Source organism: Homarus americanus, unplaced genomic scaffold, assembly GCF_018991925.1.
Source record: "Homarus americanus isolate GMGI-L3 unplaced genomic scaffold, GMGI_Hamer_2.0 scaffold32929, whole genome shotgun sequence".
NCBI lineage: Eukaryota > Metazoa > Arthropoda > Malacostraca > Decapoda > Nephropidae > Homarus > Homarus americanus.
Genome location: NW_024737097.1, coordinates 22,677,964 through 22,822,142, shown reverse-complemented (window position 1 = coordinate 22,822,142; position 144,179 = coordinate 22,677,964). Strand labels below are relative to the sequence as shown.

At 40.1% G+C, this 144,179-nt stretch overlaps 8 protein-coding genes and 1 non-coding gene across 24 annotated transcripts; 6 read left to right on the top strand and 3 right to left on the bottom strand.

Annotated features, from left to right (window-relative positions):
• Positions 1-689: 689 nt before the first annotated feature.
• LOC121873346 lies at positions 690-32,499 on the bottom strand. 8 transcript variants are annotated; one of them, XM_042376886.1, is made up of 18 exons: positions 32,289-32,499; positions 29,961-30,071; positions 29,660-29,758; positions 26,012-26,104; positions 23,081-23,188; positions 18,513-18,623; positions 17,955-18,062; positions 17,556-17,666; positions 17,009-17,119; positions 16,702-16,812; positions 15,399-15,509; positions 14,661-14,771; positions 13,525-13,635; positions 12,312-12,422; positions 8,196-8,306; positions 7,060-7,170; positions 2,511-2,633; positions 1,794-1,992 (listed from the first exon to the last, which is right to left on the bottom strand). In XM_042376886.1, exons 1-18 carry the CDS (start codon positions 32,362-32,364, stop codon positions 1,823-1,825), a joined length of 1,998 nt encoding a protein of 665 aa, XP_042232820.1. In that variant the 5' UTR covers positions 32,365-32,499; the 3' UTR covers positions 1,794-1,822. The 8 variants fall into 8 exon arrangements, with proteins under 8 accessions (XP_042232822.1, XP_042232820.1, XP_042232821.1 ...); XM_042376887.1 differs by having other exon boundaries at positions 32,298-32,499; XM_042376889.1 differs by having other exon boundaries at positions 32,302-32,499.
• Positions 32,500-45,962: 13,463 nt separating this feature from the next.
• On the top strand, positions 45,963-64,826 carry LOC121873344 (GPI transamidase component PIG-S-like). Of its 7 annotated transcripts, none has more exons than XM_042376875.1 (11): positions 45,963-46,005; positions 53,268-53,581; positions 54,302-54,529; positions 54,808-54,929; positions 55,193-55,289; positions 56,462-56,638; positions 56,995-57,106; positions 57,687-57,840; positions 58,576-58,701; positions 61,090-61,313; positions 62,745-64,826. In XM_042376875.1, exons 2-11 carry the CDS (start codon positions 53,323-53,325, stop codon positions 62,857-62,859), a joined length of 1,614 nt encoding a protein of 537 aa, XP_042232809.1. In that variant the 5' UTR covers positions 45,963-46,005; positions 53,268-53,322; the 3' UTR covers positions 62,860-64,826. The 7 variants fall into 7 exon arrangements, with proteins under 7 accessions (XP_042232809.1, XP_042232807.1, XP_042232813.1 ...); XM_042376873.1 differs by having other exon boundaries at positions 45,984-46,109; XM_042376879.1 differs by lacking the exon at positions 45,963-46,005 and adding an exon at positions 46,009-46,028.
• A 558-nt stretch (positions 64,827-65,384) lies between these two features.
• Positions 65,385-74,384, bottom strand: LOC121873139 (lysosomal protective protein-like). Its single transcript, XM_042376455.1, has 9 exons — positions 74,226-74,384; positions 73,526-73,698; positions 73,212-73,374; positions 72,693-72,827; positions 71,908-72,119; positions 69,855-70,052; positions 67,996-68,121; positions 67,512-67,671; positions 65,385-66,105 (listed from the first exon to the last, which is right to left on the bottom strand). The coding sequence occupies exons 2-9, from the start codon at positions 73,687-73,689 to the stop codon at positions 65,932-65,934; spliced, it is 1,332 nt and encodes a 443-aa protein (XP_042232389.1). The 5' UTR covers positions 73,690-73,698; positions 74,226-74,384; the 3' UTR covers positions 65,385-65,931.
• Positions 74,385-75,067: 683 nt separating this feature from the next.
• LOC121873342 (m-AAA protease-interacting protein 1, mitochondrial-like) lies at positions 75,068-81,034 on the top strand. Its single transcript, XM_042376871.1, has 7 exons — positions 75,068-75,130; positions 75,875-76,028; positions 76,599-76,794; positions 77,121-77,234; positions 78,006-78,081; positions 78,395-78,491; positions 80,586-81,034. Exons 2-7 carry the CDS (start codon positions 75,907-75,909, stop codon positions 80,677-80,679), a joined length of 699 nt encoding a protein of 232 aa, XP_042232805.1. The 5' UTR covers positions 75,068-75,130; positions 75,875-75,906; the 3' UTR covers positions 80,680-81,034.
• Trnav-cac lies at positions 80,278-80,350 on the top strand. The gene has a single exon. It is a non-coding gene; the product is annotated as a tRNA-Val (tRNA).
• A 1,926-nt stretch (positions 81,035-82,960) lies between the features above and the next one.
• LOC121873341 (ammonium transporter Rh type B-like) lies at positions 82,961-88,818 on the bottom strand. 2 transcript variants are annotated; one of them, XM_042376869.1, is made up of 9 exons: positions 88,590-88,818; positions 86,313-86,496; positions 85,346-85,512; positions 85,018-85,152; positions 84,779-84,923; positions 84,397-84,553; positions 84,176-84,309; positions 83,567-83,736; positions 82,961-83,259 (listed from the first exon to the last, which is right to left on the bottom strand). In XM_042376869.1, exons 1-9 carry the CDS (start codon positions 88,765-88,767, stop codon positions 83,039-83,041), a joined length of 1,491 nt encoding a protein of 496 aa, XP_042232803.1. In that variant the 5' UTR covers positions 88,768-88,818; the 3' UTR covers positions 82,961-83,038. The 2 variants fall into 2 exon arrangements, with proteins under 2 accessions (XP_042232803.1, XP_042232804.1); XM_042376870.1 differs by lacking the exons at positions 84,176-84,309; positions 84,397-84,553.
• On the top strand, positions 85,404-114,044 carry LOC121873339 (NHL repeat-containing protein 2-like). 2 transcript variants are annotated; one of them, XM_042376867.1, is made up of 14 exons: positions 85,404-85,491; positions 103,131-103,300; positions 103,851-104,010; positions 104,564-104,663; positions 105,160-105,325; positions 105,988-106,125; positions 106,743-106,832; positions 108,126-108,271; positions 108,577-108,808; positions 109,530-109,646; positions 110,097-110,195; positions 110,372-110,485; positions 110,795-110,990; positions 111,364-114,044. In XM_042376867.1, the coding sequence occupies exons 3-14, from the start codon at positions 103,962-103,964 to the stop codon at positions 111,636-111,638; spliced, it is 1,722 nt and encodes a 573-aa protein (XP_042232801.1). In that variant the 5' UTR covers positions 85,404-85,491; positions 103,131-103,300; positions 103,851-103,961; the 3' UTR covers positions 111,639-114,044. The 2 variants fall into 2 exon arrangements, with proteins under 2 accessions (XP_042232801.1, XP_042232800.1); XM_042376866.1 differs by lacking the exon at positions 85,404-85,491 and adding an exon at positions 102,646-102,812.
• LOC121873338 (serine-rich adhesin for platelets-like) lies at positions 97,253-102,337 on the top strand. The gene has a single exon (XM_042376865.1). The coding sequence runs from the start codon at positions 97,851-97,853 to the stop codon at positions 102,198-102,200; it is 4,350 nt and encodes a 1,449-aa protein (XP_042232799.1). The 5' UTR covers positions 97,253-97,850; the 3' UTR covers positions 102,201-102,337.
• Positions 114,045-117,300: 3,256 nt separating the features above from the next.
• Positions 117,301-135,065, top strand: LOC121873340 (FAS-associated factor 1-like). Its single transcript, XM_042376868.1, has 16 exons — positions 117,301-117,420; positions 119,874-120,023; positions 120,942-121,085; positions 121,459-121,578; positions 122,341-122,465; positions 123,081-123,270; positions 124,554-124,643; positions 124,886-125,015; positions 127,144-127,289; positions 127,503-127,657; positions 128,237-128,373; positions 128,783-128,952; positions 129,151-129,240; positions 129,366-129,503; positions 130,200-130,277; positions 130,599-135,065. The coding sequence occupies exons 1-16, from the start codon at positions 117,385-117,387 to the stop codon at positions 130,677-130,679; spliced, it is 1,980 nt and encodes a 659-aa protein (XP_042232802.1). The 5' UTR covers positions 117,301-117,384; the 3' UTR covers positions 130,680-135,065.
• Positions 135,066-144,179: the final 9,114 nt, after the last annotated feature.

The window sequence follows — 144,179 nt, the reverse complement described above, 5'->3', positions numbered from 1 at the left end:
GTGTAAATCAAAGGGGTATACTAGTACATCAGTACAGTATACTTACTCACTCTGCATCAGCCATAATGTACTTCAGCCTTAACTAATTGAGTTGAAAGATGTAACTACAGTAGTTACATTAGGAATGAAAACTATAGAGTATTAGACAACACAGCTGACTCAGTTATATATTATGTGGACTTAAGTGACTGGTACCTAAGGTAAACCTTTCTTAGACTGTCTTACCACTTCATGCTGGCAAGTAAAAAAAAAAAGATGACCAGTCCATTCATTTTGAGTGAGACCAAATGAAGGAAGACTTTCATTGTTTGAACATTTGGCAACTACAGTATTATAATGACTTGTTTTAGCCATTTGCTTCATGTGCATGTTAAGCAGATGAATCTCAGGTTTTGAGTGATGTCTGCCACTTGTTCCCAGATAATTGTTTGTGGAAGTAACCTTAAGGTATTGTCTCGGTTGGGTAAATGTTGTTGCGTCTAGGGTAAAAATTCAATGGGTGAGTTGGATTTTGTTTTATGTTGACTCGGGGAAGGATACCATAGTGCAGTGATTTTCAACCTTTTTCATCTCACGGCACAGTGAGACAGGCACTAAAATGGTCGAGGCACACCATCAGTATTTAAGGATAGATTTGATCATTTAAAAGAAAATGAATGATAAGAATGTGTTCATAATTTAAAAAATAATAATAATTTATTAATTTTATTGCCAAAAGTATATTGTTGAACATGGTTTTCAAAATAATTTGAAAGTTTTGTGCATATTTGTTATTACTACACATTGAAAAAGATGCCATTCATTAAAAAATAATATGAAACCTTCAGATATAGATTGTATTCAAATACAAACAAGAGTAAAAATATAAGGCCTTTGCTTACATAAAAATATCAGTGGGAAACCTGTGCTTAGTGTTGTCTCGTGATGTTCCTTGTCCGAGGTCGAATGGTTGACAGGCATACCCTCAAGTCCTCTTCCAGTGTTTGAAACCGCGACCTGTTCTTGCTCTTCATTGTGTTCATAGAGACGCCAGCTTCACACAGATACAATGTTGAGAAAGGAAGAAGTGCTTCAATGGCCTTCTTTGTAATGATGGGGTATTCCTCTCGAAGGGACAACCAGAATGAAGTCATACCTGTTGATAGGTGCTTCAGTTTCAGTCCTCTGTCGTTTTTTATTTCCGTCGGCTCATCCTCTTCGGCAACAGTTAATCCTGCCGACTCGCACGCACTTACCACAAACAGATCTCTCACCCAGTCCAAGGAAGATACATCAAGTGATGGGAAATACTTTTCAATGTTTTTACTCAGTTGCGACAAAAGTATCCAAATTCTATTTTTTTAAATGCTATCCAAATGCTATTTTAACTCCCATGGCACACCTACGGATCGCGGCACATTGGTTGAAAATCGCTGTCATGGTGACTGCAGTGGAATATATTAAGGTGTAGTTTCATTTTTCAGAGTAGGATTGTAAGGTGGTAGTGTCTGGTGGTTGTGGTGTCATCAATTATGCTATTTGGATGAAGATTGTCAAGTTGTGTTCATGAGTGGTTGTGGTAGTGATGTACTGGTAGAGGAAAATCATCCACATACTGGTATGTTGCTGAAGAGCAGGAAAATTAAAAAGAAAAGAAAAGAAATTATTTTATTAAAAGAAAAAATATATATATACAGTATATATATATATATATATATATATATATATATATATATATATATATATATATATATATATATATATATATATATATATATATATATATATATATATATATATATATATAATGAAGCTGTATACAATGCATAGTGATGTACTCAGCTCAGGTTATCAGAAGTTGTTCATTAGGTACATTATGATGTAGAACAAATTTGGAGGAGCTAAATTCTTTTTTCTTTTTGGCGGTGTAGACGTACACAGCAATCAGCACCAAAACGACAATCACTATCAGAGCCAGAATCGCCCACAGTGTTATGGTAAGTGCAGAGGAACCTAAAAAAACATTGATGCTGTTTAAAACTTCCTTTTTTTTATTTAAATTGTCATAGGTTGTCCCTTTGTCAATCATAATCTGGGAACTGTCTACAACTGTACATTGGAAGACACCCACACATACTGATTTGCTCAAAATACAAAATTTTTAAATGTTTTGCTCGTCTAAATATGAGTTTTTATATCCGAGGCAAATAAACATGGCAATTATTTCATCAACATCCCATATGAAATTCGCCCATCTCTCATACCTTGCTATTCTAGGTTTATCAGTCCTGTAGTTATATAATATGCTCAATCATTAACTACTGTAGTGTGATATTCCCTGTGAGGAGTATTACTCGTGTGTCTCCAAGAGTGGGGAGGGAATTTCATTAAAATATCCTAATTTCTTTTCTTTTGCATAAAGTTGGACCTGAGTCATGTCCATCCTCAACCATGAAATGACACTTGATGAACTAAGTCTGTCTGTTTTAGTTTCAGAAGATCCCGTTTAACATAATATGTGATATACTCACCTAAATGCTCACATTCATCACTCGCAGGAGAAACATCTATTGAGCTGGAATAGCAGGAATAGTTCTTGCAATCTTCAATCCATTTTTGACCATCAGCATATAGCTTGTCATGCACCTTACAGCCTGGCAGAAGCAGTTTGTTTAATATTAAAAAGTAAGAGAGAAAAATGGTCCAATCTGCCCATCTATCTGTCAATCATATTCCATTCCTATGTATGGCTTGGGGGTGTAAAAGTTGACTTCAAGCACTAGGAATATTGGAGGTGGATAGACTATCCCCTTGAGGCACCTTCAAAACCCTCGGCCACCGGGTGATTCAAGAGACAGGGAACATAGTGATTATTGTTAGTGTATAGATTCCGTGTTCAAAAACTACTCTCATACTAGTAGACCAAGTGTGGTTATTATAAAATAAGCTTTAGCATACTTAGCTGTTGTTATACATCTTCACCATTATCATAAACTCCTGGAGCTTTAACTATACCGTATATTCTCTAGTACAAACATTTATTACCTCATCTATCAAACACATTCTAAACTTTTCCTCCTGATCATTTAAGAATTCACATGAAACAGTTACAATCATTTCTTATCAGACATTTAAATTCCATAACTGTTGATTTTTCACCCAAATTTAGTTTCTACAGGATTCTTCTCTTTATATGTTGAACAAACAAACACTTGGAGATTAAGGCACTCGCCTTATTTCATCTAATGATTACATACCGTAATGCTATACGGGAGTTGGGTTAAGATAAGTTAGCATTAGTTCAAGTTTACATTAGGTTAGCATTGGGGTATTCAATCACCAGGTGAAATGAGCAGGGTTCTTAAAATTGATGAGATCTGAACAAAGTGTTTCACTCCTGCTCAAACACTAAACACTCCACATCAAAAAAATTATTACTACCCTTTTATCCTCTTTTCTCATAATACTAGCATGATAAACTAACACTACCTATCATGGCAGGTTTTCTCCAGATACTACTCCAGTTTCCTCCTGTACTAACACTGGATAATGAAGGTCATAACAAAGTAATAGACCAACCACTCGGATGGCTAGTAAACTGACAAATAGTGGAAACTATTAATTAAACATATCTTCCTGAAATTCATGCCATTCTTTAGTTTTCTCCTTTATATATCCTGTTTACATATTAATGGTTGCACATCACAGGTTATAAATGTGGACTTCCTCCACTGAATCTATTCAAGGCTTCAGCAGCAGGTAGATTGAGGCAGGTTACAATATGGTATAACAAATTTATATACGGTATACATATATATGTATTTTTTTTTATCACATCACCACTTACTGCCTAACTAGCTATTCAAGCATTAAAATTGGTACTCACCGATGGGCGGAGGTGGTAGAGTGAGTGTGTGGTGGGAGCGGAGGAGGGTGTAAGAGGAGTAGGGTGGTGAGTCACTGAGCCTCTGCGGCTGCCTCCTCCTGCACTGACTGTGGTTGCTCCTCTTCCGTTGTTGTTTGCTCCTCCTCGGCTTCCAGCTGTTGTGAAACAGCTGCTTCTGTCGTCCTGCGATGAACAAATGAATCCAGTGTTGACCGCTTGATGCTACTCCTCTTCTCCTTATACATCTCGGTGTAACAACCAAGTCTGTCATCAATGCTGCATTGAATCTTTCAGCTACATTCTCTGTTTGGGTCGTCATCTATAAGGATTTGCATACCTTTGCTGGATCATGTTGAACGCTTCTGTTATCCTCTTGGTAGTTAGCGTTCGTTGTGCTATTTCTTCTCCGTCATCTTCGTCTTCAGCAGGTCTGTGTTCTGTTAGTTGTTGCAGATCTTCATTGGTGAATTCTTCTGTATGGATGCCAGGACGTCCTCAAAATCCTACGATTCCAGCTCATCAAAGCCTGCCTGTCTAGCCAAGCTGAGGATATCCCTATTCACAGGTGGGACTAAGTCCGTGAATCCCGTAAAACTGTTGACGCACTCGGGCCACAATTTACCCCACACACCATTCAGGCAACTTTCTGAAACCTCTTCCCATACCTTGCCAATGTTGAAGCCATGTCAATATTCTTAGATCGTAGGTTTATTATCTCCATCTGTAGCCTTGAGCAATTGGGCCATGGTATGGAGTAAATAATATGCCTTGAATGTGGCAATGACGTCTTGGTCCATAGGCTGCATCAGTGCTGTCGTGTTTGGAGGCAGGAATACGACTTTTACACTGTCATGAAAGTTGTCGAGATTGGGATGATGAGATGGAGCATTGTCAACGATCAGAAGAATTTTGAAGTCAAGGTTCTGCTTGGCACAGTATTCCTTCATTGCAGCGACGGCGTACACATATAACCACTGGCTAATTATGGCGTTGGTTATCCTTGCCTTCTTATTTGCCTTGTAGATCACTGGAAGGTGATCTTTAGAGTAACCTTTCAGGGCCCGTGGGTTGGCAGGGCGAGAAATCAACATCGCCTTCAGTTTGTAGTTGCCGGCAGCGTTCGCGCCAAGCAGAAGTGTCGAGCGGTCTTTTGCCGCTTTAAAACCTGGCGCTCTTTTCTCCTCCTTGGAGATATAGGTCCTCTCAGGCATTCTCTTCCACATTGATGGCATTCTCTTCGTCTCATCCACATTGATGACTTGCTTCGATGAGTAGCCTCCTTCCAGGATAATCGAATTCTGGCGGGAATGTCTTGGCAGCAACCGTATCTGAACTGGCAGCTTCACCAGTCATCTTAATGTTCTGAAAGTTATAATGATGCTTAAATCGTTGAAACCATCCTCGGCTGGCCGTAAAGGTCTCTTCCTAAGATCCTTCGCCCCGTTCTGCCTTTTAAGTCGTCAAACAAGGATCTGGCCTTATGCTCGATAATCATAAGGCTAAAAGGGGCATTGTGTTGTGTCTGGTCCTCCATCCACATTGCCAGCATCTTTTCCACCATTTCTATCACAGTGCTTCCAGTACGAGTTGTCTTGGTTGCACTCAGAGAAGTACCGCTTCCAGCACTAACCTTAATCTTGTCAGCATTGGTCCGAATATTACTCACCGTTGTGAGGGTTAGACCCAGCACAGCGACTGTGTCCACAGCACGTTCCCCTTTTCCAAATTGGGTTAATGAATCCATTTTTGTAGCCAGGGTAATGGTCTTACATTGCTTCTTCACTACACTAGCACTTGATGGGTGCTTGGAAGCCATTTTGAATGGTTAGAGTATAGTCTTAGAGCAAAAACACTTAAGCACACACAAATGATGTGAAGTCATAACAAAGACTGGCTTAGCGTCGCTGTGAGGTTCCGTGAGTGAGGGCAGTGCACCGAGCCGAGAGAGCATAGTGCAGCCAAACGAGGGAGTGATGCACCATAAAATGTAATCGGTGACAACGCAAAACGACATTGTACCGAATCACCGGGACGTTAAATGGAGTTTTGGACTTTAAAGTTTAGCGACGTAGTACTGAAACAACGTTAAGCGCAGACTTACTGTATACTGTATGTCAAAATACCTGACATAAACTGTGTCTCAGAAAAATATATGCACACTGCCTAACAGATTTTCATGGAGATTGCATAAATTTTTGTACAGAAGAAGGGGGTACATTATACAATAGCAATATTATACTCACTGATATGTGAGGAGGACAATGTTGTAGCTAATACATTCTCAATGAAAATGTATAAGGCAGCTTATTTCACCTCAGATTTTATCCCCAGTTTATTTCACCTCAGATTTTATCCCCAGCTTATTTCACCAGAAGATTAACCAACTTAATGCTAACCTAGCTCCTAAAATATGACCCCTAGTTAACTTAATCTAACTTAAAGCTACCCTAACCCAACCCTCAAGCCTAATTTACCTGAAGATTAACCTAACCTAACCTTACTCCATGTAGCATTAGGGTGGCTAATCTTAAGGTGAAATGAGCCATGGGTGGAGGGTGAATCTTCATGTGATCCAATGATTTGAATAAAAATAAATGTCATAGCAGTGTTTAAGCATATAACAACAAAGACTCGACAGATCTTTTAATATCAAGGTCAATTTTCTTTTTGTGATGGATGCACCTACAATACACTGGACTTCTTGTGTACAGTTGTAGTAATGTTACATATTTTCTTGGTTATACTGTACCAATATATTTCCTTGTCTTGGTAGGTGGAAGTAATATGACTGCAGCTGTGATATGATACAGTAATTATATACACAGTGTGCAGGCCTATAGTCATAAGTACAGTAACTTGATTACATATACAGTACAGTACATTATTATATAACTTAAGTACAAAATATTGCAGGTGTTGTAATCATTTGTCCCTTTACCAAAATTGCAAGTGTGTCTTACAACTTTACCCCTCATCCACCACTTGTCCCTTAATAGGCAGTCCAGTTGGAGGTTCAATATTCAGAATACGATTTGTGGTGTGTCATACATTAGTTTGCATATTTGGTCATTAAGCCTGTAGGAGCCAGTGATCATTGCCCATCTGGTGTTACATTGTACATGTTCATCAAGGCTGTTGAGTGCATGTATTGAAGCAGGTGTGTATACAGTATATGAACACAACACAATACTCACAGGTCTTCAGTACAGAGAGGGTCTCCGGTGACCCAGAGTTACAAGTGTAGTTGTGGCAGCCTTGAGTCCAAGTCTGTGAGTCATCGTAGACCTCCCCACCCACCTCACAACCTGTCAAAATAATACTCCATTAAATTGTTGTTAAAATATAGTCCAGTCTTGAGTATTGTAACATCTGCAAGACTACATTTAACAAGAATATTTTTTAGCATCTGAAAATCATGATAGATCGACAGATATTCGGTAAAATCATCGTTACAAGTTTACGTTGATTCAGCATGTACAGTTGTCTCCACGTGAATGTACCACAGCATAGGTGTGTGTGTGTGTGGGAGCACATTTACAAGATCTGGCAATGCAAGTGCTTCTAGTAATGGTCATGAAAATCATGGATTACACTGTTTGTCGGTTCCCTATAGTTCAGTCCTAGTCACTCAACTGTGGCTACACAGCAATGCTACATAACACATATTAGAGGGTTTGTTTATCTATTTATATCCTTTATTGTTTGTATCTTATTGCAAACAAGGTAATTTCACTGTTTCACACCCATACAGTTAGCCCTGACAATGGCGCTGCATTGCCACAACTCTCTACCCGAGCCCTCACACAGTCCCAGGCTGTGGTAAGCTCGTGTGGAGGCAACTGTACATGTATGTGTTTAGCTTTATACACTTAACTAACATATTTTGTATTTTCCTCACTGAAATCATTTTTTTATGAGTTGGAAGGATGACTATGAGAGAGTAAGTCTGCATCAAGGTACAACTACTGTTATACCTCATATAGGATCTTCCTTGGTTATTCTGTTAAGATAGAGTTAACAGTTACCAGCTGATTAATAAATTCATTTACTTACTTTCACTGTTGGCATTACAGCGGGCCTCTCACTGTTACGCCTAGGATCAATCCCTGGCAGGGGTCAGGCATGAGAAGGGTGTTTGTTATCCAATGTGACCCAACCCAATTTTTTAAGGTTTTCTCCAGATACGTTGGTGTCCTTAATGTACTAACACTTGACAATGAAGGTCTAAACAAAGTAACAGAAGAGCAGAACAGCTGCCCGAATAGCTGGGAAGCTGGTAAATGGTGAAATGATAAATTAAAACAAGTGCTCTGAAGAGAGAGTCACTCACATGTGTCTATAACCTCAACAATCTCTGGTGTGCCATAATTACAGGTGTAGTTGTAGCACTCCTGTACCCATGAATCTCCTTCAGGGTAGACCTCATCCACCACTTGACAACCTGTTGACAAATTTAATCATGTCAGTACACCAAAACATCACTAAATTTTAATGATTACTCTGTTTGACTGTCAGTTCCACACACACAGTGACCTTTCTTCTGGGGCTTTACTTGTATTCAGGAATTTTGAGGGAAACAGACAACTGACATCATTTTACTAGTCTAATTAATGTATTATTGGTGATGACATTATATTCTTAAACCACATTTATTAAGTCATAGTTTTGTGAACATGAGATAATAAACACCCCATACAGACAAGGCAATACAGTGGTCCCTCGGTTAACGAACACAATCCGTTCCAGCAGGTTGTTCGTTAACCGAAACCATTGTTTCAATGGGTTTTTGGGTAATTGGTTCCAGCTCACTGAAAATTACATACAAAGTAAAAATAAATGCAGTAAAGTACACTTACTTTGAGGTGTGCATGTAGAAGGCTCCTGGTTGATGATAATGATGATGGGAATTAGAATGGGGGTGGAGGAGAAGGGAGAAGAGAAGGCATTGGGGTGGAAGAGAAGTCACCCCATGCTGCCATTTCACCCATAAAATTTTAGTTCTCTTGGTGTATTTCAAGATTATTTTCTTTAAATCAACACTGCACTGCATTATATATTGTCAATATGTAAAATATATTTCAAAATGACCAATAATTTGCTTGGAAACACAGAAAAAAGCATTTAGTTGAAGAGAGTCTCAAGCAAGATGTTACCTCCAGTGAAAACAGAGAGAGACTAATGCCTGTTTGCTGTGTTAACAGGCTGATTGGCGCGCATTAAACTAGTCACTTTACCTTCAATTATGTTCAATAATTGTTATAGTGACTAAAAAATTGAATATTAAACTTTTAAAATTATTGAATAGTATAAACTTCTTGATATTTACTAAAATAGTAAGGTATTTAAGCCCTAGAACCGATTAATGTATTGGCGGACTAATACTAAAGCTGGTTGACCGGCCAGTGCAAGCGAAAACATGTTGAGGTCGGTTCGTAAGAAATTCGTTAACCGAAATTTCGTTAACCGAGGCGTTCGTTAACCGAGGGACCACTGTATTCTCACATGTATCAAGTACTGAGGGTCTCCACTGAACTAGCCTTGCAGGTATAGTTGTGGCAACCCACTGACCAGATTTTTTTGTCCGTGGATGGTAAAATGTAGATAGATAGGTGGATATATAATAGATAGATACTGGAGATAGACAGATAGGGATAGTTAGGTAGCTGATAAATATTTATTTAATAAAATCATTACAAGTTTACATTATTTCTGCATATAAACTGATCAGCATTGTCGTGGGTAGATGTAAAATTTCTCAAAATATGTCAGGGAGTCACAAGGACACATTAATAATAACCAAGATGATGTAAATGTGTACGTTAAGTCCTCGCTTAACTTCTTGAAAACGCGACGTTATACGAAACATTAAGCAGATAAATTTTCCCCATTAGAAATAGATAAAATACAGGAGTTACTTTCTTGAGCCTCCCTTTGCCCCATGAAATACATTACATATACAGAAAATCATTGCCATTTCTATAGAAAATAATGCATACATATACAACCACTGTATTAAGTTTGTATTGGTACTCACTGATGGGCAGAGGTGGTAGAGCGAGTGTGTGGTGGGAGCGGAGGAGGGTGTAAGAGGAGTAGGGTGGTGAGTCACTGAGGCTCTGCGGCTGCCTCCTCCGCCGCTGGTTGCTCCTCCTCGGCTTTCAGCTGTTGTGAAACAGCTGCTTCTGCCGTCCTGCGATGAACAAATGAATCCAGTGTTGACCGCTTGATGCTACTCCTCTTCTCCTTATACATCTCGGTGTAACAACCAAGTCTGTCATCAATGCTGCATTGAATCTTTCAGCTACGTTCTCTGTTGGGGTCGTCATCTATAAGGATTTGCATACCTTGCTGGATCATGTTGAATGCTTGATATCCTCTTGGTAGTTAGCGTTCGTTGTGCTACTTCTTCTCCATCGTCTTCATCGGGTCTGTGTTCTGTTAGTTGTTGCAGATCTTCGTTGGTGAATTCTTCTGTATGGGATGCCAGGACATCCTTAAAATCCTCTGATTCCAGCTCATCAAGCCTGCCTGTCTAGCCAAGCTGAGGATATCCCTATTCACAGCTGGGACTAAGTCCATGAATCCCGTAAAACTGTTGACGCACTCGGGCCACAATTTACCCCACACACCTTTCAGGCAACTTTCTGAAACCTCTTCCCATACCTTGCCAATGTTGTCAATTGCTTGAAGAATGTTGAAGCCATGTCAATATTCTTAGATCGTAGGTTTATTATCTCCATCTGTAGCCTTGAGCAACTGGGCCATGGTATGGAGTAAATAATATGCCTTGAATGTGGCAATGACGTCTTGGTCCATAGGCTGCATCAGTGCTGTCGTGTTGGGAGGCAGGAATACAAATTTTACACTGTCATGCAAGTTGTCGAGATTGGGAGGATGAGATGGAGCATTGTCAACGATCAGAAGAATTTTTAAGTCGAGGTTCTGCTTGGGACAGTATTCCTTTATTGCAGTGACGGTGTACACATATAACCACTGACTAAATATGGCGTTGGTTATCCTTGCCTTCTTATTTGCCTTGTAGATCACTGGAAGGTAATCTTTAGAGTAACCTTTCAGGGCCCGTGGGTTGGCAGCGCGAGAAATCAACATCAACTTCATTTTGCAGTCGCCGGCAGCGTTCGCGCCAAGCAGAAGTGTCGAGCGGTCTTTTGCCACTGTAAAACCTGGCGCTCTCTTCTCCTCCTTGGAGATATAGGTCCTCTCAGGCATTCTCCTCCAAAAGAGATCAGTCTCATCCACATTGATGACTTGCTTCAATGAGCAGCCTCCTTCCAGGATAATCCGTTCGAATTCTGGCGGGAATGTCTTGGCAGCAACCGTATCTGAACTGGCAGCTTCACCAGTCATCTTAATGTTGTGGAAGTTATAATGATGCTTAAATCGTTGAAACCATCCTCGGCTGGCGGTAAAGGTCTCTTCCTTTGATCCTTCGCCCCCTTCTGCCTTTTAAGTCATCAAACAAGGATCTGGCCTTATGCTGGATAACCATAAGGCTAACAGTGGCATTGCGTTGTGTCTGGTCCTCCATCCACATTGCCAGCATCATTTCCACCATTTCTATCACAGTGCTTCCAGTACGAGTTGTCTTAGTAGCACTCAGAGAAGTACCACTTCCAGCACTAACCTTAATCTTGTCAGCGTTGGTTCGGATATTACGCACCGTTGTGAGGGTTAGATCCAGCACAGCGGCCATGTCCACAGCACGTTCCCCTTTTCCAAATTGGGTTAATGAATCCATTTTTGTAGCCAGGGTAATGGTCTTACATTGCTTCTTCACTACACTAGCACTTGATGGGTGCTTGGAAGCCATTTTGAATGGTTAGAGTATAGTCTTAGAGCAAAAACACTTAAGCACACACAAATGATGTGAAGTCATAACAAAGACTGGCTTAGCGTCGCTGTGAGGTTCCGTGAGTGAGGGCAGTGCACCGAGCCGAGAGAGCATAGTGCAGCCAAACGAGGGAGCGATGCGCCATAAAATGTAATCCGTGACAACGCAAAACGACATTGTACCGAATCACCGGGACGTTAAATGGAGTTTTGGACTTTAAAGTTTAGCGACGTAGTACTGAAACAACATTAAGCGCAGACTTACTGTATACTGTATGTCAAAATACCTGACATAAACTGTGTCTCAGAAAAATATATGCACACTGCCTAACAGATTTTCATGGAGATTGCATAAATTTTTGTACAGAAGAAGGGGGTACATTATACAATAGCAATATTATACTCACTGATATGTGAGGAGGACAATGTTGTAGCTAATACATTCTCAATGAAAATGTATAAGGCAGTGTTGTATGTATTTTTCTGAGGCCCTCTTCATTATGATATTTTTACTTCCATGTGATCTTGGTGGTATACATTTGAGACAACCTGCACAGTACACTTCTGTCATGAGAATGACACACACAATACTCACACGTCTCCAGGGTAGAGAGAGTCTCCAGTGAACCATAGCTGCAGCTGTAGTTGTGGCAACCTTGAGTCCATTCGCTGCCATCAGGGTACACCTCTCCCTCCACCTCACAACCTGATGAAAACTCCACATTTAAATTTTCTGATTCATGTTCAGGTATTGATGATAATGATTTGGATCACCTGAAGATTTGACCTCCCTAAGCTTATTTCACCTGAAGATTAACCAGCCTAATACTAACCTAACCCTTAAGCTTATTTCACCTGAAGATTAATCAACCTAATGCTAACCTATTCCCCAAGTTTATTTCACCTCAGATTTGATCACCAGCTTATTTCACCTCAGATTTTATCTCCAGCTTATTTCACCTCAGATTTTATCCCCAGCTTATTACACCAGAAGATTAACCAACTAAATGCTAACCTAGCCCCTAAAATTTGACCCCTGGTTAACTTAATCTAACTTAAAGCTACCCTAACCCAACCCTCAAGCCTAATTTACCTGAAGATTAACCTAACCTTACTCCATGTAGCATTAGGGTGGCTAATCTTAAGGTGAAATGAGCCATGGGTGGAGGGTGAATCTTCATGTGATCCAATGATTTGAATAAAAATAAATGTCATAGCAGTGTTTAAGCATATAACAACAAAGACTCGACAGATCTTTTAATATCAAGGTCAATTTTCTTTTTGTGATGGATGCACCTACAATACACTGGACTTCTTGTGTACAGTTGTAGTAATGTTACATATTTTCTTGGTTATACTGTACCAATATATTTCCTTGTCTTGGTAGGTGGAAGTAATATGACTGCAGCTGTGATATGATACAGTAATTATATACACAGTGTGCAGGCCTATAGTCATAAGTACAGTAACTTGATTACATATACAGTACAGTACATTATTATATAACTTAAGTACAAAATATTGCAGGTGTTGTAATCATTTGTCCCTTTACCAAAATTGCAAGTGTGTCTTACAACTTTACCCCTCATCCACCACTTGTCCCTTAATAGGCAGTCCAGTTGGAGGTTCAATATTCAGAATACGATTTGTGGTGTGTCATACATTAGTTTGCATATTTGGTCATTAAGCCTGTAGGAGCCAGTGATCATTGCCCATCTGGTGTTACATTGTACATGTTCATCAAGGCTGTTGAGTGCATGTATTGAAGCAGGTGTGTATACAGTATATGAACACAACACAATACTCACAGGTCTTCAGTACAGAGAGGGTCTCCGGTGACCCAGAGTTACAAGTGTAGTTGTGGCAGCCTTGAGTCCAAGTCTGTGAGTCATCGTAGACCTCCCCACCCACCTCACAACCTGTCAAAATAATACTCCATTAAATTGTTGTTAAAATATAGTCCAGTCTTGAGTATTGTAACATCTGCAAGACTACATTTAACAAGAATATTTTTTAGCATCTGAAAATCATGATAGATCGACAGATATTCGGTAAAATCATCGTTACAAGTTTACGTTGATTCAGCATGTACAGTTGTCTCCACGTGAATGTACCACAGCATAGGTGTGTGTGTGTGTGGGAGCACATTTACAAGATCTGGCAATGCAAGTGCTTCTAGTAATGGTCATGAAAATCATGGATTACACTGTTTGTCGGTTCCCTATAGTTCAGTCCTAGTCACTCAACTGTGGCTACACAGCAATGCTACATAACACATATTAGAGGGTTTGTTTATCTATTTATATCCTTTATTGTTTGTATCTTATTGCAAACAAGGTAATTTCACTGTTTCACACCCATACAGTTAGCCCTGACAATGGCGCTGCATTGCCACAACTCTCTACCCGAGCCCTCACACAGTCCCAGGCTGTGGTAAGCTCGTGTGGAGGCAACTGTACATGTATGTGTTTAGCTTTATACACTTAACTAACATATTTTGTATTTTCCTCACTGAAATCATTTTTTTATGAGTTGGAAGGATGACTATGAGAGAGTAAGTCTGCATCAAGGTACAATTACTGTTATACCTCATATAGGATCTTCCTTGGTTATTCTGTTAAGATAGAGTTAACAGTTACCAGCCGATTAATAAATTCATTTACTTACTTTCACTGTTGGCATTACAGCGGGCCTCTCACTGTTACGCCTAGGATCAATCCCTGGCAGGGGTCAGGCATGAGAAGGGTGTTTGTTATCCAATGTGACCCAGCCCAATTTTTTAAGGTTTTCTCCAGATACGTTGGTGTCCTTAATGTACTAACACTTGACAATGAAGGTCTAAACAAAGTAACAGAAGAGCAGAACAGCTGCCCGAATAGCTGGGAAGCTGGTAAATGGTGAAATGATAAATTAAAACAAGTGCTCTGAAGAGAGAGTCACTCACATGTGTCTATAACCTCAACAATCTCTGGTGTGCCATAATTACAGGTGTAGTTGTAGCACTCCTGTACCCATGAATCTCCTTCAGGGTAGACCTCATCCACCACTTGACAACCTGTTGACAAATTTAATCATGTCAGTACACCAAAACATCACTAAATTTTAATGATTACTCTGTTTGACTGTCAGTTCCACACACACAGTGACCTTTCTTCTGGGGCTTTACTTGTATTCAGGAATTTTGAGGGAAACAGACAACTGACATCATTTTACTAGTCTAATTAATGTATTATTGGTGATGACATTATATTCTTAAACCACATTTATTAAGTCATAGTTTTGTGAACATTAGATAATAAACACCCCCATCATCTTTTAACTATATACTGTATTAGCTGAATTAGTTATATAGGTACATAGACAAATGGATAAAAGGATGGTTTCAATTTCGATCATTTTATAATTTACAGTGAAACCTCCATATACTAACGGACTTCTCTCCATATAACGAACTTTCATCTCTACATAGTTCATTAGATGGAAATTTCACAATTAGCAGACCCTCAATGTAATGGACTTTTCTCTCAATATAGTACGTTAAATAGAGGTTTCGATATACTATATATATATATATAGTCCTTCAAGATAATGTAAGTAAAAAATAACATTCCCATCAGAGCAGATTGAATCACCCATTACCGTAGTCAATGTGACAAAGTAAAAGTCAGGTTAAAGGTCTTACACGTGTCCACAACGCCGATGGTCACCAGGATGCCAGAGTTACACGTATAGTTTTTACAATCTTTGCTCCATGTGTGACCGTCTGGGGAAAACTCACCAAACTGTTCACAACCTATAAGTGAAGATAAGTTATGTTAGGTTAGGTTAGATAGGGTTTATTTGTTACTGTGTATTCCTCAGGAGATGGGTGCCACCACCTATCAGTCTACTTCTTTTCCTTAGGAACTAACTTATTTCTTGTGCACTGTATACATGTACCAGTGATGAGAAGTCCCTGTGCACCTGTAATAATTTACAATGTACAGTACTGTACTGGGCAGTTAGGTATTTACACTCTATTTGACTTGCAGTTAATATTGGAAGTGGATACCATTACAAATATTTACTGCAAATAGAAGAAGGTAAATACTGTCGGTATACCAAGGTACAACAATAGTGTTAATTACTGCACATGTACAGGGACTTGCAGTCAACACACTGTACTGTACACTAAAAGTGAGAGGAGAAATAGTCATAAAAGTGCTATAATTTTATAACTGGTATTTTACTGAGTATATCTCCATTATGGGTGTTCTTATTATAAAAAAAAAATGTTTTTAGTGGGACAAGACCCCTTGAAAGATGAATTAAGTATGGGCTCAATAAAAAATAAATCTGCTACTTCTGCCTCCTCTCATGTGATTATTTCCATGCATGACAGAGACCTTACTGCTGTACACTACACTACCTGGATCTAAAACAATAAATGTCTACATAAAGGTATAGTCAGGGAAAGGTGTTTCTATAGTCCCTGTGATATCCCAAGTCAAGATGTCACTGTAGTAAAGATGAGAGGGAGAGGGGATTTGACTAATGTCTCATGTATCACACTTCAAATCATCCATTGCTGTCTTATATGGATATGGATTCATGCATAATACATATCTTGACTGGGTATACAGACACCTTTCCCTGACTGGACCAAAATACAGATACTGTACTGTTCTTACATGCAAGGATGGACAACATGTAGAAGTAGGGAAACAATACAGTACTTGCCAACATGAACGACTGCCTAAGCAGCTAACAATCCAATCAATGGCAAAGAGGATATGAACAGGTTAAAGTACCACATTAGGAAACACAAAACAGACTAGGTAAAAATGGCAAAGCACAAACACAAGTGCCTCTTTTAAGCAACATTAGAGTAATGCACAGGACAACTGGTACAAGTTCTCAGAAACCATGCAGTAATAAAATATGAAGCGACTATGGGACCACAAGACTAACAGTATACACGATAAAATTAATAATAAATACTGTACATGTTTCCAGTGTAGCAAGAAATTTGAGTGAACCAGATATACAAGTGTAGTTGCTACAGCCCAGAGTCCAGTTGAGTCTGTCAGGATAAACCTCACCAAACACTTCACAACCTGGTATAAAAAGTTTATTGTAAAGTATAACAATCTCCCTTTAAGGAGTAACATCCTTAAAGAGTACAGTGCTCTCCCATCTGATTAGTATATAATTTTGTTTTTGTTTATTTACATTAAAAACTTTGGGATATAATCATCTGGTTATCGATTATAATTATATCTGGCATAATATAATTAAGGAGAATCTACTCACAGGTTTCCACCACAGAAACTGCCTCAGGTGTGCCAGAGATGCAGGTGTAGTTATGACAACCCTGTGACCACGTGTGTCCATCCGGGTATACATTATCAGCTACTTCACAACCTGAAGAATTTGATCAGATTAATACTGTACTGATATATACATTTAATAGTGTTGTCAAGACTTGCTGGTAACAGAGCCAGCCAAGCTTCCATCTTTATTTTCAAACATTTGCCTTGAAATACAGTACAGGATGTCTCAGAAAAATGTGTTTGGGCCCCGGGCAAAAATGTGGGTGTCTTCAACACATCAACAAGTAAGGACAATGTTGTTGCAGTAATGCAAACATTCATGTGATCACAAAAATCTGTAAGGCAGTAAAGAGGAAAAACCTTTATGCAGTTGTTAAAATCGAGTCTTTACACAATTAACTCGCATGACCGTTATGAATAAGATTTGTTCTTTATTAATTTGTCAATCTGGTATTAATTAGTGTATAACTTACTATCTACAGTATATCATGCCTCACACACACACACATACACTGTAGTGCACTTACATATGTCTAGCACAGCAGAAGTCTCTGGTGAACCAGACACACAGGTGTAGTTGTGGCACCCCTGAGTCCAGCCGTGTCCATCAGGGTACACCTCCCCAAGCACCTGACAACCTGTTAAGATGACTGCCTTAACACAACAGTCTTATTTCATTACAGTTCAAGGATGACCCCTGACATATAGTTTATTGTACAGTAAGTTACTTTATGATCTCACAAACACCTGAGTGGTAACAATGATGCCTGTCAAGGTTTAAACTGGTCCACCTACAATTAACTACATTACTGTATTGTACTTTACCAAGTTTGATGTTATCACATATCCACAGTCAAAAAACATACACAGTATTATATTTATTTATTTTTTTATAAATAAACTTTGTAAGGGTTAGTTTAACTAACATGTGTCCACCACAGAAGTTGTCACAGATCCAGAGTTGCAAGTGTAGTCATGGCAGCCTTTACTCCAGGTGTTTCCCGGCGGGTACACATCACCCATCACCTCACAACCTGGCAGGGGTAGGTATTACTGTAAGCCTTATCATTATAACAGTCATATATAAGACAATAACTTTTATATCATTACTTTGTGCTGAGTATCTCTTGAATCTGGTGTGTAAAAAATATTTATACTGTAGTTAATTCATCACTTTCTATTTATCACTTCACCACCTGTCAGTTTACTAGCCATTTAAGCGGTTGGTTTGTATACAGTACAGTACTATGTGTTGTTACAACTTTTATTATCCATTGTTATTATAGGAATGAGACTTGCCACAATTGGTAATTGCCCTTCTTACGTCTGTCCTGGGCATTTATAAAAACCTTCATTTAACCCCAGGACATAGGATAAAAGGCATATACACTCACACTACCAACACCCCCATAAGCTGACAAGTGGTGATAATGAAATAAAAATTATCTTGAAATAATGTGCAGTATGTTTAGGTTAAGACTTACAAACAGACAATACATTAAGAGCTTCAGCAGAACCAGAGTGGCAGAGGTATCCATGACATCCTTGTTCCCACTCCTCACCATTATCGTATGTGTCTTCTCCCACTGAACAACCTGCCAAGGCATAAAGACAGTCATACATGTTTTTCACAACAATTTATGCAGAGTGAAAACTCCATATAATGGACTTTCATACTCTATATAATTCATTAGATGGAGGTTTCACATATAACGTACCCTCAATATAACAAACATTCACTGTGTAACGAAATAATAGTGAATCATTTTTTTAATCATGAATCTTTTTCAATTACTGAGACTTTAAAAAATCACATACAGTACAGCAGACTAAAATGAAAACCCCTGTGATGAAATATTCTTCCTTGACTGATAACAAAGAGGACTACTGAAGTAAGACCAAAGAAAGTAATTAAATAAGTTCATAAGAAATAAGTATGTTCATAAAATATATAAGTCAGTAAATAATTACTAAAGAAAGAAACTAAATATGCTGCTCCACTCAGTGACAGTAAGTTCTCCAATGTTAAATATTGAGTAAAATCTCACTTTCACTACTAATTGGTTTTAGGCCAGAAATCTATATTTTTTCCCGTGGTTTTTGGTCCGATTCAATTGAATTTGACCTTAATTTCCATAAAAAATGAGTCGTTTTTTAGTTATCACCCCAACCAAAGTAACCTACCCAACCTTACCAAACTTCCTAGGAGGGATCCAACAATCTGCCATATTAAACAGAAAGTATATATTTTGATATCTGGTACCAATGAAGGCAACTTTGTTGAAACATCATGGTATTATTCTATGTTTATTTGTGGACACGAGACTACGCTCAGATTGAACGGCTCAGTTGTAAACAAACAGACAACACAGTGACTGCAGATTTACATGATTTTATTGTCTGTTATTATCCATTTGCGACAGAAGTTGCAATTGACATGATATAACTTCTGGTGAGCCCAAAACTTCTCAAATTCCAATTGGGAGTGTGAGATTGAGAGATGGAGTATCATCGTACGATATGTTTTCCCATGTGTGGAGGCGGGAGTTTGTCTGTGGCAGCGCTGGGTTGCCAGTCACTGTCTGACGCTGCAAGAGTAAAGTCTCCAAAGAACCTGGTCTATTATTCAAACCTCTCACAGGGAGTAAAACCAATAATACCAAATACTGTACTTTAATTAGAAATACAGTACTACACAGTGTACAGTACAGTGGTCCCTCGGTTAACGAACACAATTTGTTCCAGAGGGTCGTTCGTTAACCGAATCCATTGTTTCAATGGGATAACAACATAAGAAAATTGGCCTGTGCATGGCAGCTCCTGTCAAGAGTTACTACTACTCTCTATCATCCATGAATCTATCTAGCCTCCTTTTAATACTTTCCAGAGTTCCCGCACTTACTACAAAGTTGCTAAGCTTGTTCCACTCGTCCATCACCCTTTTGTGAACCAGTTCTTTCCTCTATCCCTCCTAAACCTAAACTTATCCAACTTAAATCCGTTGCTACAAGTCCTATCCTGCTCGGATATTATAAGAACTTTGTCTATATGGCCTTTATTGATTCCTTTCACCCACTTAAATACTTCTATCATATCTCCCCGCACTCTTCGCCTTTCTAGGGAATGCAAGTTTAGTTTCTTTAACCTATCTTGATATGGAAGGTTTCTAAGTCCCGGAATCATTTTCGTCATTCTTCGCTGCACCGACTCCAGTGAATTGATATCCATTCTATAATAAGGGCACCAGAACTAAACCACATAATCGAGGTGCGGCCTGACTAGCGCAAGATTTAGTTGCAATAAGACCTCTGCACTCTTATTACTTACACTTCTAGATATAAAACCTAATGCTCTGTTTGCCATATTTCGGACATTAACGCACTGTTTTCTAGGCCGTAGGTCCGGGCTTACAAGTACCCCTAACTCTCTTTCACAAGTCGACTTCTCTAGGTTGATGTTGTTAGGGCTGTATACATTGACAGTATTTGTTCTTCCAATATTCAGTACGCTGCACTTGCTGGTGTTGAATTTTATTTGCCATTTTTCTGACCACTCCTGCAGTTTATTTAAATCCTCCTGTAGTGCATTTGCATCCTGCCCTGAATTAATCTGCCGCCCTATTTTGGTGTCATCCGTAAACTTGCTTATGTCACTGCTGATCCCAGTATCTAGATCGTTTATGTAGATTATGAACAAGAGTGGGCCCAGTACTGACCCCTGGGAAACCCCACTGGTTACACAACCCCACTCAGATTTAACACCATCTACGGTGACCCTCTGTGTTCTATCGGTGAGCCATGATTTTATCCAATTCAAAACTTCCCCCTCGATACCATGAGCCTTAACTTTTCTCAGAAGCCTCTGATGCAGTACTCTGTCATACGCTTTGCTAAAGTCTAAGTAAATAACATCGTAATTTTCGTCATTATCTACTACCTCGAAGACTTTCCTAAAAAACGTCAGCAGATTTGTTAGACAAGATTTTCCCTTTGTAAACCCATGTTGAGAGTCGTAGATTAATTTGCTTTTCTCTAAATGCGATCGGATGCTATTTGCTATAATTGATTCAAGAAATTTCCCCACTACTGACGTCAAACTAATCAGCCAGTAATTTGACGCTGATGCTCTGTCTCCCTTTTTGAATATGGGTACTACATTTGCCTGTTTCCACAAGTCTTGCACAACTCCCATGTCTAATGATTTTGTAAATAAATTGATGAGGGGTCCGCTAATCTGTTCCTTACACTCTTTCAAAACTCGAGGGAAAATTTCATCCGGCCCTGGGATTTTGCCTTCTTTAATTTATTTATCTTCTTTTAGAACATCCTCTTTTCTGATAGTGATATTCTTTAATTTCTCTTCTTCATTTCCCCTAAATATCAGTTCCACCTCTGGAATTTCCTCGTGAATTTCTTCTTTGAAAACTGATAAGTAGCTGTTCAATGCTTTGCTTATTTCTTCACTGCCATTTATCACTTCTCCCTGACTTTAAAGGCCTAACTTTGTCCTTGACCTTTGTCCTATATACCTGGAAAAATCCCTTGAGATTCGCCTTGGATTCTCTTGCTATCCTGATTTCGTAGTCCCTCTTTCCCTTCCTTACATTCTTCTTAACATTCCTAGATAGTTCATTATATCTATTTCTGAGCTGCTCGTCCACTCCCTTTAATTTCTTATAAATTGGTTCCAGCTCACCGAAAAGTACATTCAAAGTAAAAAAAGAATGCAGTAAAGTACACTTACTTTGAGGTGTGTATGTAGAAGGTTCCTGGTTGAGATGGGAATCAGAAGTGGGGTGGAGGAGAAGGAAGAAGAGAAGGAAGTGGGGATGGAGGAGAAATCACCTTTCAGGGGACCCATGCTTGATGCTGTCATTTCACCAATAAAATTTTAAGTTCACTAGGTGTAATTCAAGATTATTTTATTTAAATCAACACTGCACTGCGCTATATATTATCAATATGTTGACTAAATTTCAGAATGACCAATAATTTCAATGATATATGCAAAAATATTCAAGACGCCAACAAAATAGATGTTCACTCCACTGTCAACAAAGCCAACTAACGCCTTGTGGCTGAGTCAAGCGTCTGATGGGCGCACAAAAAACTAGTTCCCTGTACTGCATATATTATCAATATGTTGAATAAATGTTAAAATAGCTAATAATTTTAAAATAAAAAATGCAAAAATATCAAAGAGAACAACTTTCTTGATATTTTCTCCACGGAAACGAATGTAAACATAGAACAGATTACTGAATTGGCAGACTAGCCCATCAGCTGATGCTCACAACAAAATGTGATGTTTGTAAGGATTTCGTTAATAAAATTTTTGTTTGTTAACCGAATTGAAGATTCTTATGGAAGGTAATTCGTTAACCGAAATTTTGTTAACCAAACCGTTCGTTAACCGAGGGACCACTAATAACACGTATCACTGACCTATTTGTATACCTGCACGATGCTCTATGTGTTGTACAATACAGGGTGTGTCACATGTCGTACACCATAGGAGTAATGATAGTATTTCTTCTCTTTTTTTCTTCAGGTGAGGAGTCGTGATAAATTACTGAAAACTGGGCAGCGATGAGGCCTGATCATATGGCTAATTAAGTCCCTTGAGCCTTCCTTCCTTCTCTGGGGGTCATTTAAGTGGTCGTTGGCCAGGTTTTAGGTGACCCCAGAGGAAGAAATAGAGAAATGTGAGGCCCAGAGAGCCAGGTGGCCATTTGACTGGTCCTCGTCGTCCAATTTTTTTTATATATCGTGATTCCTTCACCCTTTAAAATTAAAAATTATAAGAATTTTTTCTATGCTGCATGGCCTATATGGCACAGCATAGTGTACCTGATATGGTCTAATATCATCTATTTGTGGGTTTATGTGAGTACAGTATAGCTTATAACCGGTGAATACTACATGGTGAACAGACGTCCCACAAGCAGGTGATGCCAGACAAAACTGTACAGGGAATTATACCCATAACTGTACAAGTACTGTACGATAGAGACAATATGAGGAAAGACAGTATAGTACAGCACAATACTAACATGTGTCCGTAATAGTGCTATTGACATTGCCAAAGTTGCAGGAGTGTTGGTGACAATGTGTGGTCCATTTCTCCTGGTCCTTGTACACTTGGCTACTGAAGGTACATCCTGAAACATAATATACAAATTAACCTTTCATAACTCCTTCACTAGGGAGACACCACTTATTATATTTTGGCTAATGTCAGACGATTTTATTCAGGCCAGCGGCGATCCCGTACACAAGGGGTTAATAGACTGTCGCTGCCACTAAGTTAATAGCTTGGATTATGTAAGAGAATTACTTAAAAAATATATAAAGTATATATTCTTCAGGGACCTCATGCAGATTAGGAACCCCTGCTTATTTTACCTGATTATACAGTACAGTACACCCTAATGTTTGCCGATGACGCCAAGTTATTTCGAAAATTAAGAACCAAGCGGACTGTGAAGAGCTGCAGAAGGACCTCTGTAGGCTCCAGGAATGGTCGAAGGAATGGCTGCTGAGATTCAATGTCACGAAGTGTAAGAGGATGCACCTGGGGCGTACCAACGGTAAGGAGGCGTACCATATGTCCCAACGGGATGAAGAAAATGTACTAGTTGAGACTGTGTGTGAGAAGGACCTAGGTGTGTATGTTGACAATGAGCTGAAGTTCTCGGGCCATTGTGAGAAGAAGGTAAATCAGGCAAATAAATTATTGGGTCTTATAAGAAGGTCGTTCAGATATCTAGACGGTCCGTCCCTCGTGACGATCTTCAGGAGTGAAGTGCTTCCCCATCTGGAGTACTGTCACCCCATCTGGTCCCCAAGATATGCTAGGGACTGTCAGTTGGTTGAAAATGTTCAAAGGAGGGCCACCAAGCTGGTGCCTGCACTTCGGCATCTCAGCTACCCTGCGAGATTGGAGCGCCTGAACTTGCCTAGCTTATACTACAGACGGGCAAGGGGGGACCTAGTTGAGGTTTATAAGCATCTCAGGGGGCACTACTCAGTTGAGTGTCCTTACTTGGAGCTGGCGGACGCTCGCCCCACAAGGGGTCACAGCTCAAGATTGAAGAAGCCGCAAGTCCGGAAAACCGTGAGGACAAACTTTTTCGGAGTGAGGGTTGTAAACTCTTGGAACAATCTACCAGAAAGTGTTGTGACGGCACCGAGTGTGAGCTCTTTCAAGAGAAGACTTGACCAACACTGGAGCGGGTTCAGGTACATTCAGGAGCCGGTGCATGCCCAGTATTTGCCAACAGTGCGTGACAGAGACGTGACCGATCGCCCGGGCGGCTAGCGAGCCGACCTTTTGGTGAAGAATATAAAGGAAAAGAGTCGTGACCGATCGCCCAAGCGGCTAACAAGCCGATCAGTGGCGAAGAGGATAAAAGTAAAAAGTAAAAGTAACGGGTTCAGGTACATTCAGGAGCCGGTGCATGCCCAGTATTTGCCAACAGTGCGTGACAGAGACGTGACTGACGCCCGGGCGGCTAGCGAGCCGACCTTTTGGTGAAGAATATAAAGGAAAAGAGTCGTGACCGACGCCCAAGCGGCTAACAAGCCGATCAGTGGCGAAGAGGATAAAAGTAAAAGGTAAAAGTAATAAATAGCCTAACCAAACCTGACCTAACAGTTGTATTGTGTACCGGACTTTGTTATAGTGGCAAAATGTTACGTAGGTAGAAGTAAAAATGTATCTCATGCATAAAGTACTTAAATACTACAAGTTAAAAGAAACAATGAAATTATTAATAGTCTCAAATATTAAAATAAATCCACAGTAAATAAAACAAAATAAAACTAGTTAACTTAATATAAAAATAACAGACACATAACATTACACACGTCTATTTGCAAATCTTTCCACGAGATTAATCAATAACTGATTCTCAAAGTTATGCTGTCTAATCAGGATCTTTTAGGCCTAAATATAAGCCCAGCATGACTAAACAGATGCTTGCAAGCAGTACATGCGAAGAAATGCTTGTGGTTGGTTAGCGTCCAAGCTTGTCCTGTGATTTGATATTTAAAACTATTATTTGGGACACGTATAGAGTAACGATTTTTTTTCAATTTTATTGGAGTTAAAATATTAGAATAACATACTGGGTACTGAAAATTGAGTACCTGTACTTTTTAAAAAGTAAATACCCAAAAATGCTACCTGAGTACAGTACTTAAGTAAATTTACTTAATTACTTTACAACTCTGCCTAATACTAATTTAACCTAACCATACCTAATCTAGCTTAATCTAACATGACATAATCTAACATAAACTAACCTAACCTGACATATCCAAACTTAACTTAGCTAGCCTTCCCTAACCACCCATTTAGCATTAAGGTGTTTAATCATTAGGTAAAATAAGCTGGTGGGCTAATTTTCCCAAGATGATTCTGCACGGTCTGACTAATTACCCAAATGTAGCAAAATGTAGCCGCAATGAAGTCAAATAATGGTCCTACATGAATAAATCGGACTGCTAATCACTTCTCGACTAGTATTTGGTGTCACAAAGTCACAAAAAATTGGAAAACTTACTTTAATCTGAGTTAGTAGATCGCATGCATGTACCAAGGGAGCGAGTAATTACCCAAATGTAGCCGCAATGAAGTCAAATGATGGTCGTACAAGTGTAAATCGGGCTGTGAATCACTTCTCAATTATTATTTGGTGTCATAAAGTCACATAAAATTGATAAACTTAATTTAATCTGAGTTGTGTTAGGTTAGGTACATGCACTCGATCTATTAACTCAGATTAAATTAAGTTTACCAATTTTTTGTGAGTTCGTGACACCAAATACCAGTCGAGAAGTGATTGGCAGTCAGATTTATTCATACGCATCTTGAGATTAATTTACTTTACTTCACTTTATTTCACAGAGTCTTCTCTCTGCTGATCAAGTATAACCTTTTTTTCCTCACCTTCAACAGAGAGAACACCATCACAACTCACCTCCAATGTAATTATTTTTTAATGAGTTTTCTTCATACAGTGTTATGATGTCCTGGTAATTTTGCCAAGTCGCCAGGTCGAGTGGTATTCTGCCTGTAGGGGAAAAAGACTTACTGTACTGTGTGTGAACAAAAAGAAAGTGGGTTCCATATGCATGGCGGTAACATCCCAGTCCTTCTATTCCCGATAGGTTAGGTCATCATTAGACACTCTGGAAATATGTTTACATTTTCAGAGTACTGTAGTCATAATGTGAGTAGACAAAGTGGGTATAAACTGGCATGACAGCCCCATAAAAGATAATGTGAATACAGTGCACGGCTAATATTCTACAAACACCGACATAAGAGACTTTTAAAAGCAGCAGCGGCACACTGGGCACTTTCCTCCAAACATGGTCCAGGTCCAGCCAACAAAGCAAGATGCCTTTGGGGTTACACTGGGATGTTTTGTTGGCGAGTCTGTCCAATGCAATGAAAAAAACAACAAACCTTCTAGACAAGGATCGCATCTAGAGAAAAGCAAATTAATCTACGGCTCTCAACATGGGTTTACAATGGGAAAATCTTGTCTAACAAATCTGCTGACGTTTTTTAGGAAAGTCTTCGAGGTAGTAGATAATGACGAAAATTACGATGTTATTTACTTAGACTTTAGCAAAGCATTTGACAGAGTACCGCATCAGAGGCTTCTGAGAAAAATTAAGGCTCATGGTATCGAGGGGAAAGTTTTAAATTGGATAAAATCATGGCTCACCGATAGAACGCAGAGGGTCAGCGTAGATGGTGTTAAATCTGAGCGGGGCAGTGTAACCAGTGGGGTTCCCCAGGGGTCAGTACTGGGCCCACTCTTGTTCATAATCTACATAAACAATCTAGATACTGGGATCAGCAGTGACATAAGCAAGTTTGCGGATGACACCAAAATAGGGCGGCAGATTAATTCAGGGCAGGATGCAAATGCATTACAGGAGGATTTAAATAAACTGCAGGGGTGGTCTGAAAAATGGCAAATGAAATTCAACACCAGCAAGTGCAGCGTACTTAATATTGGAAGAACAAATACTGATAATGTATACAGCCTTAACAACATCAACCTAGAGAAGTCGACTTGTGAAAGAGACCTAGGGGTACTTGTAAGCCCGGACCTACGGCCTAGAAAACAGTGCGTTAATGTTCGAAATAAGGCAAACAGAGTATTGGGTTTTATATCTAGAAGTGTAAGTAACAAGAGTGCAGAGGTCTTATTGCAACTATATCTTGCGCTAGTTAGGCCGCACCTCGATTATGCGGTTCAGTTCTGGTGCCCCTATTATAGAATGGATATAAATTCACTAGAGTCGGTGCAGCGAAGAATGACAAAAATGATTCAGGGACTTAGAAACCTTCCATATCAGGATAGGTTAAAGAAACTAAACTTGCATTCCCTAGAAAGACGAAGAGTGCTGGGAGATATGATAGAAATATTTAAGTGGGTGAAAGGAATCAATAAAGGGGATATAGATAAAGTTCTTATAATATCCGAGCAGGATAGGACTCGGAACGACGGATTCAAGTTGGATAAGTTTAGGTTTAGGAGGGAGATAGGAAGAAACTGGTTCACAAATAGGGTGGTGGACGAGTGGAACAAGCTTAGCAACTTTGTAGTAAGTGCTGGAACTCTGGAAAGTTTTAAAAGGAGGCTATATAGATTCATGGATGATAGAGAGTGGTAGTAACTCTCGACAGGAGCTGCCATGCGCAGGCCAACCGGCCTATTGCAGACTCCTTATTTTCTTATGTTCTTATTACTACAGTTGCTGCCTTGCAGGATTGTGTTATAGTTCTTCTATTGCTGTAACAAGTGAGGTGTCCACAAAAGCTAAAGAAAAGACTGGGTGCATCGTGAAGTTCCTTTAAAAGTGACGCCGTCTGGCTGGTCAAAGAAGACCTTGAATAATGATTTAATAATACTAAAGTCTTAAAGTGACAAATATATAGAAATACATCACTGTTTATGTGTTATATTTTAAGTTATTATTGTTTCATGATTTATTTTAATTTTTACCTGAAGTTATATGAAGCTCATTTAAGCACCAATCCGGCCAGCAAAGATCCCTGCCAAACCATTATCCATTTCTAGCAACAGCAGAAATCCTGCTGCTTGCTGGGCGTTTAGGCCAATGGCCAGCAAAACAGGCAACATGTTTAAAGGTAAGTGCCCAGAGTGCCGCCACCTTAAACCTTATGCCAGCACTTGCCGAATAATTACCCAGCACACATTATACAAAGTCTTTGGTACTTGAGGAGGCATGTGTCACCAACATTGTAATGAACAACCTTAAAAGTTGGGACCCATTTACAAGTGGGCGGACTGGGGGTGCCCTTGGATAACACATGGGTCAGAGGGTTAGGTCAAGGAGTGTTATAAGATGTGAATCAAGAAAGGATAAACACTGGCAACTGATAAACACAGAGACAGAGACACAAGAAAAAAAATATTTGAAAGATAATTGGAAGCATCAATACTGCCTTGTACTGCGCACATCATTGTCATCCCAAAAAAACTCTTTAATCCCATCTGCTCATAACAGTTGTTCTCCTGATGATGACCAACCCAATGCCTAGCTTACTCTGCCAGCTACCAAACGAGCTACATACTGTCCAGAGGGGGTCTAGTGGCAGCGACCTTAAAAGTAAGAATAGAGTTAAGTTATCCCCTTAGAATTAGTGACCCAAGAATCTGGCAGTATAGCCTCTTGGACAGTTTGTTCTAGCCCGGCGACGGCAGCTAGGGTGTGTTGGGAGGAGGGGGAGGGTAATTTGAGCCTCGCTAGCGCAGAAGTGCTGTCACTGATTATAAGGCGGTTCCGGCGTTCAGTTTATTTGGATCCCGTCACATATAGGAATAACTGCCTGTGACACTGTTGATCGGATTGCCAAAAAAGAAGATATTGAAGCCTCCCTCTCCCTGAATCATCTCAAATCTCGCATACACGCCGCACAACGAGAAGCATTCTACGAAAATTGGACACACCTGAAACAACGGGGTAGCGTCACACTATGCCACTATGACGCTGTAACCGGTGACGACAACCACCACTACAAAGAGTATCAATCCCTGACTCGATCTCAACAGGTTATGTACATGAGACTGCGCCTAGGGTACAGGTACCTATGGGAGTACATTGGTAACCCTGAGCCTGGCCGCACTGTTTGTAAACTTTGTGGCCAACCCGACTCCCACACCCTCCGTCACTATATCCTCACTTGTCCTATGACCTCCTTCTACAGGTCCCCAGCCGTTACCAACACCTCTTCCCTCCCTGACCAGATATCCCTCCTCCTAGTCACAGGCCCGGCATTTGACATTATTAGGGACCTGCCACTCTTTGCCATAAACAGATGAATTGTACCGGGAACTTCCCCCCACACACTCATCATTCTGTCACTTTATGTAACCTGCTGACAAAACCCATGACCCTTCAGGCTTCTACGCCCTTAATGCATGAGTCATAAAGGCAAGCAAAAACTTAGCATGCTTCCCAGTTGGGCGCTGTAAACGCTTCTGCGCTTCACCTTGCACAGGATGTAAGGGGGTGCCCAATAAACTAGCCCCCTCCGGGGCAATCTAAAAATATCTTGGACACACATGACCATACATACTCACCATCTTTGTCTGTGAGTGTTAAGTCAGCATCGTGGGTCAACAGTAGCTTGGCAATGTTTAAATGGCCATCTCGTGCTGCCCAGTGTAGTCCAGTTCTCTCTGGAAGAAACCATGTTATATAAGACACCTGCAAAAAATCAATAGATTTTTGACGTTTAATATTTACAATCGTTCATATGGTCTAGACTCTAGAAAATTATGTCAGCAACATAATTCTAACCCTTTACCATCTGACCTTTTGTGTGTGTGTGTGATGGAGAACATGAGTGAAGACAACAAGACCATAAGGTGTGTTACTCACTGATGTCATCAGTTACATCTACAGGTGTGCCAGCATCTAAGAGAGCAGCCACACCTTGTATGTTTCCACTCCTCACTTGCTGGCGCATCTCATTACCCTCATCTGTGCCAACTGAAACACATCACAGATATTAGTGGTCTTATTTTTATAACCACAAAAGTGCTAGAGCTGTCAGTTGACAGAAAATGTCCAAAGGAGGGTGCACTATAGCACCTCAGTTACCCAGAGAGATTAGAATGCCTGCAGTTGTTAGCTTATATTATAGGCAGGCAAGAGGTGACTTAACTGAAACAGTGTGTAACATACGTGACCAATTGCCTAACAAGCCGCTGAAATGCATACAGTACCTGCACTGTCTAAATACATCCTGAGATGAATACCTGCATTGTCTACATATATGCTGAGTTGTATACCTACATTGTCTACATATATGTTGAGATGTACAGTATACCTGCATTGTCTACATACAAGCTGAGTTGTATACCTGTGTTGTCTATAAACTACTATTACTACTACAAACGTGGCCTCCAGCTATCCTATCTGTGTTAAATTAGTTGAGCCGCAGATCTATGCGGCATTCAGTGACTGTAGCCTCATAGTCAATATCTGCAGCAGTTGTCGGAGTTGGGGCAGAAGCTCTCGTTCCCCTGAGGCAGAGCAAAGCCGACCTAAGGAGAGAGAAAGACAGTCGACATCTCATCCAGGCTGTAACATAACTTCTGGGCTGCTGCTTCTGTTCGGAGATCAACTCCAAAAGTCTGCCGTAGAAACATCTTGCACTTGGTCCCATCCCACCAGAGGTTGTGAACACTAGAGGAGTGAAGCTGCCTTGATCAACGTTCTGAATTCTCTCCCCATATGCCCTTCTCTTGTCGTTCTCGTTCCTCCTGTGTGCAGCATCGAGAGCTAAGTTACGGTGACATGCCAAACACCTCCATTGCCCGCTCATAATGTTCTGGCTTCACAATGAGGAAGGACTTGCTGGCGTTTGGGTGGTACAATATTTGTGGGACTCACGATGCTACCAGGTCCCACCACTTTTTGATGTCCTCCACTTTTCCTGCCCCTGTAAAGTCATCAGCGTATGCCACTTGTTTGACCTCAGTTGTTTCAAATTTTATTGTGTGTTGGAGCATGGACAGGCCTATTGCGTACATTACCATTGCAACAGGGTCCCCCTGCGTTGTTCCCTCGGTTGACTGTATGATGGTATCACCTCTTAGAGTCTTGTTGTTTACTATATAGAGGTCTGATGGATTCCTATAGGAGTTTTCAACATACATTGCAAAGCTTGGACACTTAATCTTGATGTTGTGCAGTGCAGCCTTGTGGTTAAGTATGTTGAATGCGTTTGAAGCGTCAACCAGGAGAACAGCCTCACAATCACGCTGCTCAAATATCGTTCTCATGGCGTGAATGGCAGCTTCCCCTCCAGTCTGGTGGCCAGCACAAACTTGCAGGTTCCCTGCTGCTGCCCTGACATCATCCTTTACCACCTCCATTATGCATTTTCCGATGATCCGCCTCAGCACTTCCCCCACCCCTATAGGCAGACATCCTGGATTTTTATCCAGGGGAATGAGGCGGCAGGCCGTCAGAGCATGGAGGTGATGGCAGCACGAGGATGCCAACTTTCTTGCAAGGATGACATTAGTGCAGAGATCACTTGCTAGGCCGAAGTGTGCATTCGCATCTGCGTTGGTGTTCAGGATCTCCTGTAGGTTGCGGTTAGTGTGAGCGAAAAGGGTGAGGTCGTCTGCATATTGAAGTTCAATAATGAAAACTGCCGACACCTTTGTTCCTGCCTGGAGTCATTTTATATTGAAAAGACTCTTCATCCAGAACTCGATGCCCACCCCACCGGCAAAATTAGCACTGGCACGAGTCAGGAAGGCAACCAAGAAGATAGAAAAGAGAGTTGGTGCCAGTACACATCCTTGTTTTACCCCCGTTTGTATGGGGAAGAACTCAGACTGGGTGCCATTGTGCAGGAAACTGCTATTCATGCCATCATGGAGTTGCCTCACAACGGCGATGAATTTTGGTGAGCAGCCAAAACGGCTTAGGGCCCACCAGAGTGCTTCCCTGTTGACTGAGTCGAAGGCCTTGGTTATGTCAATGAAGGCCATGTACAGGTCACGGAGCTATTCTCTGCACTTTTCCTGTATCTGGCGGGCAGCAAAGATCATGTCCTGTATTGTCTATATACTTGCTAAACTGTATACCTGTATTGTCTAAATAAATGCCAAAGTGTATACCTGTATTGTCTATATACATGCCTAACTGTATACCCGTATTATCTATATACAAGGAACCACTTTTGCCTGCCTGACATGCCTACATAAGAGATGAGTGTTAGGGTAGTGACCAGCAGCGTCCACACCAACTGGTTAATGTTCACCATCGTGAGATTTCTCCTCCGCTACTGCTGTTGCAAGTCTTGCCACCAGTCCAGAGTAAGCTTCACTCTTGCGGCGACCCACGCGCGCCCTGTTGGTGATAACGGCGCCTTGCAAGGTTTTGTCCCCGGGTCAGGCACAACGCCTGTAGGAAGAGGAATAGTTACATTGAGGAGAAAATTAATGAATATCAACTGTTTTTGTTTTTAATCCCCGTTGGAAAGTTGCGTGTCAATCTGGCTATTGGCAGTAGCAAACAAGATGTTCAATAACACAACAACATATGTGTAACCTCACATCTGATCCACACGAGTGTTGACAGACCCCACCATTGAAAGTTTGAGTGTTTGATGTGTGTGTGTGTATGGAAACAACTGAATCCTAGCTGGCACTCTCCAACAAACCCCACCTAACCCCCAGTAGTGTGAGGCTGACAGGCCCCAGCAGAGTGGTACAGCTACACTCTGACATAGGACTCGGTCTCAGTTACTCGCGCTCACTTAACCCAACTTTCACGACCTGTGTGTTGAATGTTAGGACAACCCTTATTGCCTCTGTGTATGTCACTGAATGCGTGTATTACAATTGTCAGAAATGTGTCCCTCCCCTTCTCTCCGCTTTACTCTTCCTCCTTCCTTCCCACGACGTGTGTGTTGGTGATACAGCGGTAACACGCATAACTCTCACCAGTATGTCAATGGTTCGAGCCTCAGCCCGGACACACGTGAGAAGGGTGTTATCCAGGGTGACCCCTACCAAACACCAAAGGTTTCCCAATACCCCGGTTTCTTCCTGTACTAACACTGAATAAACTGCCCAAATGGCTAGTAAGCTGAAAAGTGGCGAATATGATTAAAAAAAGTCATTATGTACTATAGTTGTCTGCGTCTACTGTAGCGTATTGTCTGTGGCCAGTAGTCTAATTTCTCTTTGTGTTTGTCTATTTTCTCTTTGTTAGGCTCACATACATGTAGGACATCTTGCACTAAGGATGGAGGTGAGAAAGGAAACTCACAATGGAATTTTCTATATTTTTATTATATGTACAGAGCATTCAGGTGCTGGGAAGTTGCTGCATAGTAGAGGGGTTGCTGTGGAGGAGTTTCTTTAGAGGAGGTCTTCTCTACTTTACAGTAGAGCTTGGTGTTGTCTGCCCTCACGTTCAAGTTTAGAAGCTCCAAAGTTGTTGGTAGCGAAAGGCAGAGCGGGGAAAATGACAGAGGAAGGAGCAGGAGGTTAGGAAGGGAATTGTAGTGGGAGAGATAGTGCCGTGGCTTTACACGACTGCGTTTATTTGGTTAGCGCATAGCGCACGTATTTGGTTTTGTCTGTGTTGGGTGTGTGATCCTCGGGTCACCACTCCTCCGGATTGTGTCAGTTCAAGTTTAGAAGCTCCAACAACTTTCCCCGAATACGAATTCGCAACCTTTCGATTTACAACAGGTACCTACTTACTGCTAGGTGAACAGGGACCAAGGGGGCTAGGAAGAGTGTCCAAACAACTTCCGCTTGCCCGGGAATCAAACCCGTGACACCTTGCTTGCGAGGCAAGAGCGGTACCGCTTCTACCACAAGTGCCCCGCCCTCACGGCGAGGCAGGGGGGTATTTATATCTTTCTGCCGGATCAAGAGTCGAAATGCGAAGATGAGAAACGTTGCTGATTGGCTAAGATGAAGGCGGCAACTGACCAATCACCGCGCAATTCGAACCCGAGGGCTGATTTGTGAAACTCGCCGCTGGTTGGCTGGTAAGCGGACAGCAAGTGACCAATCAGCAGTTGTGGGGGAAAGTATCCACTACAATACTCTCCTTCCCCTCCGAGTGCTGCAGGAAACTTGTTGTCGGCAGGGTTGTATCCCACAGGTGAAACATAACGGGCGGGGGTGTGAACCATTCAGCCGCTACGGGTGCGTGTCGGGTTGGGCAAAAAAATATCTTGGTATTCTTTTTAGCTTGAAGTTGATCTTTTTTTTCTTTTCCTCCTCTTCTTGCTCTGCTTACTCTTTTGGACTGTCCATTCGGAAGTGGTGGAACTAGCCACTGGTTGGCTGGTAAGGGGACGGCAAGTGACCAATCAGTAGTTGAAGGGAAGAATATCCACGACACTACCACCCACACAACACTTAGGCTGGTCCCATGCTGCCATACGCATATACAACAGGTATCCAGTAAGCAGCACGAGGCTACCTAATTGGCTGATTCGACAACCAATGGGACAATAATCAAACGAACCAACCACTCGCCACTAATGCAGCTTACAACCATTTGTTGAGACTTGTTGCGTTTTTTCTGTTACATCAATGATAATTCAATAGTAATACTTATCATAAAAAAGTGATTGACTCTGAGATTGTTGACTGTCTTGTTTGCTTAATAACACCCGTCGCCACTTATCGGCTCACTAGCAAGTTAGGAAGTCGGTCAATTCTCTGTTACACAATTGGCAATTACTGGACTTATATGGGCTATGTTACACACCGTTGGCAAGTACTGGACATGTACTGTACCTGAATGTGTTGCAATGTTGGTTAAGTCTTGTCTTAAAAGAACTTAGAACATTTTCTGGCAGGTTATTACAACAGTTCATAACTTAATTTGACAGTTTTCTGTACTGACAACTTGCTCAAACATGAAGTTGTGATCTCATTATGACCTTCGGCTAACTATATCTAACGGAGTAAGAGTTACATAACCCTGTACTAGAGCTGCACTAGTAGTTTGAGATATCGTTGTCTGGGTACTGGAGCAGGGCTGTGAGGACAGTGCCCTGTACTCCATGACACGAGTTAGTCGGTTACACCACTTAGCCACTAAGACGATCACCTCTAAGTCACGTGGAGTAACTTTGTCAGAAACTGGAGACTCAATAATGGTGAAACCAAATTGTTGAGTTATAATTCTGATAAAGAAGAATAGTAGTACAGTAATTCGCGTGTCTCTCTCAGTTGTGTCCGGGGTTCAATTCCCCGAACAAGACAGATCTGAGAAGGGTGTTAATCTGGTGTGACACTATCAAACATGTCGGATGTTTTTCTTAGGGTGAAATGTCAAATGAAAATAAAGATCATGTGAGTCATGTGGTAAAGCCCAACTACAGTGACTCAGTGTTTTACGCGTCAACGAAAAAAAGTGGCGCCGCCAGCGTCAGCGTAAACGGCCGAGAAATTTGATGCCGTCAGCGTAAACGATTTCATAAATTGACGATCGTCTTTATAACAAGATAATTGAAAATCGAACTTGGAAAAATCTAAAATTTTAGAAGTTGACGAACAAACTGACGCTTGACGCTCCGCTCGGGTGAAAAGTTGACTGCGTCACCTGCCCCAAAAAATTATGGCGTTAGCGTTAACAAAAATTTGTCGCCGTTAAATTAACGGCGACAACGTACAACAGTGAGTGAGGGACTGTAAGAGGAGATAAACGTGTCCTGTGTGTGTGTTATGTGACGCGCGCCAGGACCACGTGACCGACACCCTGGGCTGTTATACCCTCACGGTGTACTACATCAGGCAACTTGAAGTATACAGTTCAGTATATCAACACTCATTTATACATCTGGTCCACCATAAAGTGCCCAACTATCTTCAGGGAGGGTTCATAGCGTCACGTAATGTTCCCAGCGACACACACCTACTTATCTACCTAGAGATGACTATGTTGGGGAAGGAGGTCGTTGCCCTGTGTAGGATCCCACCTGGGCTAAACAAAAAAAAATCTGAAAAAAACAATACGGTTCTTGTTTTGACACGTGCTGCTGCTGCTGCTCGTAAACAGTTCCATAGATTTACCAACTCTTGCATGAAAACTTAGAGAGCTTGACACTATCCTTTAGCGTTTGTAGTGCTTGACATCTGTGAGACAGTAAAGCGGTTAATGTCTTTCAGTCTCTGAGGTCCGCCATGCTGTGTGTCTAGCCAGTATGGTGAGTTGTCCAGTAGTCCAGATGGAGAGTATGATAAAAGCTGAAGGAACATTTTATAATAATCATTATATTCAAAGATACGATTCATGGTTCCCGGAGTTTGGTTGGCTTCCATCACTGCTGAGGCCTCCACTTGTTGCGCTGTTTTCACCGATTGGTCTGCCACGACGTCTATAAGCCTGTCCTTAGCCTAGCCTAGGGAAGTGGTATTCACAGCGTAGTCGTGTTACCCTTTGTGAAAATCTCTCTGACTTACCACTTTACTACTGTATATGAACATTATTTGTATACTTTTACTATCTATGCACATTGTACATCTCCACTATTTACATTCTCTGTATACAATGTACACTCGCTACAAAAAGTAGCTGCAAAATAATTTGCTAGATAATCTGATACAACGGACGAAGGATATATATATATATATATATATATATATATATATCCGGTAACTATGTTTTGTCATGACAAAAGGCCAGCCTCAGGAAACCTGACATCCTACTGGTAGAGTGATATCATCCTGCGTCAGGGTCCTGGAGGCCATATATATATATATATATATATATATATATATATATATATATATATATATATATATATATATATATATATATATATATATATATATATATATATATATATATATATCGCATCTTCTCTTGTGAACACCAAGGAAAAGAAGCTGTTCAATGCCTCTGGGTCGATTCCCCTGTTCTTGTACAACAGTTCTACAACTCCTACAATATCTGGTTGGTGTACTTTAAGTAGTGTTTCAAACTCCTCTCTCTTATCAAGAAACGTGTCAGTATTAGTGTACATGACATTCAAGCCAGAATTTTGTCTCGGTAACGTCTCTGCTCTTAGTAGTAACACCCCCCATTCTCAGAAGCTGAAGCATTTGCTAAGTACACTGTATTTTGCAGGGTGTGGTTAGACATGGCATTGTTTACACGGCGCTCGCCTTCTCCTGTCTGGTAGGCGGAGCTGGTGCCGCCTCCCGGGTGGGGGGTAGAGCGGGTGGAGGGTGCGCCGCTGCCCCCTGGCCCTGTGTCGGCACACGTTTCCACTACCCTCCCCCTGAATATAACCCATTTACACCCGTCCCCGTTCCTCCTTGACTGTTCCCTCTGCATTACCGTGCGATCTGGGTGAATGAATACTCCCCGAGAAGCGTAGCTCCTTGCTAAGTTTTTTGCCTGCCGAATAATCCCCTATTTCTCCTCCTCGCTCACTAGTGTGATCCTGATGGGGGAGGCTTATCCCCCTGCTTTTATCCCAGCCTCCTCACATCCTGTGGGGTTGATGGCATTGTGGGGTATGGGATGTTTGGGTTCACACTCAGGATGGGATGGAGAAAGGAAACTCACAATGTGCTCTCTGTATACATGTTGTATTGGAAGTACAATGCAGCTTGGTGCTGGGAAGTGGCAGCGTGGTTACAAGCGTGATGTAGAGACAGCTGGTTGGTGAGGGTGCTCAGAGGAGGACCAGCTTGTGGGTCGCCATGCTCGCCGGCGGGAGCGAGGGCCGCCAGGCAGCGGCGGAGGAGGTGGTGTTGCTGGCTGCGGCTGTAGCTAGAAGAAGAGAGTGGTCACCACGAGGTCAGGTCTTAAATAGCGGGGGTAGGCGTGGCTTAGTAGTTGACCTCCGTGATGTATGGCGGCGCTGGTTGACCTAGACCACGAGGCATACACTGGGGAATTCACGGGGTCGGCTACTCAGCGACAAACAGCGTTTGTAGGGGAGAAATCCACTACAGCATCTACAGTACCTCTGTACAAATATTCTGAAGCTGCATCTTATCGTGTGTTACCTTAATCTGAGTTCCCTCCGCCTGGCTCTCGGGACTCCAAAAACTATTTCATTGTTCCTGCACTGGAGACGTTCCCATTGTTCCTCCTCTCCCCTAACAGTAGGTCCATTAATTTTCATTTCTTCGACACACTCCTTCAGAGTCCCTAGCTGCTGTAGAACCTGTTCTGATCCTGCATTACTCTCCGCCACCTCCCGAGGCCCTGCTGATGCCTCAGCATAACTCCTCTTAGCAACCACCTCCATTCTATCGGCTACTTCCTCAGTCTTAGCAAGGATCTCTTTCCCAACTTGCTCTGTTTGGCAACCAGCAGGGCTCCAGCTTCATCTATTTTCGTCCCTAGGGAACTCGTTCCCTTATGGCTTGCAATCGCCTCTTTCACCTTGACATTGCAGTCAGGGCAATACCAGCAACAGCCTTCATGCTTTACGGCAGTTAGTAACTTCCTAAACGTTGCATTAGTCAGGCCCGTATACTCCATATCGGACATCCTCCTGCAGTAATCACATATCATACTCATGGTTGTTGTTGGGTTTGGTCTTGGGTACATATTTATCGATCAAATGGGCCACTTTACTAGTTATGATATTCAACGTAGTGTCTGCGTTCTTGTACCTTAATGAGTCAGGCTAGTTGATACCTCTCATCTCTTCCCTCATCCCATTGTAATTTCCCTTGTAATATTTGCACCTTGGCCTGGCCTTATCCTGAACTAGGTAACAGAAAAATCTGAATGACAATACTATGCGGTGACTGGTGCCAACTGGGGCAAGGTCTTCCAGTTTGGCCACCATACCCTCCTGTTTGTTATGATGAGGTCTAGTGGCTTGGGTGTTTGCTCCCCTCTGTAATGTGTCGGGTCTCTAACATGTTGGAACAGAAAATTAACTCTTTTCTACAAAAAGGGTAGCAGGGTTATTCAAGCCATTTGGGGTGAACTCGTTTCTCCAGTCAATGTCGCCATAGTTAACGTCTCCCATGATAAGGAGGTGGCTAGGGTTGAGCATCGCCGCGTTGTCTACTAAGGCTTTTAAGTTCCTTTGATTTAGTGGGCCACAGTTTGGGGATCTGTAGATACACCCGACAATAAGTAAGTCCCTTCCCTTTAGTTTAATTTTACACCACTTGGACTCTTCAAAAACATCCTCTCCCTGTACCCTCGCCTAGCTGGCTCTAAGGTCTTGCCTAGCATAGATAACCACACCCCTCTTGCAGGTTTCTTGAGAAAGGTTCGTAAATGAGTCATGATGGATGTTTCACCCTTCCTCCCACTCTCGATTTGGTCAATGAAAACCCATCCAATGCCTGGCTTGCTCTGCCAGCTACCTAAACAAGTTACATACTGTCCAGGGGGTCTGGTGGCAGCGACCTTAAAATTAAGAGTAGATTTAAATTTTCCCCTTAGGATTAGTGACCCCAGAATGGACAGTATACTAGTATATCTCGGGGACCAGACGAGGTGACAGTACTCCAGATGGGGAAGCACTTCACTCTTGAAGATCGTTACGAGGGACAGTCCCGTCTAGATATCTGGACGACCTTCTTATAAGACCCAATAATTTATTTGCCCGATTTACCTTCTTCTCGCAATGGCCTGAGAGCTTCAGCTCATTGTCAACATACACACCTAGGTCCTTCTCACATTCAGTCTCAAATAGTGCAGTTTCTTCATCCCGTTGGGGCATATGATGCGCCTCCTTACCGTTGGTACGCCTCAGGTGCATCCTCTTACACTTCGTGACATTGAATCTCAGCAGCCATTTCTTCGACCATTCTTGGAGCTCACAGAGATCCTATTTGTTTCTTACCGATAATTTTAGAAGGGCGTATCAGTGGTTGTGCATTCACTAGGGTAAGACGGCGTGTGATAAGGCTGATTCACCAACCATCACGAGAGAGAGGAGCTTCGCAATCAAAACAATGTTTACCTAATGGCCACCCAAACTAGAGGTGGCCTTGCCGAGGGAAGCTGGCCAGTGATAATTCCTAATGTTCGTTCCGCATGGTGATTAACAAGCTTGTAGTTGTGTCCTCTAGTGTTGGTGGTGCGTGACATCAAGAATATAGTGCACAAGAGCAAAAGGTCCTATTTTAAGGACAAAATAAACTCGTTCAGATACCCAGACGGACGGACCGGTCAGTCCCTCGTAACGCTCTTCAAAAGTGAGGTGTTTCCCAGTTTGGAGTAGCCTGCTGTCACCCTATCTGGTCCCCGAAACATGCTGGAGACTGTCAGTTGACTGAAAAATTGTCCAAAAGAGGGTCACCAGACCGGTGCCTGCACTATCGCACCTCAGTTACCCAGAGAGATTAGAACGCCTGCAGTTGTTAGCTTATATTATAAGCAGGCAAGAGGTGACTTAACTGAAGCTTATAAACATATCAGAAGGTATTACTCAGGCGAGTGTTCATACCTGGAACTGGACGACGCCTGCCTCACTAGGGGCCATGACTCAAGGTTAAAGAATTCACAAGTTCAGAAAACTGTTAGGGCAAACTTTTTCGAAGTGAGAGTTGTGAACTCTTGGAACAACCTGCCAGAGTGTTGTGACGACACCGAGTGGTAGCTCATTCAAGACCTGACTTCACCAACATTAACGCAGGTACAGATTCATTCAGGAGCCAGTACATGCCTAGTACTTGCCAACAGTGCATAACAGAGACGTGACCGATCGCCCAAGCGGCTAACGAGCCGATCAGTGGCGAAGAGGATAAAGTCAATTAAATTAAAATAAAGAGACACCCTGCTACACCAAAAAGGGCCAAGTGCACATCTGTTGTCTATGTACACAACAACATCCATGCACCAGGCTAGAGACGGTCAATGGGGTGGGTGGGTGGCGTGACTATTGTAAGGATTCTCTCTAACTAGATTGTCACTTGTGGCCGCTCTTGTACCACCTCTTGCTAGGGCTTCCATCGCCGTGAAAATATACCCCCCTTTTTTTTTACAACTGTAGAGATATAGCATGATTTGGATCACCTGTAGATTATCTTCCCCATCTAATTTTACCTGAATATCAGTCCCCCAGGTTATCTCACCTGAACATCAGCCCCCCACCAGTGTGTGTGTGTATACATGCTGAATCAATGTAAACTTGTATGGCGATTTTACTGGATAAATATATTTATTTATCAATCTATTATGATTTGTCGTAGGTTAGTTAAGTTGGGTTGGGTTAGGTTTGGTTGGGTTAGGAACATGAGAAACTTGTAGTGTTGACAAGACGAACACTACACAACAGGCAATGCAATACTGTATTAACCCTTGTAACAGACTAATATTTAGAATGCTGTGAGCTGCAAACATTATATAATTACAACACCCACGGTAATTAAACTATGAGTAAGTGTGGAATAAGTACTGTCTAGTAAATACTAATTACTCCAGGTACATACAGTATACAATACAACATGTACACACAATACAACATGTACACACAATACAACATGTACACACAATACAAAACAGCCTTTATAACTTTCATAATACGACATAACACACACAACACAACACACAAACATTACAACACAACACACAAACAATCTGCCAGGGAGTGTTGTGACGGCACCGAGTGTGAGCTCTTTAAAGACCAGACTTGACCAACACTGGAGCAGGTTCAGGTACATTCAGGAGCCGGTGCATGCCCAGTACTGTACGTGCCAACAGTGCGTAACGAGACGTGACCGACAGCCCAAGCGGCTAACAGGCCGATCAGTGGCGAAGAGGATAAAATTACAACAAACACAAGCACAATACAACCTTCATAACGTCAACAATAACTTAAATAAAAATATAATATAAGTATAAAATTAGCTCACCAATCCTTCGCCAAGCGCTTCTTCTCCAGGCGTTCACGGGATTAAGATAAAGATTGTTAATAAAACTTTCTTTTCTGTATTCAATATCATTAACGTATAATATACTGTGTTGAGGTGATGTGGACGACTCCCTGTTGCTGCAATGCCGGACGAGGCGTTACTAACTCAATGGGATCATGTTAAACCTTCCAAATTTACTGTTAGCGAGACACTGTAGTGGAAGCTCTCCCCTACAACTGCTCATTGGTCACTTGCCGTCCGCCTACCAGCCAACCAGCGGCGAGTTCCACAAATCAGCCCTCGCGTTCAAACTGCGCGGTGATTGGTCAGTTGCCGCCTTCATCTTAGCCAATCCTTAATAATCTTTCATCTCATAACTCATGACTTCAAATTCAAAGCCGTGATCGAGCCTCTCTCAAGACCCTTCACTGCCAAAGCCTTTGTCTCTGACCCAGTAGCTGTAGCATCATTGGTAACCGACCACCACTGGAAGCCTGTTGACGGCGACCCTCCTGTTACGGACTACGCATTAGACCACCACTCCAGGCCTGATAGCCCCTACTAGGACACAGCGAAACCAGACATCCCCCGCGAGCGCTCTGGACTGCCCCACGGGTAATGCGAGTGACCCACACTCCTACCGGAGGGCTGCTGACGGCTGTCGGTCCTGACGTGGTTTGGGGTCTCCCCACTCAGTCTTTTCTCTTTCGCTCTCGCCTGGGGACCTGCGTCCTCAGGTCGTCCCTGTAAGTTTTCACCTCCCTCCCAGGAGTTTGTGAAAAGGAAAGGGGGTCGGAGCCAATACCACCGCCGAGCCTTCCTGGGTAACCGTGATCGTGCGGGTCCACTCAGGGAGGGGGTCGCTATCCCTCCTCCTCCCCTCCCTCCAATTAGGTACACTAGGCTCGCGCCTCACATAAGCGAGCAGGTTTAACAATTGGAGAGTAGGTTCGCCTTACGGGGCCACCGGGAGACACACACACACATACTTACACACGTACACACACACACCTCTCCGGACGGCTGACAACGAGAACGACACAGCAATGAACAGGATTCGGGTGCACTCCCTTCGAGGAGGAGTATCCGAAAAAAGAAAAGAGGAGTTAGGCACACTCCTATGCGCACGCCTAGGAATCAAATTCGCTGCATTAATAGAAGAAAAGGACTCCTGCATAGTTCTTTGCATAGAAGGAAAGGATGTCGATCTCATGTTATCAACTGAATCGATAGACACACTAAAAAGAGATGACTTTGAAATAGCCATCCCACCACAGCTAAGAGCTAAGAAGTCAATAGTTATCAAAAGATTGGATAAGACCATTACTAACAAATCACCAATTGAAATATCGCAAGAAATAGAAGAGAAAAACACATGGGCTAAAGTGGAAGAGGTGGTACTGCTCCCCAGGGCTGCAACGATGATGAAAGTGAGATTCATAGAAATCGCCATGGCTCAGAAAGCACTAGAAAATGGCATTCGCATCTCCCACTACCACCTTTCAAAACACCAAATTGAAAAATATAATTTATATTCCATAACACCTTTCTGGACATGTTATAAATATAACCACGTATCAGCCAAGTGCCCTAATAAAGACAAAAAGTTCTGTTCGGACTGTGGAGCTGAAGGGCACACATTCAGGGAGTGTAACAGCAAAGAAAACCCAAAATGTCTGAATTGCAAAGGACCTCGCCGTGCTTTGGCAGCACGCTGCTCAGTAAGGATCATTGAAGACATGAAAGAAAAGGAAAAGTCGAACAAACATATAGAAACTGACCCAACCAAAACCTACCCTGCAATAACAAGGTTGCAAGACACCACTTCTAAAGTGTAAGAAAAAAAAACTATAAAGCCAACGCAGAACACACTTACCTGAAGGTAAGTGAAGGTCTACCCTGCACCATGTCAGGGCTGGGACTCTTATGGACCTTTAGCCTGGACAGTTTATTTCTAATACCCACTTCTGTGAACACAATGTGGGTCAGTGCTGTGTCGAACAGTCTGTCCTCAAACGCAGGAAGGTTAGCTGCATCCTCCCTTGTGAACATCGAGGAAAAGAAGCTGTTCAATGCCTCAGCTTTATCCTGGTCAGAATCTGCGTAACTACCATCCTCAAACGTCATGTCTGATACTCCTACTCGCGTTTTCAATTTCGACTTTGCATAGCGGTAAAACGCCTTTGGGTTTGACTTTACCTCGCTTGCAACCAGCCTCTGGAACTCCTTTTCAGCCCTCCTACACTCTATCTTTGCTTGGTTTCTGGCTCTTGCATACATCCTCCTGTCTTGCTCATCGTTTGACCCAACCCACGTCTTGAATTTATGGGTTTTCTTCTTAATTCTGTCGACCTCCGTATGGTTCATGTGTAGGGATCCCCTCGTATTCCTAGAGGCACTGGGTTTGGTCTTGGGTATATATTTATTGATCAAATGAGCCATTTTACTAGTTATGATATTCAGCGTAGTGTCTGCGTTCTTGTACCTTAATAAATCAGGCCAGTTGATACCCCTCATTTCTTCCCTCATCCCATTGTAATTTCCCTTGTAATATTTGCACCTTGGCCTGGCCTTATCTTGAACTAGGTAACAATTAAATCTGAATGACAACACTATACGGTGACTGGTGCCAACTGGGGCAAGGTGTTCCAGTTTGGCCACCATACCCTCCTCGTTTGCTATGATGAGGTCAAGTGGGTTGGGTGTTTGCTCCCCTCTGTAATGTGTCGGGTCTTTAACATGTTGGAACATAAAATTATCTCCCAGATGTAGTATCTTGCGTTATTTAATGGGAGAATGACAGTCACATGGTCAGTCTAGCTGGGGAGTTTATTCTCTGGTGTTAGTTACAAGGTGCCAACCACATTTCGTGTTTACACAAGCCTAAACACTTTCTGACTTTGGTAAGACGTAACATAATATATAATGTATATATAATCAATAAAGGCAGCATATAAACATACATATATATAACACCAGAGTTTTTATAAAAAGAGTTGCAGGGTTATTCAAGTCATTTGGGGTGGACTGTTTCTCCAGTCGACGTCGCCATAGTTAACGTCCCCCATGATAAGGAGGTGGCTGGGGTTTAGCATTGCCGCGTTGTCTATTAAGGCTTTTAAGTTCCTTTGATGTAGTGGGCCACAGTTTGGGGATCTGTAGATACACCCGACGATAAGTAAGTCCCCTCCCTTTAGTTTAATTTTACACCACTTGGACTCTTCAAAAACATCCTCTCCCTGTACCCTCGCCTGGCTGGCTCTAAGGTCTTGCCTAGCATACATAACCACACCTCTCTTGCAGGTTTCTTGAGAAAGGTTCGTAAATAAGTCATATCCAGCAATACTGAAATCACATTCCTCTGGGTCGATTCTCCTGTTCTTGTAGAACAGCTGTACCTCCAACTCGGTGGAAATTGAGTTTTCAAAAATACAATCGCGTCTAGCATTAAAAATCCTACATCGATTTATACTTTCACATCACTAAGACGATCTTGATGATCTTATGTAATCACTGTCCAATTCCTGCCGCTCAACATCGAAGGCCCCAATGAACACCCTTTGTTACACGACCCGACCCGCGCCTAACGCCCACTAATTACTGTAACATGCTAAAACTGAACCCTGTGTTGAATTCTGGCAAAGTAGTGCAATGAAAATCAGCCTTTTTAGTCGTTATTGAATGCTTCTAGTGGGTGGCTATAAGGTAATGCCCTGGGAACCTGTTGTTCTCTTGTGTCACAGCAGGGTACCAGTTCACACCGGCAGTCACTGAGTATAATTAGAAATAATAAACCAGTTAGGAAATTTATACTTACTTTGTAACGAAATCATTTTTGCAGAATTGTACATATTGTTCTTATTTGGGAATAGCAGAGTATTTTATGTTAGTTAATTAACACGAAAATCTAGTTAAACATTTTCAGATTAATTGAACCAGATAATCCCAGTGATCAGCTAAAATTTTATATAATAATATAATAAATGTTTACATTGGGTTATATTCCTTTTAGTAATCTAATATGCTTAAATAAAGTAACTGTATTATATTAGCCGTGGTAGTGTGGGAACACTGGTCCACCACACAAGGTAAACACCATCACTAACTGATGGTGTTTGTTTCATCTAGTTCACCATTTATACCGTCAGGCTGTGAACACTGTGGTGGTGGAGTATATAACCGCTTCTCCTGGGTATCTAACATATAACTGTGTCCCTAATAACTGTAAAAGGTATTGTACGAGACTGTCCCGGGGCCGGTGGATATATTGGGTTTAATTTTATTCTGTGGTTTATTATTGGTGGATAGTTAGATAAATTTATCCAAGGATAGACAACAAAGCCATCATCAGATGTACTACCCAGACCCATCGGTGCTTTACACATTGGCTGATAAGACGAGAAGTGGCTAGTATGTATTTATGTGTACAGTATACAGTGTATGTACAGTATGTATACATCTGTATTTATGCATGTATGAATTATTGTATATATTTATGTACTCACCCCTGAAGATGTGAATTACACGAAAGTGCTCGGGAACTTCGTGTGTTCTTGTTTCCTTGTGGTTATCAGCATATACCTGGATCAAGCGCACCTACAGTGATTTACTTGCATTTATGTACTGTATGTATGTGTGTATGAAGTATGAGTATTTTTGTTATGTACAACCATATCCTTCGGGGATTTTAGCATTTGCTGTCTATAGATTTAATAATTCTATGCCTTTTCTTCTACAACTCTCGTGAATCTCAGATAACGGAGTATTGGATGTGTTTTATTCTCTGTTATTATTATATAAGGCAGCACCTGTCACCGCTACTCTCTCAAAGATTTGTGTGTTTTCGTATATATGTGCCTTCACCACGTACGGGAGGGGGACGTGACGTGACAGTGACCTATTAGCCAATGACTCCACACCTGCCCTTTGTTTTAGCAATGACCATTGATTTATTGTTGTCTGCTCAGTTTCTTTACAACCGACTCCCTCTATCCGACCATACTCTTACGTCCACAAAAAATTACAATTACACCATGATGCTTCAATAAAGTTGCTTTCATTGGTACCAGATATCAAAATAAGTAGTGGTACTTTCTCTTTAATATAGCAAGGGTTAGTCCCCGTCTAGGGTGTGAGGTAGGTGTCTTTGGTTGTTTAAGTAAGGTTCTATTAGGTTCATTTTTATTCACTTGCAACAGAAGTGTATAGAATGAAAGTTATTCAGAATTATGTTATATATCTATTGCATGTGTTAAAAATACCAGATTCCTTGGTTGTACGAAAATATAATTATACCAAAATATGTATGTGTGAATGAAAAAGTATTTGTGTGTGTATGACTGTATGTGTAAGTAATACTTGAAGAGAGTAGCCTTAACAGCAACTTATGGTAATTTATGAGAACAGTACTACCACCAGAAGGAGTGTTTCATTTTCTTTAATTTTTTTCATAGATTTTCTTATCATTAGTATAATACGTATTTTCAAAGAGGCGACAACTTTTTATTTTATAGTCTTTTTTAGGTTTCCTCTATGTACATATGATCATAAGTTATCTGTAGTGGGCAAGGGATGAAGTATGAGGGAAATTGCGGGGTAAATTATTATTATTATTATTATTATTTTTCACTGGGATTAGCCCACCCGGCCACAGATCATACTGACCCACATCAGGGCCTGGGGGGCGAAAATGTAGTAACAATAATAATAATAATAACAGTAATAGTAATAACAAATAAATAAAATTAAAATAAAATAATAATAATGATAATAATAATAAAAATATTATTAACACTGTAATAAAAATATAAATAATAATAAAGAAACTGTAAAGAAATACAAAAATTAAAAAAAATGAGAAACAATATACTGTACTGTATGTATGTTGTGTTGTCAATAGTAAGAGAAACAATTGAGACCCTGCAATTGTGTGTAAATGAGGCAGAAAGTCAGACCAGCAACCTGGGACTTGGTCACAATTTTTGTGATGCCATATGGCAGCAGCGTCTACCATTAGACAACACATTATGCTTCCAATATCTTCCCAGGCGGTAGTTCCTCCCTGCTTGGTAGCTGCCTACTCCTCCAAAAAATCTGGTAAGCCACTGCGTGTCATCTGTTTGCTTACAACTGACCTGCTTGGTCCGAGTGTACTCTCACTTCCACCAAAAACGTAAAATTACGTCATGACGCTTCAATAAAGATGCATTCATTGGTACCAGATATCAGAATCAATATGTACAGTACTTTCTGTTTAATATGGCGGGGGATCTGGGTTAGGTAGAATTTTTTGGTTGGTTAGGTCAGGATCTATTAGGCTCTAGTAAGTGTTGTCTCTTTTAAAATGCGATAATGAGAACATCTGTGGAAAAAATGAAAGAAATCAAACAATTCCTCATGGTGGTAGAGCTGCTCTCAGCCATTGCTGCAACCTACTGTACAGTATTGTTGACCGAGGTCTATAGAAGATGACGTCATCCGTAGTGGTTGTATGGCTAGAGTTTCTCTGATGTCACTGTGTGGACTCCCTCACCCTACCTCTAACCTCTTATCTCTGAATCTCACATAAGAACTGATAGTAGTAAGAGTGTCTAATCTTGCATACATGTAACTTTAGCTGAGGACACCAATCAGTTACAGTCAGTCCCCGACTTACGACGGGGTTAGGGACCGAAATGGTCGTAAGTCGGAAATGCAAAAATAATACAGTACATAGAAAGTCTAAGATGGGTGTCTCTTTTTCTTCTCAGCACCACGAGAACTCTCACTTTTATGCTTGCCAGCCATTTTATAGGGGATTACAAACGAAAATTTTGTCAGTACACAGCGCGATCACTAACGTCGAAAATACGTAATTAAAAAAAAATTGTACAACTGCGGCGATCATATGTCAGGGTGGTCGTAAGTCAGGTAGGTCATAAGTCAAGGAGTACCTGTACTGTATATGCAGTACTGTACCAGGGAAGAAATAGTTAAAAGAAAAACATTTCATTTCACTTTTAGTTATGTATTTAAATAATAAGTTCTTCTCCTTCCTTGTGTGACCTCCTATGTCGGAGAGGGCACACATTGATGTATAGATACTATACAGATAAATATAGAGAGGAAAAGGGGAGCGAGAGAAGAGGGGATTAACCTGAAAACTTTCTGACAGAATTCTCAGTTCATTACACAACACTACAGTATTAGGGTCCATAGATCTACAGGTATTTGCTTATTACATTATTTATGGTATCTTTACTGCAGAATGTATTAAAGTTATGAAAAAGGCATATACAGTATTCATATTTTTTAATTGACACAGTATTTTTATAATGGATTGCAAATTCTGTCAGCCTCTGGCAGTGCTGTTCAGTGTTTGCTGGGAGTGGGTGGTTCTTTACTGTATTCTTTACAACATAAAGTGCAAAGAAGTCACTCCATTTGTGTCACTCAGCCCTTCCACTGTTTCTTACCAGTTCATGTTAGTTAAGTATCTTTACTACTGTTCCTCTTTGTGGGGGAATTAATGTTAGTTTTTCACTATACAGTATGGAAGGTTTATAAGACCCAGAATTATTTTACTTATTATTTTCAGTATTGACTCAAGGGGCTTCATATCCATTCTAAAATAAAAACAATAAAACTGAACAGCATTGTGTAGGTAATCTAACAAGAGCAAGATATACTTGTAATGTAACCTATGAACTTGTTACCTAAGCTAACCTAACCTAACTAGGAACTTTTGTCACCTCAGCTGACCTAACCTATGAACTTTTGTGACCTAAGCTAACCAAACTTAAAGGATGAGTAGCAACTCTGAGGGTCCATTGGTTTGTTTGATGGTTCAATTTGATTGGGGGTTCACTTGGGATAAATTGGTGTTTCGGTTTGGGTTTGAGTGTTTCACACAGTTCAGGTGAGAGGTGTGTGTGTGTAGTAGAAGTCATGCAGCATTTGTGAATGAGACAGCAGCGGTCGCCCTTGCTGGTGGAGGGTGTGTGTTCTTGCTGTACAGTATTTGCTCGGCCTCGTTGAGTAATACTGTAGTTGTGTCTTCAGTGTAATATTAGGATTTTGGTCATAGTACAGTATATTATTACATTCAATGGTCATAATTAATGATGTTATGTATTACGGAGATTAGGTTGGGTAGGGTTAGGTTAGTGAGATAAGGTTTGGTTAGGTAGGTTCATTTAGGCTTGGTTAGGGTAGATGAGGTTAGGTTAGGTAGAATATGTTCGGTGTTTTAGGTTAGGTAGAATAGGGTAGATAGATTTGTTTGGAACATTTTAAGCCCAGTAGTTACAAGATCACTGCAACCAGGAAGGAAGGTTAACCTCCCAAAAAAGAAAAAAATCAAGGTTAGGTTAGGTTAGGTTAGCATTAAGGTGATTAATCTTCAGGTTAAATAAGATTGGAGGCGAGCGCTCGGGTGATCCATGTGTCATCTACTATTGTATTTATGTTTGATCATCAGTACAGTGAACGGGGCAAAATAAGAGATTAACTTTCTAAAAACATTTACTGTTCACAAGACATCAAATATGAAGTGTGACGTATATACTGTACTGTAGTACCAAAATATCCCTTACACAAGCCTACCTTATCTTTAGTAGCTTCCTGTCAGTGTTAGATAAAGGACACATTTTCTCTCATTAGTGTCCTGGTTTCAATCTCTATCCGAGAACAGATATGAGAAGAGTGATAATCCGGTGACAATACCAAGTAAGGTAAGGTTAAGTTTTCTCTGCTTAGTTTGGTTTCCTCTTGTACCAACGTTGGAAAATAAGCGTTGTAATAAAGAAAAGTGCGGCCAGTAGGCTGATTAGCGGTGGATGGAATGTACTAAATTTACCGAATATCTTTCTCTTTCTTAGTTCAATTAATTGCTTTTTATATTTGATTTCTGCCATAAAAAGAAATTTGAGATAAATTTCTAACCTAACCTAACACACCTAACCAAGTATAACCTAACCTAACTTTACCTGAAGCTTAATCACCCTAATGCTAACCTATTCTAACACACCTAACCTAACCAAGCATAACCTAATTTATTCCTCAAAAACTGCACTAAGGTGTTTAATTATCGGGTCAAAGAAGCTGTGATGTCTAATCTTCACGTGATCCACATACCGAGTCAATATATTGATAACAGTCAATGAAACCGTCAAAATGTGTGGCATTGTCTTGGGCAGTACATAACACCCCCCCCCCCCTATCCTCCCTCCACCTTTTTTAGTATGGAAGCTTCTGTTTGCTTATAGTGTTACTTCTCTAGGAACACAAACCTTGGCGTCAATGTGGTGGAGTGGATGTTCAGACCTATTAAGATTTGGTATATAATATTCTGTGCCTCATTTTTATTTGAATATGTTTTCTGTGTGTGTGTTGATCAATGTGTGGAATGTGGGTTGCATATGGGTGTTATACTGCCAGACTGGGGTCACTAAATCTAAGGGGATAACTTAACTCTAATCTTAATGTCTAAGGGTCGCTGCCACCAGACCCCCTCTGGACAGCATGTAGCTCGTTAGGTAGCGGGCAGAGCGGACTAGGCATTGGGTTAGGTTTTCCATTGATCAGATCGATAAGGGTAAAGAAGGGTGAAACCATAACATGTCTTCATTGATTTATTTCTTATAAAACACACTGGTAAAAAAAACATACATGAATTGGCCTTCCTCAGAAGAACAACGGAATTTTGGTTACCCAGCTGGGCCCCAGACTCCTACATTACTGGCGGGTCATCCACCCACTTATTGCATAACAATCGGTGAACGCCGTATCTCGGTCGTTCCTTCTTACAATATCCCTTAACACATCAGACTGTTCCACTGGTGTGGCTTGTAGCACCGTCGGTTATCATACATAGTAGCACCATCGCAACACACCTGTTACACTCCATACCTGCAAGTATGTGACTCCTTGTGACTTTTAGGTATACACAACGGGCCCCTCGTTCGCACACCGCCCTCGGTGGGTAAAGACGGGGGCTTCACTTAGAGACATACCAGCACTATTTCTACGCCTGGTATTATAGGTCGCTCCAAGTGACGACCGCAGTTTCTCACGGTCTCCTTAGTTGTGACTATTCATGTGGAGTGGTGCGCTGGGAATCCACCGGTTCATAGTGGACTGGTATAGTGGGGAGTAATTCCCCACCTGGTGTGGCGCTCCAGGAGACAATGGCGGCCGGGCGGCAAGATACCCCAACCACGTGGCACCTGTGGTGACGGCAGAACGGGAAAGACTAAGCAATAATGCCTGACGGGCGGTTATCCCATCCCTTAACACATCCCTATCACACTTATATATCCGGCAAAGCTTTAAACTGTAGTAACTGTTATTTATCAACCTTAATTGTAGGGCGGGATATAGCCCGCTAGGGCACTGACCTGTGGTGACGGCAGAACGGGAAAGACTAAGGCCGGCTTCCCGCCGCTTCTCGTCACATAGGCCTACCGTTTCCAATCCTCAATTTACACTTTTGTTTCTTATGGTTCTCACCTGAACACTTTACGGTATATTGTCACTCATTTCTTATAAACACATATATTAATCCTAACTTATACACTAAGGTCAGGTCTTGGTTTGCTAGTGCTTGGTTAAATGCCTGGGATTTTAATATCAACGGGCATCTGAGGCGGGTACATGACGCGCCTTGAAACAAAAGCCGAATGATCATGGCGGGGGTGTATCAACTTCACTTAAAAACTGTAATGAGGGATCCTCCTCTCACACAGTGCACTATTTGAACACAGACATAAGGTTCTCTGATCACTGTACCTGTCGTGGGTATATGTCACGTGAGGCTACGAGGTGTATTAAATTCATACCGACGCATACACGATATTTCCTTTCCAGTATAGTTTCTAGATCACTGTCAACACCTCACATAGTCCTGATACATTTATCCTTTTTCCAGATCATTGTTCTCATGTATTTTCATATGATATCTGTTGGAGTTAGGTTCGCTACACGCTCACAGACGTAAATAGTAGGACCTTCAAACCCTGCTCCACACTTAGTCTTACAGTACCCTAGTCCGGCTCAACTGGACTTTAACATTCATCTTATGCCTACCCTGAGTGATCCTTAATGCTATGAATACATACACTTGATATGATATAACTATACCTGGGTACAATACCACACATGGTCTAGGAACCTTGAGTAGGTGAGTTGTCCTTTCTCAATGTTTCCCGTTTTCTGGGGTTCTACAAGCGCTGTGCATTTGAATGTTATGTAGCGTAATATGAATTAGATGGGATTTTTAGGGATGACAATGATGTGCGCAGTACAGTGTGTGCTTGAATCCTTTATAGAATATGTCTCATACAGTATCTATATAGATTTTCAAATCTTACAGATGTCACACTATTAATCTGCATGAAATGGTTATGTGAGGTCCCACACAAGAGAAGATGACCAAGGCTAAAGAAGTGAAGACCAAGATGGGTGGCCAGGAGGGAGCCTGGGCAGCCGCAGGGTTTGCAGTAGTGCTGGTGTTGGTGGGGCTGCCCGTGTGGTGGTACACGACGACTGTCTACCGCACCCAGTTACCGTATTCCACCATAGAGAATCTGTCCGGTCAACTGCGTTATCATGCTGTAGGGATGAAAATCGTGGGTGTGACCAAGCATATGTTTGCAGACGATTTAGAAAAGAATCTTCAATCAGTGCGTGAGTTTTTTGTAAAATGTTGTCTTAATTCCGAATAAAATTTAGAAGTACAATACAATAGTGTTTAATATGCTGTGCCAATTTTTGGTAGTACAGTATTGTTTTAATTTTATTACTACTACAGTACAGGTATTTGAGGGAAAGAATGTGACCTAAGCATTGATAAAATTTCCTTTCATGTTATGGTTATGCCATTAGGTTTTAGTGTGTTTTCTGTGTGTGGGGAGTGTGAGTCCGTTGGTGTGATGCATTAGGTTGTCTGTTACTCAGGTAGATGTGAACAGTGTAGCCATATAACTTGTGTGTCACTGGGGAGGGTGATGTCATCAGTCGACTGTGTGTTTCTGTGTACAACTTCCTTTCTTCCATGATGAAGCACAGACAAAACATGACACTTTACAGAACATAAGAGATCTTTACCTTACACACACACACAGTGTGATACAGTTGCATTATTAAAGTAAATGCCCCAAACTCCCTCCTTCTGCCTCAGTGTCACATTGTGTTGAGTTGTGTGCATAAAATTACAAAAATAAAATCGACAGCTGTTTCACTAACCTCTCCGTCATTACCTCAACATTTTTCCAGTGCTGTGGCTGACAAACTATGTAGATTCTGACAATTTATCATATCGATCAACATTTTGCCTCAAAATTGTCCCACAAATACATCTTGCAATTTACCATACTGTACTAATATTGTGGTTATATTTCTCTACAGAAGGTGTCAAGTTCCACATATCACAAAGATTACCTACAAAGAGAGAATTAGGACTGATAAAAACAGTCGACTCATTAGCAGAGCTTGACACCGAAATCCCCAAAGAAATATACGTCGCTTCCGGGACCTTGGCCTTGGTCGTCCTCCATCAAGAAAAGCTGTTCGGGAGTAACAATGTGGATGTGATTGTTGGACGACACCGAGTGGTATATATTAGGCAAAATGTGGGTGAGTGTTTGTCATGTTGTTGTTGTTTATGTGTGTGAATAATGTTAGAGGCATTATAATAGAACTTGTGTGTGTTGTGTTGTAAATTTGATATCCTTTTTCTTTTCTTTTTTAATAATTAAACATATCATGTACAACATCAACACCACTGCAATCATCACCACCAACATCAACACCACCACCATCATCATCACCATCATTATCGTAACATACTGCTATACAATACTGGGAAGCAAATCCAGTTTATATTATTCTAAATAAATTAAGTTAACTTTCAGACTTGCAGCTGCTGGCTATGGTGATCAAAAGCATGGTGGTAGACCCCCTGGCCATCAAGCGAGCCCACGGCACCAAGCTTCTCCACCAGCTGCCCGGACAACACAAGGAGGCCATGAGACAGGTCTGCCTCAGCCCTCACCTCTGCTCATTGCTGACGAAGACTTTTTTTTAATTTCACCCTCTTCAGTGACGGGTCTAGTGAATCATAAAGTTGCCCCAAGATGTATTGTGGCCTTTTGTTTGCCCCAAGATTTTTATGGGCCTTATACAGTTGCTCCACTATTGAGAGAGTTTACTGTCAATTGATATTAGTCTCCATCCTTAGTGTGTAGGTAAGACTTGGCAGATATGAGTGACTCACCATTGTGTACTTGACGACCACAGGTACCGACAGAGCCGGGGTATGACGTGACCTTGACGCTGATGGTACCCGAGCCACACCGCACGAGGATTGACTGGGATGTTGAGACGGCAGTTAATGGTAACTATTTGGATTTTACCGTCTAGAGTCTGAGGTTAGGTTAGCTTTGATTGGGTCACTAATGCTGCATTCTTTTCCAGAGGCAAATATTTGGACTAATTTTGATCACCTGAAGATTTGTCACCTTAATTGAATCGGCTACTTGTGCAATTAACCAGGCCATTCACATATATTTATTATTTGGGTTTAAGTAACGAAACCCAAACTGTAGTTCCTTGTTTTATTATAAAAGGATTGTATATATAATTCCTGAGTGTAGATCGACCGTAAGTTCCACTGTATATGAGTGAATGAGAAAGGGACGGCGTTTATGTATTATAAACGTAAGGTCACGTCCTTACGATGTAACTTTCTGTGAGCGACTATGAGTAGTGACCCATCGAGGGAGAACGGTATGGGTATGTCATTCCCCCTCGAGGGAAGACGGAGCCATCCACTGCGGCTCTCAAATAACGTCTTCCTCTAGTCAAGGATATCAAACTACTGCTCGCTTCAGGTGGCCAGAGAGCCGGCTATATATGCCTTTACAGCATAGTATGACGCAGCTTCCCGTGGGCACACCTTATCACGTGCATTGAACATGTCACCTCATAGCCAGTGGAAAGTTACAGGGTGGTGAATCTGAAAATAATATCAGATGTATTGACCCATTTATATAATATGTTCTGTTAATGAGACAGGGGCCCATTACATAATGCTACCTTGGTGATTTGGTTAGGTTAAGCTAGGATAGATAAGGCTAAGACAAGTTAGGTTAGATTAAGTTTGGTTAGGTTAAAATAGGTAATATTAAGTTAGGTTAGATTAGCATTAGGGAGATTGGTCTTCAGGTGAAATAAGCTGGGATGTGTATACTTTAATCTTCAGGTGAAATAACCTTCGATATCTAAACTTCAGGTGATTTCGAGTATTTTTATCAGATATTGTCAGGTACAGTCACTCAAATGACTATCTGCCATATACATTTTTTTTTTCACAAAATATGACAATGGAAGAAGGATTTTTGCTTTCTTACCTAGACAACAGGAGTTGCAATGTTCATTCTGAAATTCATCGACCCCCCCTCTTCCCCAGTAGATATAGTCTTTTGAGTGACTGTACAGGACATACAGTATACCCCTGTATTTGCGAACTTTTTTTTTTCATTACTATTTGCACTTTCCATTTCACAGATTACTTGGCCCCAGTGGTGAAACAACTCGAGCAAGTGACCAAGTTAATCGTCAGGTCACAGGTGCTTTACATGACCAGCCTCAGTGTGTCTCCGCAGTGGTCGGCCTCACACGAACACTATGCCCTACCCCAGGACCAGCTGCCTCTTACTATCAACGCTATCGAGGCCAAGTTAGGTGCGGTACGGGAGTTTTGTGACGATTGATTAATTGGTTGAATTGTTTTATCAGTCCCTCCCCCTTTTAGTTACTGTGGCAATATACAGTACTGTATACTGTAGTACAGGTATATAGTTTTTTGTAGTTGACAACACTTTTTTAATTACCTGTATTCACTTTTTTAATTATAAATTTTTTGTCATTATTGACCATCCTTTTAATTAATTAATGTTAATTTTATAACATGGATGAGGTCATTCCTTGATTTTCGAAAAAAAATTCTGGAATGTAAATCATCGTTATTCCTTATGTACAGTAGATGTGGAATGTCGCTACCTTGTTTGAAAAGATTTTTAAAGCAATCTCTTTTACAGGGTCGTTTGTATGGACGAGGCCATCATTACATTTCGTGATCTATATCCCCCGAGAGAAACAGTTACCCCTGCAGATACACTCGGCAGATGGCAAACCACTTGAGACTAACAGGTACACATATAGTCAAACTTCTATTTATTTAATGGACTATTTGGAGAGGAAAGTCCGTGATATCGAGGGTCCGTTAGATGTGAAACGCCCCCACCTATGGAGAGAGGAGTGCGTTATATGGAGGTTTGGGTATATTTGGTTAATGGAAGGAATATGTAAAATGATGCTGAGTTCTTGGTTGTCTCATACATCAGTTCCACAGGTGTTTGGTAAAATTTTGAAAGAAAGTCAATATGGATGTTTCTTAATGAATTGTGGAGTAATGGTTTGAGAGGAGATAGTGAGGGAAAGCATAAGAGGGAGATCATTGGTGGTACTGCACTACTGGGTTGAGTTCCCAGCCCAGAACAGATGTTATCCGGTGTGGCACTCGGCAGGTTTTCTCTGACTACTAACAATTTACTCCTGTACTAATACTGGGCAATAAAGTTCATAACAAAGTAAAAAAAGAACAGACCTATTCTAACCTAGTCTGATCTAACTTACCCAAGCCTAACCTAACCAAGCTGTGGTACTATACTGTATTCTGTTACTTTAGCCGTCACAAGCGAGAATTAAAATATATTTCTGTACATTTCAGCTTCCTGGTACCACGATGGGGAGGTGTGATGATCCACAACATACCTCCAGCTGAGAAGAACACAACTGGTACTCGCCACGTGACGCTTGATTCTCACCTGGTCATGACTACGGCGCTCACTCACCTTTATAGACTATTGCCGGTGCCGTCGGTGGTGAGTAGACTTATCTTATTTGTTGGTGACTAGAAGAGTTATTTTATTTACAATATGGGCTTCAGCGATTTAGCCAGGATCATTCACACTTTTTAGCCTTTGTGGATCACCTGAAGATTAGGCCCCCCTCCCTCCCTCCAAGTGCTCACATAAAGTTTTAACCCCTCAGCTTAACCAGCCTGAAGTTTAACCACCCCAAAAACTGGTACCTAGTGGGGACTAATCTTAAAGTGATTTATAAGGCGCTGACCCTTATTATAACTTCATAACCTCAAAAACATTATTGATAAAACTCACTGGTTTAATTACACTTTACAGAAAACTCTTAAATTTTTTCTTGTCTTTGTAGATTTCTACATGTGTGCCATGTTCTACCCATAATATTTTGTTGATAAGTTTTAGAATGGATCAGATATAGTTTATGGACACCCTGTACTGTATTGTATGTTATTGTATGTGTATGATATTGATGTTTATAGACTAGAGGCTCACAAATGACCTACAAGGGACAGATCAAGTTAATTTCTACCTGTTGTGTATACAGTGAAACCTCTATTTAATGGACTACAGGGAGAGAAAATTCCATTGTATCGAGGGTTTATTAGATGTGAAACCTCCATCTAATGAAACTATATAGAGATGAAAGTCCATTATTTTGAGGGTCTGCTGGATGTGAAACTCCCAACTAACATATTATATAGAGGTTTTCCTGTACATGTTTTTTGTGTCTTCTAGAAAGAAATGGGGAAAGTGATGGTACTCCCCTCCGAGAACACTTCCCTGCTGAGTGAGTGGCAACTGGATGGCTTAGCTCGAGCCAGAGTCTCCTCGTACTTGTCCAACATTCGCATCACATTGCAAGTACTGTACAAGCCTTTAATCCCTAGTGTACAGGTTATCCTCTGAGCTGAATAAAATAGCAAGTTGATAAGTAGTGAAATAAAAAATACCATACCAGATAATAGAAAAAAAGTCTTGCATACTTATCTGTATGTTACTGGGGACTATTGGTTCCATTACAGTACTGTATCTATGTTAAGAAAGTATGTATGGTGGAAGACTTGGGAATCAAGTCAGACAATTCCAACAAAGAAGTTCTGGAGTTTACAAAAGTTTGATTGAAATGGAACATTCACTCGACACTTCTTAACTGTGAGGTCGCTACTTAAGTAACTACAGTATGAGTTTTGTTAAATAGAGAAAGCTTGTTGACCCAGAGTACAGTACATTCATATATATTGATTTTTACTGTTATTTAGGATTTATATGAGTACAGGTGTCCCCTGTTTGTTGGCAATTTGTAAATTTGTGAAGTCTTAAGTTTACCAATTTTATTAGAAAAATGTCAACAAGCTTCATCCCTGGTAAAGTCGGGACCTGGGTAATACGTAATAAACTGACCTTAAACCTTGAGAAAACCCACAACACGATCTTTCACAGAAGGAAAAACTTATCCCCAGACTTGGACCCCCTGTACCTTGGTAATACAGTCCTCAAACGCGAACAAAATACTAAATTTCTCGGAGTTATTGTGGATGAGAAACTTAATTGGAGAAACCACATACAAGCCATTCACAGTAAAGTCAATAAACAGTGCGGTATCATGTATCACACTCGACAGTCACTCACTCTCATTGCAATGAAAGAAATCTATCATGATCTTGTTTACAACACCTGATACACTGTCACATACTATGGGGGGCCTTTGGCTCTTCAAAACACAATCTCTGGTTACTGCACAAAAGTGAGTTGTATGGACAATGACCTACTGGAAAAAACGGATCAAACAAACGAAAAATTTGCTAAATTGAAAATGTTAAAATTCGAAGATATTAACACCTACTGCTGTGCCCTCTTTGTTTACAAATCTATCAATCACTTGCTTAACAATAATTATTTCCAGTTCCGGAATAATCAGAGATACAACTTAAGGCACCCAGAGCTACTAAGATCACCCCCCCCCCCATGCGCTCCTTTCAGTCCCAGACCTCCATAAATTATCACGGTGTGAAGGTGTGGAACAACTTACCCCCACCCATCCGAGCAAAGACTACGCTCCCTTCCTTTAAATCATCTCTTAAAAAATATCTATTGTCTAAGTATTAATATTTCTTGTAACACCCACCTACTATATTTACAGTACCTGCTTTTATTGTACCATCAAAACCGTTTTATTGGAAATTATCATGTAAATAGATAAGTAATTACCATTGCAATAAACATAATTGACTCGACATAATACTGGCAGCTCTGTCCTCTTGTTCAACCATAATACTGTACAACCCATGTTGTACTGCTCCCCCATTATACTCATGTTTTTCAATTTCACTGTAATTTATGTATATACTTATAAGTAAAAAAAATTAACAAAAAAAATATAATAAATACAGTAAATAAAATAAATTAATATTGAAGTGATAACCGTGATAACATTATGAGATGTTCTTATTACCACCATGCTATTGTACTATTCCAGATGTTACTAAATGTTACATAATACTTCCTTGAGATAAATGTGTAGTACAGTATATATCAGGTGCCTAAAAGAGAGCTCAGGTTCTCAACTGGCTCAGCTATGTTAATATTGTTATTATTATCCACTTGTATCTGTGTTTTCCTGGCAAAATAAACTGTTTCAATTCAATTCATATCTAATAGATGTTGGGGTCCTCTCATGGCCCACTGACTCAGAGGTTGCAATATTTTAGTAAGTTTTGTGTATACCAAACTTACTTTTTTGTTTTGAATTATTTTATTTGGATAATGTCAGACGATTTTATTCATCTCAGGGAACCCCATACACAAGGGATTAATAAGTACTTAAATTAATATACTGTATGTCTGTTAGAATAAATGAAAAAAAAAGGTTTTCTGGGTGACATTTTTGGTTGGTTTCGACCAATGCTGAACATAACTCAAAATTTCCTTTAAAGAATTAAGTTCATAAGTTAACGATCACAAAAATCCGAGATGTTTTCATACACGTCCTCGTTGCCTTATTTATGGGGGTTAATAACTGTGTCTCGGTGTGTACTCTTCGACACTAACTGAATACCCGTACATACTGTTAAAAAAATTCTTGGAAACTTTTAAAAATTTTAATTGGTTTACAATAAAAGAATAATTAGAATATTTATACTGTAGTGTGTATACTGTACTATAGTAGTTTCTGCTGTTGATTTACAGCAAAAGAATAATTACAATATCTCTATACCATATACTGTACTACTCTACTGATACTTCCTGCAGTCGCTGTGTGAACTCGTCGGAGAGATCAGCAACATGGTGATCAGTGATGAAGTAGGAGGATGGGTGTGGGGAGCTGTGGAGGAGTGGGGGGAGTGTGGTCAAGCTGCCAGAGAAGGAAGACTACAGGAGGCAACTCTCTACTGTACTCAATCCTTCACCCAAGCTGATGCCGCATTCTTCCATCCCTCCATGTTGGCTTTGTTGTACTTCCCTGACAACCAAAAGTAAGTACTGTACTGTGAAACAACCTTTATTTAATGGACTATGTAGAAATGAAAGTCCATGACATCAATGGTCTGATAGATGTAAAACCTCCATCTAAGGCACTAGTACAATACTGTATATAGAAATGAAAGTCCATTATACCATGGTTTGCTTATACCTGTATACGAAACCCTCCATTTAACGGATCACAAGTACACCATATGGAGAGATAAGTCCATTAAATGGAGGTTTCACTGTATTGTATTGTATTTGTTTGGTATCGTCATCATTATCGTTTCACAGCCATTTTCCATGCTTGACAAGTTCCCAGAGCACCCTATGACAGAACCTATCTTTTCCAGGGTGACTGTATTCTTGAGATAGATACTATATACAGAATATTTAAAATGTCAGTTATGTTGTGTCTTAAGTTTTAAGTCAGCTTTATAAACATTTTCTCAGTACAGTAATATACAGATACTCTGTCTTTACGCTTTACCACGTTAGTTTTCAGTTTCTAAAGAAAAGGCGTTTTATTGTGAAAATGAAAACTGACCTATTACCCGTGAGGTCAGAATGTGGATTTATGTTCAAAATTCATACAAAGGTACAGTACTCTCTTTACCTGCTGGTTAAGGATCTGGATTCAGATTTTGAAATTTGAGTAATTTGTGTTAATTAATGACTTGAAATAATTTAATACTGTACATACAGAATATACTGTATTAAAATGTCAAATACATTGTGCCCCTAAGTTTTGAATCACCCTTATACTGTACTATACACTATAAAATTGAATCGGTACAACGGTTACATAAAGAGCTACTTGCCCAGATAAATTAAGGTTTTACAACAAGCTCCAACCCTGAAAGCCAGCAAGTAAAAATGCTTTTTATATTCATTTATAAAACTTCATGTTTAATTTTGAAGATATATTATTACTACTACTGATCAGTAACCAAGCCTAACCAAAGGTCCCTACTGAAAATAAGCATTTGATGGCTTTGTCGGCTCCCGTTGCAAGCACGCTGCGCCGGCTCGTTGGCGTGCTATTTAAAAAGTTTGGTTTCTTTTTGGACAGACCTTTTTATGTTTACATTCCTCTTGTCACAAATGTGTGTCTCTAATGTTGAACCTCCCATTATACCTGATACTCTTGGATGTCAATTAGGAAGAACTTAGCACTGGAGTTGTCCTTTAAACAGATGAGATAGATTTATTTTTCTCCTCCCATTCACATTATATCAATGATAAGTAGAATAATGGATGTGTTCAGTTTATAAACAATAAACTTCAGGAAAATGACTGAAAGGATGTAAAATTTGGGTGATTTCAGCAAGGATTTAAAACTACTTCATCGTCAGACTAATCCTTTTCAGACTGGAGTATATTTAACATACAGTACAGTACTGTATAGTATAGTATATATAACAACTTTCCTCCTTCAACAGGTATGCCATATATGTTCCTCTGTTTCTGCCTGTGAGTATACCAGTCATCCTGTCCCTGAAGATGGTGATGAGTTTATACTGGAGATCATCAGGAAGGAAGGAGAAGGTGGAGTAGTTTGTGATCGACAACTTTTTATTTTATAAATACCTGTATCAAGAAACATCACTGTATTATGATGGATAGGTAAAGTGTGTGGGTGTTTGTTTAGTTGGACCTGATTAAGATTACTGTTTCAGTTTTGGAAGAAAATTATGTCAAAGTACGACTTTTTTTTCTTTTTTTCAGTTTGGCTTCTTCATTACACATGATTGGGTGTTTTACATGAAATACAAGAATGGGTTTTCTGTCTTACTTGTAAACTTACTGCTGTAGATACTATTTTACAATTGCTATGTATAAACCAACTTAATTTTTACACCTGTATTATCTTTGAGGTTCTGTTTATAAAGCAGCTTTGTCTATACTCCCATCTATAGATAAATTACTCGAGGTATTACAGTAAAACCTTCCATTTAACAGGCATAGTCTGTTATATGGAGGTTCACATCTGATGGGTTATACTCTCCCATATACAGTAGTCTGTCAAATATGTCTCACTGTATTGGATCGAATATGAGTGACCATTTTTAGATATGCTCAGCACCAGTCAACAAGTACAGTATATTGATAGGTTAAGTAACTGTGTGTTGAAGGTAAAGGTCAGGTGTGAAGATGTTCGTCACACAGCCAGGTGTTGATGAATTTCAGAATGATCACTGTGACTCTTGATGCCTTGGTAGGGTTGCTGAAATCCATCATCCGTTGTCCTTTTTTTCAACGCAATATTGTATCCATAGGTTTTTAAGTGACTGTACATATACTGTAGTGTGCTCTGTTACATAAACATTGTTGTGTCATATTGAAGTAGGAACTTAGTACTAAAGTTTCAACACAATTCCCACATATTGTATCAATTAAAAACAAATATTACTCATTGATTTTACTGTAACATTAGCGACATAATATCGTATCTTTTTTATTATTATTATTTTTTTTAAATCTGTCCACTTTTGACATTATTTAAGAATATTGCAAAAAATTTCATGCTACACCAGTCAGCTCTATGAATATCAATTCTAAATAATTGCCACATTCTGAAAAATATTTTTTGTATACTCTGACATCAGCATTCCACTCTAGTATTATTACATTATTTTCTTATAATTTCTTCTTCTATATTTTGTGGTAGCGTGATGAATGGCACCGATGACGTCTCTGTACTGTAAAGGATTAATATTTGTTTGTTTCTGTGTGTCAGTCAGAACACTTTATGTAGTTTTGGTGTGTGTCCACTGACTGGGTCCTGGCAGTACAGTATTTTGTGGCTCAAGTTCATATGATAATGTTGGGTTAAGACATTTACTGCTAAAAATATTTATCTCAAGAGGCTGATTTTGTAAGTCCCTTAAAAACAAATCATTCCTCAGTAAGGGAATTATTTAAGTTACTTCTATTTTATTGTTTTATACAGATGGTCCATTGTGTACAGGCATCTCACTTTGCTGAATAAAATCGTATGATGTTAGCCAAATAAAACAATCAAAAGTGGCATCCCCATAGTGGGGATTAGTGGAGATAGTCTGCTAACCCTTTGTGTATAGGGTTCTCTCTGTAGACCAGTGACGAAAGATCTTGTCCCACCTCAACCCCTTGCCAGTCTAAAACTATCTTGAGCACAATAGTTTGAACTGCTGGAGGTTACATGACATAAAATACTGTGGCAGGGAGTTGTAGTGATCTTGTGTGAAGTATAAATGACTTTAGTAGGTAAAAGTTATGAAAAAATGGAGCTTTAAACAGGAAAAAGCTTGGGTAGTAGGGAGTTTAGCTTGTCAGAACACCCGACTGCAAGTATTTATGGATTAAGACCAACGATATTTTCCTGTGAGTGAACGGTGCTGGAAATTTTCTGGTATGGTCAGTGTTGTAGTGTGTAGTGATGGTTTTTAATGTATAATGTACTATGACATTGTTAAGTCATCTTGATTTTTTTCTTTGTACACTACTACTAAAAGCTTTTCAAGTAAAATTTTTACAATATAGAGATTATCTATTTCTGTGTTATAATACCAAGACATTTACATTCATTATTTTATGACTATTATCCACAATCACGTGCTGATTAAGGACCTGTTGATATCCGGATAATTACAGTCAATTCAATCTATTTGTATCTTTCCTTGATCTTGTTGAGCTCATACGAGATGACTTGTGATATACATGTACAGGGCATTCCAGAAAAATTTTATACACATTGCCTTCCAGATTGCAAGAAGGCTTGCATTACAACCGCAACAATGCCCTCACTTGTTGATGTGCGAGGTCTCCCACTGGTGAGGACAGTGGTACGGTTTGAATTACATGTCTTTACATGATCTCTGCAAAATTCTGTATGGCATCTTTTATAATTTTTTTCGGAAACACCCTGTAGTATACTTTCGGCCTTTAGTGAAATACGTTCTCCCGAAATGTGAAATGAACATAGGTCTGGTGAACCACAGTGACAGTTCATCATTAACTCGCAATCTCTTAAATTCTTTGGCATTCAAAGTTCCTCAGAATTTACAATCTTTCACATTTGGGAAATAAAACTATTCAGCTGCATAGTCAAAGATGTTTTTAATTGTAAGTCAATAAAAAAATTATACAGTACTTCATTTTAGATAATATAAAATTTAATAATTAGTGAAGAACCCTATAAATGATTAACATAAGAGTTGAGTATATATATATATATATATATATATATATATATATATATATATATATATATATATATATATATATATATATATATATATATATATATATATATATATATATATATATATATATATATAATTCAATAGAAAAATATAGGTAACTTCTGAATATTACTATTTCTCACTCTGAAAGGGCAACTATTATATAAAGAACATCACATGTGAATACCCGACCTCTTTAATATCTCATATAGTTATAAAAAGTACTTAAAAATACTAAATTCTTTAATAAGCATAATGTGTTGCAACAAACTTAATACATAGTCAACAAAAATATTATGCTAACACAACCTTTTCATCACGAGGACTGTTTAAAAAGTCTTTCAATTGATTTCATAGTATTGTACCAACACACATGACCCCCTCACTGGTATACTTGAAGCTACTAGTAAGGTTTCTTGAAGATGAACGAGGTGATCATCTTGAGGGCAGGGGCTGGCTTGTCTTCAGGGACCATGTGTCCAGCGCCTCTCACCGTCAGTAAGTCAAGGTTCTCGAAGCGCTTCACATACCCTCCAACTTGACCTCCCTCGGTCCACACCTTCCGTCCCTCCACCACCTGCAGAGATCATGTGCAGTGCTTTAAGAATCAGATATACATCATAGACAAGACAAACAGACATATTCAGTAAAATCATCACACAAGATTTCATTTGGTGTGGCATGTACCTGTAGAGTATAGACAATGTAGGTATACAACCAATGTACCAAGACAGTTTGGGATAAACAAGTAATGTTAAACAGTAAGGCAATTCAACCAATGACAGCTAAATAAAGCCAGGAGATGCTTATTTCCTGTATTGTATTAAACTACTGGGTATATACCTTCTCTTAAAACACCTTAATATAGCAAACATCAACAGCCTGATAAATACTGGATCCTATCAATTTGGAGAATTTATTAGAAACCTTTCATAATAACTAGATTTCTCTCAAATATTGTGAATAATGCTTATGATACAGTACAACTTTCCATATCAATACAGTGAAACCTCTATTTAACAGACTATTTGGAGTGGAAAGTTCTTTATATACAGGGTCTCTTAAATGTGAAACTTAATCTAATGAACGACGTAGAAATGAAAGTATGTTATATCAAAGGCTCGTTGGATGTGAACACACCCCCCCCCCCCTAATGGATTATATGGCGAGAGAAATCTGTTATACAGTATGTAGACGTTTCATGAATTGTAGTCTGCTTTACTACAAGAATTCAAGTTTGCTGATTCATACTATACTTAATTCAAAAATTTTAATGTCAATCTGTAAGGTTGTACAGTCAACTACAGAAGTCTGTTCGCCTCTCCACCTGAACTACAAACCCCGAGATTCAGACTCATGAATCCAAAGCTTTTATGGACAGAATAATGTATCGGTCTACTGCTTTGGGTTCATGAGCTTAAATCTCTGGGTTTGTGGTTCAGAAGGAGAGGCGAATGGACTTGAGTAATTGACTGTACAGATAAGGATATACTATTCAATTTATGAGCATTAAAGGAACTGTAAATAATTCAGGACTCCAGATCTTTTAAAAATACAGTCTAGTAATTAACTCAACACAACAAATTGACTCACCCTTAACACACAACAAATTGACTCGCCCTTAACACACAACAAATTGACTCGCCCTTAACACACAACAAAATGACTCACCCTTAACACACAACAAATTGACTCACCCTTAACACACAACAAATTGACTCGCCCTTAACACACAACAAATTGACTCACCCTTAGCACACAACAAATTGACTCGCCCTCAGCACACAACAAATTGACTCGCCCTCAGCACACAACAAATTGACTCGCCCTCAACACACAACAAATTGACTCGCCCTTAACACACAACAAATTGACTCACCCTTAACACACAACAAATTGACTCACCCTCAGCACACAACAAATCGACTCACCCTTAACACACAACAAATCTACTCACCCTTAACACACAACAAATCGACTCACCCTTAGCCCGAGACTTTCCACAAACCATTCGTCACCCAAGAAGTTGCAAGCCATGTCAATGTCTCCATTGTACACCAGACCGCGAACACGAGCCGTCAAAAACTCGTACTGGGGTTTCATGGATTCGTACTCTCGCTTGTAGTCGTGATTCACCTCGTCGCTGGAAATAAAGGGAATAAGTGTAATATGCAGTAACCTCATGTTCATGTCACTTTGTATATATTTAAATTAAATAACTAAATATTGTCCTATGTCTTTCCATAACTAACAAATATTGTATTGTGGTTTGTATGTTGTGGGAGAGGGATAGACCCAGTGAAGTTGCCTGTTAGGAATTTCGAGGTTGCCAGTCTGTGTGGCTTATAAGTGGTGTGGACTGTACATAATGATCTCTAAAAGGCTATCAGAGGGAAGGTACTGCCTGCTTCTCTATTTAATCGGTATAAAATAAGCTACTTATCTGTACTTTCCCCCATGTACTCACCTGCATAGCTCAAACTTCCCTACGCTGTCTGGGATGTGGATAGCCTTGCGGACCTCTGGGGTGTTGAGGTACATCAAGAGGTTTGTGCCGTTGGTGCAGGGAGGATCCAGGGTCAAGTTATTGATCCTGGAGAGAGTAATAGAAAAATAAAAAAGGAAGATTGAAAATATATTGAAACCACTATTAAATGGACTATACGGAGAAGAAAGTCCATTATATCGAGGGTCCATTAGATGTGAAACCCCCATCTAACAGATTATATTGAGATGAAAGTCCATTTCACATCTGAAGGACTCTCGATATAATGGACTTTCTTCTTCCATATAGTTGGTTAGATGGAGGTTTCATTCACATCCAAATGACCTTTGGTATAATAGACTTTCCTCTCCATCCAGTCTGTTAAATAAAGGTTTCACCGCACAGTACCGGAGAGAACTGTTCACAGACTCAACATCCCAGGTTTTGAAGATCCTAGTCCCAAAAAGTTGAAGCTTAAGTTTATTGTCATACACTATTTTAAGGACTGAACTGGTATTACAAATTTAACTTCAAAATACAGACAATTGATAGGGAGATTTGGTTGTATAAAAATGGAAAAAAGATCCTATGACCAAAAAACAAAATACCACTCATTAGACCTTGATTATTAAATGGATTTTTACATAAGCTGTTTACATAAGCCGTCTTGACGTTATCAATCCTACCTTGAACCTTATCAGTCAGTCCTATTATGTCAGGTGGCAGTTCACAGACTTACAGGACTTAACATGAGAAAATTATATACAGTATATATACGAAGTCTGTCCAAAAAGAAACCAAACTTTTTAAAAAACAAATTTTTTGCTTTACTTACAACTTAATCAGACTTGTCTCCTTCAAAGTACTCCCCTCCACTGTTGATACACCGCTCCCAACGTTTTGTCCAGTTCTGAAATGCGTTTTAAGGGATGGTGCGCAGGTCTCGTAGTGAATTTTCTTCTATCTCTTCTATCGTCTGAAATCGACGACCTTTCAGGGTGGATTTCAACTTTTGGAAAAAAAAAAAAGTCCACAGGAGCCAAATCCAGAGAGTAGGGCGGCTGGGAGACGATGGTCGTCTCGTGCTTCACCATAAAGTCACGGATAAGGAGCGACACGTGAGAAGGTGCACTGTCATGGTGCAGCATCCAGGTCTTGTTTGTCCATGCCTTAGGCCTCTTCCTTCGCACTGCCTCCCTCAAACACTTCAGGACCTCCAAGTAAAACTCTTTATTGTCTGTCTGACCACGTGGAACAAACTCATGATGAACGACCCCCTTCCAATAAAAAAAGACGATCAACATCACCTCCACATTTGAGCGACTCTGACGTCCAGAATTGGGATCGTCTTCGGTGGATGTTCTTCCCCTTTTGAAACGCTGGTACCACATGTGACATTGTGTACGGCTCAAACAATCCTCCCCATAAGCTTGTTGCAACATTTGAAAAGTCTCCTTAAAAGTTTTTCCCAATTTGAAACAGAATTTCACGCAAACACGTTGCTCTTCAAGTTCCTTCATTATTCAACTTGCAACAAATCGCCAAGTGCAAAACACACGTTCACTCTAGCGCATGTAGCTCGATGACTAACTGACGTGGCGTGATGCGGCTAGTGTTAGACTAAAGGTCAAGACCACCGCTACACAGCGCTCCCGTCGCGAGCACGCTGCGCCGGCTCGTTGGCGCTCTAATTAAAAATGTCGGTTTCTTTTTGGACAGTCCTCATAAGTGATATAGCCTAGACCACGACGGACACTCTAAGCAATTTTAACCTTTCTGGATCACCTGATCCACCAAAGTACAGTAGAAACCCCAAAAATGTATTAGCCTCAACAACTCACCTCTTCCTTGCCTTCAACATCATCTCAGGATGAGATTTATGTTCCTTAAAGATATTAGACAAATCAGCTTCAACTCTGGAGAAATTCCCAGCTGATGGTGAAGCTGGACAGTCATCATACAAGTTATACATGTTGAGCCCTTGGTTGTAAATGATGTCTGAAGCTACTGCAACCTGTAAAAATAATAAACAACTCCTGATTTATGTACTGTACAGCCCTGTAAATGTATTCAATGCATATTATATCATTATGTCTAAATCAAATGTAAGTCTGTATATTTTCAGCCACCGGCTGCAACTCTATTAATAAACCGTTTATTATTATTATTATTACACACACTCCTCAACTTACGACGGGGTTAGGGACCCAAATCCAGGACGTAAGTGGAATTGGTCAAAAATGCTTAAATAATACACAGAAAATCTAAAATGGGTGTCTCTTTTTCTTCTCGGCACCACAAAACTCTCACTTTTAAGCATGCCAGCCATTTTAAAGGGAATTACAAACAAAAATTTTGTCAGTACACAGCGCAATCACTAACGTCGGGACTCGAAAATACGTAATTTGAAAAAATTTTGGTACGACTGGGGTGGTCGTATGTCCGGGTGGTCGTAAGTCGAGGAGTAGCTGTGTATATATAAATATATATCGCCAGTAATTATTATCTCTGCCACTAGAAAAGCAGAATATAGTGAAACCTCTATTTAATGGACTATATGGAGGAGAATGTCCATTATATTGAGGGTCCATTAGATGCGAAACCTCCATTTAGCAAATTATATGGAGAGAGAAGTTCATTATAAGGAGGCTTCTTGTAATAAAAAATCCAACTCCGAGCATAAAAAATTATCTTTTCAAATCCAACACCTTACTCTTCCGAAACATATATGGACAGAATAATGTATCAATCTAGTGCTTCGGATTCAAGAGTCTGAATCTCGAGGTTCGTGATTCAGGAGGAGAGGCGAACGGACTTTAGTACAGTACAGTAGTACCCTGATTTACGCGGTCAATTGAACCCACAGGGTACCGCGGAAAGTGAAAACCGCGTAAAGTGAACAACAGAACATATGGGATTAATTCCAATAGAGACTGGCCCGACCCCCAAACTCCACTTTTTCCGACACAATACCTATGTTGTAGTAAAAATAACATCTAAATTTTATGATGGTATGCTCACACAATTAATATTTAATACAGTGGCCAGGTTAATGTTAATTCAAATTGGACTCAAATCCCCCCCCCCCCTCTTCCTAACTCAGTAGCTCCTACCTCTCTGAGAAATGTTTGGGTGAAAACATTAGATTTTAACATTTAGTAATAAATAATACCTCAGACTAAAGTTAGGATAATATAATTGACATTTCTGGATTCCTTGCAGGTCAGGGAATATTTTGAATGTAAACTTCATATATTTTGCAAAAAAGATAAAAACACGTTTTGCAAACCAAACTATTATATCAGACCAAAAATTCCAAATGTCTAATGCAAAATCCATGATGTTTATATTCAAAATGATCATCATATTGTAAGAATTCCAGCAATGTAAATTATATTCTGGCCGGGTAATTTGTATGAATTTTATGAGCTAAATAAAAAATAATAATTATACTTCACGCGTATATGAGTAATGCACCGCAGAAAGTGAAAGTCCGGTTCTGGCAAGGTACCGCGTAAATGTAATACTGTAGTTGACTGTACCTCTGAAGAATTATTTACTGTATGAGTTTGTTTTACACACGGGCTGTTGATCTCCTAGAAGCGCACTTTTAGTAGTCAGTTTACAGTTTAAATATACAAGTATTATATTACGAAAGTGGGTTATTTCTATTAAAAAAAAAGTTTAAATGATTCATATAATAAAAATCAATAATAAATACTTGAAAGTTAATATGCAGCAATGGTTGACATCACAATTGGTAAAATCCCCTGGTACAGTTCAGTCTGGTCCATGGTGCCACTTTGGATAACATTGACAAACTGAAGTAAGGGAATCTTGTATTATTCTCCTCACAACTCCTGGACAGTGACAAGTACCATAATATAAACTTACTCGTCACCAAAGAGACCATGGAAGTATCCAAAGAAGATGATGGAGTCGTCGTTCAGCTTGTAACTAGAGAGACCATTGCCAATAGCATAGCCCTGAAGGTTTATGTTGAAGTCTTGTTGACCCTCGAGTACCCTCACTGTCAGTGTAGGGACGTACACACCGGCATAGGATTCTCCAGTGATGAAAAACTCGTTCTTGCGATACTCTGGAAACTGTTGGTTGAAAGAAAAGAAAAACTTTATAAAAAAGACAAATATTATGACTAGAACACATATAATTTAAGGCTAACTTTCTTTTCTTACATAATTTTCCCAGCACCAGTTTATGACCTGAGGTTGATTACATGTTTAAAAGTTAATGTCACTTACAGTCAGTCAAGGCTTTACCCAAGTTTTCGGTAATGGTGACTGCAGCTCGTGAGAACCCACTATGTGCGTGGGGCCCAGAGTACTTAGCCTATTACACCAAATCCTAGGTATGGCCCAGTTCAGAAAGAACCTTGTTACTTTGCACAATATTTCTGTAGTTATACCATGAATCTGTGTTGGCAAAAGATTGCAATAGCCAACTAGGAATTTTCAATATTTTTCACTATTCAAACCTTACTACACCAATGATGCAAAGCAAATACCAATAATGGAAACTATACACAGTAGCCATTTTAGTGTAAACTGGTAAACCAATCTTGGAGTCGGCCCTGTTGTGGAATGGAAGTGCAGTGGTGAAACACATCATTTACAACAATATGATAAGTGACAGAATTTGTGAGAAAGAGATGGACTTACTTTATTAGTAAAGAAGTCTTTGAGTGCAAGGTAGTTTGAGAATGAGACCTCGTCATCACCAGTGGCACAATCACCGTTGGTGTCATAAGAGTAGCCAACACAAGCAGGAGCCTCCAGGAACAACACATTGGCCATCTGATAAAGTAACCACAAAAAATCACATTAATAGGAAAATACTACAAACCCGATTTTGGGGGCAACAATCATGGGGATTTTCTCACCCTGCAAGCCTCATCTTGCTGTGATTTAGTATGAAATTCACCAAAAGCAAAATGCTAAAGCAATACTTAGACATGCACCTAAGATGCAAAAACATTATTGATTTCATATACTGTATCTAGTGATAAACAGTATACAGTACACCTATCCTTACAATAATTCCCAATGATAAAATATTTTTCCAAAACCAAGAAATGAAAAACAAAAGGTATATTTTCTGACTGAGAAGACATAATTATAGTGTGTAGTATCAAGCATTAATATATACAGCACAGTATATGTACTAGATAATTCATTTACTTTGTTCCATGCATAAATGTTCTCCTTCAAAGTCTTGCCATCAGGGTTGACAGGGTATGGTCCTAGCTCAGCCAGCAGACCTTCCATCGAGGAACACCCAGGACCACCATTCATCCACAACACAACAGGGTCATCTGCAGGAGAGCGTGACGACTCTACGAACCTGAAAACATTTTGTCACGCCATATTACTAACATCTACACACACCTGCTTCTGAAATAGGATTTATTCTAATTAATGAATATCTGAGCGTGTGTATCTTGCAGCTAAAAGAGGGAATAAAAAAAAAGACAAAGATACAGTACTGTACTTACCAATAATGAAGATGTTTCCCCTCGGCCCCTGACAAATATCCGCTGTAGTGACGGAAAGAGATGTTGTGGTTAAGTCCCGGGAGGTCGATTATCTCGTCAGAGTCCGGAGCACCAAGAACCCCGGCAGCGAGACAGACCACCACCACAGTCACCAGAGTATACATGTTGAACCTCTGTAAAGGAACATTTGTAACTGGAGATAATGTACTGTACAATGTCTTCTACAAAATGCTGAATATTGTACTCTGAAATACAGAATCAATACAAAATTAAATTATAGAAATATGGATCACTTGTAGATTAAAGACCAAAGCTTAATTCACCTTAAGATTAATCCCCATAATATTAACCTAACCCCAGCTTAATTCACTTGAAGAGTAATGACAATAATACTGTACTAACCTGTTACCTAACCCTACCAGGTAGAGGTAGGATGAAGGTGGTTAATCTTCAGGTAAGATAAGCTGAAGGTGTCAGGCAAAATCTCCAAGTGATCCAATTATTTCACAAACATTCTCATCAACAATTATTCCTAAAACCACAATTCTACAACAATTTTCACAACAATAATTCTTCAGTAACAAACAATAACATCTTGCCACTGACCAAAAGTTTCCTAGAGTTTAATTGAGATATTCAGGGCCAAAAAAATAAATTTACTTCTTTTATCCTCTTCACCAAATGATCGCCTAGATGTTACCTGCCAGCACAGACAACCCTTCTGTCAGTATAGAACGTGAGTAGAAGAGTGATAAAGAGTGACAGCCGGTGACTCACAACTCCCTCACTAGGTTCACTCCCTCAGGTCTTCAGTCCTCACTCACATGACATCCCCTTCAACTCCTCTGCCTTGGCCATGACTTAGACTTAATCCATTTACATTCATCATTTTAATTCGGTAAATATTGTACTATATATAAATAAAAATTGGTTTATTTTATATGCAGATTTTACACTATATTTATTTACAACAAGTACCATCACCTACAATAATACATACATTATTTAGTTATCACCCACAAGAACACACTATCTCAAACCACAAGATTCATCATCAACCACAAGTTATATAAATCCAACTACAGAGAGAGAGAGAGAGAGATAATTCAGATGCAGATACAATTTACCATTTGCCTGTGTCCCCCCACAGAGAGGTCAACAGTCTCTTACATAAGCACCGTATACCTACATTGTCTACACTATATATTCACACTGAGCTGTAAAACTAGATTATAGACAAGTTTATCTGATTGTAAACCTGTATAATAACTTTACAGAATAAATATCATTAATATTTGGTCATCCTATAATACCTGTGGTTCTTATACAATATATGGCAGCAGAGACCCAGAGTACTGTGATTGTCCTAAAGGCTGTATTCATTATATACCCTTCGTAATTAAAACCCATAAATATATAAGATGATTTTTACTATATCTATAAACTATGTTATCTAAAAATATATACAAAATAATAAATTTATCATAAGAAATACCTAAATTATAAAAAAATAAACAAATTATGTTGACAGAGGAATCGGAGATATTGTTTACGAAGGCTGGAGTGAGTGTGAGGCTGCAGGACCTGTGGTAGGGGAGGGTCAGGGTGTGTTAATCCTTCACGTGTACTTGAGGAGAGGGTCAGGGTGTGTTAATCCTTCATATGTACTTGAGGAGAGTAACATGGTGTATTAATCCTTCACGTGTACTTGAGGAGAGTGACAGGGTGTATTAATCCTTCACATGTACTTGAGGAGAGTGACATGGTGTATTAATCCTTCACAGGTGACAATTTCATGTAACGTCATTAAATAATTATTTTTTATTGATCTTATTTACGTAATTCTACACTAGACCTGAACACATTAATTGGCTAATCTGCGAAATTTGAAGGTATGGTTAACTGGTTAATGTTTATATTTAAAAGACATTAGAATATTAGTATGGTTAACTAATTAATGTGCTATTCTGGGGATCAATTGTTTGTTCAGTCACGGTAGATATTGACGTATACAGATAGTGCACATGATTTCAAATGTTATTTGTCGGTGTTTTTTTTGTTGTAAGTTTCAAATGATAATAAGAAGATGAGAATCTGAGGTAGTGATGCATAGCTGATGAAGCGTACATCAGTCAAATATTCGCTTGCTGCCCAAATTAGCAACAGATGAGCGGTACAAAAACATAAAGCAGTAACAACCAAATATGCATTTAGCAATTTTTCTGTCTAGAGCACAGATGCTCCCCCTCACCCCCAGAACAAGGCCGGCTGGGTCAAGGGTCGTTCAGGTAAGTCTCTCTGACTCTTTCCCTCATAATTGGATTTTATATCATAACTTTTTTTTCTCAGTTTTCAGGAGAGGTGATAAGGGTGACATCAAAATGATTGGTTCCATCAGACCTTTATGTAGGTCAAGTCATAGGTGTTCTCTTCAGTCTCTGGCCCTCTTGTCCTCCAGGGCTGCGGGGACGAGCTCACTACTGCCACATATCCCTCACCCAAGGTACTGTACTGTGTGCTTTAAAGTTTGATTAGCAGGATTATTAAGGTTGGTATAGTTCCTCGTGTTCTCCAGGACTATCTTGCTGTTTGTCCTTTGCCTGTTCTTGTGTAAATGCCCGGAAATCATTTTCTGATTGGTGTCAAGGTTACTTACCAATGTAGAGTCAAGATTCTTCTGTTTTCTATTTTGGGAGACAGGAGTTAGCTTGTAATCTCTTGTCAAACTTGCCTAAAAATTACTGTTGACATAACAGTTATCTTTTTATAGTTTTTACCTGTACTGTAAACCATTGCATATATACCTGTGATTAGCCAGGTGATCCAGCAGTAAAGAACATTGTAGTTAATACTTAAACAGTAGGTATCATCAGTGGAAGTTAGCTGTAGGGACAACAGCCATCATTAATGAATACTTCATGCTTCGTACGTCCATTCTCGTGCAGGTGGTGGCTCCGCTGTAGTGTGTTCGTCAAGGTTATTCTGAACTTTAATAACGTCATATTCTTGTAACAGTGAAACTCTCTGCCATCTTGTGTCGACGTGTTATTAACCACTGCTCTTGTCGTTGAAGGTTAAAGTGGTGCAGCCTCCACACTGGCACCAGTAGTCAACAGAGCTCAGGAAGGGACCCTCCACCAGCGAGAATGAAAGTGTTTTACGTTCCTAATCCTTTTAAGTGGCTTCACAATCGTATGGAAATAGCCACACTGAAGAGAGAATGGGATCCCAGCTTTGACGAGGAGTTCTTCAAGTTTGGTGCTGCTCAGGTAAATGTTTGTTTGGTGCTGCTCAGGTAAATGTTTGTTTGGTGCTGCTCAGGTAAATGTGTGTTTGGTGCTGCTCAGGTAAGTGTTTGTTTGGTGCTGCTCAGGTAAGTGTTTGTTTGGTGCTGTTTAGGTCAATCTTTGGTGCTACTCAGATAAATGTTTTATTAGTAGATCAAATAGTGGTTACGTACAGGGTGATGCACTTGCTGGTAGCCGCAGAGTTTTGCTAATACATCTGTTATGTTATGAACTCACTTATCATATCTGAACAGTTTTAAGGTGTATTTATAAAGTACTGTTTATTATAAATCGTGCGGTGTTTTCAGGCTGTGTGCACTATCTCGGAGCTTGTTAGCAGACGTGATTGGGGTGATCTCTGTGGTCTTCTCTCACAGAAAGCCATGGACAAAATCCGGAGAACAAAGTGGACCAGCGATCAGGTACCGTACAGTATTTTGGTTTCAGAATACTGTATAAAACTGTGATTATGGTGTAGTATGTAGGTATGTGTGTAAGATTACCTGAAGGTTAACTCCTCCCGGTATATTTCACCTTTTGATCAACCATCCCAATGCTAACAAAACAAACCTTACCTAACCACCTTAATGCTAACATAGCATAACTTAACCTAACCAAACCTAATATAATACAATGTAACACAGCATGACATAAACTGGGGAGACTAATCATCAGGTGTTTCTATTTATTGAGTATAAGTTTCCCTCACTATGATAAGTAACCACGCCTAAGTAAAGGAGCCAACTGGATACAAGCATCTGGTGTTCTTTTTTCGAATTTTTGGTCATATTGCCATACTGTTTACCATGTTTACCATTGTTTGTATACCTACTCCATCTAACTACAGTACATCGGAAATTGTATATACTTACTCTGTCGATGTGCAGTCAGGGACAGAAGTTGCCCTCCCTGTGGTGAAACTGAGTGATGGGAATGAGTCTCTGAACTGACTTATCCTTACTGTTATCTGGTGCTGGTGTGTTGCTCTGTCTCATTTAGGGTCGATACCGCTTCAGTTTGGGTGGGAACAAACCTCTAATCCTGACTCTATACTGTAAATCTGTACTGTATTGTATTGTCAATATGCATGTTGAACTATAAACCTACCTTGTCTATATACATGCTGAACGAATTGTAAACTTGTATGAGGATTTTACTTAATAATTTTCTATCTAGTTATTGTATTATTACAGGTCAACAATCTCGTACTATCCCCAGAAAATGTTCAAGTCACTCAGATCAACAATGTAACTCTTCAGACAGTTGTTGGTAAGTAGTGAATTATTGTGATGGTGATAATGGTCAGTGTGTCTAGTAGTGGTACAGTAATGGTCAGTATATCTAGTAGTGGTACAGTAATAGTTTATCTAGTAGTGGTACAGTAATAGTCATTGTATCTAGAGAATTACTGTGCTTTAAGTTTTGGTAAAGTAATGGGTTATGTATCTAGAAAATTACAGTTTTTACATAGACATTACAAGAGAGACAGAAAGTTACAAGTATATTACACAACTTCATAATAAAAACTAATAATTCAATGATAGTTGTGTTACATAACCTGGCCACTGTCGTCATCTTACAGACCGAAAGTATTGTGATATTGACGTAACGATGATAGGAACTCGGGTGCCGTATAACCTGGACAAACATTCTGTCATCGTTCTGGAATACTTTGCCAGGTGAGTTTGGAAGGTGGGTATAATATATATAAAAAGTGAAGTGAGTACAGTATACTGTACTACTGTGTTGTAACTATTTTTGGATCACCTGAATATTAGACACCCCAGTTTATTTCACCTGAATATTAGACACCCCAGTTTATTTCACTTGAATGTTAGACACCCCAGTTTATTTCACCTGAATATTAGACACCCCAGTTTATTTCACCTGAATATTAGACACCCCAGTTTATTTCACTTGAATGTTAGACACCCCAGTTTATTTCACCTGAATATTAGACACCCCAGTTTATTTCACCTGAATATTAGACACCCCAGTTTATTTCCCAGTTTATTTCACTTGAATGTTAGACACCCCAGTTTATTTCACTTGAATGTTAGACACCCCAGTTTATTTCACTTGAATGTTAGACACCCCAGTTTATTTCACTTGAATGTTAGACACACCCCAGTTTATTTCACCTGAATATTAGACACCCCAGTTTATTTCACTTGAATGTTAGACACCCCAGTTTATTTCACCTGAATATTAGACACCCCAGTTTATTTCACCTGAATATTAGACACCCCAGTTTATTTCACTTGAATATTAGACACCCCAGTTTATTTCACTTGAATGTTAGACACCCCAGTTTATTTCACTTGAATGTTAGACACCCCAGTTTATTTCACTTGAATGTTAGACACCCCAGTTTATTTCACTTGAATGTTAGACACCCCAGTTTATTTCACTTGAATATTAGACACCCCAGTTTATTTTGCTTGAATATTAGACATCCCAGTTTATTTCACTTGAATATTAGACACCCCAGTTTATTTTGCTTGAATATTAGACACCCCAGTTTATTTTGCTTGAATATTAGACACCCCAGTTTATTTCACTTGAATATTAGACACCCCAGTTTATTTCACTTGAATGTTAGACACCCCAGTTTATTTCACTTGAATATTAGACACCCCAGTTTATTTCACTTGAATATTAGACACCCCAGTTTATTTCACTTGAATGTTAGACACCCCAGTTTATTTCACTTGAATATTAGACACCCCAGTTTATTTCACTTGAATGTTAGACACCCCAGTTTATTTCACTTGAATATTAGACACCCCAGTTTATTTTGCTTGAATATTAGGCACCCCAGTTTATTTCACTTGAATATTAGACATCCCAGTTTATTTTGCTTGAATATTAGACACTCCAGTTTATTTCACTTGAATATTAGACATCCCAGTTTATTTTGCTTGAATATTAGACACCCCAGTTTATTTTGCTTGAATATTAGGCACCCCAGTTTATTTCACTTGAATATTAGACACCCCAGTTTATTTCACTTGAATATTAGACACCCCAGTTTATTTCACTTGAATGTTAGACACCCCAGTTTATTTCACTTGAATATTAGACACCCCAGTTTATTTCACTTGAATGTTAGACACCCCAGTTTATTTCACTTGAATATTAGACACCCCAGTTTATTTTGCTTGAATATTAGGCACCCCAGTTTATTTCACTTGAATATTAGACATCCCAGTTTATTTTGCTTGAATATTAGACACTCCAGTTTATTTCACTTGAATATTAGACATCCCAGTTTATTTTGCTTGAATATTAGACACCCCAGTTTGTCATAGGTTTATTGTTCAGAATCTCAGTACTGTACAGTATAGACAGCCCTCGACTTGTTGATTAATGCCTTCAAGCACAACTGCTGGTATATGTTTCTATGTATTATGTATGTATGTATGTATGCATGCTTGTATGTATGTACAGTATATGTATGGATGGCGTTCTGTGGTGTAATGGTCAGCATGCTCGCCTCACAAGCAAGTGGACCCAGGTTCAATCCCGGGCAGGGTGAAACTATGGGCAAGTTTCTTTACGCTATTTGCCTCTGTCTACCCAGCAGTAATTGGGGACCTGGATGTTTATCAATTTGTGGATTCTGTTCCGGGGTAATGGTCACCCAGCGTAGTTGGCATGTTGTCTGGTCTTCTCGGTAACCATTATAAGTACTATAGACATAGTTACAGGTATACTGTATTAAAGAAAAAGCCCTTCATAAAATATTAATGCAAATAGTGTCCATGTTTCAGGTTTCACCGAGAATACACAGAAGGGAAGCTACCAGATTGGACCATTACCAGGTTTAGGCTTCAGAACTTTCAAGCGATAGTACGAAGGGAATAGCGGATACAACACCTTCATAAAACTACAGCACGGTGAAACTTCCACTTTACGGACTATGTTGGAGAGGATAGTCCGTTATATCGAGGTCCGTTAGATGTGAAACCGTCATCTAATGGACTATATGACTAAAGATAGTCCATTATATCGAGGTCCATAATATGTGAAGCCTTCAACTAAAGGACTACAGTAGTGTATATGTAATGGGAGAGCCCATTATATGTAGGTTTCACTGTATTAAACACAATTATCAACACAGATATATATATATATATATTTATGGGAGGCTCCTGTCCATAAGCTATAGTAGATATTGTGTACAGTATTATAAGCTATGAGTAAAGAATTTTGTGCTTGATGTCGTTTGTCTGTTTCCATGATTTTGGTTTAGTCTTAGGAGAGAATTGGATGATAGTAAGTAATAATAAAAACCATACGACAATACACAGAAGCTAACCTAACCAATTTAACCATCCACACACACCTAACCTTACCTAATCAAGCACACATACCTAACCCTACCTAACTTACACAGCCTTACCTAACCTAACCTAACTTTCTAGAACATTACAGGTAACGTCGGCAAAGGCATGAGAGAATTATTTTACGATGGGTCGGAAGAATTGATCTATGAAGGTGGTTGTTTACGGGAATATTAAGAGAGAGGAAGAGAGTGAAAGATATGTTGCTACCAGACCATTTATGTTGTACTGTTTTATGCACTTAGTTTATGATCCATGTTTCATTTTTATATTCTAATAAAACTATTGTCAAAATAATAAAAAAGTTTTCTCCTTAGGGTGTGATATACTGTACTAATATGTAACGGTCCATACAGACTCAATAACAGAGCCCATACATATCCAATACTTGCTAGCAGTGTGTAACAGAGAATTGAATGACCTCCCAACCTGCAAGTAAGTAAAGTGAGAGAACTGGACACCACCAAGTCACTCGCCTGTGTGTCAAGATTCAACTCCCTCATGCTTATTTCACCTGAAGATTAACCATCCTAATCCTACCTGAAGGGGCCAGCTTAGGTTTAGTTAGATTTGTTTAGCATTAGTTAAGTTAGTTTGTGTTAGGTTAAGTTACATTAGGAAAGGTTACATTAGCATTAGATTAGGTTACGTTATCATTAAGTTAGGTTAAGTTACGTTAGCATCAGATTAAGGTTGGTTACATTAGCAATAGTTTCGGTCTAGGTAATTTAGTAATAAATTGGGTTTGCATTAGGTTAGGTTATGGAACACAGAAGAAAAATAATAACAAAGTACTTAAGTAGATTTATTGAATATATCCAACATTATTACTTTAGATTAAGTAAAGTTATTGGTACTTTATTTCAGCATATAGAATGATAATACAACTCTGTCCTACAAATTGCTACACACTACAGACGGTCAGACAGATAGATAGATGGACAGATAGATAGATAGATATTCATTAAAATCTGCATACAAGTTTACATTGATGCAAGTATATACGAGTAGTTCACCATGTATGCATTGATGTGTAAGTAGTTATCATGTAAAGTAACTTATATGGAGCGTGAACTTGGAGTACAGTACGTATAGCTTCTTGACCTCTGGTGAGATCTGAACTAAGACTTCATCAAGACGGAAGATTCATTGGTGCTGGAGGATTGGAAAGATGTAAGACTGAAGGTTTGAGGATGACGTCTGTAGAGTGTAGGTTTGAGGATGACGTCTGTAGAGTGTAGGTTTCAGGATGACGTCTGTAGAGTGTAGGTTTCAGGATGATGTTTGTGGAGTGAAGGCTCGAGGATGACGTCTGTAGAGTGTAAGTTTCAGGATGACGTCTGTAGAGTGTAGGTTTCAGGATGATGTCTGTGGAGTGAAGGCTCGAGGATGACGTCTGTAGAGTGTAAGTTTCAGGATGACGTCTGTAGAGTGTAGGTTTCAGGATGATGTCTGTGGAGTGAAGGCTCGAGGATGACGTCTGTAGAGTGTAAGTTTCAGGATGACGTCTGTAGAGTGTAGGTTTCAGGATGATGTCTGTGGAGTGAAGGCTCGAGGATGACGTCTGTAGAGTGTAAGTTTCAGGATGACGTCTGTAGAGTGTAGGTTTCAGGATGATGTCTGTGGAGTGAAGGCTCGAGGATGACGTCTGTAGAGTGTAAGTTTCAGGATGACGTCTGTAGAGTGTAGGTTTCAGGATGATGTCTGTGGAGTGAAGGCTCGAGGATGACGTCTGTAGAGTGTAGGTTTCAGGATGATGTCTGTGGAGTGAAGGCTCGAGGATGACGTCTGTAGAGTGTAGGTTTCAGGATGATGTCTGTGGAGTGAAGGCTCGAGGATGACGTCTCAAGATAGAAGTGTGAGTGTCGTAGTTACTGTGGTCACTCCCCATCCCTGAGGCTAGGAAGACGAGCACCACCTCCTCTTCCTCCTCCTCTCTCCCCCACCTGGATGTTGAAGATTCTCCTCACCCCTCCATTTGATACTTCCTCCTTTATTAGCTCCTCCTCTTCCCCATCCTCAGGCAGCTCCCACCAAGGGGCATCAGTGTACAGCCGTGGCTGCGTCAGGGGGTCAAAGGGCGCGAACGTCAGGAGGAAACCTAGACGAGTGGAGGTCATGTTAGGTCAAGTTAGTAAGAATTAACGGTGTGTTATGTGGGGGAGGGAGGGAGGGTTCACTGGGAAAACAACGTACAACTTTAAGTCGCACATGTTCACCTGTCGCACCTTACTGACAGACGCCAAGGTGTAATATATTCCAGGTAGACATTAACACACACTCATTCTAACACACATCTATTTTATACATCTATATTTACACTAAGATACACACACACACACAAAAACAAAAAATGGCTTTTATCACTACCATCAACAACTACAGCAAGAACCAGCAGCAGCACTTACCTACAGCTCCGCCAAACACCACCGCCAGCAGGAGGGTGATGAAGGTAGCAAGGGCCTGGTAGAGAGCCTGTTGTCCTGCAGTACGACCTTCCCCAGGAGCCAGGTCATCTAGATCCTGCTGGAAGCTGGTGTTGGCAGCAGGAACCATCATGGGATACTGAAGGTACAATCTACAGCAGCACACCAGCCATTATGTATTATTGTTGCTTAAGAATTGAGATTATGTTTGAGATATTGTTTAATTCTAATGCCCATAAAATCAATGTTTATATACATCTAATGTCATCCATATTAATGTTTATGTACAGTCCCCTTCACTAGTGCATTTACAGAGGCTCGTCATATAAACATGCCACAAATCATTACAATGAGATCATTGTTTTAATATTGTTCAACTTTGATTCCATATTATGTTTACAATTGTGAGTTTCCTTCTGTCGAACGTAAACAAACACAGGGCTGCCACACTGCACAAAACCTGATGAGCCCCTGTAAACGCACTAGTCAAGGGGACTGTACATGTATTAATGATCGTTCAGTTTTGACTAACAATACTCTTGTCATTATTGTAATATTTCTGTAAGTGAATCTCATGGCGGTGGTACCCACTCTTTGCCATAGTTGGTCTCGGAGGCGAATAGGGCGACGCCGACGGAGACGAGAGCCGACAAGAGACCCGGCATACCATGTAAGTTGTGGACCCCGCAGGTGTCGTGTATGCCGAACCTGTCCAGCAGCCACCCCTGGGGTATATAGTGATGGTTGGTTGTCATCAACACTGTACCCTTTCCTTCATGACCTACTAAACCCCTTCATGACCTTCTACTAACCTGGAGGTGAGTGTAACCAAGGGTAGAGAGGGAGCCGGCCGTGTACCCCAGTAGGAGGGCGCCCCAGGGTTGGATCATGAGGCCCGCCACTGACCCTACTGCCACACCCCCTGCCAGTGTGGCATTCTGTACGTGCACCATCCTCCACTTCCTCCTCCTGTAACACCACATTACTCACAACACCACACTACTCATAACACCTCACTCACCACTCATGACACCTCACTCACAACACCACACTACTCATAACACCTCACTCATCACTCATGACACCTCACTCACAACACCACACTACTCATGACACCTCACTCACAATCCTCACAACAGCTACAACAGTTATACACACTCTCTCTCTCTCTCTCTCTCTTTTTTTTTGACATACTTGTGTGTGAGGGAAGAAGTTATCAGAGCCCCCATAGTGGACCCAGACAAGGCCAGGTACGTGTTGAGCACCGCCCTTCCCTGACTCCTGCCGCTCTCCACCACACCATTGAACGATGGCCAGTACACCCACAGCAGTAGTGTACCTGTAGTGGGGGGAGAGAGGAGATACACACAGTACACCTACAGCAACACTACACCTATAAGATATAAAACTCAATATACTTGGAGACATTGTACCTAACATGGAGAACAGATTGGAGGTGTAGGAGGAGGTGTTGTTGGGGTGGTGGTGGTGGTGGACGACCTTCCGAGTGACACACCTGGAAAAGGCCACCCCGAAGTATGCCCCGAAGGTGTGGATGAAGATGGAACCTGCAAGTGTATGGATAAGGTTATGGGGAGAGGTGTGTGTGTGTGTGTGTTTAACAATTTAATAGATAATATTCTTAATAACTTAAGATGGAAAACCCAGCTTAATTCTTATTTTACCTGATAATAAATAAACACCCTAACGTAACGTAACCTAACCTAACCATGATTAATATGACTCATTACAGTACAGTACCTCCATGGTCGACTGCAGCAAGAAGGTGATGACCGAGGTGGCTGTTGAGATGGTAGACAGGAACCTCTAGCACGGACATGAGGAGGAGCTGGGTGGGGGAAGTCTTGCCCAGTGCTGCCCCGACAGACACCAACACCGCACCACAGGTAAACGAAGCATCAACCATGCTGAAGGTATATACCGAGCCAGTTACAGTACCATCTCAAGTCAGTTACTATCACAAGCCAGTTACCTTCACAAACCAGTCACCTCCACAAACCAGTTACCACCACAAGCCAGTTACCAGACACTACAGCTTGACTAACTGGGTGCCTACGAGTATATCCTATAGTATACACATACATACACTCATCTTTACACATATAACTGCATTCATGTATACATATTCACAGCATAATATGTATATAATTAAACATACAAGTATACCTGAATATCTGGAGTATACTAATTGATATATGACAGGTATATTTCTGGGCAAAAATCACCTAAGCTTAGTATACCCATCAGAATATATCCTTTTGTGGTGGAACTTTGGCTATAAGTCAGTTTGGAGTGAGTTAAGCTCATGGTATATCCAAGTATATCCATGATGTCATCTGGGTACACTCCTCCCTTTTATGTTTCAAGGCCATCTGGGTATATCCATTGAGAGTATAGCCTTACCTGAGTCTAATTAACGAAGTCTTACCTGGCTAGTTAATGAGTATGTGTATTATTATCCACACCTGAGTATATTCATTATAATAAGACCCTCAATTGAATACAGTGAAACCTCCATATAATGGACTTCTCTCTCCTTGTAATCTGCTAGATGGAGGTTTTACATCTCAATATAGTTCATTGGATGGGGGTTTCACATATGACGGACCCTCGATATAGCGGACTTTCATCTCCATATAGTTCGCTAGATGGGGGTTTCACTGTATGTTAATTAATCCTCATCTAAGGAAGTTTACTGAAGCCTCACCTGAGTATATTCAAGTTAATGAAGCCTCTGTCAGTGGTGAAGAAGCCTCTGGTGATGATGGCAAGCTGGAGGGTGAGGGCGGTGAGGAGGAGGTTGAGGGTGAGGCCCGAGTGGCTGTACCTCCTCAAGAAGGTCATCATGAAGCCAAACCCAAGTACCACCATCACCTGTACCTCCTGCAATACTGTCCCCAGAGGTGTACAGGTGTAGAGGGGTGTTGGCATGTGTAGAAGGGTGGTGGCATTTGTAGGGAGGTGTAGGGTTGGGAGTGGTTGTATAGAAAGTCACCATAATCCAACACACATTAATAAACATACACTGTAAACTTCCAATCAAAAACCTTAAAAATATATAAGTGATTAGGGATTGGTCACCGTCTACACCAATATGTTGTTCTTCCACCTCGTTGTCTGGCACACAAGATAGCAGGTGACAGTGGAAAGGAGAAGATATTGTATTGCTCAATGAATACCTGTACAGTACTTAATTTACCTATACAGTACTGTACAGTAATTACAGTAAACATCTCCGCTAGCCGAAATCCCTCAAACCCGGAACTCTCCGATAGCCGGAATTGAAATTTTCTCAGAAAATCATTCCCAAAGCCGGAATTTTCCAGAAAATTCCGGTTTTGGGAACGATTTTCCGGAAAATTCTGAGAAAATTTTCCCGATACCCGGAAAATTCCTGGGATGGGGGAGTTTTTTCGGGTTAGAGAGATGATGTACAGTGGTCCCTCGGTTAACGAACGCCTCGGTTAACGAATTTCTTACGAACCGACCTCAACATGTTTTCGCTTGCACTGGCCGGTCAACCAGCTTTAGTATTAGTCCGCCAATACATTAATCGGTTCTAGGGCTTAAATTCCTTACTATTTTAGTAAATATCAAGAAGTTTATACTATTCAATAATTTTAAAAGTTTAATATTCAATTTTTTAGTCACTTTAACAATTATTGAACATAATTGAAGGTAAAGTGACTAGTTTAATGCGCGCCAATCAGCCTGTTAACACAGCAAACAGGCATTAGTCTCTCTCTGTTTTCACTGGAGGTAACATCTTGCTTGAGACTCTCTTCAACTAAACGCTTTTTTTCTGTGTTTCCAAGCAAATTATTGGTCATTTTGAAATATATTTTACATATTGACAATATATAATGCAGTGCAGTGTTGATTTAAAGAAAATAATCTTGAAATACACCAAGAGAACTAAAATTTTATGGGTGAAATGGCAGCATGGGGTGACTTCTCTTCCACCCCAATGCCTTCTCTTCTCCCTTCTCCTCCACCCCCATTCTAATTCCCATCATCATTATCATCAACCAGGAGCCTTCTACATGCACACCTCAAAGTAAGTGTACTTTACTGCATTTATTTTTACTTTGTATGTAATTTTCAGTGAGCTGGAACCAATTACCCAAAAACCCATTGAAACAATGGTTTCGGTTAACGAACAACCTGCTGGAACGGATTGTGTTCGTTAACCGAGGGACCACTGTAATGGGCAATTTCTGGAACTTCCGAGAACATTTTCTGCTATCCAGAAAATTCCCGGGATGAGGGATTTTTTTTCTGGCTTTGAGAGTCGTCTCGTTACAAAGAAATCTCTCATTCCCGGAAGTGCTCTGCACCAATTGTTCTGACTAATGGGGATATCACTGTACAGCTCCTCCCCGACTTACGACCTACTCTACTTATGACCATCCGCACTTACGACCTGCCTCAGTTGTACCAAAATTTGGTCAAATTACGTATTTTCGAGTCCCAAAGTCAGTACACAGACAAAATTTTCATCTGTAATTCACTTTAAAATGGCTGGCAAGCTTAAAAATGAGTGTTTTATGGTGCTGAGAAGAAAAAGAGACCCCCCATTTTAGATTTTCTATGTATTATTTAAGCATTTCCGACTCATGACCATTTCGACTTACGACCTGGATGTCGGTCCCTAACCCCGTTGTAAGTCTGGGAACAGCTATTATGATAATATCTATAAAGCTATGAAATAACATGAAATATGATATTATTTATGACGTTTATTTCAAAATTTAATCAAATACGGGAATAGTTGTGACAGTGAGGTTATTTTTGTGGTTCTGGCAACAACAGCAGTTTCCACAGTGCGGTAAACACACGAATTCACCAAAGACCAGATATCGTACATAACTTTTGTCTAAATTTGAAAGTGAAAAAGTACCCAAAAAGCATGATTACTCAGTTAACAAAAGCCCCTAGACTATCCAGGACACAAAAGCTGACAACAAAAGCGCTTCCGACTTACTGGGATAAAATGTTTGTAGGTCGGGTGTTGAGTGACCGTGCTGGCGGGTGTAGTTCCACTTGTTGACGTCGTAGAAGGTGTCGTACCGCACGTAGCCCATGAATACCAACAACACCACGCCCTCCACTAACGCTGCGTAGGTCACGAACCACCCAAACCGAGCAACGAGCCACACCATTATGCTGAGGAGGAGGAGTGATACTGGAGGAGGAGAGATGACACTGGAAGAGGAGGAGGAGGTGACATGAGGATATTTGAGAGACACATGGGGTTAGGTTGTGTCAACAAGGTCAGGCAGTGTCACAGGGTTAGGCAAGGTCACACAAGGTTAAGTTGTGTCAGACCAGGTAAAGGGTTAGTGCAGCTGCGCCAGTTATAACACAACAACTACGATTTGCTGACACTGGCTGACACACATTCACGCTGTTGCTGATAACTGGTGACACCTGTGATCTGACACCTACTTGAGGACTTGATAGTTACAATCTCAAAATTGGGAACCTCCACACACACACACACACACACACACACACACACACACACACACACACACACACACCTTCAAAGAGTTGATAACCTCAACTGACAACTCTGTGTAGTGAAGATGGTGAGGTCACTAGTAAAGGAGGAGGAGGGAGAGGAGAGGAAAGGGAGGAGGGGTAGAGAGATCAATACAGACACTGGCATAGGTCACACACCGCTGCATCATGTATAGACAGACACCCGCGGTCACAACCCTCCATGCCCTACTGACTGACCCGCTCTTGTTGATCTGTCTATTTAAGGGTTCAAGGTTGTAGCCTCGTTCAATCAAAGAATTTAGGTATTTTTTAAAAGAGTAAAGAGATTGTCTGAAGATTAATCCCCATCCAGTTCATTTTCACCTGAGGATTAAGATATCATTGTTTGGTTAGGTTAGCATTAGGGTGGTTAATCTTCGGGTGAGATAAGCTGGGGGTTAATAATCTTCAGGTGAGATAAGCTGGGGGTTAATCTTCAGGTGAAATAAGCTGTGGGTTAATAATCTTCAGGTGAGATAAGCTGGGGGTTAATCTTCAGGTGAGATAAGCTGGGGGTTAATCTTCAGGTAATCCAAATTAAGAGATAGGCATTATCGATAATGTTTTTCCGGGTCACATTATCGTTCGTAAACAATGGATAATGGCGCGAGAGTTACTGTGTCGTCTTGGTCAAAGGGTTTAAGGTGTAGCCGTGCGGTTAGTGTTGTGAAGGGCGTAAGGTGTAGTTGATTTATTTAAAGGCTATTAATTATGAAGCATTGCAGGTACAGATGTTTGTTTTAGTGAAAGCAACATATAGACACATTTCTGGTTCATGATATACAGTATTATGTAAAACACACACACACACACACACACACATGAAGGGGACAGGTATTCGTGTCTTATCAGATCAAAACACTAAATAATTACAAGAATGAAGACGTGTTTGGGTGGCCCAGTTCCCGAGGATAAGTAGAGAAGTGTCATATTGTCTAATTCAAAATCGTACAGATACTTTTTGTGGAGCTAGTGTATTTATCTGTAAGAAAATATAAATTGTTATTCTGTATGTAAGAAAAAAACATATATTCTTATTTTGTTATGTATATATTAACTTACTGATAAGCGAATATAAGGCGATACTGTAAACAGGAAATAGTGTTATATTCAGGTTTATGTTGAGCCTGGGATGATGAGATGGTGAGAGGAGGAAGACGTTTAGGACGAAGTGTATTAAGTACCACTACTACTAATGTACACCATGACAAGTGGCCCAGATCATATGTACGGGAACAGCAGGGAAAAGAGGAGGGAGCACGATGAAGGGAGAGAGAGAGGGAGGGAGCACGATGAAGGGAGAGAGGGAGGGAGGGAGCACGATGAAGGGAGAGAGGGAGGGGGCAAGATGAAGAGAGAGGAGGGTGGCGTTATCTGGATCAGCAAAGGACCTACCACCACCACATCCTCTTCCTTCTCCTCCTCAGGGTGTCACTGTGGCAGCCTCCCTCTCACCTACACCACACACTCCCTCTCGGTCCTCAAGTCTTCGTCTCCACTGGCTCAACTTTCTTGATTTGTCAATCAATTTCAACTCCGTGAGCGTGTCAGACAGAGCTATACTTGAAGGACCTTTTAGGGAGGCGTGGTGTGGGGCATGGATTCGGTGTCGTGGGCGTGGTGTAGAGGACGTCACTGGTGTGGTGTAGAAGACATCACTGGTCTCGTGGGCGTGGTGTAGAGGACGTCACTGGTGTGGTGTAGAAGACATCACTGGTGTCGTGGGCATGGTGTAGAGGACGTCACTGGTGTCGTGGGCGTGGTGTTGGTCAGACGATAGTACCACCATTATTTATCGATCCATTACTTTTCGAGGAAGCAGTGAGCGACAGTGATACATTGCAGGAAAGTGTTGTAAAACACAAAAGAAAATACACAGACAATGGAGGCGACCGTTGATAGTGGACAAGAGAAGCTGGTGAGCACTCTCCGTGTTGACCACCAGCAGGAGGACCCACACAGCTGCCTGATGCGTCCTCGCGTCTCTTCTCACCCAACACTCAGGGTAGTGAACGTCTTGCTGAAGGATGAGCCGCTCCATATACCCGCAGATAATCTCACAACGGAGAGTAAAGACAGGAACACATCACCGCGACAGCACCTACACATCTCTACACTAAAGGGACCGTTCTCGCTGTTGACTACCGCAACACACGACGGCAACAACATTTTTGGCGGAGACGACGACACCCATCTACCTCCTGGTGAGACTGACGATGAACTACTCGAGCTTCAGACCGCCATGGGCAATTATATGAAAGAACTCGATGACGAAATACACAATTCTACCATCGACAATTATATCTTCTGGAAAATAAATGAAGCGAGGGACAACAACGGAAAATTTGACCCAGACACCTTGTGTAAATCTTGGAGTAAGTTTGACGTGGCCCAGGAGTTACTTCACTTCACCAAGGACACGTTACTGAAGGACGTCACCACGATGTCACAGGTGAAGTCCAGCCAAGACCCAAGACCACAGCAAGACCCTCTCGATTTTCATGATGTGATGGACTACTTCAAGGACTAAAGGTCACCTGAGTTTGAAGGTCGACCTCCAACTAATGGTGAACTTCTTGACAATTAAATAATATCATCATTAAACAACCTTAATGGAAGATACTTTATGTTGGTCCTACAAAAAGTTGTTTAAATAATGAGACAACATTTAATCTTACACACACACACACGTTAATTACTACCGATGTGGAGTTATAATTGTGATCTTACATGGTGTTCAAGGGAAAGTACTGTCTATATACATGATAAATCACTGTAAACTTGTATGACGATTTTATTGTAACAGTTTATTTAGCCAGAAAAACACAGATACAGAGTGGATAATAATAACAATATTAACATGGCTGAGCCAGTTGAGAACCTGAGCTCTCTTTTAGGCACCTGATATATACTATACATTTATCTCAAAGAAGTATTATGTAACATTTAGTAACATCTGGAATAGTACAATAGCATGGTGGTAATAAGTACATCTCATAATGTTACCACGGTTATCACTTCAATATTAATTTATTTTATTTATTTATTTTATTTTTTAGTTATTTTTGTTTTACTTATATTATAAGTATATACATAAATGACAGTGGAATTGAAAAAAACATGAGTATAATGGGGGAGCAGTACAAGATGGGTTGTACAGTATTAAGGTTGAACAAGAGGACACAGCTGTCAGGATTATGTCTAGTTGGCAATTATACTGAATATCTATCTATCTACATGATGAACCAATATGATTTTGTATTCCATTACTGAATAAATATCTATAAATGTATTATTGTTTACATATGCTCCCCCCCAGTGTATTTGGCCAGGCTGTCCTCGCTCTCACCTCGCTAAGCTATTTAAGACCTGATTAATATAGATTTATCAAGGATAAGCTCATTACCTGTACATTATGTTCGTGTGTGTATGTGTGTGCTTGATAATATTGTATTACTTAGATGTTAAAGTCATTATTAGTCAAATGAAAAGAGAAGATTAGATACTTTAGGCAGCGTGGTGTGTGTGTCAAGGACGTGTCATGTATTTATACCTAAAGGCACCACCGCCACCCTTGATGCTGTTTCTCGTCTGTCTGTCGAGATTGCTTTCTTAAAACCTTCCTCTTGTTGTTATTGGTGTTTACTAAAAGGAAGGAGGGCAAGGTGAGTGTAATGGGTGAGGTGGTGTGGTGTGGTTGTGTGGTGGCTAGGTATGGTGTGGTTGTGTGGTGGCGAGGTATGGTGTGGTTGTGTGGTGGCGAGGTATGGTGTGGTTATGTGGTGGCGAGGTGAAGTGTAGTGCCGACTTAGCCTTTGCAGCAAGGGAAGGCAGTTGGGCCCGTGACGTCACACTTTATTTACATGGCGTTGAACTCGAAAACACATTTTTGTCAATAATCATCATAAATCTGTAAACTATATCACACTACTTGCTGAAATAAATGATAATTGAGATATATTTTGATGAGAGATATTAAAATAATATTAATGGGTCATTTTATTAGAGTTTAATAATAATATCATCAATATCTTCCCGGCCAATGATGAACGTGGTGAGAAGTGGCTGTCAAGGTTAACAAACTGTTCTTGTGTATAAACTTGATGTTATTATAGATTTTCATACCTTACGACAGTTTGGTGTAGTGTAGAGGGTTAGAAGTGTCTCTCCAGTGATGTGTAATGCCCCATCGACCTTTGTGAACTATATAATTATGAGATAAAGTTGTGATAAGAATCCAGCCTCACATCGCCTCTTCGTCCTGTGAAGAAAAGAACTGAATAACTTTACATACTGTTCAGTTATGGATAATATTCCTAGAGACTTTAATCAATATCTGGCATCATGAAGGTCGTGTGGGTAAGATGGATTGTAATATCAATACTTACTCTAATATTTTCTTTGTTTTGAAGGCTTTTTATTCGAGTTTCTGACGTAATTTATGAAGAGCAGCGCTCATTGACGATAAACCATTTATAATATTAAAAAACACGATGTTGATAATTAATAATAATAATACGGGAATATATTTACAGTATAATACCATTTTTAGCGGACAGACATAAGGAAGTGAACATCCGCTAATAACAGGAAGTAACTGTGTGTGTGTGTGTGTGTGTGTGTGTGTGTGTGTGTGTGTGTGTGTGTGTGTGTGTGATTTTTGTATGGTGAATGTTTACTTTTAAGTATTATTTCTTTGCTAAATCAGAATTACCTGCAGTATTTATTTTTTTTACTTTGGCCGCGTTTGATCCATAAAATTAGTCACTTATGTTTTTGTCCAACTTGACCTTATTTGACATCCGAAAAAGAGGTCATTCCTTACGTCATGTGACAACTTATGTTTTAAACGACAGTCATTTGTGGCCGCTGTTGATGCTGCCAGGAATGCCATGTCTTGTCACACTTCACTTCTATGTATACATTGAAATTAAATTTGACCATTTAGGTTAAGTGTGTATTGGTAGAGGAAGGCGTTGTGTTTTGAGGGGAGGGAAGGACCAGGAAAGTGTGATGGGGTGAGGTAAGGTGTGATGAGGTGAGGTAAGGTGTGATGAGGTGAGGGAAGGTGTGATGAGGGGAGGGAAGGTGTGATGAGGTGAGGGAAGGTGTGATGAGGGGAGGGAAGGACCAGGAAAGTGTGATGAGGTGAGGTAAGGTGTGATGAGGTGAGGTAAGGTGTGATGAGGGGAGGGAAGGTGTGATGAGGTGAGGGAAGGTGTGGTGAGGTGAGGCGGGAGAGGTGAGATGAGGCTGGTGCAGGGCCTTGGAGGATGAGGTGCCACTGTGGGTCGAGGAACACCGATAATGACACAGGTTATGACTCCAAAGATAGACTCCATCATTGGCCCTCTGGCGCTTACCCAGACCAGGTGACATCCCGGCACTCCACCAACACACCCCGGCACTCCACCACCACACCCCGGCACTCCACCACCACACCCCGGCACTCCACCACCACACCCAACACTCCACCACCACACAGCCTCCCACCCCAGCACTCCCACCACCACACCCTCCCACCACCACACCCCCTCCTCCCTCCCACCCACGGCACTCCACCACCACACCCAGCTCCACCAGCACACCCCAGCACTCCACCCCAGCAATTCCTCCTCCACACCCAGCACTCCCACCACCCAGCCTCCACCACCACACCCAGCACTCTACCCACCCAACCTCCTCCCTCCCACAGCACTCCCACCCACACACCCAGCACTCCACCACCACACCCCAGCAATTCCTCCTCCACCCCAGCCTCCACCACCACACCCCAGCACTCTGCCACCCCAGCACTCCCACCACCACACCCCAGCACCTCCTCCTCCCACACCCACTCCCACCACCACACCCCAGCCTCCTGTACACCCCCAGCACTCCCACCACCACACCCCAGCAATTCTCTCCCCCAGCACTCCACCACCACACCCCCAGCCTCCACCACCACACCCAGCACTCCACCACCCACAGCACTCCACCACCACCCCCGGCACTCCTCCTCCACACCTTCCCCACTGTATGAGTGAGGGTTCCTGGCCAGAGACCTAACCTAACCTAATCTCAGTCGCTCCTCGCCCATGTGTCACCTGCCCCATGATACACCTTCAGGTTTGGGTTGTCAAGAAGTAATGGCTCTTTACGCAACTGTCTCATGATGGCCAAATATGTAGACAAAGATAGCCATATCTTGAAGAAACAGCCAAATGTCTTAAAAATGGCCTAATATCTCGGAAAAATAGCCATATCTTGAAAAAAATTGCTAAATATCTCTTAAATATTGCTTAATATATCGAAAAAATAGCAATGTCTTGGGGGGGGGGGAGCAGCGGTTCTTGAAAAAAAGTCATATGTGACAAATGTAGCCGGATTATTATCATCATTATTTATTACTATCATTGTTTTTGTATTTTTATTTATTTATTTAACGACGAGGCAAGACGGCTAATTTACTTCACCTTAATGGTAGAGGCGAGAGTCATGCTTATCAATTAGTCATCTCTCATTCGGTTACCTCCGCCAAGACACAGGAAATATTAACATCATAAACCTTTCCCGACCCGTGGACAATATGCATCATTTGTATTTTTTTTTATAAAGTTAAGTGTCAGTTTTTGTTTATGTCTCTGTGGGTATTTATAGTTTACTTAAGGATGAAAATAAGTGTAATGATGTTTTGTTTTGGTTTGCCATTGGTGGAATTGTTTTGTTGTTTATCGTTGTTCGCCTACACTGTCTATGTAGGCCTACAGTGTTTGTATACCTGCACCGTGTATGTATACGAACAAGCTAATCAATGTAAACTTATATGATGCTTTTACGGAATAAATATTTCTCTATCTTCATCTATAACTCCTAAGATTATTTGCGTTATTATTAGTATGTTTATATTACCTACAGCAGGTAAGTTATTACCTTCTTACCAGCAACTTTTTTCGGGGTCCTGTCTGGTGTGAGTGATGAGCTGTGTGTGTGTGAGATGGACCAGACCAGATGTTTGAAAGGGTTGGGTGGGCACACTGTTGTCTTGGCTGTAGTAGTAGTGTGGTGAACGTCATCTTGCGGGAGAGTGGTCTGGTGGCGGTGTCTGCGAGGGTTCCCAGGAGAGCAGATAATCAACAGTTGGTCAGGTCAAGTTAAGGTGCATCATGGCCAACAAGGACATCCTCCGGAAATGTAAAAGATTCTTTCCTTGAAACAGTGGATAAAGACTCGTGTTAAAATGTTTGCCTTCGGTTCTATCAGAGACAGTTTGCTCCTGAAGAAGTTGGGTTTTCATATTAATAATCTCAGATCCTGGAGGATTGAGGAGAATACATCTACTTCCCACACGCCTGGTGGAGGGAGGGAGAGGGATGGTGACGTGTACAGTGGCCCTCGTGGCGCCACCATCAAGATATTTGATAGTGACAGAGAACATCTTCGTGATAGTTATGGGGGGAGGGGGACGTGCCCGGCCAGCCGCAGTTCCGGTGGCACCAGTGTTGGCTCACCTACATCCCACACCCAGAGTGTTACACCCCACACCCTCACCCACACCTTCTGCACCTCTCAGGTCGTGGACAGTGAGTGTTCAGCGGCTGTAGTGACGCCTTCTCCTGCTGCAGCATCACGGCCTACGACCCTGCTACTCCTCCCTCCCGGTGAAGTAACGCCCGGAGCCATCACCCCCTCCAGCGGCTCCTCCACTCCTGAAGTATTCTTCGACGCCCCCGACGGCCTGCTCCTCCCAGCACCTCACGCCCACACCCCTCACAGCCCCCGCCACGACCACTACCACGACGCCTTACAGGTGACCCAAGAGGACGTCGGGGGACATATAGGCAGCTGTGTGACCCAAGGAGACAGTTGTGTGACCCAAGACGACAGCTGTGTGACCCAAGATGACAGCTGTGTGACCCAAGAAGTCAGCTGTGTGACCCAAGACGACAGCTGTGTGACCCAAGATGACAGCTGTGTGACCCAAGATGACAGCTGTATGACCCAAGAGGACAGCTGTGTGACCCAAGAAGTCAGCTGTGTGACCCAAGACGACAGCTGTGTGACCCAAGATGACAGCTGTGTGACCCAAGATGACAGCTGTTTGACCCAATGACAGACGAAGACGTCAGAGGACATATAGGCAGCTGTGTGACCCAAGACGACATCTGTGTGACCCAGGAGGACGTCGGAGGACATATAGGCAGCTGTGTGACCCAAGAAGTCAGCTGTGTGACCCAAGAGAACAGCTGTGTGACCCAGGAGGACGTCAGGAGGACATATAGGCAGCTGTGTAACACAAGATGACAGCTGTGTGACCCAAGAAGTCAGCTGTGTGACCCAAGAGGACAGCTGTGTGACCCAAGAGGATGTCAGAGGACATATAGGCAGCTGTGTGACCCAAGATGACAGCTGTGTGACCCAAGAAGACAGTTGTGTGACCCAAGAGGACAGTTGTGTGACTCAAGAGGACAGCTGTGTGACCCAAGATGACAGCTGTTTGACCCAAGAGGACGTCGGAGGACATATAGGCAGCTGTGTGACCCAAGAGGACAGCTGTGTGACCCAAGAAGACAGCTGTTTGACCCAAGAAGACAGCTGTTTGACTCAAGAGGACAGCTGTTTGACTCAAGAGGACAGCTGTTTGACCCAAGAGGACGTCGGAGGACATATAGGCAGCTGTGTGACCCAAGATGACACTCAGGGTCATAGAGACAGCGTGGACATGACTCAAGAGGACATTGTTGGACACAAAGACAGGGAAGGCAGGGACAGTGTTTGGGGTTCCTCGCCACAACAATACGTGTTTAGTGTTGGCCAGAAACATGGTGATGGACTTGAGACACAGGTGAATGGTGACTGTGTTAGTGAGCGTGTGAGTTCTAGTGCAAATAGCAGAGTACTTGCTAAAAATAGTGATGCAAGTGACGGTCAAGTTGGTGATACTGTTCACGTAACCAAATCACAAGTTTGGTTGGATACATCGGTTGTGTCAAGGACCTCTGATATAAACAAGAAGGGATGTATGTGCTTACCGTTAACAGAGTACCTGTACTCTGCCGCACACTTGGACGGAAGTACAGCACAAAACTCAAGTGAGAGGAACCTGGGCGGCCGCCAGGAGGTGATGATGGCCACACTGTCCCCCACCACCTGCTGTACCACCACTGACATCCACCTGAGGAGTAAGTCTGGGGGAAGTACGACACACCTACCCACTGAGGCGTTTCCCGGCTGCACTAAGGATGACCAGGCTGCCATCACCACCACAAACGACTCTTCAACTGACACCCACCATCCACACACACAGATGATTGTTGATGAACAGCAAGATACAGTTTGGAATGATTCTCGGGGAACTCTTACAGATAAACATACTCAGTCATCACCCCAGAACCTCACAGCAGGTGTAGGTTACCAAAACACCACAACAACTGATAAGCGAAAACCATTCAACCAGCGCCATTTGGCTGAGTTTGTACCGATACAAAAAGCATCTGGCGAGAACTTACGGGAGGAGACCAGGAGGATTGTGATGATGCTGAGAAACGACAAGACGTGTAAAGTTCCTCGTCCCAGCCTGGGCCTACAGGACAGAGTACAGAGTCTGGTGCAGCGCTCAACAGGGAAGCGTACCAGTTACATCAAGGGCCCCAGGTTCTGCAACACTTTCGTCAAGACCATAGTGAAACAGTCTCATGACAAACTCCAAACTCGGAGAGATTCGTTTCAAGAGTTAAAGAAGAGTCGTAGGGAACAGACTGCCCAACGAGTCTTAGTGAACCCGGCGCCTTGTTATGGTGGTGTTGATGTGATTGTCTCCACCGCCCACGGCCCACCTTCTGATGTTGATGGTGGTGTCGGGTGGCCACATCAAGATGGGGCCGCCACCTGGAGGGATGACAAGGAGACTCCTGCCTTAACACTCACGGCTGTGTCTCCCTCCTCTACAATCACTGCCTCACGTGGATACAGTTTGCAGAAAGACATGAATTATCAACAAGAAAACAGAGACAAGAATAAAGGAGATGAGGTAACTGACGCTAACAAAACAGACATAAACAAACAGTGTATAAATATGAATGAGGTGGAACATCTTAGCAGAGAAATGGTGGCAGTGGCGAGAAGTCTGGACGGAGGAAGTGTTGGAAACCTCAATCAAAATACACAACATCTGCCAGAACAACAAGAATTTAACAATCATATGGTGTTACAGAGGAAAAGTATCGGTGCTACAGAGTCTAGCATTACGTTACAAGGTAAATTAACGAATACTATCGATCAATACTGTGTTTCCTCCTGGCCACTAGTCTCACAGATGAACCGCTCTGATGTCACGCACCAACCTGTTCCCCCACGTGATGTTGTGAGTCAGCCATCAGAAACAATGGTTGACTCTGACCCCGTGTGTGAGCGAGACTACGTTGCTGTAGATGTGAACGAAGAACATAACAAGACTGATGAAGTGTTGGGTGAGACGGCAGGGAGGTCGACCATCATGTCTGGCTCCAGTGATCACCCGACTACCAGTGTGTTCTCGACCAGTGTGTCCTCGACTAGTGCGTCCTCGACTAGTGCGTCCTCGACCAGTGCGTCCTCGACCAGTACGTCCTCGACCAGTGTGTCCTCGACCAGTACGTCCTCGACCAGTGTGTCCTCGACCAGTGTGTCCTCGGCTACTGTGTCCTCGACTAAAGTGTCTTTAATCAGTAGAATATCAGATAAGATGGAGGTGTTGCTCACTACCGCTTCTACTGAAACTACAGATTCGAGTTCTAGTTTGAAAAATAAATCAGAGTCAATGAAGTGTACAAGAAAACCCTCTGGTGACACTGTTGACCTCAAGGCGCACATTGCTTCACTCAACAAAGTCTCCCTGAATCATCGAGGCTCCGTACAAAAGAGACAATTTAATGGTCAGAATGTTAAGACATCCCCAAGTACACTGTCAGAGGTAATGGATACAGACACGGGCGGCTCTGCAAACATGTCTGTCACACCGGGAACTGATCAGACACCTTCCGTCAAGCATGAAGGAAATTTGTTTATTCAAGGAGACGCAAATAGCACGGGAGTGACTAGGCTGTGGCCGTCTGCAGCCATTATGACGCAGCAGGATGCTTCTTCAGCCAATAGTGATCACTTACAGAAACCTGAAAGAGAGGGGGAGGAGTCGTCTTCGTCCTGGTCCTGCCTGGGAGACATCATAAGGCTTAAAACTGATAATCTTGTGGCCCGGCATCGAGGCATCAGGTCACGGCTGTACTCAATCACTACCCTTCCACAACACCCAAAGACCCAACAGTCGTCTTCCTCTGTTCCTCCACAACGTAGCAAGACTCGACCCTTTACCACCAACGTCCGACCACAACATGAGGTAGACGGAGTAATATCTGGAGACAAGAGTGGCGACACTGTCGACAGTCGACCGCCTCTTCCTATAAACAATCGACAGGGCAGTGTCGACGGCCGCCCCCCTATCCATCCTACAAGTCGGCAAAGTAGTATTGATGATCAGCCTCATCCTCCAAACAGTCGACAAGGCAGTGTCGACATCAGTAAATGTGTTGGTCAAAGAAATAGTGAGCGTTACCCGCGCCCTCGACACGACAGCACTGATGGCCAGGGATCATTCCAGCCCGAGAGACGACGAAATAGATCAAACACTCGTCACAGAGACAGTCGTCAAGACAGCAAGAGTCGTGTAAACCCAGTCAGCAGAAGTGGCAGCATCAACACCTGCTTGACCCATCCTGGTGAGAGACGTGACAGTAAGATCGTAGGTGTCCGGTCTGGGTCTTGCTGTGGCAGCAGAGTCAGTTTTGGTCAGGACTTGCTGAGGAAATTCCTGGAGGTTGCTGTCGACCAGTACGACAGTATGGAGTGGGAAGAGACGCAGGTGGAGGAGAATACAACAAACAGCACCTTATTGCAGGAAGAATTAAACAGCTCTCTACGTAAGGCTGTGTGTCACCGTAACGCTGAGGAGACCAGGTCACTGCTGAAGCTTGGTGCTGACCCTAACGTAAGCTGTGGTCCCTCACCAGCACTACTGAGAGCTGCCAAGGATGGAACCTTGTACGTGTTGCAGGCTCTGTTGGCCGCGGGTGCAGACGCAGACGCTCGCTCTGACCTAGGTAACAGCGCACTGCACGTGGCGGCGCGCAGCGGTTACAGCGAGGTGGCCATACAGCTGGTAAACAGCGGCGCCTTTGTGGACGCAATCAACCGCTCTGGTGTGACGCCGCTACAGATGGCTTTGGCACATGGCCACCTTGAGGTAGCCCGCACCCTTCTCCGTCTCAACGCCGACGTGTTTCTTCCAAACAAAGTTGGTGAAACAGCTTACGAGGTGATGAACCAACTCGGATACATGGGGCTGACAGCGTGTCCCCGGGAGATGCGTAGAGACTCGGCGCCGGGGTCGAAGGTTGAGTCTCCCTCCACACAGATCCCACTGCCAGTGAGGTTGATAAAAGCCATCGAAGACGGGTGTCCAGCCACAGTGGAGACGTGCCTGGCGGAGGGCGCCCCACCTAACACAATGGTGCCCCTGGCGCTCCACTGGCCGGCACGCGCTACCGTCCTGCACCGCGCTGCTCATCACGGCCACGACCTCATAGTGAGGCTGCTGCTGGCTGCTGGCTCTGACATTAACAAAAAGGATGTGGTAGGCAACACGCCCCTCCACGCCGCCACCCAGGCAGGTCATAATCGTGTGGTGAAGATCCTGCTGGGGCATGGGGCGCTGTTGGACGCTGCCTCACAGTCGGGCATGACGTCGCTACACAGAGCCGCCTCCAAGGGTAAAGAACTCACGTGTAACTTGCTGTTACGACGTGGTGCCAACCCTCGGGCGGAGGACAACGCTGGCAGAACACCAGCTGACTGGGCGAGGAAACGAGGCTTTAAATCCGTAGCGAAAAAGCTGGTGTACCGCCGCAAAAATAGCGTCACCCTGGAGGGAGAGAGTCAGCAACACCAACACTACCTACACCGCCTCAACCAGCTCCACCAGGCAGCACTCAGAGGAGGCCACCAACAACCTGACACTCCTGACTGTTGCGAGGAATAATAAGACCGTGTCGTCCACAGTTCTTACGTCTCAGCAACATTGTCTACATAACATACATTCATGTTGTTTTTACTGTGTTGTGTCACCAGACTGAACATTATCACCGTCAATGTCAATAAAGATTTACAAAAAATCTCGTTATTTCTTTAATTTTCTCTAATTATGACAATGTTTATGTATGTAAATATCTTAATAAATCCTTAGCTCAGAAACGAGGCTAAAACATGAATGAATATTATTATTATTATTAATTCATTCACTATTAATTATTTCAACACAACAGTACTAAAGAAAACCTAATTGGTGAAATTATTTAATCACTAGAAAGTTTTCATATCGTTCGTATAGACTAAAATGATAAATCCGGATTAGTAAGAGTTTGTTGATGAATCCGGATTAGTAAGATGAATCCGGATTAGTAAGATGAATCCGGATTAGTAAACACAACAATGGAGGGACCAGCTCAGAGTATTGGTGAATTAACACTTATTTGTCTCGATTTAGCTGCGAGAATTGAAGAAGCGACAACTAGAGAAGAGAAAATATCAATCATTAATGAACATATAGAGACGTACACACTAGAGAAGATACCTATGGTGGATTTTGAAGCTGGTAGGTGGACGTGAATGTTACCTTGTGTTTATGATGCAGGTTTAATTTGAATGCTTTTAACACCTAAATTAATATGTATCTTTTAATTTGACGTATATACTTATTGCTGTATAAATGTTTAGATTAATTACTTGGCATTGTATAAATATGCTATACGTGAGACCTTTTTAAAATAATCAAATTCATTGGAGAAACTTGTGTATCAGTAAATTGTCTTGATGATTATGTAAAAATATCAAGAATAATTAGTCAAAAGGTAATTTTTAGTTGAAACTTGTACTTGTTTATTAATAAAGGGGTTCTTGTTAAATCTTGCAGGGTTAGAATGGTTCAATGTTTTTCGACCTCTGACTCTGGCCGGGGACCTGAAGGGACGAGTGAGTGTACTGGACTTCTTCACGTATTGTTGCATCAACTGTATACACATACTGCCAGACCTGAAGGCCCTGGAGGAACAGCACCCAGCCACAAATGAAGAAGTTCTGGTGGTGAGGAGAAGATTGATCACGCGATAATAAGGTCACTAAGCATAAGTCGAGGCTAAACATATAAGAAAAGACTCGTCATGTATCTCGTAATGGCAGAGAATTGAAGGATTCTTGAGGAACCTAACCTAACCTAAATATCTTGCAGACCACTTGCTATAGTAGCACTGAAACCTAACTTAACCTAACCTCGAGGAAGAGACACGGTAATGAGTGCATACAATTAGCTGTGGTGATTTTCTCTTTTATAAACAGTACTTTACATATTTTTATAGAGCCTGTGAAGCATAAGTTTGTCTTGAATAAGATTAATCCACCTTATAAGATAACCCAACTAGACTGTTGGCATAATATTTTTCCATTTTTCGAAAAAATTATAGTATCAATAGTTTCTGGATTTCTTTATTTTTATGATTATTTTATATATTTTAAATTATTGGGTATTTTTTTGAGCTTTCACCTTAGTTTTATAATATAATAGAGTGTACTGGGTATATATTTTTATATTAGTAATTTAGTATTTACAGTACTTTAACAGTAGATTATTCTACAGGTAGGCGTCCATTCAGCCAAGTTTGATAATGAACGTGTGTCTGCGAACATTTTGGCTGCCATACAGAAATACAACATCCATCATCCAGTTGTCAATGATTCCCAAGCAAAGATGTGGACAGAGTTGGGCATTGCATGTTGGCCCACTCTCCTTATACTTGGTAAGAATGTGGAGAATTGATATTGAAACAGTTTATTTAGCCAGAATAATACAGATATAAACAGAACAATAACAACAATGTTCCAGATATGTGTTTTAGTAAGGTATGAATCTACCTTTGGAAATGCATGAGTGCCACTGCCCTATATCTAAGTCACATATATTTAGCCACATGCTTCTAATCTATAAAAAAGGAGGAATCACCTGAACATTAGACACCCCCAGTATTGTTATGTATTCAATCTTTACAAGGAGAACATATCCTGGTGTAAAAATGTAATATGTAATGAAGTCAACCCGGAAGAAGATATGCTATTGATAAAATTTGACACTTAATTTATTTTCGTTTATATAGAATATAAGGAACTTTGGGCGAGAAATAGACAAGCAGCAGAGTTTAAAGAAAAGTTCAGAAAATACAATTAAACTATCAATTTTGAAAGAATAATAATAAATAAACACAACTCAAGTCACTTTTTCCCTTTGTCTTGTTCTCGCCCGGAGCGCCTCATGCATTGCCATAAGTAAATTCAGGTGTCTTATCCCATTTGCAGGTCCTGACGCCTCTCCACTATTTGTGTTAGTCGGGGAGGGACACAGCGACCGCCTCCAGCTTTATGTTGACACGGCAGTAAGATACTTTTCTAGTTCTGGGTAGGTAAACAGTGTCCTGTCCTGTCCTGTCCTGTGTTGTTGTCAAAGGTCATATTGGCATTCTTTGATGATGCAAGTATTTCACATGCTAAGATCACCAGGAGAGTAGCCCCCTTAAGCTTATTTGATAAGATTAATCACCCTTTCGCTAACCTAACACTAACTTAGCACTCACCTAACCTAACCTAATCCCCCACTATTGGCATCAGTGATGAGTAGGGATGAGAGCTCTCGGCTAGCATCACATCTTTGGGTCAGAATCCCGGTAACAATTTTAAATGTTTTTTGAGCTTGACACAAAACACTAACTTGTTCTGATGTTTAACTTAATACACAGGCTCGTTAATATGCATAATGTTTATTTTCATTTCAGATAAGTTTATTGTAAGAAGCAGGAATAGTTTTGCCGTAAATAGACAGAACGTTTTAATATTTGGTTCATTTTTACTTAAGTGTTGGTATTTTAGTCTTACTGTGAGAGTTTGTTACATTACAGGCGTCTGAGCAAGACTGCAGTTCCCCTGGCCCCGTTGAAGCATTATCAAGCAACTGGCTCTCTTTTACTGTATCCTGGGAAAGTTGCAGTTCACCCAGGAGGTCTTATTGTGTCAGATTCCGGTCACAACAAAATCTTGCTGACCGATTTCGAGGGGAGTGTTACGGTAAGGTTAGGTTAGGTTATAGGGATGTTATGTTATGTTAAGGTTAAGTGGACAGTATCTTGACAGCCTAAAGGATTTTTTATTAAATTTTTTTTTGGGATTAGCCCACCCGGGCACAGTTCACTGACCCACATCAGGGCCCGGGGGCGAAAATATAATAATAATAATGTTAATGTTAATAATAAAAATAAATAAAATTATAATAAAAGGCTAAGCAAAATAATAATAATAACCATAAATAATTAAAAAAAATGAAGAAAAAAGATCAATAGTTAGAAACGATATTCTGTTGTCAAAATAAGAGAAACAATTGAGACCCCGCAATTGTGTGTAAATGAGGCAGAAATTCAGATCAGCAACCTGGGACTTGGTCACAATATTCGTGATGTCATATGGCAGCAGGGTCTACCATTAGACAACACATTATGCTTCCAATATCTTCCCAAGTGGTAGTACCTCCCTGTATGGTAGCTGCCTTATGCATTATGAAGCGGTTACTAAAAGTCTGGATTGATGTTACTGTTTTGTTATTATTATGAGTATTAATTCTATATTCATGCTGAACTGTTTGCCTGCACTGTCTAAATACACACTGAACCAATGTAAAACTTGTATAATAATTATACGGAATTATATCTATGTGTCTATCTCTGTATCCACAGAAAGTGATAGGTTCAGGAGAACAAGGCTTCACTGATGGATCATTTGCTGTTGCCAGTTTCAACAACCCTCAAGGAGTAGTTTATCATCACCCAGACACACTGTACATAGCTGACACTGACAATCATGCCATCCGCCAGGTAGGATTGCGTCATTGTAACAATTAATTACATTAATTTTTTTTTTTTCACCTATTCTTGTGAGGATTTGAACCCGGACTACCATGGTTGGCAATCAGGCAGTCCTGGTATGCACAGGTGAAATTTTTTTTTATTGATTTACCTGTGTACAGTACAGGTTCTCAAAGCAATTGCTATTAGTATTCATATATACTGTACCATACAGTAAACATAGGTAGGTCGGTAATGTTTAATAACTCTGTAAAAGTGGGTTGGTGATAGGAAGTGTGTCCAGCTGCAAAACTTGAGATTTGGCTGCTGATAGCTGGGACACTGTGTCATCAGGTAATCACAGCTAACCTAGACGAGTGTGGAAAATGGCTCTAAAACATTGGTGGTGAAGGTGAGGTGATGGTGGTGGTGAGGTGATGGCTACAGATAACATTGTTGTAGTGGATGATCTCAGAAGAAAAGTCACAAATGTTAAGGAATGAGTTTGAAAGAATGTTAACAAGGAAGGAAGTTGATGGTAAATAAGAATAAAAATAAAATAATGAAAAACAGTAAAGGTGAAATAAGTTGGGGAGTTAATCTTCAGATACTCCAAATCTAATGACTTTATTATCTTTTTACAACAGGTGGACATTATAACAGAGACTGTGAAAACCATCGCTGGTACGGGGAAGCAAGGAACAGACTTAGAAGGGGGCCAAGTTGGGACTTTGATGGTAAGGAAAGTCATTATAGAACAGTATATTCTATTAAAACCATGGCAGGAGGTATACTGAATGTCACCTAATGTGTTCGTACGCTCATCTATCCAGCCATCGTATTATTGGGGGTCTTTGGTGTAGTCTTAAGTGTCTTTGAATATCCACATTTATGATTTTTTTAAGGGGATTACACGGCTTAAACACCTCTTAGCACAGTTGACGAATGCTTATGTACATAATTTTAGGACCATCTGAAGAAACATCTTCGGTGACAGTTGTTGCTTCTTGTGTGTGAATTCATATTTGTCTTTCAAGTTATGTCTATGTTTGTCTTTGATACCCCCAAAATGTTCTACACTACGGAGGGTATACGCAAACACTTGTTATCTTGAAAATAGGTTCTTATTCTCGTATGGGAGATGTACAGAGGGAACAATAGACAGAGGGCTTCCACACCATAAGGACTAGCGATCTCCACTCTCTGTATCACTCCGCGCTGGCATGTACAGATGCCAGCATTCACAAGCTGAATACATAATATGTAAATATGATAATTCACATACATAACATGGTGCATAATAAATGGAAATATTACATAGGATTAATACATGTTCTGTAATACTTTACTATACATAATTAATAGAGTAATATAAGAATACACAGCTTAAGGTACTACTTCGTGTCCATATTATACATTATGTTGGTTTTCTTATGATTTATCAATATTGCAAACTTAGAAACTGAAAAATCGAGGGTTTATTGCATAATTGATCACCATACTAACCTAACCTAACCTAAAGTAACCTTACCTTTACTGTAAGTCTCTTGGTGTGACTGATTTAGGTGTCACTTATGGTGACTGTCATTGACGTAAATGATGCCACCTGCTACTGAACTGTTGCCCACCATAACATTGATAGGTTTTGTCATTGGTGTGCTCGGGGTCTTCTGGGTCACTCACTCGTGGGCCACAAGTAAAAAAAGTTGTTTGGATGGGTGGAGAGGAGGATGGCTCTTAGGCTGTAGTGTGTATGGAGGAGCTGAGGTGATGGGACAGCGAATGTCTCCGATAACCAAAAGGTGGAGAGGTAGTATGAGGGTTTGTGAGATGTGGATCAGGCTGGGAAGGCATGAGTAGCTCTCAAAACCTGGAGAACTCTTGTATTTTGACCATCCACTGAGGTAAAATATCAAGTCTCAATCTTCAGTCATATGGATTTATTTGATTGTGTTTATTTACGATGGTGTGCGAAGGCATATAACATTATAATTAGCTACGATATATGTTCCGTTATGTTTCATCATTAGGCCATCTCCTCCCCCTGGGACTTATGTCTTGGAAGAAGTTTGGATCAGGCTGAGGATGGACCGGAAAATTTACTCCTGGTGGCCATGGCGGGAACTCACCAAATCTGGGGTGTTTTCCTCTCAAATGGCAAATGGCTGAAAGGAAGGTAAGAAACTAACCTTTACTATCAGCTCTCAGTGGTGTTAGTACAGTAATAACAAAGATGATATTTGAACAATGCATTGAAACCCCCTTATAATGGACTTATTTCTCCATGTTATCCGTGAGATGGGAGGGTTTCACACCTAACGGACTCTCGAAATAATGGATTTTCCTTTCCATATTGTTCATTAATTTAGGGAATGGGTATGACGATATACAGTTGTTAAATGCTGTCACATGTTGATGCAAAAATTATATATGAAAATGTTCTTTACTCCTGACAATATTGTGGATTTTCCTATTTTTCAGCTCCTACAGTAAAGGAACTGTAGTACGCTTGGCAGGCAGTGGGGCCGAAGAAAATCGCAACACATCGTACCCCACACGGGCCGGGTTTGCTCAGCCCTCGGGACTAACGCTCGGCACTCATTCTGGAGCAGCTGTGCTCTACATCGCTGACTCTGAAAGTTCTTCTGTCAGGAAAATGAATTTAACGGATGGAGCTGTCAAGGCTGTGGTTGGGGGAGCTCGGGACCCTCTTGTGAGTACCAACCATTATTAAACACCCTCAGGCAGACCCTCTCTCGGCCAGGTTGGTGAGACACACTAACAGCACCACTAAACCTTACTCATAATTGTTCCCTATCACCTCTCTTGGAGTATAGAAATTATATCTTCAATCCCTCCATCAACCTACTCACTCATCCACTCACTCACTCACTCACCCATTCACTCACCCATCAATCGACCCATCTGCCCATCCATGTATTATATACATATGGTAGTTGAGCCCAGGGAGATAAAAATATCATAGGTTGTGGAGTTTCAGTATTACACTACTTCTTCATGCTCTGACCTTCCATGGTGTCAGGATCTCTTATAGAACTTTAAGATTGTTTAGCCTCGTAAAGTATATGACTTTAAACGCTGCAGTTTGGGTTTACCTTAATCCTCCATGTAGACTTCTGGGCATTTCTTGGAGGGTAACTGCTCGAGGGGGGTATCTTAGCAGTTTCTATCTTAAACCTTAAATCATTTCTTCCCCTCGAGTCATAAAGTAGGGTTACATATTTTACAGCACTTGATACTATTACGCTGTACTGTATGTTCTATTTTGTAAAGTGGATACAGTCATGAGTGTTTTACAGCATGGTCAGCAGCAGCATTTTACAGCAATATTCACTCCTTTTATTACCCACTGTAAAATAAGTGAGCCAAAACATCAATTTGCATCATGAATTTATGGGTGTACTTGACCACAGGATTTGTTTGCCTATGGTGATGTTGATGGTAGTGGTGTTGAGGCTAAGTTGCAGCACCCCCTGGCTGTGGCTGCTGTTGGAGACCGTGTGTACGTCGCCGACTCTTACAACCATAAGGCAAGTTGTTGATGTGTTGTTATTCTGGGGTTGAGAAACCTTCAAGCAAGTTCATCTCTCTCTCTCTCTCTCTTTTATCTTATCTCTTTTCTTTCTCTCTTTCTTCATTTTCTCTTCTTACTTCTCTTTTTCTCTTTCTCTTTTCTCTCTCAATTTAAATCTCCATACAAGCAAGGAATTATTTTATTTTTTAACTGAGGTCGTCCATTGACCTAAAATTTTGGAGTTTGGTAACTGTGGGTCAGCTAGATAAATGGATACATAGATACAGCGGGTAGATAGATAGATAGATGAGTGGATGCAGTAGATGAGTTGATAGATGGATAGATACAATAAATAAATGGATAGGTAGATGGCTAGAGAGAAAGACATAGTAATCAGTAAAATTATTGTACAAGTTTACATTGATCCAATATGTATATAGACCAACCATTTTTTTTCTGCTGACAGATAAAGGTCGTCCGTCCATCAGGGAAGACCTACATCCTAACGACAGTGGCTGGCGGTCAATACACAGAGAAAAACAAAGATGAGGCCTCTGACTCAAAGGTACGTAGGAGGTGTGAGTAAAGTTTTAATGAAGAAAATCACTAAGTGTGATGAAAAGGCTGAACACTACAATTACATCACCAATAATCCTGATACAGAACCTTGAAATACTTGTAATACGTGTATTTTATTTTCACTTGGTTTAATTTTCTCTGATAAAAACTAAAAATTCTCAGTTGAATGAACCTGGAGGCCTTTGTGCAAGTGTGGACGGCTCCTGTCTGTACATCGCTGACACCAACAACCACTCCATCAAGGTCTTGTCCCTCACTGATCACTCTATAAGACAGGTAAGACTGTGTGTGTGTGTGTTAAGAGAGAGACTGTGTGTCACTTTTCCTAAGTTTGAAGTATTACATTACTATACTGTATACAGTATATTGAACCTTCTTTGTAAATAGCATGCTAAATGTCATCGCTGTTAAATAAACACACGTTACAAAAGGAAACGTCTATTAAGAAGGCAACAGGGATGAAAGTGAGGACATTTTTGTCTCTCGATCAACCACTAAACGTAATAGATGAGATGGATCAGATATTGCGAAGAACAAAAAAAGATCTTCACTGATAGTAATAATACCCCCCCCCCCTCCCCCCAGTTACCCATAAGATTAGTCGACGAAAGTGACAGTTCGAGCCAAGATTTATTAAACTCGGACGCAGAGGTGGAGGAAGTGGTGGTTGAAGTTCCAAGTGGGAGGGAAGTCCAAGTCATCCTGAGAATTAAGGCCAGTCTCCCAGAAGAAGCAAGTCTTAATAATGATGCTCCTAACAAGTGGACTTTAGACACAAGTGGTGAGTGTTGTAGGGACCGAGTGGTGAATATTGACTAATAACTTTAAGCATGTGTCTACACTAACATCTCTTGTTCCCAAAAAACGAAAAAACAGCTTGAGATTTTTTTCATTTCTTCTATCTGAATGTTTATTATTTAAAGCTCTGAGTACTGTACTGTAGATGGAAAGATAGCAACAGCATATAACAGTACAAGTATTAAGATGCAACCAGTCCAGCTCTTCCACAGGTTGTTGTCTGGTTGGTTCTCATCAGTGCTCCTCATACTCTGTCCCAACACACATACACAAGCACATACATACACACACATAAGCAGATGCATTATCTATAAGACCTGTATTATTCATTCAATGTCGATATGGATATTCAACAGGTTCACAAGTTACAGTGACATCATCTGAGGGTAAACTTCAGGAGGAAACAGACGTGCCTATTACTCTTCAGCCGATCTCTGACGCAGCCTCAGATACCAAACTGAAGCTGTTGTGTGTGATGTTCGTGTGCCTTAACAGCGGTGTGTGCGTGACGACCCAGTCCAAGTTTGAGGTCAGGTTCAGGAGCATCATAGAGTCATCACAGTCAGCTGAGGAAGATGAAATTATTGTTAATATTCCACTACAAGGTAAAGCTCTTCCAAATTATCACTGAAAGGATGCCATGTGTAAGAGGATGCTGTGTGTAAGAGGATGCTGTGTGTAAGAGGATGCTGTGTGTAAGAGGATGCTGTGTGTAAGAGGATGCTGTGTGTAAAGGGAGATTTTAGTCTTCTGTTTATGTACTTTTCACTTCTTCCAGAGTCGAGCATTGTTTCATGTTGTATTGACTCAAGCCTATACTGAACCTGTGATAGTTGGATCAGTCATTAACCAGATTGAAAGCCAAAGTGACTGCATTTTATATTTCTCATATTGGTAAGATATTACTGCATTTATTGTGTGTGTGTGTGTGTTGCTAAATTCGATAATTACAGATGTTCCTCTTCTTACAAATGATTCACATACCTGAAGCTTATTCTTAAGTTCATTCATTCTTAAGTCCAACAAACATTACAGTATTGTAAAAAACTAAATAAAATGTAAAAATAAAGTATGTCCAGTAAAGCCATACAGTACTGCAATAATGAATACATCACATTATTCTACAGTATAATTTAACAGCATTTTAATGTATAAATACAGTCAATTGGTCATATGGACAAGTTTTTCATATACAGTATGTGAAAGTTCCCTGGATAATTCTAATGTTGGTAAGTAGAGAAGCACCTACCCTGTATACTGTACTCACCCTCTGGTTCTGTACGACATAAGAAAGTATCATTACATTTCTTATTCATCTTTATTATCTCATCAACATACGTCCAGCCTCATGATCCACCACCCCACCTTTTTTTTTATTTACCTTTGAAAGAATTCTATGCAACTTCTTATAATTGTGTAATGTTAATGAGGTGTGTCTTACTCTAACGTCAATCATGAACTTAGTCGATATTTACAGTTGCTTCTCCCATAAGTCTTCAGTCAGTACTATTAGTTACTTTTTTTTATTCTAATTTATAAAGTTTTACATTAGTATTTCTTGTATGTAACTTTGATCTTGGTTTTCAAAAGAAGAGGAAAAAATTGTGTTAATCCATACATAACTTTTGAATATTAACTCAAATTATGTAACTTGCCGTGTCACTTCTAAATAAGGTTTGTAGTAGACCTTTTAATAGCATACACACATATACCCAGCCTAGCCCAACTCAGCCCAGCCTAACCCAGTGCAGCCCAGTCTAGTCCAACCTAGCCTAACCCAGCCCAGCCTTACTCAACCAATATTGTTTGGGAAGATTTTCCTTTAAAACTCTGTTATGCTTGATGGCAAAATGTTACCAATATGATATACTTATAGTAGTGAACGTAATGCACAATAAATGGTTCTACTAGTTTAATCCTCTGACTGTTAAATTACCCACGTATGGTTAGATTTCTTGTAGACTGGAACCACAGCATCTTTCTGTACTTCTTAGTCATAAATGATGGCTCTTTTAGGTCTTTACTACTGAACATTTACAGGATGTGCATTCTGTGTACTGTATTATATTTATTTAATATTTCACATACCTTAAATGAATCTACTTTGTTTTATATGAATAAACAATGAAATAACAGCATATTTAGACATGCAGGGCTCTCTAGGGTGTACACAATGGATAGAACCTCATCTCTGCACCTTATTAACTCCTTACAGTATTATCTTGTTGTCAGGATCAGCTGGATGTGAAGTAAATACAGAATACTGTATTATGAAATCATTGAAATAGCTCCTGTACTTTTGTGACCCATGGAAAATAAGAAAATGGTGTTGAGTTTCGGTATCTGGTACGTTGGTGAGTCGTATTACTGAGAAAAGCATCAAAATGTATTACAGGGTATATATCCAATACCGTACAGTATCCTTTCATTGCTTATTAGTTCTTCCATATGAATATCTCTATTGTACTGTATCTCCTGCAGTTATTTGGTAGGAGTTGTTTTGTGTGGTGAAGATTTAACTCGCTTCATCCTCGTGTTAGTAGTGATGATTAACTTGGCTTGTTGTCTCTCTTGTAGTGAAGGGACTTTGTAATAACTACCTCTTTGTTACTTAAAACTGACACCCTTTTCTGTACTGTACTTCACTCCCTTTGACGTGACACAACAGGCAGTATTGAACTTAACAAATGAAGTAACAACATACTGAGTCTTCTTGATTATTATGCTCGAATACTTTAAGTTAGCAGCAACAAAAAGTCTTTCCAAGCAACCATTCTTATATTGTATTAACATTAAGTTGATATTTAAGATGATGTATGTACTTGTAGCCTAAGATGTGTACTACAGTGAAGCCTCTATATATTAGATTTCTTTCTCCATGTAACCCATTAGATGGAGGTTTCACATCTAAAGCCCTTCCACACGATCGAACAGTGCCCGGCGGGCTTTGCCCGTTTACCGGGCAAAGCCTGTGTGTTGTTGTACACACGGGGGTGGTTGGCGGCAGTCATAGTCGGGCGCCGGTAGCTAGTAGGTGGTCGGCAGTGGCGGGTGCGGTACGATCACCATGGTGTGTCGCAGGAATAATCGCCGGACAGTTTAGCGTTGTGTACTATAATAATTGCTGCTATGTGCAAAAAGAAGAACCAAATGCAGAAAAGGGAATGGTGCAAAGAGTGGTTAGGTCGAAGAAAAGTATTGGGAAGTCATGCAGCAATTTTACGTGAACTGGAAGATGGACATGAGAGAGAGAGAGAGAGAGAGAGAGCATACCTCATGATCAGAATATACCTCGGACATATCTTCAGTAGTGTGGGTATCCATGTTTGACACAGATTGTCGAATTGTGTCACCATCAATGAGGAAATGCAGTGCATCAAAGCACCATAATGTGGGAACGTAAATGTCCTCACTCCCAGCTCCAGACTTTTTTTTATTTCTGCATCTTTCTTAGTTCCCGTCTATGCTGATTTCGAATTGATTCAATTTTTCTCTTCACTTCACTTGTGGTAACTGAAGTCCCACTTCTCTTCATATCCTCTGTAATCGCATTGAGTGCCGCTGTATGTTTGTCCCTATCCCGGCACAAGTCCACTTTGACATTCCACAGGCAAGGGTGCTGGCGATAGAGTTCAATTAACAGCATGGTCTCTTCTCTAGACCAATGAATGTTTCTTTGTTCTTTGGTGTTCGGAGGGCTAGACATGGTACAGTGGTGACTGTTGTGGCGAGACTGACAGCCAGGGTCCCAGGGTCAACTTCGTTTGTCTGACTGAGTCGTCGCTCCATATCCGGCAGCAAACCACCAGGCAGGCGGACCATGATTTCGCTCAACGACGGGAACGGGCACTCCGCTGGTTTGCCCGCCAATTTTGCCCGATAACGGGCATTTAGCGCTTGCCTGAAGGCCACTGCTCGATCGTGTGGACAGGCCTTAACAGACTCTCGTCTCCTCTCACTGTCATATGAGGGTAAAATAGTTGCTTCACTGTCATATGAGGGTAAAATAGGTTCTTCACTGTAATATGAGGAAGACAGGTTGTGGTCTGTCGTCTACTGTATCATGCTTATAATATCAGTGAGAGATAGTTGGTTCTTATAGTTTATGAACTAGACTTAAAACCCCCAAAATTGGTTCCTTCTGTGTTGAATACTGTACCAGAACTGCAACCTTCAAACCATATGTTTATTTCTGAAACTTTATACAGTGAAGTGTTTTGGGGAAATAATATTAATTATTTTATTATTATTCAACAAAATTTCCACATGATGTACTTATATATATATATATATATATATATATATATATATATATATATATATATATATATATATATATATATATATATATATATATATATATATATATATATATATATATATATATATATATATCTTTTGTTTTACTTGACAGTTGTTCAAGTAAGTACAGTCATATAATTTCATCTTAATTTATGTAGTACTCTTGTCATGTACAGTACAGTACTCACTCAGTGGATAATGTACAGTGGGTTTACTTGTTTATGACCCAGTTCATTAACATGTACAGTCACTTAAACTATTCTTACTTGGAGGGGGTCTATGAATTTCAGAATGAACTTTACGACTCTTGTTGTCTAGTTAAGGTTGTCAAAATCCTTCGTCCGTCGCGTCACATTTTCTCAAGACAATTTTGTGAAGATAGTTTTTGAGTGACTGTATAGTAAATATCACTACAGAGCTGTGATTATGCTGTGTTGGTTCGTATGTTGGGTACCATCTTAGATCCCAAAACAAGGATGTAAGATTGTTTAAACTTACAATACAGTATATCTTAATATTAAACACATACCAAGTGTGATAGATACATAATATTTTCACATTTTCATATTTTTATAAGTACTCAAGTAAACATTATAATTACCTAACCATCTACCCCTCAAATGTTGTTAATGAGTCAAGGGTCTCCTGGTTAAATTGATCTTATAAATTATATAAATTACTGGATGGTGTTATTGTGGCACATCCCTTACATATCATACTTGTTGTCTGAGTGAGTGAAAGAGTCTAACAGTTTTATTAAGATGGCCCCTCTACTGTATTTGTTAAATTAATGTTTATCTTGTGGATTGATTAAACTTGGCATTTACTGTGTACAAATGAGTAACTCGGTGCTTACGTGTAATAAATGTTTGTTTCTTTGTCTTGGTTTTATATCCTCATACATGTGAATGCTTCTACATACACCTGTACACACATAAATACTTACACATATCAATATTTTTAGTACACATGTCTCATCTTTTGGTGAAGCCTTGTTACAGTTACTCCCAAGGAATGATACAGTAATAAAGATGAATAAAAATATATTAAAAAAAGTCAGAAATATGTTGGATTATAAGGAACTGGAAAGTGTTGTGTTTTGAAATGAAATCAAGTGTGAGGAACTGACAGTGGATGTGTTAATGGAGCAATATGCCGTTCATAAATATGTAAAGTAACATTAAATTTCAACGTCATACAGAATCCCAGACAATTTTGTATATAATTCAGAAAAATACACCATGTACTGTAGGATTAATAATAATTGGAAATGAGATTTTAACACTGGTATAATTACTTAAAAAAATATATATACCCTGTATTCACTAAAAGGGCGATATTGAGATTATCAATAATTGGTTTAAACTTACTGTAATTGCTACAACTAAGGCAGGCGAAAATATTTTCTTTGCCAAAAGTAGGTAAAATATATAGAAACATTGTATTGTATTATGTGTGCCATACGTGTGTCATTCAGCGACATGTACTGTACATGTATTATACACATCATCTATAGTGGTTTTATTATAGTAATGCTTCTAATAACCATTATATTCATCAAGCCAAGTCATTATTAAATGTTCCCCTACTAGTATTAACATTACCTGGCCGCAGTTGATGTAATATTTTAAGTTAAACTGGTCATGTTTTGAGTCTTCAAGTGTCAATTATTATTATGATAATTGTACCCGTATTACTGTAGTACAATCATCGTTGCTATTTTTTTCAATATCTTAATAGTGGTAATATAACAACTATAATAATGTTTGGTAATAATAAGTCTTTCTTCTCCAAGTATTTTCTTCTAGTCACTGATCAGCTGGTACAGTGACGTCATGACCCTGTGTCCGAGTCCCTGCCTCTAACTTGGGTCCCACTAATGACCTAACATAACGCCTTATAACTTACCCACACCATATAAACCACTTACTTCCTTTATAGAATTATGATATATCAGCGACTATTGCGATAAATTTGGCCTTATAACGAATTAGGTGGAAATACTCATAGAAAACGACATTTGACCCGACAAAGGAGACAGCTGGCGTGAGACATAGGAACTAAAGAGACAAACAATGGCTGGTAGGGATGAAATCTTAGCCAATTTTCAGGTAAGATCACTCGTTTACCATCTTATTGTCACTATTCCAACCGTATACAATCACAGGTAAGGGTGTGGTCTTCTTAACTAATATGTGATCAAGTGGTTCTATTATTTCTTGAGGACGTGAGGGAAAGGTTTGTTCTATACCCGATGGAATTTCTCAACAGTTACGATATATATTTATTTATTGTTAAAACTGTAGGGTATGACAAGCTGATGTGGATGGTAGTTATTTGTAAAATGAGGGAAGTAAGTATAGCAGGTTGTAGTGTGTTGGCCGCCGTGTTGCAGGAGAATAACTGTGTCTCCTCAACACTCCATATAGATAACTTTGATGAATTTATTATTTTCCTAAAGTTCCCTAAATTTACTCTTCATATTAATCCTATTGCTGGAATTTTCAGTATAATTTATATTCCATTTGTGAAATTTATTAATATCAAATGGAGGATTACACTATACTATTTTATTACGTTATTTGAGCGATTTAATTACACTTGACAAATTAAATGTTATTCTCCTCATTAGGGTCTGTGATATTATCTTAAAAAAAATTTATTTTAAATTTGGACTTCAATATTTTATTTGTGCAATTTTATGGCCTTTTTCAGGGAAGTTTTAATTTAATCTCTACTAAGATTATCAAAAACTTCTAGAGACATACAGTACTTGATATGTGCAGAAAAAGAAAAATAAGGTACTTGGTTATATGAGGGGAAATAATAAATATATTAATGGACAAAATTAAGGGTAGGAGGGGGTGGGGGAAGGCAGAGATTCAGATGGAGGAATGAAATAAATAAAAAAAAAAAACGGGACTTGGAGAGATACAAATTCTTAGAAAATTGGTAAAAACGGCCCGAGAACAATTACTGTGGAGGACTGTGGTCGCCAACCCTCAGATATGACGACAGTATTTTGATTGATTGATAACTTATTAATTTTCTTGTGTGTTGTAGTGAGAAGTCTGTCTCTAAGAGTGGAGGGTAAAGTGGTGAGTTTATGGGTGTTAAGTTCTTGTTAGTTTTATTTATGATTGGGTAACAAAAAATGGCTGAGGAAGTTTTGATTTGTGATGGAGAGGAAGAGTCACTTTGGGGCCATAAGCTCTTAAAGTTGATGCAATCAGTGTTTGCGACCGCTCGTTAGTGACCAACTTTAAGGTACAAATTCTAGAGAAGATAACTTGTTTCTTATCTCTCAAGATGTACACCCACTAAAAAATTATTCGGCACCCTTAAGGCGTGATACAATATGACACAGGTGCCGAATAATTTTTTAGTGGGTGTACACTTGGATGCCATATATTTTATGGTTTAATTGATGGAATACTTGCCAGCGAGCAACTCACACCGCTAAGTGGCTCAACACTTCCCAGTGAACTTTCCATATGAGATGATAACAAAATGATACCCCAGCCAACGTATCTAACCTAACCCAACCTAGTCTAACCTAACCAACATATATAACCTAACCCAACCCAGTCTAACCTAACCAACATATATAACCTAACCCAACCCAGTCTAACCTAACCAACATATATAACCTAACCTAACCCAGTCCTACCTAGCTTAACCTAACCCAACCCATTCTGACCTAACTTAACCTAACCCAACCCATCCCATCCCATCTTGACCTCAACCAACCCAGTCTAACCTAACCTAAGATAACGTACTGTACATCCAGACTAGGATAAGTATGTTAGGAGATTAGGTTAAGTTTGGTTGGTTGGTTTATCTTATTTACAATAAATCGTCTGTGTCTGGTGGGCTGACAGTAGCGGCCGTACTAAGGTGGTGAGTCGAAGTGAGCTTGTCCACCTTGAAAAAATTGAAGAAGAAAAAATGTATAATAGTTATAATTCCTCCAGACTTTTTTATATTTGTGAGATAAACAAGTTTTCTTCTCTAGAATTTGTACGCCCCCCCCCCCTCCCCCAATTCGGGAGGGGGGGTTAGGTTCTCAAAATGGCCGCGAATTACGATTGCGGACTGGGGGTGGGTGGGTACATTTTTACTTGTGTACAAAGAAATGAATATTCCTTTTGTGTTTGCCCCTAGGACAATTATTTCTTTTACCTGTTGTAGTGTATATGTGTGTGTGTGTGTGTGTGTGTGTGTGTATAGACACCTACAAAACACCTTCAAACTATACACACACAAAAAACATACAAATAAATAATACTGTAATTGGAAAATCCTCTCGCAAATAATCAGAAACAATTTTATTAAAAATGTGAGTCTACCCTCAAGTCCTTGCCCTATTAATAAAGTACCTCCATCTAGTGAACTACATAGAGATGAAAGTCCATTATATCAAGGGTCCGTTAAATGTGAAAATCCTCATCTAATGGATTACATGGAGAGGTAAGTTCGTTATATGGAGGTTTCACTGTCTGGCCAGGTAATGAAAGACGAGTTTAAGAAGAATACCCTACATTCTGCGAGTTTTTCCCCTCAGGCATGTTCTGGTATTGAAGATGTGGGGGAAGCCTTTATGCACCTGGAGGCAGCCAACTGGAACCTGCTGGAGGCACTGCAGGTTGTTATGCCACAGGAGGGCACACCAGCCACACCTCTGCCCCCTCCACCACTACAGTCTGTATCTCAGGTAAGTTTTTCTTTGCTCATGATTTTTTTTTTTTTTTTACGGGTATTAGCTCACCCGGACACAGGTCACCGACCCACATCAGGGCCCGGGGGGCGAAAACATAATAATAATGATAATTATAATAATAAATCAGATAAGTAAAATTTATAATAAAAAATACAAAAATAAAAGTAAAATAATAATGATAACAATAATAATAATGAAAACACTGCAATAATAATAATTATAATAATAATAATAAGATACCATAAAGAAATTTAAAAAAAAAGATCATTAGTGAGACACAATATATGTATGTTGTGTTGTCAATAGCAAGAGAAACAATTGAGACCCTGCAATTGTGTGTAAATGAGGCAGAAAGTCAGATCAGCAACCTGGGACTTGGTCACAATTTTTGCAATGCCATATGGCAGCAGGGTCTACCATTAGACAACAGAATACAAATAGGTTTGGCAGACTTGAAACGGTGATCTGGTTTTGTTTTGGGTTCAAAATGTTTGTGTTCTGACAGATCTGTTTGTGAAGTGCTCGGGGCAAGAACAAGTGACAACGTTGCCTGAGGTGCATTCTTTATATCAGTTTACTTAATTTAGATCTCATGAAGCGTTATAAACTACAGCTTATTTCACCTATCGATGAAACACCCCTAACGCTAACCACCCCCCCCCCCCTCACTTATTACTAAGGTGTTTGATCATGATGTGAAATAAGCGAGGGTTCTTAATCTTCATGAGGTCCCTTATTCTAATATGGCTAAACTGTAATTGTTTTTTCTGATGCTACTTGGTTAGATTCGGTTAGGTTCACATTAAGATGGTTAATCATAAAAGGGGAAAAAACCAAGCTGGCAGGGGGCTAATCTTCAAGTGATCCCATTTTTTCTTGCGCTGTAGTGAATTTTTCTTCAAATGTTTTCAGCCAGAAGTAATAAGCGTTGACTCATCGCCAGAGCTCCACTTGCCTCCTCCCATACCTCCACTACCGGCAGCCATCCCTTCCACCTCTGCTGCCTCACTGCCATCTTCCTCAAACACATCTGCTGTTCTGGATGTTAATATACAGGTGAGTGGTGTGCTTTTGCCCATATGTGTTGGACAAGGTTTTCACGGGATTGCTTAGGCTCGTTGATCGGTAGAGGGTGATGTATTCATTAAAAAATTCTTAAAAGTTTACAATTAATTCAACATGTAATAGAGACAGTGTAGGTTTACAATGTGTACTTAGACCCACACCCTCCAGCCCCCAGACCTACACCCTCAGCCCCCTGACCCACACCCCCAGCCTATAAGAAGATTTGCACCCTTGGCATATTTAATCGATGATTTAACACCCTGATGCTAACCTAAACCCAAGGTAGTGTTATGGTGTTTAATCATCTGGGTGAAATAATCCAGGGTGTTAATCTTTACATGTTAATTTGATATATTCATTGCAGGTTTTGTGTGGGGGTGCGTCCGAGGGGAGCACTTTCCCGCTAGAGTTGCCGAGCTCAACTTCTGTAAGTGAATTGCGCACAATGCTGCACCAGCTTGTTGGCATTACCCCCTGTAGCCAGGTGAGTGGTCGATCCTATTAGTCTTTTCTGAGCTCTCATCATAAGTGTTGGATGAATTATTTTACATTTGATTTGTGTGTGTGACTGTGTATCGTGTACAGTATGTTATATGACGTGAAGAAAATTGTGATTTAGTTAGAGAGATTCCCTCACCCAGATCACCTCTGTGTAAACTTGTGTTTCTCTTCTTGGATTTGCTTATTTGAGTTTTCTGTATAACAAAAAAAAAATTTTGTTACTTGACATCGAAATCGGGTCTTGAGTTACTTGAAATAGTTTCCATAAAAACAGAGTTTGATTGTCATCAGGGAAGAGAATTATAGAGAAAGGGTGATTTTTTAGTAGGCAACTTAACCCTATTTCATTGGGCAGTCATTAAATAATGGTTAAATAACAATCAATGGTTTCTCTTTGGAACAAACTGCTTGGTTGTCTTCTTCACAAGGTACAGTAACTAAATGAAAAAAACATTAATTTCAAAAGCATACTGTGTGCTGTACAGTGTGTGTGTGTGATTTTGTCACCAACTCCCAAAAATACAAATTTAGTGCTTCTATATGCAGTACAGTGTGTAGTGGCCCAGGTGACACCCAGACTCCTGGCCTTGTTATGCTCTACGTAGATCATCAGTCTTTACCTGGTGTCAGTTACCTCCTGTACAAATCATTAAAACCTCTTATGTTCTAGCCAGTTAGAGTTGAAATGAGGCTCATAGACCAGAATCTTAAATGTCATTACCTTAAAGGTACAAATTTATTACAGATTTTAGAAGGCTTTAAGACACCAGTAGAAGACAGCACAGTGATCACGGCAGCGCTTCTGCCTGAGTCCCGGACACTCACACTCAATGCTCAGTCCTCAGTCACTTTTGATAACTACTATGAAAGGTGAGATGTTGAGCTGGTCCACAAGCCTACAATAAAAACTGATGTAACTTTACTTTTGTTGATATGTATAGTTATCATGGGTGTTGAATACTTTCCTGAGCAGGTTAGTCTAGGGTGATGTGAGGGGTGAAAATGAGTGATGGAGAGAGGTGCAACTTGTGTGAATAATGACGTGGGATATGTGTCAGGTGTTGAATGCAAATAATACCTACTGATAATTTAGAGGAAAAGTAACAAGTGTTAGTGAGTGTGGGAAAACTGTGTACTGTACTGGAGAAAGACAGTGAGTGTGACGAGAATTAATGATGAAAATAAATAGAGAAAGAGACAAGGAGAAATAAATGTTAAGTGGAATGGAAATTTTATCAGATGAAATCAAGGGTCTTAGATATCTGGGAGTGGATGTGTCAGCAGGTGTGATGAGGTGAACCACACAGTACAGTACCTGAAGGAAAGAATATACTGGATGGAAAGAGGACAATGTCAGAGGTTGGAAGTAGTACAAGAACACGGATGAATGGAGGAGACCTTTGTATGAGAGTCTGCCGGGTGGTTGGAGATGGCTCAGTGGCTGTTTGGAAAATAGATTCTGAATAGTGTTAAATATTTACCCAGAATTAATGGAGCTCTTGGGGACGAGTATCTATTACTGATCCACGACGAATCAAACAGCAAAGACTACAACCTTCGGTTTCCCGGCAGCAAGAGAATCAAAGAAATTAAAAGTGACATTCATGACCTGACAAACATCGCTGTTCGATATCAACAATGGACAGGCTGGCCGCCGAACACCGACCAAGAAAATGTGAGTTGAGATTTTTTCTTTACGGGGATTAGCCCACCCAGGCACAGGTCACTGACCCACATCGGGCCTGGGGGGCAAAAACGTAACAATAATAATAATTATAATAATACACCCCGTAATAATAATAATTCATAATAAATAAAATTTATAATAAATAATACAAAATTGAAAAATAAATAATAAAATAATAATAATAATAATAATAATAATAATAATAATAATAATAATAACAACACTGTAATAATAATAATAATAATAATAATACAAAAATGAAAAAAAGATCAATATTGAGAAATTATATACTGTATGTATGTTGCGTTGTCAATAGTAAGAGAAACAATTGAGTCCCTGCAATTGTGTGTAAATGAGGCAGAAAGTCAGATCAGCAACCTGGGACCTGGTCACAATTTTTTTAATGCCATATGGCAGCAGGGTCTACCATTAGACAACACATTATGCTTCCAATTTCTTCCCAGGCGGTAGTTCCTCCCTGTTTGGTAACTGCCCGCTACCTCAAAATATATAACCATTAGTCTATTAAGCTCATGTCTTTGAATGAACCCTTAGAAGTCAGCTGTAGGTAAGTCTGCCATCATCAGTGGACTTTTCATGTTCCTTGGATTCCATCTCTGTGCCTATGGGGGCACACTAGAGAACCCTTAGCTGCTGATTCAAGGTCAATTGGTCATCTTAACACAGTACTGTATTGGGGTATATTCTACCTGTGAATATCAAACCTTAATAGTAAAAAAAACATTCTCAGAGACTTTGCAGTGTCGTGTGTTACTGACACATTAAACAATAACAAAACAAGTTACAAGTTACCGGATAAAAGCAGACGAGAAAACAAACATAGAATTATGGTGTTTGAATGTTTTTATGGTTACTGTTTGGGGATTTTTCTGACTTATTAAAGGAGTTAGTAGTCATACAAATAGTTTAAGTGTAATTTACTCTCTCCAAGGCTTAAGGTAACTATCGAACTGTAGTGAGAGATAAACTTGTATTACTAAGGAGTTTTAATTGGGTGATTCATTGCGTATTATTAGCTGCTGGAGTTTGTTGTGTAAATGTTTTGATGTTTTTTAAAGTACTGTATTATATTATACAGTTATAAAGTTTTCATATTTTTGAAAATGTTAAATAAAGTGTAGTATACAGCTTCAGTATAAAGTTTAGATATTTTTTTAAAGTATTATATTACACAGCTAATTTTATGTATTGGAGAAGGACAGCTTGATTTGATTCATTTTTGTTGTTTTAATTCACAAATAATCCTTCAGGCAACGTTAGCTTCCTCGGGAATCAGTAAGCAGCACCACCTCACAGTACGGAAGGCAGTGAAAGAACGTACACCCAAAGCTCAAAGAAAGGTTAGCTATAATTACCTCCTTCCTGTTTGTCATGTTTTTAATATCTAAGTCATGTAATGTCCACTTGTGTGTCAGTAACTTCCCAGTGGAATATATTCACGGACGTAACTTATTAATTTCCACCTATTTGTCTGTTTCTCTGTCCACCCCTCTATCCATATCTCCATACCTATACACTTTTACTTCACCCAAATTTGTGGAGTAAGAATTATTTTTTTTAATTTGACTTCACTTTCCTGAAGACGTTAATGGAGACCGGGGAAGAGAACAGCTCAGGCGACGAATTCCTGGACGCCTCGGAACTTTTAAATGACGACGATGACTTCTTGGACATGATGGATGTTCCTGCAGTTAAAAAGGCACAGACATTGAGTAAGTAGAGAGTGAATTATCATGTTCAAATGTGACGCCTTGCAGACCACAACTTCGTTTACGTCTAAAAAGAAAAACGCCAGAGAACATGGGTAAAGTTTTGTAAAATGGAACTCACTCTACAGTACTGTTTCTCTTGACCTAAATATGATAGTGTAGTCATTCTTGTAACAAATTGAAGCTTACGTACTTTGGATTATGTCGCCAAAATCAGTTACTGTAGTAAAAATCTTGTCATAAGCTTAACAGTTTAGAGGCATTAAATTATGATGAAATATGAATATTTTGATATTGGATACTCGTGTACATCATAACTAATCATAATCAGTACTGAAAATGTTCATGAGATTATCGAGATCAACATAATACAATAATCACCTTAACCTCATTTTCTGGCAAAAAATTGGTGTATGTGATGGAAATACTGTAAAGATATGGTAATACAGGTACTCCTCGACATATGACCACCCGGACATACTACTGCCTCAGTCGTACCAAAATTTTTCAAATTAGGTATGTGTTTTCCAGTACCGAAACGTTTCCGTCCCGTACGAGAGCGTGGCGTGGGCTGGGCCGCCTCGTGGTGTACAGCGTCCACGCCATAGCGCGCTCAGTTGGTGTTTGGCTGTCGTTGTTGTCGGTAGTGATCGCACTGTGTACTGACAATATTTTCGGTTCTAATTCCCTTTAGAATGACTGGCAAGCGTAAAAGTGAGTTCTGGTGGTGCTCAGAAGAAACAAATGGCAGAGGCATTTGCTACTATTAATAAGGGGATGCAAATGTCTGAAGAAATGGATCAAAATGTTGAGCATTTTGCAAAAGTTGACAGACTGATCCAAGATGCACTTGCTTGCTACAGGGATATTTACAATGAAAAGAAAAGGCAAACTGTGCAGTCTAAATTGGACATATATTTTAAGGAGTCCCCCCACTGCTGTCTCCTCACACCCCACCAGTGCTGCCTCTTCACTCCCTAAAGATGATCCAATACCTTCACAAGCAAGTATGTTAACCTGTCTAAAGAAAGCGATATTGATGACCCACCCAGCCCTGTCTCTTCCACTCTCCGTCATCCAATTAATGTAGTCTCCATGTTTAATTAAAAAATTATTGGGGCCCCGTGTGCATTCAGCTGACTACATTAAAGGTAAGTGCACAGTAACACTTTATTCATTTTTCATTATTGATTACTTTTATTGTACTGCATTTCATTTTAGATTTTCTATGTATTATTTTTTTGCATTTTCGACTTACGATCAATTCGACATGCGACCTGGATTTGGTACCTAACTCCGTCGTAAGTCGGGGACAGCCTGTACTGTACAAACAAAGATTTTTCCATGCAAAATAATGTACACATACACACACACACACACAGGCTCACATTCATGCGTAAATTGATAATACACTATTACGTATGACGCCTTAACATTAGTCACAAGAATGACGGGTCATTATCACTGTCACATGGCAGGAGTCACTACACTGTAGATCTGTGTTTCCCTTCTTTATCATTGTCATCGTCTGTAACCGCTGTGTCTGATGGTTTCTGTGAACATTGACGATGTTAAGGAAGAACTAGGCTTTGTCTGCCAGCTGAATGGATGTCATTCACCATGTGTTACCATTGGAGTGTCTCGGCAGGCGAGGAAGAGAACAAGAGCACACGCCCCGCCAGCATTGCAAACTTACGGCTGACAACCCCTTAACAAATGGGATTTTCAATTCTACAAAATATTGTTTCACGCTCCTTCGGCCCTGGAATTGAGAGGCAATAAGTATGGGAAAACAATGGAATAAAAAACGTTTTTGACCTGGGCGGCACTTACGAAGTTATGGTCTGCATGGCCTCATCCTTTTGTCTTTTCCTGTCTCTTAAACTAGATAATATATATCCTGTCTTTTACTCAATAAGATATATCTAGTCAAGATACTTCTATATATGGGAGAGATGAGAGTAATTTCTCTTCATAAAAAATATAACGTCCACACAATATGAAATTTTAATTGTATAAAGGGTTGGCTAAATCTTCATGTGATCCCTTACAGTTTTAGACCTTTGAAAGACTATATTTACTTCCCATATCTAATGGTGTGTATGTGTTCCACCCCCTCCTCCCCACACAGTACCAGCAGACGTGGACGATGAGGTGATGGGGGTCATGCACTTTTCCGAGGAGTTTCGTAACCGGTATGGAAGCTGTGTCCCCATGTTCTATCAAGGATCGCTGGAAGACGCCTTGAAGGAATCAGTTCAACTTCCAGCAAAAAATGTGGGTGTTTTATCTCGCTCATTGAGTACATGTTGATTTAAATATTGTGTTGTGTTCAGTGTGTAATAGAATGGCTGTACGTTTTTCTGTGAGATTATACTATATTTTCATGGTTCTGAATTAAATATTAGTGCATCAATATCTATTTCCTCCTCACATCATCTTTTGTCCCTCGGCTGACAGTATCCTGAAGGTTTGTATTTTGTTCAACAGAGAAAATTGCTAGCAGTGTACTTACATCATGATGGCAGTGTCCTCTCCAATGTCTTCTGCTCACAAGCTCTTTGCCAGATATCTGTTGTTGACTACTTATCGGCAAACTTTGTCGTGTGGGGCTGGGATCTAACGCATGAAGCAAATAAAGCCAGGTACTGTACTTTACTTTCTCATTGTGCACTGTATTGTAGTCCCATACTTTGATATTTTTTATAAATTTTGTATTTTACATCATGTTTTATACATAATGAGAATGTAATGTTTGGTATAAGATGATAAATTAGTTTTATAATTTATTGCCTTAGACTGTAGTGTACTGTATGGATGCATAGAGGCATGGACAGCGTTGTATAAATTCATCAACACCTTCAATGCATAAACGACACTCCGTCAGACCTAGAGTTACCTCGTGTTCAACATCAGATAATAACCCATCAGGAAATAGAAGTTAGCTTTGGTGGAGTGTAATGGAGGGAATGTAGTGCTTGGGGAGGGTGTGTGGTGGTTAATGTATGTATTGTTGTTCTGCTCCCACTTCCTTATAGTTAATACACAAGTCATACCTCATCATTAACATACAAGTCATTCATAGTTAATACACAGTTACTTGTTCTTACTTAATGCAGTTGTTCATATTATACATTGTGAGCTCCGAGTGAACAAGCTGATGTAATAAGTTATAATCAGACCAATGGTGTAGAAGGAATATATTTGACTTTTTTTTCCCACAGGTTATTAAATTTAGTCACAACCCATTTTGGGTCGATGGCCTCCTCAACAGTAAGAAGTTTTAGTGTAGACAAACTGCCAGCGCTGTTGGTGATCACACGCACAAGAGGAACCATTGAGGTGCTTTCAGTTATTCACGGTATGTAGCACCTTTCTTGACTCTTAATAGATTGACCTAACACTTGCAGGTATATTGTTAATAAGTGTATACCACCTCGTACAGGTATACATAAATGGGATTACCTGAAAACTAATCCTGCAAGTTTATTTCATTCACCTGATGGTCAATCACTAATGCTAACCTAACCTAACCTTACGTAACCTAACCTAACTTCATCCTCCGGGTACCATTAGGATGTTTAATCATCAGGTGAAATAAGCTGGGTGGTAATCTTCAGGTGTTTCCGTATGTGTAAAAGGAAAACATTTGCATAGTTCTTAACTAAAATAAAAGTACATGATCAGTGAAAACACATAACAACACACACACACACACACCCACTTCATACATTTCAAGTGAAAAATATTCCTCTATCTGTCTACATCAGGTAATGGAGTTCTAGACGAGGTAATGACGGCTCTCCTGCACGCGACGGAGATGTTCGAGGAACAGAGAGCCACAGAAGTGCAGGAGGAAGAAGCCAGAGAAGTACGGGAGGCTGTGAAAGCTGAACAAGACGCCGCCTACATGGAGTCCTTAAAAGCAGACAGAGCAAAGGTGTGTGCGTGTGTTGCTTCTCATAGTGTTTATTTTATGTATCTTTATTGAACCTTTATACTGAACCAAAAATGTATTCTACCCAATCAACATTTCTTGAATCATTTTTTTTTCTCTCGTTTCTCTTTTGGGGCGCTCATGAAATAACCCCAGACTGGACGAGGTTCATTTAAATGCCCTTTTTTTTGTGTTATTCAGGCAGCAGCAAAGAAGCAGGCAGAGATGGAAGAAAAACAAGAGAGGGAAAGAGTAGAATCAATCAAGCAACAAGAGGAGGCCATCAAAGAGGTGTGTGTGTGTGTGTGTCTCTCCCTGGTATTTTTCACTGTTCCCCTGAGAGCGATTCATATTTGTATTGTTTGCAGGCTGTCAGAGCATCACTTGAAACTATATTTAATTTTGATTGTTTGCAGGCTGTCAGAGCATCACTTGAAACTGATATACCTCAAGAGCCCAGTTCAGACTGCCCATACCCCGTGGCCACATTACGTTTCCGCATCCCTGGCGGTGAAACTTTCAGTCGAAATTTCCTAGCGAATACGACCCTCCAGGTTAGTTTATGTTTTGTGTATATAGTGGCTGGTTTTGCTTTGTGTTTTCATTTGGGATATACCACTGTAATTTTAAGGCTTGTGTACTTCTTCCTTCCACAAGTCGTGCTCTAGATTGTTTGAGTGTGTTTGTGTGATTGGTTGAGAGATTAATTGATTGTATGGATAATTTTTGAGTATGTGTCAGATTAATTGATTGTGTGAGAGATTGTTTGGTAGGAGACTGCTAAAGTAAAGATGGAGAGAACGCACGAGACGGCATGCAAGAGACTGCTAATTTTTTTAAACATCTCGACAGATGAATTTCAGAGGCGATCTTGTTGTGGAATGGACAGTGGAATGGAGGACTAGATATACAGTTATACCCTGTATTTACATTATGGAGTACCTGTAGTAGACTATTGATGAGAAGCTGAGATAATTAGCAAAAGTTAATGCTTAGTATTTTGCAAAGGTTATTGTAAATTGAAATGTTTTTAATCTGGATCAGTCAGTGAATCAAGCTATTGCCTGTTAAAACTTGATCGAAAGAAACGTATTACCTAGGTGTTAATTGTTATAATATTGAAAGTTTTTTTTAAATATACTAAAACATGCCTTAAATCTAGGTTTTGTTTTTGTTTTCTTTTTTTGTTTTCTAACTTAGGTAAAAAATTAAGGATGGAACATGGGTGACTAATTATGTTGTGTTGTCAGGTGCTGCTCAACTTCCTGCATGTGAAGGGTTATCCTGCTGATGAGTACAAGTGTCTTCAGTCTTGGCCACGGAGAGATGTAAGTACTGTAGTACTGCGCTGTTAGAGTGACTGCATCGTCTCGGTGGTGGTCTTGATAATTAATGACAGAAGACAGACGTTGCTTATTTCTCTTTGTATATTACGAGAAAGTAAAACACTATCTAGAGTGATCGATCCATGACGACAAGTGGATTTGATGGGTGGGAGGGAAACACAGGAAAGATCCAAGCTTCTATATTTTTCTGTGTAGCCTGAAATGTTAGAGAAACTTGGCTCTCTCCTGTGTTCTCTCCTGCCCATCAAATCCACTATACAGAGTGATCGAGGTGTTAGTAATTATCTCTGTGCTGTCCCGTAGGTGAGTGCATTAGATGTCTCCAAGACGTTAATGGACTACAAGCTGTACCCCCAGGAGACCCTTAACATAGAGGAACGATGAGAGGTGATGTAAGGTGTATGTGTCCTGGGCATGTGTGGTGGGTGAGCTGCAGCAGTCTACCACCACTGTCACCTGTGATTATGTTTAAGACAGATCCTAGGCCACTTATAAAAACATCCTAGTGAAGTATCCAAGTATTATGTTGTAAAGTTGGACACTGGAATAGGATATTACTTTATATACCTACTAGCCAAGGGTGGACTTGACAGAAAACTTAAAAAAAAAAAAAACTACAAGAAAATTTTGCTGCAATATTTGGATGGATCTCATTGGACAGATCTAAGAAGACTCTCAGTGTAGTATTAAATTATTGAAAATTCTGTCATAACTGTTTACTCTTAAAGTTTTTTTTTACAAAGTAGTTATATATAATTATGAAAATTAAGCCCTGATTTGTAAGGGTAATGAACACATGCATCAGGAGCCTATATTTTACAGTGGCAGTACACAGTGTGGAGTCACCAATCACAAAGAAAATGATGATAGAAATATAAGAGGAAAGTGTTCTTTGATTCCAGTCATTTTAGTTTAGGATACAAATGACACACACACATCCCCATTATCAAATTATTTAACTAGAATCTGTTGTCTCAAAGGTGTAAGAATATTTCATGTTTTAGAGAGTAAGATATTTTTTCCTTTTATCATTTATTTGCACACAACCACAAGCAATGTGTGAGAGGAACCAGTTGATATTTTAGAGTGATATGTATAAGGATAACACAGTAATGCTCATTGCATGCGAAGTGTTAACTAATAGTTGATGCTCTTAACACATGTAATGTTGCCTGCCACCTACATAGACCTGGAAGTGGACAATCTACAGTACTTCAAGGAAATTCTCAACCCAGCTGGCCAGAGAAATACACGTCCCTTCATCTTCAACAGAAGGTGGACACCGTATAAACACATGCTCATTTATACAACAAAACTAACTGTGACACCAAAATTTTGAATGTATGCAATCTTTTTATTGCAATAAAATTATATAATGTTAAACTTTTTTTAAAAATGAAACTTGAACAGTGTGACATATTTAATATCACAATTTTTATTTATTTTTTTTTTTATTAGTATTATTTTTTTTTAGGATTTCATAAAGGAAATAATGCCACTCCTTGTTTTTGATTTCTGGGGTAATTTTTATACATCCACAAAGAGTATTTAATGGTACAGTATAGAATTTGTTTGTTTTTCTGTATTTGTTAACATTTTGATTTCTGAAATGTACCTTGAGTGTCTGTGCACCTGTTATCGGGATATTACTGTACCTTAGGTATTTAACCCCCTGAGAAAAAGAGGAAATTTACCTTTGAATCTAAGTTTATTGGGTCAGACGTCAAGATGGTCGTTGTTGTTAAAAAAAATTTAAATGCAAGTTATGAAAGGTCGAGTCTCCATGAATGTGACATTTGGTAGGCCCCTTGGTCCCTTTACTTCTTGAGGTTTGGGTCACTGCATCAAAAGTCGAGGTACTGTACTGTAGTAACCAACTTGGGGGATCTTCTGCAAGTCATGTACTGTATCTGTCTCCTACCACAGGAACCGTGTGTAACATTAAGCTGTTTCTACCCATTTTTTTGGATTATTGGTTTTTGCACTGTGACTTTTGTTATTCACACTGTGCCATCACCGAACTTCAGTAAGGTGCTCTTAGGGGTAGACAAAAGGGTGTGTGTGTGTTTTGGGTTATAAGTCAGAGGTGGGGGTAATTGTGACTCAGAATAAACATTTGGTTTCTTCAAGATAAACTGTGCTTGGTAAGAGGCACCGTTGATATATTTGGGTAATTATATACTATACTGTACCCATCAGGCTGTATAGACCCCCCCAAGTGAGGGAGAGACACCTGACTCGAGAAGACCAGGTGTCTGTTGGTATATCATGTTGTGTTTGTGGTCCTCTTATTCAAGATGGTAGATACCTTGGTACAGGAGTCTTTGATTTATGAAAGTATGCAAGTAAATCACTGTAGGTGCATGTGAGCCAGGTATATGCTGATAACCATGAAGGAAAAAGCAAATACAAAGTTTCCAAGCACTTTCGTCTATGTCACACGACTCACCCCAAAGAGGTGAAATACACAAAAGCGCTTGGGAACTTTGTGTTTTCTTTTTTTTCTTATGTGATTATCAGGTTATAAGAGTACGTATATTAAATTTAGATTTTTATAATATTACTTTTATTTTTTATTTTTTATTTTATATATATATATATATATATATATATATATATATATATATATATATATATATATATATATATATATATATATATATATATATATATATATATATATATATATATATATATATATATACAAAGAAAGACAAATATGGTGATGTAAGAGGCACTCTGATGAAACAGATTTCAATTTAATAAGGAAAAGAAGTACAGGAAGTAACACTTGATTGTTGTGTCTGCCATATACTCAGTTACAGCTTGTTAGTTCAGACACCTTCCTCTTTCTCTCATTTACTTGAAATTATAACACATCAAGAGTGTCAACATGTTGTTTTATCATTTGAGGATGTTCTTGGGCAAATCTGAGCCAATGTGGTAATGGTGGTGTGGCAGAGGTAATGTTCCATCACTGTCAGGTGTGGCGAGATATCTTGAACTACCAAGTTTTTAATGTTTAGTTAATCAAATTTATGTACAGTATACTGTATGTCTTAAGGAATTCAATACAGTGTTTAGAAAGGATGTTCTATGAACCAACCTGAAACAAATGTATGTCCTTGAATTGGCAGGTTATTTACATATTATTAGTCATTACCATGTCTCTCTCTTTTGTACATTTCAAAACTGAAGTCGTTGATCCATGGACATGTTCTCAAGACACTAATTGTTGAACCTGTGAATTAGTTTGAGTTAGCTTTCTCTCTCCCACCCCTCAACATATATCTTTAAAATGTCCTCCTTCTCATGTGCAATTTTGGAAATGTTAAATTAGGCTGGGTATTTTTTTCTCTAGTGTATTGAAATATTATTATTATAATTACTATTGATAATATCGAAACAAGTGGTTCATGGCTTAAGGTGGAGTGACCACAAGGACCTGGTTTGTCTTTTATTGCATGTGTTGTGTTAAGTGATGGCCAGCATGAGAGGTGGTACCTTAGTGTCCTGTTTGAGAATGCCGGAAAGGCCTGGCATTTAAAGAGTTTGCTCCATATGAACACCAACACTTATTACTGTAATACACTTTACTTTGATGCAGTACTTTAAGGTTCTGGGGAAATTTAAAAAGAAAATTAGCATGTGAAAATAACATAGAGCAAGATGATTCAAAGCTTTGTGTATGTGTGTGTGTGTGTGTTTGGGTATGGTTGGGTAGATGGGGTGATGACCATAGGCACGGTCAACAGAGATGATAAAATAGATAGATGAATATTAAATGGTTTGGTAATACTGTGCTAGTAAGAGTTACAGATGCTATATTTATAACAGCTCACACTTGATGTTTGTAAATGATTGTTAAAGGAATCTCAAGACGACAAACTTGTGCCCCAACCCGGGTGTCTCCTACATACAAGGGACTCCACCATTCATGCCCAACACCACCCTGGTATACCCAACACCACCCTGGTATACCCAACACCACCCTGGTATACCCAACACCACCCTGGTATACCCAACACCACCCTGGTATACCCAACACCACCCTGGTATACCCAACACCACCCTGGTATACCCAACACCACCCTGGTATACCCAACACCACCCTGGTATACCCAACACCACCCTGGTATACCCAACACCACCCTGGTATACCCAACACCACCCTGGTATACCCAACACCACCCTGGTATACCCAACACCACCCTGGTATACCCAACACCACCCTGGTACACCCAACACCACCCTGGTATAATTAAACAAACAACTATAAAGGCCTTGAGTTGTATAGACTCGAGATACGGCTCTCAGTCCACCAAGCTAGGCCATACTGTAGTCAATGTAATGCAATCAACATGGCCCCCAAATTTCCCCCATCATGAAAGGTTAGGTTAAGTGCACATATTTTTCATACATGTTATACCAGTACTATAGAAGTTATGTCATTCCATTCATGATAAAGAATAATTAATATAATTTCATAGTTTTACAAAAATGAGCTTAAAGAAAAAATGCATGAAACTTAATAGAACTTGTTTTTAGATTAGAGATATAAGGAACTTGTCTTGTTAATGTTCATGTACAAAACACTAGATGCCTCACATGTTGGAAAAATCCCAATGAATCTCATTCTTTACAATAAGACAATGTAATACATTATATGGCATCCTGTTCATAGTTATCATGTCTTTACTCTGAAAACTTTTGTCATTAACCATCCTCATGTTTACCACACATACACTTGTCTATAAAGTGCTAACTCCATACAGTCTATTGCTTCATCACTCACTGACCACATGAATCAGTCCCAATGAAACAGTGATGGAACTTTCTTGATTTTCAACTTGGAATTCGATCCAGTAAACAATCTCTTGCATTATGATGTTGAGATTAGATATTAGATCCAGCCTATTTTCACTTTGAATGTTTGTTGCAAAAGTGACAAGACTTGGATTTTGGTTTGTGCAGAGTCATAATAACATCAAAGGAATCCTGTTAACTTACGTATGGGACAGGTTTGCTGCTTCCGTTGTTGTGGTCTGTAGTGTATGTGTTGAAAGATACTATACTGTACTAAATACAGTGTGAAGACGAGAGAGCTTGCATCCCAGTGTATGGTCTTGTGGGGGGGTCACGTGATAAGTTCGGGGAGTAAAGGTTTATTCTTGTAGTGATTCTTGTAACACTTGATACTGTAATCATGTTAGTGTTGTCATGAAGGGAGTTATTGATGATGAAATAGGAAGAAATGTCTAGTCAAGATCTATTGTAAACCAAATTGAGCAGTGAAGTGAGTCATGGCATTGAAGTTAGTGGGTTGTTTGGGTGTGTGTTAGCATCACAAGGGAATATGCGAGTAAATTGAAGGTAGTCAGTGTTGTTGAAGAAAGAAGGACTTAAGAATGAATTAGTGAGAAAAGAAATTGTGTGGAATTTTTCAGCGTTTTTTTTTTTTTTAATACACGAAATATCTACAGTATCTCTGTCTGTCTCATTGTCTTCTTGATTTTTTGTTGGGTGGATCAAGGGGTACAGAACTATCAGAGAAAGATGATAGTGGTGTAAGACAAGTATACACAAATTAGCAGAAAAGCCAAGAGAAGTAGAAATAACACACACGCGTGCACGCGCGCACACACACTTGCTCATATCCTCAACGTTTATACAAATTGAATCCTTAATCTTCATATTAATTCACAAAGTTTCATTTAATTTCATTGTTCTTAACTGAAATGAATTAACACACTCATCAATGCAGGAAACAACTGCCATATATGACCCACTGCCTTGCTTCTTTCATTATTTAACTTCTCTTTTCTTGTTCTTGTCTTCGGTCTTCCTTTTACTATTATGCCAGCAACTGTACTACGTATTATAAATGCTTACCAGTCTCTCACTTGCTATTCACGCCATATGCCCATACTGTATCTTTTCCACAGCGGTTTTAATGTCTCCTATTACTCCATCCATAAGGACATTGAATCACCAATGTTTTACAAGCTAAACCACCTGCACACACCACTATTAGCTGTCACATGTGCTTTGCTGCCACCCTAAACACACTTGACTCCTTGCATATGAGCCCCCCCCCCCCTGCCCTCTGAGCTGAATAAAATTGGCTGGCATTGGCCAACTGAAATATTAAAAATGGTATCCCAGTAGTGAAGGGGTTTAACAGCCTTTAATAAACTTTTGAATCTCATGGGAGGACTTCTCACGGGGCCGCACCATTTATCATATTGTGAACTTTCTCCAAGTCCAGAAATGTTCCATAGCCAATACTGTACTTTCTTTACTAAGCTTCTCAATGACCACCTGCTGTTATGCATGATAGGAAAAGTAAATTAAAGTAATAGAAAGGTTACCGAGGTGTAAACATATTGCTGGCACTACGAGTCATGTTGTAAGAAGAAGGGAACGTGGAGTTTTATTATGTTGCGAGTGTTGCAGCCTTGAAGAGTGTACAGTACAATAGTAGTGTAATAAATCAGAAGTTTAGGGATAATAAGTACCGTACATGTAGTTGTACCTGGTTGGCTGGGCGGAATAAGAGAGATTATATGAAATGAATGATGATGACATTATTACACTTAAATAACTGAAGTAGAAGGTGTAATAGTAAACCAAAGATGAAATGAAAGATATGAGTAACAGTTGATGTTTACAGATGAGTAAATGAGGAAAATTGTGTACAGTGAAACCTCCTTATAACGGACTTTCATCTATAGTTCGTTAGATGGAGGTTTCATATCAAAATTATCAAATAGACCCTCGATATAACAGAATTTCCTCTTCATATATTGTACGTTGTCCGTTAAATAGAAGTTTCACTGTACTGTAATGCATTAACTGAGGAGTCGGATGAGAGGAAGTGTGAGCTGCTTCATTGAGAATGGGTGAAGCAGTTCAAATATGAGCATTTAAGGTAGTGTTGGTACTAATGTTGAAATAATAAAAAATTTCATTTGATTTAATGAATGATGTATTAAATAATCGATTTTATTATGCCTATACGTACTTATATATCAGAAATTAGCAAGACATGAAATCTCTGTAAGCTTGATGTGTCCCATATAGAGATTTTATAACAATACTATACTAGTGTAGTTACCTTTGAAAATATATATCCTCTGTTATTTCAAGGTACAGTACAGGGTGTTTATTTTTTTTACTCAGCTATGTACAGTGACGTATATATATATAGCATACAATCTAGGTACTATCCAGGGTGTTATATACAGTACTGTACCAAATAATTTATGGTACAGGTATAGTCCTCATCTTTGATACCTTTTGCTATTTGAGAATTTACAGTAACCCCTTGAAAATTGCTGTCACATAGTCAGTCTTCATACAGTATTTTATCATTGCCATTTCATCCAAAGCTTCTGGTGATCAAACTATGGAACTTTGGAATACTTTATTTATCAAAGAATTGTATACTTGTGGGAATAACTACCATAATATAAAGTGAAACGGTCTCTTCTCCCTGCAACTCTTGTACAAAAATGTGTTGGAAAAAATTGTGTTTAGTGTCAGCCATGTTACAGAAGTGGTTAAATGGTGAGGGAAGGAATGATTATTAATAGATTGGAAAAAATAAGCTCTCGAGGTAACTTTTATAAGTCAGAGAAATGTGTTAAAAAAAGACCAACGTAATGAATAAATATTAATAGATTGGAGGAAAAAAGCTTGAGGTGATTTTATAAAGGTCAGAGAAGTGTGGCACAATGGCTCTATAATGTAGATTTGGCGATAGAAAGATTCATCAGTGTAAGAAAGGCTTTGCTGTACTGGATCTCTCCCATGTTCCACTCTGTCTGGTACTAATAGTTTATAAAAGAGCCTGAAAGACATATCCTTCAAGGTTTAATATTATTTTCAATGAGTTATATTCTTTCATGGTTTAATTACTTATACTGTATAGGTAGTATTGTACAGATGTTTAGGAGACTGGAACACAAACGAGTGAGCAAACAGAAGCTTAGATTTTTTTCTTCTCCATAATGAAAAAGTTCCATCTGCTCCCCCCTCCCCCTCCCTCCCCTCCTCTTTTTAACTGAAAAACTATTTGCATGATCTTAAAAATTTGTACACAGATTATTCTACTGGTAATGAGATGGCTTTGGGTAAGAGGAATACTACTCAAATTTCAATATCGTTAATTGGGGTCACAGTACAGTATACATGGACAGAGGATTTGTCTCTCTATTTCATCAGCATCTATGTGTGTGTGTGTGTGTGTGTGTGTGTGTGAGATGTCTTGTTCCAGCACCACAACAACAGCCATTGAGATGTGTTAAATAACTTGCCTCGTGTTCCCCGTCTCCAGTACACCCCACCATAGGTCTCTCCAGTATTTATTGATGTAGATGAAACCTTGAGCTTGTAAGGTACAGTAATGGTTTTGTTACACTCACTGTTCTGGTGAAAGAAAAATAAATATTCATAATTTGTGCTTTCCAGTGGAAGATAATTTTAGAGGCATTGTATTTGTTTATTTATTTATTTATTTATATATCTACTTACTTGCCTTAGGAGATTAATGAGAACAATATGAAGGGGCCTGAACTTATAGTATTTATATTGTGATTCTAATAATTATAAGAATGCTATACAGGTACTCCTCGACTTACGACCACCCGGATATTTTCGAGTCCTGACGTTAGTGATTGCGCTGTGTACTGACAAAATTTTCGTTTGTAATTCCCTTTAAAATGGCTGGCAAGCTTAAAAGTGAGAGTTTTGTGGTGCTGAGAAGAAAAAGAGACACCCATTTTAGATTTTCTATGTATTATTTAAGTATTTTTGACTTACGGCCTGGATTTGGGTCCCTAACCCCGTCGTAATTCGGGGACTGCCTGTATATATAATACTTGTCACCAGTACAGGACAAACATCCATGAAAGAAAATAAGATATTAAACACAAGTGTAATGGATGGACATGTTTGTAGTCAGTCTGGTCATAGCAGTAACTTGCAAGATTCTGAGGTACTGTTTCAGCCTCTGTGATCAACCTCCGTGCCTCTACCATAACTGCATTGACCTCGGGCAACTGCCCTACTCCAGGACCCACTGTCAACATTGTTGCTGTTATTCATTGACCTGCCCCGCAGATGTTAGGTAAAGCTGGTCAGTTGTGAGTAGGACACTTAGCTCTTTTGTCTGTAATGACATTAATTGTAGAGTCAGGGAATTTCTATGTATCCAGCAGAATGTTCAGGTTCACTCTTTTTATGAGCTGAGGAAGGTATTCATGACAGTGTATCCTGACAATGTGATTAATACTCAAGGTAGTGTTGCTTAGTATGCCATGGAAATGTACAAGTCCTTCCAGGGAGTGTCCTATGTGGCCCTGGTGTTATACTATGGGCAGTGTGATAGGATAATTAGTAATGACATGACACCCTTAATCAAGCTATTATTATTATCTGGGAGTGTTGGCCATCACACCTCACACCCATAGAAGAGGGAGATAGAAGCCGAGGTTGACTCCTAGAAGCAGCAAATCTAATTAGAGTTGAGTTGCCTAGTCAGTACCTCATGCCACTACTACAGGCCACTATCTTTGATTTCAAGACCAGTCCACCATCGTGCCTCATTCCCCAGGTGCTAATTACTGTGGGAAGTAACACACACTACTCTCCCTCCGCCTGACTAACAAAAGCTTTCATTCCCCCCTCATGACAATTCAAGAATACTGTAGTAGTTTTCAGGGATGTTTCTGCAGTTTTAATTGTTTTATAAAGGCAAGACAATATGTTTTTACATCACTACATTAGGTTTGTTTATGAATCCAGCTTTCTCCGAGTCTGCACCAGCAGGCTGGAAGTGTCCAGTGTTAACACCAGCATCTGTGAGTGTGTAGTAGTAACACAACACTTCAGTGACTTTACATTAACTATTGGTTTCAGTAAAACCATTAGCTACCTGTGATGGGAAGACAGCTTGTTCTCTTTGAGATTTGATTTATTCTTGCACATGAAACCTCTTGCCTTATGTACTCCAGGAGGATTATATGTACAGTACAGTACTTACATTTGATTATCAGAGTTAAATTGTAGGTATCCTTGGTAGGTTAGTGTTGGTCGGTGAGTGCAACTGTGCTGTGGATGAACTTTGAAATACTGTATCTGTACCCCATTTTCAGTAAACTTAAAGTATCCTCCTGAACTGTGTTACATACTTATTGTACAGGACATTACTATGACTGAGCAAGTTCAGGCCTTTCATATCCAGGGTACATAGAGTTTGCCTATGCATTAGAAACTGTAGTTACGGAGTCTGACAAGTCATAGCTTTTGTGCTCGTTCCCCTAGTGTACTTTTGTCCTGCATGACTTTAGTGACTGTGTTACTAGGAAAGTGCAACTTCATTCATTTATCACCAGAGAATAAATTAATCATGGACATATTAGCTGTACTGGTGCAGGTCAGGTTTTATTAACTGTTAGTGTAGGAGAGCCTTGGTACTCCCAGCAGTTATGCTCCAGGAAGCACCTTGAATGGTGAAACTGCAAATACTGATACTAATGGCTTATGAGAAAAAGGAGGAATAGGCAACTGGGAGATTTAGTAGGTGGAAAATGTTATTCAAGAAATTGAAACTTATATTAATTTAGCAAAAACGGCATTGAATGATTTTTTATATCTAATAATTGCAGAAGCCATATATTTAGGGTTGAGAGGATAATGGTGGAAATATTAATGGGTGGAACAGAGTCAGGAGAACCAGGATGAGATAGAGACTAAGATGGATGAATGAAATGGATCCCCTGAGAAGTACAAAATCAGGTAGAATCAGTAAGAATAACCTAAGAATAATCGGAGTAAAGGATTGTGGTTGCCAGATTTTTAGATGTGAAGATGGCACTGATTGATTGAGGTCATTGTTAGGCTTGGTGGTGGTCCACTTCGGGGTTTATTGGTTGGGCTACCGGTCGTGCATTGTTTGCGTGATGGCATTACCGCCTACTACTCGATGGGCAGCAGCTGGGTGGGTATTTTGGATGATGTTTCTTATATGTTTTTACACCTATACCAACAGTAATTCAAGGAATCTTAGAGGCTGCAGTACAGTACTTCCTCTAATCCATCTCCAAGGAAGAGTGTGACTTCTTCCGTGGTGTTCAGAGGCCCTGACACTGAGACTGAGGTTCTAGGGAGACAGTGAAGAAACTTTATAATAAGGGTGAGTTTAAGAGTTGGAAAAAATTCTATGTGGGGTGAATTACAGAGTCCATTTTTATTTTTGTAAGTTTACTTTATTTGTATTTAGGTAATTTGGATCATATTAAGGTCAGGGCCCCCAGTGTATTTCACCTGATGATTAAACTCCCTAACACTAACCTACCCCCTTCCTTCAGGGGTAGTACAGTATTAGAGTGGTTAATCTTCAGGTGGTCCAGTATCTCTCCAGGGTGCATGTCTACATAGTCAATGGAACACTTGTAGTAGTAACTCCTCCTCCCAACTAATCTTAGCTGGCTTTCAATAATGAAACATCTCTATCCTTCTGTACCTTTGGATCACCACACATGACTGGACGTTTCCTAAATGTTATTGGCTATGAAGCATCACATGACCATGAATCTTGATGGCTATTATAACATTACATTGAGTTCACTGTGACTTATCGTATGATTGATTCTTATAAAATTTAAGATGATTCTTTGCATTAAGCTCCTTTTAGGTGGTTAGCCTTTGCAGTCTTGATGCAAAGTGGAGCGTATGTGTCCTATGAACACAACTTGTAGGCTTTTCTCTCTCTCTTCATTTATGTCTCTATTAAAACCAATTGAGGGAACCATATACAGTATAGACATTTCAATTCAGTAACTTGAGAATGACTACAAATATAAAGTAATTTGGTACACTGAACAGCTTTCATATCATGACTACCTACGCCAAGTTGAGGCACAGTTTTGCGACACCATTCATCGGAGTTAATATGATGGGCTACCTACATCATCCTCAATCATGGTCGAGTTTTCTTATCCTTCCTCTTGCTCTTCCTCCTTTTCATCCACTGTTGTAACCATTTACTTCCTTCTCCTTAATCTTGTTCCTCCAGTACACATTATTTTCATATCTAGAGTGAAACAATGATACTTAGATTAGGGTTATATTGATGCCCCTGGGGAGTCAGCTTGCTCATTATTTGAATGGGTGAAGCAGTACTGTACTGTACCACACATTCATAGAAATATCCTTTGTATAATTTTCAGCTATTTGTTTTGTTAGTCATTTATTAAACCAATAGATACTGATTGTGTTGGTATAAATTCTATTTTATCCTTTTCTAAATCTAAACAAACAATAATGTTGCGAAATCTTTATTGTTTGTATTTAATGTCATATACTGTACTGTACCTTTTAATAGTAATACCTGTGGGATTTACACCATCGTCGCCTATTGATCTCGGACCAGCTGGTTAATGACTGAATCAATGAACCATGAAATTAGAATGAAATAACAGTTTAACGACCAATCAAGACTTAAAGGTGACCATTGGGCAAAGAATCTAATCTACAGTACTGTGTTTCAGATTGCTGGATAGTTTACTGAAGGTATGAGAACTGCAAAACTGTAAATCTCTCTCTATGTAATGTAGTTACAAATACCATACAGGATTTTATGTTTTCCTTTTTCATTATTCTGCAAAAGCTAAAAATTATAGCCACTTGTTCCTTTACTATAATTTATCATTCAAGTAATTGTAACCAAGTTAGCTGAAGGCTCATTTATAATTTACATGATGCAAATCTGTCCTTAAGAAAGACTTACCCAAGCAAGTTACATTGTTGAATACCAAGTCCATAGCACCTTACTCTATGTGAATAAATATGAACATGACTTATATGTGGCAATTTATTTCCCTTTATTATATAGTTTTAAAATATGTTGGTTTACACTTCAGTACTGTATTAACTTTTAATGACCCAGAGTGAGGTATTAATACAGTGCAGTACTGTACCTGTTTTGTATTATCCTGTATTGTTGGATATGAACTTTATAAGAGCAAGACTAGCATTTAATACTTTTAACATAGATGGAAGTTATTAATATCTATACAATACTGTAATTGTGTTTAAAGAAATTAAGAAACATTTTGTGGCTTTTATACGTATTGACATAACAGCTTCTCCTCGACTTATGATCTCCTCGACTTACGACTACCCGCACTTACAACCTGCCTCATTCGTACCAAAATTTTGTCAAATTACTTATTTTCGAGTCCCAATGTCAGTACAGACAAAATTTTCGTTTGTAATTCACTTTAAAATGGCTGGCAAGCTTAAAAGTGAGAGTTTTGTGGTGCTGAGAAAAAAAGAGACACCTATTTTAGATTTCCTATGTATTATTTAAGCATTTTCGACCTACGACCTGGATTTGGGACCCTAACCCCGTCGTAAGTCGGGGAGGAGCTGTAGATATTATGTGGTTCCCTCCTGTCTAGTGAATGTCTGAACTGTTGTTTGTTGGTGTATAACTCATGTACTGATACAATTACTGTACAAATAGAATACTGTACCAAATTTAAGTCTGTCTAAGATCAAGGTCATAGAGGAGTCAGCAAAGAGAAATAGATTTGTCCAGCCAACTAAGGTCACCTTAATCTAACACACTACTCTCTCTCTCTCTCTCAATAGCACAATACAGCACCTGGTCCTCGAATTAACTAAAGACATGTGCTTAGTGTGCCGTTGTTGAGTTCATTACCATGTACAGTAAAATCTGCCGGAGAACACGGGTAAAAACAGAGGAGAGGACAGTAAGCCATATACAGTCACTCAATAAATTAGCTCCACCAAATTGTGTTGAGAAAGTATGACACAACCGATGAAGGATTTTGACAACTTGACCATACAACAGGT

Excerpts from the sequence above, each read along its gene's own strand:
- LOC121873139 (XM_042376455.1), bottom strand. The coding sequence starts at position 73,689 with ATGTATACTCTGGTGACTGTGGTGGTGGTCTGTCTCGCTGCCGGGGTT. Across the intron at positions 72,120-72,692 it reads AAGACTTCTTTACTAATAAA|TTTCCAGAGTATCGCAAGAA; the intron begins GTAAGTCCATCT and ends TTCAACCAACAG. Across the intron at positions 66,106-67,511 it reads TGGAAAGTCTCGGGCTAAGG|GTGGTGGAGGGACGGAAGGT; the intron begins GTGAGTCGATTT and ends TGATCTCTGCAG.
- LOC121873339 (XM_042376866.1), top strand. The coding sequence starts at position 102,650 with ATGGAGGGACCAGCTCAGAGTATTGGTGAATTAACACTTATTTGTCTC. Across the intron at positions 108,809-109,529 it reads GGGGAGCTCGGGACCCTCTT|GATTTGTTTGCCTATGGTGA; the intron begins GTGAGTACCAAC and ends ACTTGACCACAG. Across the intron at positions 110,991-111,363 it reads GTGGACTTTAGACACAAGTG|GTTCACAAGTTACAGTGACA; the intron begins GTGAGTGTTGTA and ends GATATTCAACAG.
- LOC121873344 (XM_042376875.1), top strand. The coding sequence starts at position 53,323 with ATGACCAAGGCTAAAGAAGTGAAGACCAAGATGGGTGGCCAGGAGGGA. Across the intron at positions 55,290-56,461 it reads TGTTGAGACGGCAGTTAATG|ATTACTTGGCCCCAGTGGTG; the intron begins GTAACTATTTGG and ends TCCATTTCACAG. Across the intron at positions 58,702-61,089 it reads ACATTCGCATCACATTGCAA|TCGCTGTGTGAACTCGTCGG; the intron begins GTACTGTACAAG and ends TACTTCCTGCAG.
- LOC121873340 (XM_042376868.1), top strand. The coding sequence starts at position 117,385 with ATGGCTGGTAGGGATGAAATCTTAGCCAATTTTCAG. Across the intron at positions 124,644-124,885 it reads CACCCAAAGCTCAAAGAAAG|ACGTTAATGGAGACCGGGGA; the intron begins GTTAGCTATAAT and ends ACTTTCCTGAAG. Across the intron at positions 130,278-130,598 it reads AGTCTTGGCCACGGAGAGAT|GTGAGTGCATTAGATGTCTC; the intron begins GTAAGTACTGTA and ends GCTGTCCCGTAG.
- LOC121873338 (XM_042376865.1), top strand. The coding sequence starts at position 97,851 with ATGACTCAAGAGGACATTGTTGGACACAAAGACAGGGAAGGCAGGGAC.
- LOC121873346 (XM_042376886.1), bottom strand. The coding sequence starts at position 32,364 with ATGGTGAACATTAACCAGTTGGTGTGGACGCTGCTGGTCACTACCCTA. Across the intron at positions 29,759-29,960 it reads AGATGTAACTGATGACATCA|AGAGAACTGGACTACACTGG; the intron begins GTGAGTAACACA and ends GGTTTCTTCCAG. Across the intron at positions 18,063-18,512 it reads TCTTAATGTATTGTCTGTTT|GTTGTGAGGTGATGGGTGAT; the intron begins GTAAGTCTTAAC and ends TACCCCTGCCAG.
- LOC121873341 (XM_042376869.1), bottom strand. The coding sequence starts at position 88,767 with ATGGTGTGGCTCGTTGCTCGGTTTGGGTGGTTCGTGACCTACGCAGCG. Across the intron at positions 85,153-85,345 it reads TGCTGCAGTCGACCATGGAG|GTTCCATCTTCATCCACACC; the intron begins GTACTGTACTGT and ends ATACACTTGCAG. Across the intron at positions 84,924-85,017 it reads CAATCTGTTCTCCATGTTAG|GTACACTACTGCTGTGGGTG; the intron begins GTACAATGTCTC and ends CCCCCACTACAG.
- LOC121873342 (XM_042376871.1), top strand. The coding sequence starts at position 75,907 with ATGATTGGTTCCATCAGACCTTTATGTAGGTCAAGTCATAGGTGTTCT. Across the intron at positions 76,795-77,120 it reads TCAAGTTTGGTGCTGCTCAG|GCTGTGTGCACTATCTCGGA; the intron begins GTAAATGTTTGT and ends CGGTGTTTTCAG. Across the intron at positions 78,492-80,585 it reads GTTCTGGAATACTTTGCCAG|GTTTCACCGAGAATACACAG; the intron begins GTGAGTTTGGAA and ends TCCATGTTTCAG.